The 121,642-nt window shown below is 39.4% G+C and overlaps 3 protein-coding genes across 6 annotated transcripts; 1 reads left to right on the top strand and 2 right to left on the bottom strand.

Annotated features, from left to right (window-relative positions):
* Positions 1–6,848: 6,848 nt before the first annotated feature.
* On the bottom strand, positions 6,849–35,029 carry VPS37A (VPS37A subunit of ESCRT-I). Its single transcript, XM_090258895.1, has 12 exons — positions 34,591–35,029; positions 25,586–25,660; positions 23,679–23,793; positions 22,984–23,084; positions 20,445–20,670; positions 18,975–19,045; positions 14,109–14,236; positions 13,969–14,027; positions 13,823–13,891; positions 10,414–10,557; positions 8,995–9,075; positions 6,849–7,446 (listed from the first exon to the last, which is right to left on the bottom strand). The coding sequence occupies exons 1-11, from the start codon at positions 34,713–34,715 to the stop codon at positions 8,995–8,997; spliced, it is 1,194 nt and encodes a 397-aa protein (XP_090115021.1). The 5' UTR covers positions 34,716–35,029; the 3' UTR covers positions 6,849–7,446.
* A 27-nt stretch (positions 35,030–35,056) lies between these two features.
* CNOT7 (CCR4-NOT transcription complex subunit 7) lies at positions 35,057–52,266 on the top strand. 3 transcript variants are annotated; one of them, XM_090258897.1, is made up of 7 exons: positions 35,058–35,256; positions 36,943–37,154; positions 38,952–39,145; positions 43,762–43,923; positions 46,727–46,871; positions 49,142–49,252; positions 51,324–52,266. In XM_090258897.1, exons 2-7 carry the CDS (start codon positions 37,038–37,040, stop codon positions 51,330–51,332), a joined length of 738 nt encoding a protein of 245 aa, XP_090115023.1. In that variant the 5' UTR covers positions 35,058–35,256; positions 36,943–37,037; the 3' UTR covers positions 51,333–52,266. The 3 variants fall into 3 exon arrangements, with proteins under 3 accessions (XP_090115025.1, XP_090115023.1, XP_090115022.1); XM_090258896.1 differs by having other exon boundaries at positions 35,059–35,256; positions 50,834–52,266; XM_090258899.1 differs by lacking the exon at positions 43,762–43,923 and having other exon boundaries at positions 35,057–35,256; positions 50,834–52,266.
* A 4,105-nt stretch (positions 52,267–56,371) lies between these two features.
* ZDHHC2 (zDHHC palmitoyltransferase 2) lies at positions 56,372–104,707 on the bottom strand. 2 transcript variants are annotated; one of them, XM_090258374.1, is made up of 13 exons: positions 104,518–104,707; positions 84,899–84,925; positions 83,567–83,661; positions 77,643–77,763; positions 76,255–76,324; positions 75,513–75,545; positions 73,224–73,344; positions 71,022–71,154; positions 67,919–68,045; positions 67,530–67,622; positions 63,454–63,566; positions 61,512–61,586; positions 58,543–58,607 (listed from the first exon to the last, which is right to left on the bottom strand). In XM_090258374.1, exons 1-12 carry the CDS (start codon positions 104,642–104,644, stop codon positions 61,546–61,548), a joined length of 1,101 nt encoding a protein of 366 aa, XP_090114500.1. In that variant the 5' UTR covers positions 104,645–104,707; the 3' UTR covers positions 58,543–58,607; positions 61,512–61,545. The 2 variants fall into 2 exon arrangements, with proteins under 2 accessions (XP_090114499.1, XP_090114500.1); XM_090258373.1 differs by lacking the exon at positions 61,512–61,586 and having other exon boundaries at positions 56,372–58,607.
* Between the last annotated feature and the right edge of the window lie 16,935 nt (positions 104,708–121,642).

Below are 121,642 nucleotides of genomic sequence, written 5' to 3'. Positions count from 1 at the left end.
GTAAATTTTTAAAAATAGGGTAATATATTAAATTTTGCTGAAACAGGAACAAAATAAAGAGAAGGCAGAGAGGAGTGATGTCACCAAGATGGCACCACAGGCCATCCTGTCTCCAGCCCTTCACGAGAAGACGCACTAACCCGTTTACGGGCAGGACACCACAGATGGAGCCCCCGAGCTCGCGGGTGAGGCCGAGGCACCCCGCACCAGAGACCAAGATGACAATGACACCGGATAGGTAGGAGGCGCGTGGCTGCACGCTGGCCACACTGCTCCTCCCCAAGGCTGGCTTGGCACCACTGAGGTCTCCCCTGAGCCTCCAGCTCCTCCAATGGGAACAGAGTGTCAGGTGCACATCCAACATTCCTGGTTTTGGTGTCTTCCTAGTGGGAGTCCTTACTCTGGTTTCGCCCCACGGGGATCGCAGGGGAATCTGTGTGCTCCACCACTGGGAGTCTGACAGAGACAGAGAAGCGAGGACAGCTTCCAAGGATGAGTTCCTACCTTCAGACCCCAAGCAGTAGTCCTGACCGGCAGCCCTGCTCCTCGGCACAGTCAGGCCAGTGGCAGGTCTGACAGGGGAATCCGGGTTCCCAAAGGCGGCCTTCTGCCCTGGAGCCTGGTCTACCTCTGACCAGGTGGAAGAGCTGAGCCTTAACCCTCCTGCTGCAGATCAAAGCTCTGGTCCTTTCGGACCAGAAAGCCTGGTTGGGAATATGCTGGGAGTTGCCTGCAATGGTCCCTACGAGTCCTGCCCAGGCAGGAGCCAGGAAGACAGCTCCACCCACGGCAGAGGGGCCCTGAGCCCCACCTGACAAGAAGGGCAGGTGAGAACACCTGGAAGCTGTGTTACCCGGCAACTCTTGGGCTGAGAGGGGTGCAAGGCACAGCTGACCGTCCTCAGGGCCAAACCAGGGGCTGGTCCAGCCACTGAGGGTATAGATTAGCTTGAGTCAACACCAATGCCAATAAACTAAGCCACCTAGAAGGAATGGGGAAATTCTTAGAAACATACAAACTACCAAGATGAAATGAAGAAACAGAAAGTCTGAAGAGAATAATTACTAGTAATGGAGGTAAGCCCAGGACCACATGGCATCACTGGTGAATTTTTAGCAAACACTTAATGAAAAATTAATGCCAATTCTTCTCAAAGTCTTCCAAAAAACTGAAGAGGAAGAACACTATTAAACTCATTTTATGAGGCCTTATCCGGATACCAAAGACAGAAAAAGACACTACCAGAAAAGAAAACTATAGGCCAATACCCCTGATGAATACAGATGCAAAAATTCTCAATAAAGTACTAGTAAACCCAGTTCACCAACACATAACAAGATTAATTCACCACGATCAAGTGGGATTTACACCTGGGCTGCAAGCATGGTTCATATACAAATCAATCAATATGATGCATCACTTAGTAGAATAAAAAGAAAAGTATCACCCCTAAGATGCAGAAAAAGCATTTGACAAAATTCAACATCCGTCCATGATGAAAAACTTAGCAAATTAGGTGCAGAAGGGCTGTACCTCAACATGAGGAAGGCCTATATGATAAGCCCACAGCTAAGATCATACTCAATGATAAAAGGGCTAAAGCTTTTCCTTGAAGATTGAAAATAAGACAAGGGTGCCCAATCTCACCACTTCTATTCAGCCAGATTACTAGAATTCTTGACAGAGCATTCATGCAGGAAAGTAATAAAAGGCATCAAAACTGGAAAGAAGGAAAATTGTGTCTATTTGCCCATGACTCAATTTTATATATAGAAAAAAGCACTGACAACTCAACCAAAAAACAAAAACAAAAGCACATGAAACTGTTAGACCTAACCCACAAATTCAGTAAAACTGCAGGATACAGAATTAACACAGAAAAGTCAGTAGCATTGCTAGTCACTAACGAAGACCTAGCTGAAAGAAAACAATCCCACTGACAACAGCATCAAAATAAATACTTAGAAATGCACTTAACCAAGGACATTAGAGATTTTTACTCTGAAACTGAAGTGCACCGATGAAAGAAACTGAAGATGACACAAATAAATGTTCACGGACTGAAAGAAACAATAGTGTTAAAATGTCTGCATTACCAAAGGCAACTGTGCATTCAATGCAGTCCCTTTCAAGATTCCAATGACATTTTTTACAGAAGTAGAGAACACAATCTAAAAGTTATGTAGAACCATGAAAAGGCCCCAAATGGCCTGAGAAAGAACAAAGGAAGCACCACACTTCCTGATTTTAAGCTTCACTATAAAACTACAGTAATCAAAACAGTATGGTACTGGCATAAAATCATAGGGAAAAGGCTCCTTCACATTGATCTTGGCAATAATTTTTTGGATATGACACCTAACACTTAGTAACAAAAGCAAAAATTGGGATTACATCAAACTAAAAAGCTTCTGGAGAGCAAGACAACAAAATGAAAAAGACAACCTATGGAATGGGAAAAAATTTATGTAAACCATAAGGCGTTAATATCCAAAATAAATATGAAACTCATACTATTCAATAGCAAAAAAAAAAAAAAAGATAATCCAATTAAAAATGGGCAAAAAACCTCAATACACATTTTTTCCAAAGAAGATACGTAAAAGGCTAACGGTTACATGAAAAGCTCAACATCATTAGTCATTAGGGAAATACAAATAAAAATTATTGATACATATGATACCAGCTCACATCTATTAGGACATGAAATGTTAACGAGAATGTGGAGAAAAGGGGACCCTTGTGCACTACTCATGAGAATGTCAACTGGTGCAGCCACTATGGAAAAACAGTATGGAGAGTCCTCAAAAAATTAAAAATGGAACTAGTATATGATCCAGCAATTCCATCTCAGGTGTATATTCAAAGGAAACCAAAACACTAAACTCAAAAAGATCTCTGCACCCCATGTTCATAGCAGCATCACTTACAATATCCAAGACATGGAAAAAACCTAAGTGTCCATCGGCAGAACAAAGGATAAAGCTATAGTATATTTTATGTAATATACACACACAATGAAATATTATTCAGGCATAAAAATGAGGAAATACTGCCATTTGGGACAGCATAGATGGACCTTGAGTACATTATGCTAAATGAAATAGACAGAGAAAGACAAATACTATGAACTATGACCTCAGATGTGGAATCTAAAGAAAAAAAGAAAACGAATTTGTGGTTAGCAGCGGTGGGGGGTTGGGGGTAGAAGGAATTGGAGAAAGGTGGCCAAAAGGTACAAATTTCCAGTTACAAGATAAGTACTAGGGATTTAATATACAGCATAAGTTAACACTGTTGTATGATGTATATGAGAGTTGTTGAGAGAGTAAATCCTAAGAATTCTCATCGTAAAGGAAACAATCCTTTCTTTTTATACTTTCTCTTTTTATTGTATCTATGAGATGGCAGATGACAAATAAACTTAATGCGGTAATCATTTCACAATATATGTAAGTCAAACCATTATGCTGTATGCCTTCAAGTTATACAGTGATGTATGTCAATTATATCTCAATAAAACCAGGGGAGAAGAAAGGCCAGGAGAGCTACACTGCTGAGGAAAAAATTTTTGGTCCCCTCCCTGCTGAAATCTTTAGTATGAAAGACTTGGAGGGCATGTAGCTATATATATGTATGTGTATATATGTGTGTGAATTAATCAGTATAATTGTAATTATGTTTATCATACTTAAAAAACAGAACTTTAATATGTTAGAGACTTTAGGATATGAAGTTCTCTGTCCATGTAAATAAAGCAAGTATAATTGTTCTAGAATACAGGATTTGAAGATGCTCTACTGAGCAGTTCCAAATTACGTACAGGGAATGTTTATTCTTTTTCTGCAATATAGTGTATATAGTAGGGAATACCTTGTTAATGATAGTTAGGATACAGCTGTAATGGCTTTTGCATTATTAAAATATTAACTCACTTCATGTGTTTCTTGGAGTTATCAACTCATTCATAGAAGCCTCTTTGCCTAATACTGAGGATGTGACTTAATTTCTTCCCTTTGGCAGTGTCCATCTACAAAAATAAATACATACTAAATTTTTAATGAATGACACCATAAACATACCAAACAGAACTATGCATTTATTTTGAAAAACAGAATAAATATTGATATTTTAAAATTTAATTCTTTCAGGTGATGTCCATCACATCAGACACATAAACTGTTTTCAGGCTTTCAAACATTTTACAAGACATAACTTAAATATATGTTCATTTATACTACTTATTACAAGTAAACCTAACACCTCAATTTGTACAAAAGGTTACATTTACTGCTTATTAAATTTTGCTGTGTTTTCACAAGGACTTTAAAGAACATGGCCAGTTTGACAAGTCTAAAGCCTCTAACAGCACATTCTTGTTTTAAATCAAACTTCAGTCAGGAAGTGTTTAAAACACAGGGAATAAACCAATGTAAAACTAACCAAGGCCAATTACTTCTTAACCAGTAATATTTAGAGCTCAAGCGACTTAGTATTTAATTGTATTCAGGTAAGAATTTTGATCAGCAATCACTAAAGGAACATTTTTAGAAACACAGGAAGGTGAAGAGAAGGGAAACCCTGACACACGTTGCTATTCTTTAAAAGCACACAGTTTCTTTCCTTAAAAATTAATCTGAGCTGTCCTTTGAGCATATAAATTGTGATCAAAGTTACCTCTATTCCAATATTTCCTAGTTTATTCCTAGAAAATATTCCGACTTTGAAATATATCTTAAGTATCTCATATATTTAGAAAACTTTCTTCTATTTTGCTACATTAGCCTTTACATGTGTACCCATGACAATCTCCCACTCGGAATAATCTAGTAACTCCTAAGCTTCCACCGTTCTGATTTCCATCTAGACTTTTATGACATGTCAAAGTAAAATCAGAATCTCTACTTTGTCAGGCATTTCCCCTGCTCTGGCACTGCTTCTCCAATATGGCCAATTATAAAAAGGAAATAATATAAACATAAAATTACAAGAAAGGTCACTTAACTCCTGTTGTAATGACAGAACCAAAATTCACACATATTCAAATGCAGACTTTTTTCCCATCCTGGATGATTTACATAATCTATGTCTGAACTAATGTGTCTGTCTGTTAAATGCACACAATGATAATCAAACTCTTCCTTTTTATAACTGGGTTGTAAGGAGATTATCCACTAAATTAGTTTTGGCACGAGAACCAAGCAATTTTGACTGGTACAGAATAAAACCGAAACAGTTCATATTTGAAGAATAAAAAATATTGGGACAAATTACTTATGTGTTTGAGGAGACTATGTAAAAAAACTTTTTTGGCTGAGGGGAAGGTAGATAAGGCACTCACACCTACAGTTACACAGTATTTCCACAATGCCTCATTCAAATAGGTGCTTAATAAAATTAGTCGGTCAAAGGAACTGATGTCCTTTTAGCATGGCTCTGGTTTTCTGGTGTCTCGTTCTGGGATCTTCCTGGTTTATAAGAAAGCTACCTGTCTGCAGAAGGGGACTACCCCCCCCCCCCCCCCCCCCGCAGGGACTGCAGAGGCGGCTGAGGGTCCACTGGCTGGCGCAGTACAGAAAGTCTCTCAATACCTGAAGAGTCCACCACAAACTTGAAACACTTACCTCATGCATCTAGGAATCCAGCATAATTATTATACCTTCCTCGTCGGGTCATTTTGAAGGTCAAATGGCACACCCTTAGCACAGTGTGAGGAAGACAGGTGATGAATACAAGATGATTTCTTTATCCAGTTTATCTTCATAGCCCATGTGACTACTTGCCATTCTGTAAGCAAAGACTGAGTATCCAATACATTTCAAGTCTAAGAAAATAATTTTATTTTTCCTAAAGCTCTATTGCCAAAAACATGTTATAGGTGAACAGAAACATGAGACAAAACTGTGCTGTATGCTGGCATGTGAAATGGCAATCCTACTGGGATGAGATTTAAACAAAGGGATGCATGAGGTTGTTCTGTGACCTAGATACTGCTTTCCCAAGCCTCAGGGATACAGCTCAAGAATTTCCTCCTTATTTAGCTTTCACAGCTACCCATAAAATGTGTTTATTCTGTAATATGGAATAGAAGCAAACTGCTGAATATAATTCAAGCTAAGAGGAAAATTCAATTAATTAAAATTCAACTTCCTAAATATTAATTTCATTTATTACTACAGTTTTCTCTTATGAAAAACTAACTCACAATAAAAATTTCATTGACTTTTTAAAGTCCTGAATAAGCTATTCATTAACAAAGATGATTTTTAAGTTTAACATTAGTAATTTAGACAGCCTATCCTTATCCACCCACATCACATACTTATATTAAAATATTAGCATGAATGTTTATGTAGGACTAATTTAAGTGAATGGCAATTTTCCTACTAGGTGAAATATTTATTTACGGTATTCCCTCAGTTATCATGGGTATTACATTCTAGACCCCCTCCCCCACGATAGGTGAAAATCCATGAAGTAGGAACCTTACTTACATTTATTTTTGTATTTATATATATTTTAAGGTTTTATTAACCTTTCCCACACACTTATAAACCGTTCCCAGTCCCTTATTAACCTTTTCCACACTTCTATAAACACTACTTATGGTCTTAAACATATTCTACACTCTTAAACCTACGTAACTTTAACAACATACGTATACAGTACCGCAAAATCCCGCAATAGTGAAAAATCTGAGATAAATAATTAAGTATAATATTTTTAAAAATCCTGCGATACGGTGAGGCCGTGACAAGTGAACCGCGATATAGAGAGGGACTACTATACCTCTATTTCTTCTTAAATGCATCTTTAATTTAAAAAATAAAACAGTATATAAAAGCAGCTGGTTTATTCTTTTGATTTATTGTACATATTAAAAGTTACTTTCTTGAGATGGCACATTGGCAGGTTTAATGTTTACTGACACTTAGGAATATTTAAAAGATTGTTTCTGAAAGTTTGGTTATCCAGAAAGAATGAGAAAAAAAATAAGTTTTTCTACAGTTGGAAATAGTAACTTTTCATAAAAGTTTGGGAGGAAAAACATCTAAACAAACCATTTTTGATAAAGAAATGAGGCAGAGTCAAATTAAAAATACAAATTTAAATGAAGTAATTTTATAAAATATTAAACTAGCTAAATTACATGCATAATTATTTAATCAATAATAAGAGAGGAACAGCAGTGGAACTTAAATACGATAGGGTTTATCCATAATAAATAAACATTTTTAGTGCAAATAGTGCAGAAAAATTTCTCAAAGTCAAGATCATAGTAATTATTCTGATCTGTACAAAATCAGTCTCAGTTCTGTATACAATCTATATAGCATATCTATGAATTCAGCTGCTGTAATGAATGCCAATTTGCAAATCATAAATATAAATGTGCTTAGTTATGTATCCCATTCCTCTCTTGGCAGTTCATCTTTTCAGGAAAATCTGGAAAGAAAAGAAAATTAAGAAAAACCCTAAGACTTAATTTAAGATAATAAATGTTTATCCCTTTCCATCCTCTTCCCATTAAGACTGACCTATAAAAAGATAACTGGATCATGAGGGAAAAGGGGTAGGGAAAGGATTCTAGCACGTTCATATAAATAAGCAATTACTTAATGCCTGTTGTTGTCTTCTCGAGCTGTGAGAAATGCCCATTTAATATTAAAAATCAACCCTTACCCTCAGGGACTGACAGTATGATTTGTTAAATAAGATGTAAAATAATTCAACACTGGCACTAATCTTAAACACAACTAGATTGAGAGAAGGGGCAGACGAACAGGAGATAGAAATGCCTGTTCCTTCCTTCCCTATGGGTTGCCCTCCCTTTCAGGGACCTTCTTATGCTCCCTTCTCAAAGTCCACTCCTTCAGCCCAGGCGAGGGGGCAGAGGACCACATGATGTCAATCTCCAAGCCAGACTGCTGAGTCAGGATGGACACACCCCACCTGGGCCAGCCTCTCTCTCAGGGATTTGTAGTGAGACCCTTGTCAGCCTCCAGGGGCTGCCTGTGCTGTTAAGGTCAGGCCTGCGGGCAGCAATGGCTGAGCATGTAGCAAAGAAAGGCTCTCCGCAGAGAAAAACAGATGCAGGAATGAGAAACCAGCAGTCTTGGAAAGGGTGTGAGAACGAGGGGCAGCTCTGACTCTTGTGGCCGCTAGTCACGTTTTCACTCTCGGATGACAGAGCCATACTTTCTTATGTTTGGCTCAGCACTACCCGGTATCACAGCTTCTTACTTACTAATTCTCCCTGGGGTGGGAATTAGTTCTTACAACCAAATCGCTCCCTGAACAAGGCAGACGGAGAGGAAAAGGAAGGCTGTCTTGAGAGCAAGGAAAATCATAAAGAAAAACACGGAGCAGACGAACGAACACGACACGGAGGCAATGTAAGGGAAAAATGGAAAACTACAACGGACCATCTCAGTTGTGTGTCAGATTACAGAAGCCTTAAACCACAGAGAAAAAGATGGCATCGATCCTGTCATGTCTAGGGGCCCGTATGGGCTCTAGAGCAGAGGAATTACATCACACAGTGGTACTTGAGGAAGATGAGCCTGTCAGTCCTTCGCAGGAAGGGGAAACTCTGAAGGCAGGGGCCGGGCCAGAATATCATTGGAATAATCGTGGTGTTAGATGGGAATGAGACAGGCTGGAAGAAATGACAAAGGAGACTACTGAGGATATGGTACACGCCGCAAGCTAGCCGAGAGAAGGAACTAATTACAGCTTATGATTCATAAGTAGCTATCAAATGCTGAAAAAAACACTTCATTTAAGCCAACAAACTGAGAAAATACCCAAAAGATTTCCACTGGCTCCATGCTAATTATGCTTAATACCTAATGGAAGATATTCCACATGTCGCACCGCATAAGTGCTAGAATGACAGTGTTATGCTCAGCGCTGGCGGCACAGGCTCGGTAATTAAATGAAAGGCAGCCACGCAACGGCCTGGAGACGCAAACCGTCAGGCATGTGACTTACCTACAATGGCGCATGGAACTGGCTGTGCATCGCTATCACCTGCTGAAGTTTCTCCTCTTTGGCCCTTCTACAGTGGCAAATCTAGAAGGTAAATTATTTTAAATATCAGTCACTTCTCCAGCAGTTTGCCTACTAGTTCCTACAGTATGACAGAATTCTAAGTATGATTCTTTTAATCTGTTTACACTTAAGTTTTGAATGTTTAAAACAGTTCAGAATTTAAGAACTAAATATTAATTTTGTTTGGCAAATAACCATTACCTATAAACTTCCAGAATGTAAAACTGATGCTTTATATTAGCTCTGATTATGTAATATCAAATATCTGTGTTTTAAAAATAAGAAAATAAACCCTAACATTGTTAACGAGGAAAGTTAACAAATAAAAATTCCAAGGTACAGTTACAGAGAGCAAAGAACAAGAGATGAACTATCAATGGCTTACTAATACTATAACATAGTTGTTAATGTCCCTGAACTTCAACTTTCTCTCATGGAAACTGGGGATAAAAAAACCTGTCCCACCGTCCCTGAACAGGACAGGTGTATATATGTGTGTATATATATATACATAGCACATATGTTTTACAAAGTTTAATGAGAAAAGGTTATTTTTATTTATTATTATTTATCCTCACCCGAGGACATTGTTTTCATTGCTTCTAGAGAAGGGGAGTGAGAGAGGAAGGGAGAGAAACATTAATGCAAGAGACAGGCATCAATTGGTTGCCTTCTGTATATGCCCAGACCAGGGATCGTATATGCACCCAGACTGGGGATTGAACCCGCAACCTGTGCCTTGATTGGGAATTGAACCTACAACCTGTGCCTTGACTGGGAATTGAACCTGCAACCTTTCAATTACCAGATGCTGTTCCAACCAAACCAAACTGGCCAGGGCCAAAAGGTTATTTTTAAAATGTGAGGTTTCAGAGAAATTGGGTAAATATATAGGATTCCATCAAAGGGTACAATATTGCTAAGCAGACTTTTTTTTTGTTATTAAATATAATGGAAATAATAATTAAACAGCAACTATTTCAGAATGTTCTTAATATTTAAACAATTAATCTCTATAGCTTATTCTCTCTGAAAGTAGCTTATGAAGCAGGTTATCCAGGAGTATAGTACAGCGATTAAGGGCTACGCTCGCGCTGGTTTACGAGCTTTACTACAGAATGATACAGACACTATCATTTCCGAAACAGAGCTATTATTTGATTTACCTGCTTGTGTACTCACAACAAGCAGGTTTAAAGTGACAGTAGGATGTTGCTACCATTCTCATAGAGGCTCTTCAGTTTCCTTTCGTGGCACTCAAAACTCCAGCTCAGTAATGTGCTAACATTTTTTTCACTCATGAACACACTGAATTCATATTATGCTGTCACTTGTCCTCAACCGAAGAGGGTTACATACTGTTCTCTTTTCCATGAAGCTACTCAGAAAATCATCTATTTCAGTTTTTCCCTCCAAGAAATCTTCAGCAATGTTATCAGATTCTTCCTCAGCTTCATGCGCAGCTACCTTTAGTCTTGCCTGTAGGGCGCTCGCACTACAGCTCTGAAAATAGAAATCAAGCACTGTTATTAGTTTATGCTGATCAGGAGGAGTCCCCAGAGAGAAAGAAAACGTGGCAGAGGCAGGGAGGAGATACTAGCTACATGTGCTACACAGGCCCTTTCGGAGGAACTCTGCTCCCACCCAGGCCCTCAGCTTTGGGGTACAGGTGGACACCTAGCACAAGAGAAAGCAACTCATTGGCTGCAAACTGTTAAAATAAGAGAAATGGGGCAAATCACTGTCCTCTCTTGAAATTCAGTGTTCAGATCACTGTGGCAGGCACCCTCTAAGATGATCCCCGACGAACCCCAACTCCTGGTATTCCTGCCCTTGTGTAATCCTCCTCCCCTTTATTGTGGGCTGGACCTAGTGACTCATATCTAATAAACAAAACATGACCAAAGCCATGGGACTGAATTTAACCAAAGAGGTGAAAACTACGAAGCACTGTGAAAGAAACTGAAGACGCCATAAAAAAGTGGAAAGACATTGTTTTCATGGGTGTGAAGACTTAACATTGTTAGGAAGAAAATACTTTCCAAAATGATCTAGAGTTTTAAAGCAATACCTATCACACTCTCCATGGTGGTTTTTGTTTTGATTTTTTGCAGAAATATGAAAATCCCTGCTAAAATTCGTATGTAATCTCAAGAAATCCCACACAGCCGAAACAATCTTGAAAAAGAACAAAGTTGGAGGATCCATACTTCCTGATTTCAACTTACTACAAAGCTACAGTAATTAAAACAGTGTGGTGCTGATAAGAGGAGACACAGAGATCAAAGCAACAGTTTGTGCAGAAATATACCTTCCCATATGTGGCCAAATATTTTCAAAATTGAGCCAAGACCATTCCATGGGGGAAAGGACAGTCTTCAGCTACTGGCGCTGGATAAACTGGATATCCACATGCACAATGAAGCTCAACCCTTACCTTACCGCATGCAAAAATTAACTCAAAACGGATCTAAGAGCTAAATGTAGGAACTAAATCTATTCTTAATAGTCATCCTTGTGGGTGTGAGGTGGTAACTCATTATCATACATGATGCACAGGAATTTACGGGAAGGCACCATTTTGTTAACACTCTTGCCAACAATGGTTATCTAACTTCACAAATTTGGCTTGCACAGATGATGTAATTTTGCTTACTATCAGAAGGCTAAGCATCTTTCCAAACGCTTCCACCTACTTCTTCATTACATATTTATTGAGTACCTACTATGTGTCAAGCACTGGACCAGGTACTAGGTATAAGGGGGGAATGAAACAGGACAGGATCCTGGACTCCGGGCAACAGCAGTCCAGGGAAGTGGCTTCCATACTTGAGAGGGTAGAAGATTCCTCATCTGCAGAGAGTCTGAGGGCATCTAGAGAAGAGCCTAGCAACCATGGTTGTTGTTTTTTTAAGCATTTCAAGAATCACTTCAAACAATTTTTATATAAGTGGTCCAGGGAGCAGAATAACTGTTACATCACAATACTCATTGGACATTCGTATTTCTCCTTTTGTGAGTTTCCTGTTCTTTCTTTTGCCTATTTGTAAGAGATATTTATGAACCACTGGCATTAATATTTGTCATATATGCAAGAAATATTTTTCCCTTTTCTTCAGTTTTGATTTTATGATCTTCAATATAACAAGTTTTAAATTTATATATAACTTTTAAATCTATCATTTCTTTCTTTTATGCTCCTGCCTGTTATATCATGCTTAGAAAGACTTTTTCCCCTACATAATCTTTAAAAAAATCCTAGGAGATGGTTGCCTCTCATAATTTTATGGTTTCTGGGTAAATACTCTGGAGTATCTTACTGTGATGATATGATAATAGGGATCTTTTCCCCAAATGGACAATTATATTTATTAAATCCTCAATGGTTTCTAACTGCTCATATACACAAGTCTCCTTCTGAACTGCAGAGTCTGTTCTATAGAACTATTTTTCTCTTTCTACAAAACTACTGATTAAATGATGCAGTTTTACAGCATACTTTGACATTGGGAAAGGAAGGTTGTCCTTATTGTTTTGTTTTATTTAAGCTCTTCTGACTACTTTTACCCATTTAGTGCTTCCAAGAAACTTTAGAATAAATCAGTCAAAAAAAAAAAAAAATACTCGGGGTTTTGATTGTAAGTATATTAAATTTTTAGGATATTTTGGAAAGAATTAAATCATATAATACTAAATCTTTCAGTCCATGAATATGATATGTTGCTCCATTTATTCAAGTGTTCTTTTAGGCCATTCACTAACGTCTCCTGACTTTTTACTAAGAGTTTGTACAGGAATGATACTGACTACTGTGAAAGGCTTCGTCATCTACTGAGCTCAGGGGTGCATCTAACAGTATTTCAGTCAGCGCTCGCAGATTTTCGGGTTAAGAGTGAGGGAGGACTGTTTAACTCCTGACTCTGATACTTTCTATTTACATGAACACAAGGAAGTTATTTATCATCCCTCTCCTCAGTTTATCTGTAAAACAGAAAAACAGTAATAACTACACCAGAGGTGTTGTGGGGAATAATGGACATATATGTCAACTGCTTAATGCAATGCAAAACACATAATAATATCTCAATGTTAGCTATTATTTCTTTAATTCTAAAGAATGACCACATCTGAAATCCATTATAAACTTATATGCTCCTTTACCATCAATTTTTTTTGCTGTTGTTTTTTTTCTATTTTATTATATTGGTTTCACTGTCCAGAATTCCTGATTTTAAAGGAAATAGAATATTGTTAATTATGATCCCAGTTACTGATATGAGATACACAGATTGTCCTTTATTTTCTTTTATTTTTATAATTTATTTTTTCAAAACAGAGCTGACTTTTAGTTTTTCATATAACCAGATTTCTTGCATAAAATGTATTATTTGTGGTGAATTACACTTTTAAGTATTTTTGTATTTACTTAGTCTTCTTTTAAGGTAGCTCTATATAGAAGCTTACAAGGGAGTCTAAAGTTAGATTTTGTTGTTACATTTTATTGCAAGAGTTAAACCAGCTATATAATAACTTTCCCAGAAAAGTTATTTAAGGGGCTTTAAATATTTTTGTTTGGAACCAAATAAGCTCTTACATGAGCACAAATGATTTATAATGCCTCGTCACAGAGTTGTTCATCAGCATTTAAAGGTATCATGCCTTATAAAGTCAGACACCTAATAAATACTTTCTGATAAAAATGAAAGTAAGAATGTGGCCTAAACACATTCAGAGGAAAAATTCTTGTGATAAAGGAAAATGATCTTACCTCACTAAGTTCATGCTGTCTTTGCATCTTCTTTTCAAAAGCAGATTTCATTTGTGTAAGTAATTCATACTGAAAAAGAAAATAAACATGCTGTTTTTTCCCATTTTAAAATTATACGAATTTCTTCAAAATGAGAACTCACTCACCTTCTCTAAAACAGCTTGCCTTTTTGCTTCCAAGCTGGGCTCCAAAAGCAGATTTTTTCCTGTAAGATAAATTTCTGGTTTATTTCCAGGTAAAAAATCACATTTTTCTTAGGAAATTTAAGCACGAAGGGAAGACATACTTGCTAGTTCTTCAATGCTTTTTACTAAGTCGTCCTTGTCACTAATAATTTGTTTTAGTTGAGGCAAAGTAAGAAACTGTTCTAGTAATAGCTCCTCTTGTTCATTCATGTCTGTAAGCTGTGACACACTAGAAACAGAACAGAAAATGTGTTAATGGATATCAGTAATTTAGTTTTTCTGCATTGTGATAAATATTTCATGAGTTTTCACAATCTTCAGCTGACAAGGTTCAAAATAATTTTTGAAGTACACAGAAATCAAATTATAACCTTAAAAACATATAAAGCATGGAACAAAAAGTAGTCTAAATGGAGTGTCAACTCACTACAGGGCTAGGAAGACTCGGGTGCATAAACAGCCATGTTCAACTCTCAATTCTTTTCTCCTGGCCCGAGAACATTTTTCACTACTTTTAGAGGGGAAGGGAGGGAGGGAGAAAAATTGATAGAGAGAAATAGAGACATCGATGTAAAAGAAATACCGATCAGTTGACTCTTGCATGCACCCCGACATGGGACTGAACCTGCAACCTGAACATGGGTATGTGCCCTGACTGGGAATTGAACCTCTGCCCTTCGGTCTACAGAATGATGCTCCAACCAACTGAGCCACACCAGCCAGGACTCAGCCTTCCGATTTTAACCTATGTGGCTGCCACAGTAAAAGATATGTATATGTATTGAGTATGTGTATAAGCATAGAAGGCTAAACCAAATAAAAAATCAGTATCCACAGGGTCAAAGAGGCAATTGGATAAGAATAGAATCTAAACCCTTCTGAACATATAAAAGCAATATGATTAAAATTCAAAATAAAATATTAAAGAAAAATGTTGTCTCTAAAATTCAAAGCAAACTTTTTTTATAAGTTACATAATCATACAGAAAAACATTATTTGAAGAGACTTTATAAAATAGTATTTGGCCATGCATCTCTGGTGTGGTATATCCTAAAGACAAAAGAAGTGCAAAAATAAAAATAATCCAAATCTTATGCTGCACCCAGTATTCATAGTAATAATACTGGTATTGTTATTTTTTGGCACTTAATATATATTTATTGAACATATAAATGAGTAATTGAATGGATAAATGAGTCCACCAAACATTTATTGAGTTCCTACCAAGCACAACTCAGAAACTAAGGTTGCAGAGAATTTACATCAACTTAACTTTGTTTGCCATGAAAACCCCAATCTTCAAACTGCAGATAAAATGCCAACACAGTGACCCATAGTCCATAAAAAATGTCCTAAGAAACTATTCCAGTGAACTTCATCAGCAAGCTCCTGGTGAGGAGGTCAGACTTTGTTCTCTTAGACTCTGCTTCCTTTGGAAGTCTCCTCATCTTTTCTTGGAGACTCTCTCTTCCCAAGGCTTCCACTTCTTGTGTGCCAACTGCTCTGAGCACCATTCCAACAGTTTGATTTCCCAAAGAAAGCACAAGAGTAATTCTGGCAGCTTTTGGTTGGTGTTGTTATTTGAAAAACAGTGAGTAGCTTGCAGAGAAATGGCTGACTTCAGGTCAGGGAAAAGAAATGTTCATGGCAAGCCCATGGAAACTTCGTTTTGCCAAAAAGATATCAAAGCCAACTTTTAAGGGTTTCCTGTTGATTAAAGATAGGACTTTTTCCAAAAAGAATAATGACTGCAATGGACTGAAACCATCAAAATTACTTTTTTACAATGTATGAGTTCTTAGTAACACAAAAACAACTATAAAACCAACCAACCAACCAACAAGAAACAACCAAACAAAAAAATCTTCCCTATCAGAATCTTTGTGGATTGCTTGTACATCAACTTACGATTATGAAAATTGATCACAGAGGAAAAAATCAAGCATTTATCTTGTCTTTTTCTGTACGAAGTATATTTCAATAAAACTAAAGAGCTGATTCAGGGAAGTTCTTCTTCATAAAAATCCTGGCTAATTCTGGCAGTAGGAAATCACATTTTGAAATCCTTAATGATTTTAGGTGTTGTCAATCTGTTTCTATCTTAATGTCACTAAAAACAAGACAACCAGACATCACTGCTGCCTTTATGTAATGTACAAAGGAGGAGGCACTGATTATGTTACTAAACTTGCCAAAAGATTTCGCCCTAAATCTTTTTTCCCAGCTTTATTGAGATATAATTGACATGTAACAGTGTGTATAAGTTTATGGTATATAACACAATTTGATAAAAATTGAATCTAATTCTAATCAGAGCTTTAGATATAGCCACCAATAGAAGGAAACATGGGGAATGGAGAAACATCGTCAGTGGTATCACAAGAATGCAATCAGGAAGAAACAGGGTACGGGAAATCCCACAGGAAACGTAACCAATTCTTCAATAAATATATAATAATAAAATATGTGTATAATTTATATTAATTTATGTTTATATATATGTATCTGTGTATAAATATGTGTAGGTATAGGTATGTGTGTGTGTATAAAAGGATGGGGAAAAATGGTACGCCATTAAAAGAAACATAAAAGATACAGTATTCAAATGCAATACATACACCTTGTTTTGAACCCTGTTTCAAAGAAGCTACCTACAAAAGGACTTGATTATTAAGATCCTGGGGAAAAGAGATAATATTAAAGAATTATCATTAATTTTGCTAGGTAATGATTATGATGTGGACTGAGTTATGGCAAAGAAAAAGTCCTTATGTGGTGCAGAAATTTAGTGAAGAACCTGTGGGTAAAAATGACATATTTGATATTTGGTTTAAAATAATCATGAACCGTACCCATACCTCTCAAATGTAAAGCTAGAAGAAGGGTATATGAAGCAAGTCATGCAGAGGTTCACATTTGTGTATTTTTGACATTTTCACATTTTTTTAAAAGGAAGGAAAAAAAAAAAGAATCCTTTATAACATGGCAACAATAATAGGAGCTACTTCATGGGGTTATAAAGCATTACAATGCATATGAACCCCTAATATGTATGTGATATATACTGTAAACCTTCATTAACTATGACTATTAGCAGAAAATAGTAAGTCACTATTTCCTAAAAATGACAGTAAAACACTGGGTCAAACAGAGCTAAACTTCTTTTTTTAACTATAACATTTCTCATGGGTATTTGGCTCTATACCCCTGAAGGGATATATTTTAAAGACAAGGAGACTTCTGGTCAAGATGGCGGCGCAGGTAATCACAGCTCGCCTCCTTGCACAACCGCATGAAAATTACAACTAAACTACAGAACAAACATTACTCAGCACTGTCATAAATCGAGTTGAATAAAAGTTCGGCAACCACAAAATTAAAGAAACCACATCCATCAGGCTGGTAGGAGGGGCGGAGACAGGGAACTGGCTGGCCCCACACCCACACCTGGTAGATAAACATTCTGGAGGGATATCTCGGGAGCGAGGAGTCCTAGTCCCACACCAGGCCCCCCAGCCCAGGGTTCCAGTCTCAGGAAGGTAAGTCCCCATAACTTCTGGCTGCAAAAACCAGCAGGGATTGAGTCAGTGGAAGAAACTACGGGAGTCCTAAGTAGTTTTTTAGAACCTGCACACAGACGTATTCAGACTTAATCCCTGTGAGCTCCAGCACCAGGGCAGCAGCATGAAAGGCACCAGTGTCAGGGGAGCAACTGAAGTGTATGGATGGCATCAACGTGAGATCTTGGGAATAGCTTTCCCTCAGACAGAATGATGGGCAAAGGCTATTTGTTCCTTGTCTGAGCCCCACCCCGCCCCACAAGAGCCACAGAACCAGCAGATAAACAGCTTCCCAGACAAGGAAAAACTAAAGGAGTTCATCATCACTAAGCCATTATCATGTGAAATGTTACAGGGACTTATTTAAGAAAAAGATTAAAACTATGAACCATAAAATAGCAATAAATACATATCTATCAAGAACTGAATCTAAAAAACAAACTAAACAAGCAAGAAGAACAGTCAGAATCATGGACACAGAGAGCGTCCTGATGGTTGGTTGATGGGAGCGGGGTGTGGGGGAGGGGTGAAGAGGTGAGGGATTAATAAGTACACATTGGTAGTTACAGAACAGCCCTGGGGATGGAAAGTACAGTACAGGACATGGAGCAGTCAAAGACCTTGTACACGTGATCAATGGACATGAACAAATGTGTGGCAATTGCCTGAGGGAGTGGGGGGTGCTGGGTGGAGGGGGGCAAAAGGGGAGAAATTGGCACAACTGCAACAGCATAATCAATAAAATATAATTTTTTAAAAAAGAATTGCAAAAATGTTTTAAAACTGCATTTCATAGTCTCAGCAATAAGAGCCTTATGAGCATTGTGGAATGTCATTGGGGGTGGAAAAGATGCCATGCTTCCCGAAACTGAGCGGCCACAGAACATATTTCTTTTCACAGACCACCTAAGAAAAGTGTTCCATAAAAATGGCACCTCAAACTTGAATATTACAAACTTAATTCCCATAAAATTGAATAAAATTTGGCTCTATAAAACCACCTATTACTTTATGAGAACTTTAATCTATTTTTCTAAGTACAAATGTCTACTAATGGAACAATGGGAAAGTCGAAAATAGGCCAAGATATATTTTGAAATCTCCAGGGATAATGTACTAAGAAATAATCTTCATAAGAATGCAAGCCACACAAGAGAAAGAACATGGTTATCCTGGCAACTATTGTATCATTCCCAGCATCTAGAATAGTTCCTGTGTACATACTAGTCACTCAATAAATACAACCTACAAGACAAAATGGATTTATAAAACTTCTTCACGAAGACAACCACAATTCAGAATTAGGATTTAAAAAATATTTTTGTTTACTATGGATATGAAGATCTGGTCTGTAGTTATAAATAAAACAGACAACGAATATCAATGTGATTCTCCAAGTTTCCTACCTTAGTTCTGAGAGTTCTGGAAATGCATCAGGGACATCTGGCATCTTGTAACCAAAACCATTTTGGTTTATCTAAAAAGAGTGTGAAATGGTATTGAATTTCAGCCAGCTTTTCATCTGCTCCTGTTTTCATGATCGCATCTTCAGCTGCACATTTTACATTGTCCTTTCTCTCCCCGCTTTCTTTACTGTAGTTTTTTTTTCAGTGAACCTTTATATATAGTTACTGTTTTCTCTTTCTTTCTTTTTTTTGGAGGGGGTTGGGGGGTCATCTGAGTACCTTTTTAGGCCTCTTGGGCCAGTACAGGCTATAAAAAATCTCAAGTATATCTGTACCAAGTGTGGCAAATTACCTGTGGATTTCATGGAAATATTATGAATATATTTATCTCAAATGAAAGGAATTACGTGTAAGAGGACAATAATAAGTTGACAAAAGTATAAACAGTTACAAAACTAAGTTCCATGAGACAGCAGGGTAGATGAGGAATAGAGTATCCGAAGTTTGAATGTAATGACTTTAAAACTGAAGACTCATGAAAAGTTCTCTGTACTTGTGTTTATGCTAATTGTAGTTTGTTCATAATAATTCATTAATACAACGATGAACCATTTTGGAAAACAAAGTCCACTTGGGTCTATATTCTAAATTATTACAAACACTAAAACTAGTCAAGTTGGATATAATAAGGCTTTATAATATTTGAGTATTACTATGGGTGATATTCACTAAGAGTTAAAAATGAAGGTTTTAAATCCCTTTATATGTTAAATGCACAAATATCAGTCTGTACCTCAGTAATATCCCTCATGGCAAGTTACCAGCTTAATTCGGGAGCACACAATTTCTTAAACTAAGGGGACACATGAAGCAATTAGTATGCTCTGCAAAGCCTCCATAACCTGCTTCTCCCACAGGATCGTTTCTTGACCCTCTGCCTGAGTCCTACATGACAGCCAGCTGGAGAGATCTTTTACATTTTATAAGCAGTTTCACAAATACATGGGCCAGGTCATGCCTCCATGCCTTCGTTAATGCTGTTGCCTCTTCAAAAAATGCTTTCTGTAACTACCTGTCATCCTGGCAAATTCACTACCATCTATTAAAGCATAAAGTCACTCATTCTCACCTGCCTCTTTTTAACTGAGTACCTAATATCTGTATTGGGCAATCTCACACTTCCCCTTCTCCTACCTCGGTCCATGGGAGCACTGACCATTCTTTCAAACACATCTTCACCGTAACTCCAAACTCTGTCTTCCACTCTACTGGACGTTGCTTATTTGCAATTATTTCATTGTATGTTGGTGACTTCTCTGAGTTTGTTAACTGAGTTGAAAATGTGATTTAATAATCTTTTAATCTTTTTATCTTTCGTACCTAACTTAGTGGCTGGCACAAGAAGGCACGTGTTTGTTAATTAAATTAATGTCTCAAAGGTACAAAATTTAGGTAACTGGAGATACCAACCTGTGCCGAGGTGTCAGCTGTGGGAACCGGCAGGGGCAGACTGGAAAGGACGCCAAACGAAGGAGCGGCAGCTTTGGCTGTTGCATGACTTGTTGTTGATGAAGAAACAGTGTCAGCAACAGATAAAGAACTGATAGTCCTGGTAGCTTCTTGTGAGGGATATGGAGGGAGAAATGGAAAGCCCTGAGAAGCATAAGGAGGCATCCCACCTGGGTTACTATATAGGCTAAAGAGAAAGAGAAACATCAGGTGAGAATTTAGGGGTAAATTTGTAAAATTATTCCTAAATTGTTCTAAGTAACAGTGATCATAAATTATAGATGGAATATGTTTATAGCAGGTGACACTATTTATGTAACCAAATTAAGTATTATATAAATTGGTAAATTATGACCCCTCCCCCCAAGTTTTGGTTTTCACGAAAAAGAAAAATGTTTTAGAAAATATACAATTCAACTTGGAGCATTCCACCGGCATCAATCAATGTCTTCACAGAGAGAATGGTGAATAACATTTAATCCAGAAAATTTATTCAGGTGGAGGTGGCTTAGTAACTTTCACTATATTTGGCCAAATATGAAAGTCAGAACGGATTTTCTAGAAAATTCTAAAGAAAACTTAAATGTACAGATGAGCTACTAAAAACATTCCACTATAAAAAACAAGATGCATATATAAAAGAAGTATATATTGGAAAAACAGGTACAGAAGTATGTACTTGGGATTTAATCAGAAAACAATGACTTGTTTCTGAAAGATAATAGTATGGGTTTTAGTTGAAAATCCCGAACTCTCCTTTTCCTGTGGACACACTGAATCTACAAGCTATATGTGGAACAACTTCCTCTGAAAGAAACCCTAAAAGCTAGCTAGCTGAATGACAGCCACCTACCAGGCAAGTAAGGGGAAAAAACACATTGAAGTGGATAAGATACGGTGAGCTACAATCTTGCCATAAATCACACCCTCTGAGGGGCTACCCATAATGGGGCGGGAACTCAAAACCCAGAATTTCTCCCTGAGGAGCAAAGGGTTTGCACCCCACATTTGGCACAACTTCTAAGATCAGTCCCTGGAAGATGAATCCCCTAAAGAGCTAGCTTTGAAAACCAATGAGACTTGCATCCACTAGCTCCTTGGGGCTACAGTGAACTGAGAAACAGCTCCTTAAGGGCTCATGTCTGGTGCACCCTACTTTTGTGGCTGCTACTCAGGAGACGCCCTTGGTTGCCTGGCTCTGGAGGCCAGGGGAGCTGGAGCTCCTGGGTCCAACGGGCTGTGACAGTCAGAACGACAGTCCTTGGCAGGTCACCATCCCTACAGCGCTGTGCAAACAGCAGAAAGCAGCGCATCCCCGTCTTCCTGTGAAGGTGGTCTGTCTGCGCGGGCAGCTTTGGCCTGAGGAGCAGGCTGCAGGTCTGGCACCCGTCCGGAGGCTGACAAAGGTGCTCTCGGGGAGCCGAAGTGGTGGGTGCTACCTTTGTACTTTCCCCTTGCCTCTCTAGAGCTTGCTGCTCTCTCTCAGAAAGGAGCTTATCAACTCATCTGGAGCCTGCCTTCTGACTGCCCTCAAGGGGACACCTCGAAATTGCAACTGGAACATAAGTTTGTGTCCCACATGCCTGTGTATCTGCATAAGCCAAATGCTTTGAAGCCATAAAGAAGTGCTTTATATACCAGCATGGGAAGCTCTCCAAGCCAGACCATTTCGTGGGGAAAAAAAGCATGCTACCACTTGTGTGAAAAAGGAGGGAATAAATACAACATGTACGTGTTTCCTTGTATGTGCATAAAATCTCTATATTTTGAATTTTATACATGCTTATATGAATTCTATATATATATATAAACAAACAACTTTGGATACCTGTGAGAAGAAAAACTAAGATGCAAGGCAAATAAAAATGACAGGGTGACTTTTCACCTCATACTCCTTTATACATTTTGAATTTTATTCTAAATAATTATTGATTAAAAAATTAAGTTAAAGACACTTTCTAATAGCTTGTTTATTTCAAAGACCATTAGCAGGAACATTTAAAAAGATCTAAGAAAACCAAACCAATGGAAAATGCAATTAAAATTAGCTCCAGAAAGAAGCAAAAAGTTATAACACAGAAATGTAATTATGATAAAGTATTCAGTGCAGCAACAGTAAATGTGTAGCGTCAAAGTAATAAAAACACCAAAAATAAATTTAAATAAAAATCATGATACAACTGAGAAAATGGGGGTAAAGGAAGATTTGTGAAAGATAACTATAACTAAAATCCTCATTAATTGTAATAGGAAGTCAACAGATAATATCTAAAGTAACAGGATAAAGGATAGCAGTATGCATATATTATTAAGATGAAGGTAAATATTAGAGAAAGAGATAAAAGGACAACATTGCCTCTGAAAAGTATAAATGCATTTTTGTGATAATGGGGATGTAGAAACAGAGAACTCCTTTTTAGCATCATTTGAACTTTAAACTGTATTTTAATTAATTTGGTTAAAATAAATATATACAAACATTTGTTATAAATATACTTACTATGGAAATGCTGCTGAAGTAGGAGCTAAAACTGGAGGATTCTTCCAAAACTCATCCAACAGACTCTGAATAATTTTTCCAAGATCTGAGTGCATTGTAAACTGAAAATAACCACGATACGAGATGATCAAAATCACTTTCAGAAAAAAATTACAGGGTCTCATTATGATGACTTGATTCTAAAACTTAATATTAAATCCATTTCTGCAAGTCAAAAATTAAATAAAAAGCAAATGATATTGTGTCAAATAAACATATTAGCAATCCACACCTTACAATATGTTCTAATAAAGCTGATACCATAAATCAAGTTAAAAGTCTATTCAATCAATGATGGAGCTGAAGTATTTCCACACTTCACTATTTACAATAGCTGGGAGGTTCAAAGGTGCATACTGAGAGTATATTGTTACAATCCTTTACGTTAATCAATCATATATATGGAGAGAACTTTAAAGCAATCTGAATTTTATTTCTTCCTACCAAGATCTACTGTGAACCAAAGTTCTAAGGTCAACAAGTCCTCACCACTGAAAACCAACCTTCGAGTCAGTACTATCACAGACAGTGAAAATTTTTTCAAAAATTACTGATTCCAAAATGAGATTTTAAGTGCATTTTAGATTTCAAAAAAATTTAGCAGAAAAGTAATACACCGGTTATATTACTCTGAAATAAATATACCAAAAACATACATTGTTTACTAATGGAGAGGTAACATATACTCCTTGTTTATCCATTAAATGATGTCGTATTGGTGGATAAACACTGATCACTGGTTTTTCCTGAGGAAATTGTGGAGGAAGCAATCTGGTAAAAGTAGAACAGATGAAAAACAAAAACAAAGACAACAAATGTTACATTACATAGTAATAATCCTAAAACAAAGTTAGCTAAAAGCAAATTAAATTTTCATACTTTCATTTGGATTATTCAGTAATAAGTGCTCTATTATGGTTGTTGAGATGACTGAAAATATACAAACGGATACACAAGTAATTCCATACAGTAAAACCTTCTTGATGTGGAAAAGGATGCCCTGATTTATAGAATATTCGTGGCACTGTGACAATGAATTGCTTTCAAACACAACATACCAAACTATACAAATCTCTGCTAAAAAGCAGATCAGGCATTTGTAGTGGGTGAACTATATTAACCCAGCCTGGTTAGTTACTGGAACACAGGTCTAGCCATATTAGTTTTTTACCTGTGGTTTTCCTACTTTTGTAATGCTGCCAAGAATTACTTCACTATCTATTGAATTGTTAAAAAGTGGAAAGAATGAAAAGTACTAGAAATGAAATGTTATAGCTGTCATAGTGCTGTAGTTCCCTATGGCTCTTTTCTAGATGTCCCAACTGACACATCTCTATCAATTTTTAGGTCAATCACATAATTTCAAATGAAAAACAGTAAACTCTCAATACAAAAAGTGAAAATCTTAACCTTTTTTGAACCATTATAAATTTAAGATTAGGGAGTGAAGTCTTAAAAAAATGGGATTTTCCTGGATATGAAGCTGTTTTCCAAATCTCTAAAACTCGGAAAAATATGTCCCTTTAAATTGCCTCTCTATTCCCCTCCTGGCTCAGAAAACTATCTGTTGGCAGCAACGTCAAGATGAAAACTTGGGCCTTGATGGCTTCTCCTACTAAGCTGTTCACTGGGCATCTGAAGAGAAATAAAACTACTGAATTTACACAGTTGGAGCTGTTAAACTAGATGGATAGAAAAGCAATGAGTGGCCTCGGGAGCCCAACCAATCTGGGTTTGTATCCCGGCTATGCTACCACTACCTACGTGCCTACAGTTTGCCCCAATTTGCTATAGTGAGGACTCAAAAAGCTGCTCTGTATCAAGGTCACAAAGCATAATTCACACCTTAAGTCACTCATTCTGCTGGGATTCAGAAAGGCCTCCTCTGCGCGGGCACTGTGCTGGGCAGCGAGGATATGATGATTAACAAGCCACGGTTCCTCTCTTCAAGCTGGGTGCCCCCTGAGCGCCCCCAAACACTGGCTCTAGACGCTAGCCAGCTAATGCACTCTGCAGTGAGAACTTAACTCTTTCAGACTGAAGACTAATAATTGCACTTAAGGCTAATGGGCACTTCAGCAATCACTCTGTCCAACTTACCTCTTTATAACTTAATAACCTCATAATTATATTGTTAACTTTTAGTTCTTTTAAAAAAATAATCAGATCAAATGCAGCCTTGAACATTCTGACTGATGTAGCTTATGTTTCTGAAAACTAGTATGTTTTAAATTCTTTCTGAATATACCTTGAATGGTTTTCCACATATAATCCCTTTGGTTGGTTGTTATCATTCTTACTCTTTAGCTTACCTCCAGCTAAGACTTTAGCGCAAATCAATGAAATTGATTACACTATTAACAATATTATACATCTGTTTATTACATGTCCTTTATAGTTTTCTTATAGCAATATACAAGACATTTATTTCATAAATCTGTGTAACTGATAAATTATAGTTAAAATAGTTACTTTAAAGAGTTTATTTTACTTCCAATAACTAGTACAATAAAAAACTTTTTTAGTCGTATTACACAGAAGAATAGGATACAATTTTACTCACATATTAATGTTAATTGTCAGGTTGTTTACGGTGAATGGCAACCTGTATTCCACATCTTTCTGTATTTCAGCTATACTGTAGGAGAAAATTTGAGAAAAAAATGTACCTAAAGTTATAAAACCATTAATATTAAAGACAAATTATTACATGTTTTTAGAGTCTACTAAAACTGTTCTTAGTTTTAATCACAGATTCTAGATGGCCACTAAAACTTGTATCTTGAGGGAAAAATGATCATAGAAAGGTTTATCAAATAAGAGGCAATAATATTCTGAAATATCCAACTGTGTGAATATGGGGGCGAGGGGGGCAGATGTTGAGATAAAGAGGCCAAGAATAACTCTTGTAATAATGTTAGACTGACTTACTATCACTTTATTGAGTTCCTTATTAGCAGAAGCAGTCCTGAGCCCTCTAGTTCATACAGATCAGCAAGATACCTCGGTTCCAACTATGACTCTGCCACTAACCAGCTGTATTCGAAAGTCTGGATGAAAGGTCTCCTGCCGTCTTATGATGCAGACTGCTGGCTGTTTCCAAAAACAAATACTCCCCTTCTTCAAAAGAGAAGCCTGATTTTATTTTGAATAGCAATGTTCTAGTCTTTCTTGCAGCTGGTTGTGCCAGCCAATAAATAAGGTACAGAAAAACTGAAGTTGGGGTAGAATTTCCAGAAAAGCATCTTAAAGGAGGACAAAAAAGTGACATGAGTCTACATGTCCTTTCTTTCTGGACGTGATAGCTGGACTTCAAACAGCCCTATGGGACCACTGGTGGCCCGGAGAACGGAGGGCAGGCTCTGGGGAGAACTAAGCAGACAGAAAGGGGCAGCGGGGGTTCTTGACGACTTGGAAATGTTAAACTGAACTTCTTTTTATGTGAGAGGAAAACAAACTTTTACTGTACGTAAGTCACTATTTTGGAAGTCTTCGCACTAGCAGCTGGACATAACTGCCAACTACTCTAAGTCCCTTATACTTTAACATTCTACATTCAGAATTTCATTTTATTGTTAATTTGCAGGCATGTAGCATTACAATTATAATTTATCAACCAAATTTGGGGGGCTCACATGGAATTCTGACTAACATTCATAGTATTTCCAAAGGGAAAAATGTTAAGTACTATTGAGTTATGGTTGAAAGTTTAATAGTCAAATGGACATAAACTTTTTCAAGCAGGAATACCTTTGAAAGAAGTCTAGCATTTACATAATAATTTACTTTTTGGTTGCTTCAACGAATAGCCATAGAAAAACTCATTTTCCTCATTTTTGGAACTACTACATTTTTTGGTATTCTGATAAAAACCTAGCCTCTAGAATATGTAAATTTTAGGTAGCTTGAAAGGTTCACCAGTGTTGAGATAAAGTTATAGAGAAATTATAATGTTGATAAGTTTCTCCTCTGACATCCACAGAATGGAGCTATGACCAAGGAGAAGAAACAAATAACAAGGGCCTCAAGATGATAGTCAATATTAGGATTTAACAAAAATTTTATGAATGTTTCTCTCTCGGAATCAGGTTTGGACTAGGGATACCGACAACATCCTCAATTGTATGAACACCATGTAATCAATAAAGTTTTTACTGAGTTTTTATTCCTCTAATTTATCCTAGAACCCTAGGGTGTCATTGCTTCAAGGGAGTACTGGTCACAAAAGCATCCACCAGTTCAAAGCCAAGTAGAGCACCTTAGTGACTGAGCGCATGGCCTCTTCGGTGAGGCTTCCTGGGCTCAAATCCTCTCTACACCACTGACTTGTGTGATCGTGGGTGAGTCACTCAACCTGTCCAACCCCTGGCACTCAGATGGGAAACAGGGATGTTACCAGTCCCTACCCACCTGAAAGAGTTTTTAGAATAAGTGAGATAATGCACGGAAAGCCCTCCACATAACACACAGAAGTTACTCACTATATGTTAGCTATTATTAAATAAGCATTTAGAACATAAATCTAAAAGCTTATTGGAGCCTGCCTAAATCTGTAGTACTAAAATTTTAACTCAGTTTTTTAGACACTGTTTGTATTTTTGTAGGAAACAAGTTAAATTTGATTAAAATAATTTTTACTGATATCATTGGTAATGTTCAATTCATTGTAGCCACAATTATATTCTTGACATTTATTAAAAATTTTGACATTTCCTTCACAAATAAGGTATCACAGATAACTGAAGGTAATATGTGCTTGTAATATCAATGCAGCTGAACCATCATTATCAAATTCCAAAACAAGTTAATCACGGCAACCGATGGGGCTCAGGACATACTACCCCCAAATACGGCACATCAGGTGTGTTAGGCTAAAGGAGGTCAAGAAAACAGTGGAAGCAGGGCCGTCACTCTGACCTCCTCCCCGCCTTGTCTCTTTCCTGAAACAGGTCCTAAGATCCCGTCATGAGAGGTGCCCTCCCTATATCAGGAGGGGAGGAAAGGCACGCCCATCAGAGGAAGAGAAAAGGATAACAAGAAAAATAAAAAACCAGACCAGGCCTTGCTAAGTTCCCCTGTTTACAACAGCTACCTCACACTCCTTACTCACCGTCTTCCTCCACGACGGTCCCCTGCTCATCAAACCTAGCGTAACACTCGGGTCTGTCTCTCTGGGTCTTCGTTTCCTCCTGAAGGTTCCTGAGTCATGTGTAACTTAGATTACAAAAATCTGTATGCTTTTTCCCTGTGAATCTGTCAAGTTTAATTTCAGAACCAGCCAGGGTCTCTGAGAGAGTCTAAGAAAACTTTGTCTTCTCCTGTACTGGCTGCATTAGACAAGATGGCAGATATTTGTTTTACTTAATCAATCCAAGAATCATTCCCTTAACATTCATCACAAATGTGATTTTGAAGTTTTTGTTATGTTTAATGACTTTTTAAATTTTTATTTTAAAAACAATTCAGTCTCACTGAAAAAGAACAAGCAAAGAGAATGTCAACATAAGAAATGTCCAAACCTGCACAAAATTTTATAAGCATTTATTTGAGCCCAAACTGATGGCACTTGCCGGGAAGCAAGATCTGAAATGCTGGAGAATGACAATCCTGCAGCTTCACTTACGCACTTGAAATGAAGGAGGGGACACAAGGAAGATGACAGGAAACTGGGAAGAATGCAAGGCGGGGACTAGATTACAGAGAGTTAAGATTATGTGTTCTCTTGAGGGTGGCTATACTTATTCCAAAGGCGTGTTAACCTAGAATACAAAAATAATGAATAGGTCTTGCTTAAGGCAAAGATAAATCTCTTACTAAAACAGGTATATGGGCCGAGAGCCTTGACTACTCAGCGTGGCTTGTCCAGGTATGAATTACAATCAGATCACCCTATGGGGTTAGTTTCCAGAGAACCCCCTGTCATCCACAGGAATATAAAAATCATTCAGGATCTCATATCCCCAAGATAACCACTGCCAATATATTGGTATATAACCTTCGAACCTTCTTTCTATATTCACAGTCTTATTTAAAATAAAAATCTAATTATACTGCATATACAAATTGGTAACTTGCTCTTTCCCACTCAGTAATTTGTTATAATTATCTTTATAAATCAGTAAAGTGTAATTTTACAATACCTTTTGAAAATTAAAAAATATATATTCTAGTATATTGTTTAACCTCTTCTTTATGCCTCTCACTCATGCCCCCACTGGGGACCTGACGTGCAACCTAGTCATGTGCCCTGACTGGGAATCGAACCAGTGACACTTGGCTCGCAGGCCAATGCTTGTTTGATTTTTGTAGAAGGAGTTCATAGGTAGGAAGGGAGAGGTAGATGTGGCTGCATTTAACTAGCAACAGAGAAATGACTGCCTGTGTGGTAATTTTTATTTATCTATTTTTTAGGTAGGTGCTGACTGAGACTACACAAGGGAAATTGACTAGAGACAGCACTGGAGCTGTCACGATTCCATTTAGGAAACTTTTTCTTAAATGGTAGCATGCTTTTTTGTGTCATATACTTTACAACTCTAAATAACTTTTAATCACTGGTTATAAATGGACTACAAAATTCACTGTATCAAATTAAAATTCACTTAACAATGGGATTGTACAATATACATAATTTTAAAGTTTAAAGTTACTATGGTCTCAACATGCCTTTATAAAGTCAAAATGTTTACGTTCTGTAGATTTCTATAGCTTCAATAGGCTAAAGCATAGCTGATTAATGGATTTTTTTTATTGCAGCAAGTTAAAGTGATTTCCTTCTATAAGGAAGTCTTCATCTTAAATACTTAAAACCGTCAGGCATGTACATGAACGAAGGCAACTGCTTGCAGTACAACAGGGAGGGACTGCCGGCTGGTAAAACGGAGAAAAGGCAGCCCAGTAAGGCAAACTATTCTGCAGCTCGAAGCTAATGTTGCTATGTGGGAACTGTTGCCGAATCTTTGCAGATCTTTCTGTTTTAAAAGAAAAGTTGGAGAGGGCAGGAACCATATAGGAATCTCTACCTGCTGCTCAATTTTGCTGTGAACCTGAAATTACTCTAAATAATAAATACATTTTTTTTAAATTGGAAATTTGGGAAGTTTAATGAAAAAATATCTCAAATTAGAAATGTTGGCAATGGTACTCAGGGGCTGGCAGCAAAAGAAAATCCCAAAACAATTCTTAAAGACTATGAAACTGGTACTAGTATTTTTAAAATAGGAAATAAAAATAATTGCCATTTACAGAGTATCTACTGTGTGCCAGATAATATTCTACATTCTTTATGTGTGTTACATCTAAAATCCTTCGAAAGAGGTACATCGCCTTTGTGTACCAACTCTCTGGAACAGACCTGCTTTCTGAATGGAGTCGGAAGTAGTCCTACCAGAGACAGACGAGCTCTCCAGGTAAGGCCTGGGAGGGACTCACAAACGAGCCAGGGCTAAGAGGCAAAGGTTACCGGCACACCGATTCCATGCAGTGGAAAAAGGAATGCACTTTGTCATATGCCCACTATGTGCCAGATGCACTACTAAGGGGTCACACACATTACGTAAATATCAACAATCCTACACGGTTCCTGATTTTACAGAAGGAGGCTCAGAGAAGCTGAGTAACTTGCCGAGTGGCCATACTGCTAGGATACCGGGCACGTTAGAGCCAGAACTCGAATCCATGACAGTTCGATGACAAAGTTTTCATTTGCCTAAAGCCAAGTTGCTTTTCCCAGGTCAATAATTTTTTGCTTACTTCCATTTACGTTGCTCAAATTTATTTTGTCTTTTATCTCTAATAGAATATTCACACCAAGAAACTCGAAGAACCAACAGACTTTCACAGTTGGGAGGGTGGTGAGAATTCAGAGTCAATAAGGTTAGTCTCACTAAGGTTATGTGGGCACCCAAGTCTGCACAGCCAGTTAATGACACATGGTAAGACTATTAGTAAGGGGTGGGGGTGGGGGCAATTCTGATAAACTTACTTCCCACATTAGATTTCCTTATTGAAAATAAAAATAGCACCAGGATTACTATGTCCTTGATTATTAAAATGAATGTAGAAGTCCTTTACCTGAGATAGCTGAAATCCCTAAGCAAAAGGTAATGATAAATGATTAGTATTTGTATAACTTTGAATTTACATAGTTAATTACAAGTAATAATTATCATTTACAACATAATTGTGGTTTTAGAACTACAGAAACAAAATAATAAAATTAAAATGAACTAATTAACTTCAGATATTGAGAGAGAGAAGAAACTAGGATAGTTAGGATATAACTGTTAAGACTACCTATCACTTTTTAATATTTTCTGACTGCAGGGAAATACTTAACAGCTTCACTTCTCTGAAGAAAGTTTAAACACTGGGAATAGTGGGTATTACCTGGGATATTTTCAACTGTCGTACAATAATGGAAAAGCCAGGCCGAGCATGGCTTACACTGTAAGGGGTTATTAATCTCATACAGGAAGAGGTCCGGAGGCAGGGAGTTCCCGGAACTGGTTAAGGCAGCCCGATCCAAGCAGTTCCACATGTCCCTGTCACAGTAAATACCCAAAACACAGGCGGCGTGTCATTTCCGACACCCGCTCCGGAGGAAATGTTTTCAACAGCTCCCCGCAGACTTCTGCTCCAACTCCCACGGACCAGACGGAGGTTAAGAGTCCCGCTTTCACAGCGTCGAGCAGGAGGATCGAGAGCATCATCACGGGCACGAACAATCACTATTTACTTCCTGGGGCTGAAAGAGCGCAGCCTCCCGTAAGTACACGGCCTTGCAGGTAGGGAGCCCGGGCAAAAGCAGGTGTTCTTCCAAGAAGTTGGGGGAAGCGTACTTGAGGGGGGGGGGGGGGACCGAACAGGGTGCCTTACGGACAGCTTCTTTAGGAAGTGGAAGAAAGAACAGAATGGGTTCTACTCCTGCCCAGGAGGTCGGGGATTATTAGGGACAAACCGATTATTGCATGACTGCTCTTCAGAGGTGGAATATATTACTTGAGCCTAGTCTACATAACTTTCAACTTCCATTTTCATGGCGGACAAACATGTCACCAAGCGTTGGTTAAACACTTTCCCATGTGCCTTGCCCTACCAGTAAGACTGAGATGAGGAAATACACATAAAACTCATCTAACCTTTAGGAAAGGCCTAAGAAAGATGAGGAATTTCTTATGCTAACAAAAAAAAAAAAAGGCGTTTACATTCACAGAGAAAGGGAACTAAACAGGCTCTTCCCTAAAATGAAATTTTTTGAACTATAAGGAGTTAAAAGATGATTAAGAGCTGGAAGGTAGATGACAGAATTGGGGTGGGGGGTTCTGGAGGAGGGCAGAAAAATCAGTCAGATACTTTCACTGTCAGGAAGAGCTGCTGACCTTCCATCTGGAGAAAGGATAGATATGAAAAATGAGGGAGGTGGGCAGTATAAACAGATACTGATTTCCACAATTGGGAGGTTTTGTATTATTCGTTAAAATACCATTCAAAACATTTCAACTTCTGCACAGTTGACAGTGTCCTTCTGCACAAAATTCTTTAAGTTGTAGCATACTGCACAGATAGACTGTTTTTACTAGCTAGCTTTCAAATGTATGTCATGAATGGAAAGGGCAGATGTAACAAAAATAGGTGGGTGTCCTTTTCCCTGGAATCGTGCCATTCCTTGACAACTGGAAGTATATGACCTACTTAATTAGTAATTACCCGTTAGTTTGTAAATGCGTAATATTTCAATAAAACTTCAAGTATTTTTATTAAAAACACTTACAGGAATAGAGTACTTAAATGTACATAACATTACGAAATATGTAGATAATGTCACATGCCCAATTATATGTCCATAATTTCTGGCTCAAAAAATAACAAATAAAATGGACCTTTTCTGCATTTATCTCAGAGTATTCACTAATCCTCTTAAACCAACTCCAGAACTACTTAGATGGATAATTACTGCATTAGAACCTCACCTTATCTGGGAGGCAAAAAAATAAATAAATACATTTCGGATCAATCACTTCCTGTATTTACCAGCTCTAACAGTAAAAGACTGGAGTATTTCAAAAATTCAACTCCAACCTTTAAGAATCAAAATTTGCCAGCAGTGAGAATATTTAACTGAAGGCTTAAAAACAATTAATTCCAAAAGCTTGGTTCTAAAAAGTATTTTGGCAACAGCAGTGATAGGTTAGTATATAAATAGTCTTACAAGATGACACTTCCTAACGGGACAAACTTTTGTTATGTTTGTTAAAAGTAAATCATCTTATTTTAAAAGCATATCTCGTAAGAGTAGCTCTTACAGGTTAGAACAGAACATTTTTTTGGAAAAGACTTTAAGAATTCTATGAACTGAATTTTCCAAAAAGAAACCCACCATGAGATCAAATGGCAAGCCACGCTTTCCAGTCAAATGCCACCAATGTTCACCTTTTTATTTAAAGTTCTGAACAAGCACAACAATTGAAACAAAGAACCAAGAAATATCTGAAGTCCAATCAGCAATAGGCCTCATTTTAGCCAAACTGATTTTGCGGTGAATTTTCCTCTTCACAATCGAATTTAAAACTGTTCTACACCATAACTTACTTGCTTAATAATTTGGAAAAAACTATTAGCATAACAGATAAAATGGTCCCTGAGAGTTTGTTCAAAAGGACTTCGCTTTATTACCATAGAACACATAATTTTTAAATGAATGAAAAGTTTATTTAAATAAGATTAGGGCTGAACGACGTTAAATCTTTACATTCGTATATATGCCGTGCCTCTGCCAGGTAAACACACTTGCATAACTCCTGCTACAATACAAAGGGGCAGCACGCATGTCCGAAAACCATTAGCGGCCACCGCTATGCGAAATACAAAAGGGGCAACACACCAGCAAAACGGCTGAAATCATTCGAACTGCAAAACATTTCTAATATGACCAGGCTGAAAGGAGAACCTCCTGGGAAGACGGCAGCACGGTCAGGATGAATGTAAGCCAGTTCCTGAGTGTGGGAGCACGAACGATAGTGAGCAACGTGCCGACAGGAAAGGCGGTCGGGACAGCGTAAACCTTAAATTAGACCTAAGAGGATAGACTAGGCCACTCCCAGAGGATTCTGATAGAAACGTAGGCTTCCTTTTCCTTTGATGTTGCAACAGTCCCCCCCCCCCCCCCCACTCTGTTGAAACTCGTGTATCACTCTTCACGATTCTTTTTAGCCAAGTACATTATTCTGACGTTTGGCCACAGCCCAATCTGGTGTCCACGGGGAAAGGACAGTGAGGGGGCAGGGCACAGAGACGGATACGGGATCAGGACAAGAGGCGGGTCCCCGTCAGCAGCGAGGCGTCGGGGCGGATGAGCAAGTTAGAACTAGACGAGCGGGGCGGCGGCGGGGCAAGGGCGGGTGGGGGGGACATTCTGAACTTGGGTCCGAAACGGGGGAGCAGGCGTGGAGGCCCAGCACCAAGGGAGGTCTACCCCAATGAGGCGGTTGGGGGGCTGTGAATGGGCTGCCACCAGCCCGCCTTCCCGCCCTCCTCTCGGGTCGCGTCGCAGAGGGAGCGAGCGGTCACCTGGAGTGGGAGCTCCGGAGGGACTCGATCAGGCGCTGCTTCTGCTGCTGCAGGCTGGTGAGGCCGCCGGCGGACCCCGCTGCGGAGGAGGAGGCGCTCTTGGTCAGGGGGAAGAGCCAGCTCATCCTCCGCGGGTCTCCGGGCCGAGGCCCCTGGACGACGGTTGTGGCCTGCCTCTCGCAGCTGCTCAGCCCGGCGGTGCTCCAGCGGCCGAGGCGCGGGCGTCTGTGCCCGGCGCCCAAGAGCTGGGCGGCCGCGTCTTCTCTACGCAAGCCCGGCCGGGGGTCCTCGGGTCGTGGGGGGCATGACTGCGGGCAGCCGGAGAGCCCGGACTCGACAAGCCGCCTCTCGACCTCTCAGGCCCCGACGCCAAACAAGCCAGCCCACCAGCCGCCCGGCCCAGGGCACCTCTCCCCGCGCAGCTTCCGTCACCTGCGTGCCCCGCCCCCTCTGCGTGGCGCGTCATCATCGAGAGCCCCCGCCAGAACGTGCGAGAAGCGACGGCGCAGCGCGGTGCGGCGCTGCCCGGACTCCCCTTCCCCCCTTGCTGGGCGAGAGGTGTCTATGGGGCATCCGCTGCCGCCGCCGCTCCCGCCACCGCCGCCGCCGCTGGGTGCTGTCTCTATGGCGAGGAGGAGGAGGAGAAGCGCGAGCTCAGTGATACAAGTAGATCCTGCGTCTGCCGCAGCCTGCGGGGGGAGGGGCGGCCGGGGGAAGTGGAAAGGGGGTGGGGACAGTGAACCTGAGAGGGTGCGCGATGGCGCCAGCTGGAGTGCGGCTGGCGAACCTAGGAGCTGGGTGGCGGGTCGGGGTTGGGGGGGGAAGGTAACTGGGGCCTGGGCCGGGGGGCGCTGGCGCGGAGCGATGACGCAAAGGCTTTGTACCTGGGGCTTCGATGTGGTGGGATGAAAATTGGGAGTGGAGGGCGGTGGCCTGGGTCCCCAGCTCCTCGGAATCCTTCATGCAGCGCCGTTTGGGAGTCAATCTGGCTCCAGTCAGTGGTTATCGGCACCTTCACCCTGGCGCTCTGCCAGGGGAGAGAGTTTCCTATGACTTGAATGTTCCTGTGCTGCCCTCTCGTTTTGGGGGGCAGCCTGCAGGACGGAGGTGCTACCTGAAGTCATACGGTCTCTGGTGCCTCTTCGCTTCTGGAGCTGCAATAGAGAGAGAGGGAGAGAAAGGCAGGGCTCAGCGACAGGGCCGTTCCGAAGGCTGTGCAGCGCAGGGGGAAGGGTCTCCCGGGTCTGTGGTTTCTGTTCTCAAAGCCCTCCGTTACACTTGTGACTGCCGAGGTGAGAGCGGGGGAGGGAGTTCATAGTCTTTTTTTTTTTTTTTTTTTTTTTACCTTTGTTATGATTTTTTTCAAACTCTGAAAAATGAAGGCGCCTTTTCCTGCTCAAGAATCAAAATATTGGTCTTTTCTGTTATCAGATACCATGAAACCAGTGTGTATGGGCCAGAAACGTGAGGTGTGTGTGTGGTAACCAAGGGAAATGCTCTGATTTTTAGGAAATTAGAAAGAATCAGGAATGCCTTTCTTTCTCCCTCCTGCAGTTATGGACGTTCAGACAGTCTTTGTGTCTATTATTCTCAGAAAGAGCGTTTTTCCTTTTTTTTATTTTTACTTTTTAATTTTTTAAAATTATTTATATGTTTATTTATTTTTAGAGAGAGGGGAAAGGAGAAAGAGAAGGAGAAAAACATCACTGCGTGGTTGTCTCTCACTCGTGCCCCCACCTGGGGACCTGACATGCAACCTAGTCATGTGCCCTGACTGGGAATCGAACCAGCGACCCTTGACTCGCAGGCCAGCGCTCAATCCACTGAGCCACAGCAGCCAGGGCTTTATTTTTTAATTTTTGAGTTGGTTTAGCTTTGTCACCTCCAGTCAGGCTTAAATAATGGTAGTAAAGGAGACGTACTCAAATCAGATTTTGAGTGTTCTGTTAATTAGGATTAAAGCAAACATTACTTCTGTCCTAGTAACATCTGATCTTCTCACGTGGATATCAGTATTTCACTTTTCATTTTTGTCAAAAAATGGATATCTTGATCAATTTTTGTTCAGAGTGAGTTGGAATTCAGAGCAGTCTTTGATTAGTGAGACGTGATTAGTACGTACACGTAAAACACACTGTTTTGATATAACTGATTAGCACCAGGAAATTTGTGTTGTAGTCCTTTTTTTCCTACCGATGAGCTGTGTGCTTTTAGGCAAGTCCCTTCCTAAACTTTGATTGTCTTATGAATGAAGAACTTTGAATAAATAATCTCTTAGGTTTCTGTCAACTCAATTCTGTGATTCTGGTTTCTGGTACAGCTAGATTTTATTTTGGTTTTTATTTTTAACAGGTACACAAATAAAGGATAAAGTATTTTATGAAACAGATCTTCAATCAAGTATAACATTTTTGATGCTTGGCAGCTAGACTCCTTGTGCCCTCACTATGCCGGCAGCAACGGTAGATCATAGCCAAAGAATTTGTGAAGTTTGGGCTTGCAACCTGGATGAAGAGATGAAGAAAATTCGTCAGGTTATTCGAAAATATAATTACGTTGCTATGGTATGCTTGTGATCAAATATCTTTAAAATGCTTCTTATAAAGGGGGAAGAAGGATTTTGAAAGTCTTGGATTCAGCCCTTATGGTTGACTTTTTTTTCTATTAGGGATTAATTTTATTATGAAAAGAAAATTTTGTCAGTGTTCTCCAACCAAAGATCATGGGGAACACACCTGTAATGTGACAAGTTGGGTTTATTACTCATTGGAGTGAGGGAAAAAGCATACCATTGGAGGAGTCTTGTGTCAGTGGTTTTAGGTAGGGATTGAGAAAGCAGGGCTTTGCTCTGGCTTGGATGTTGTCAGGAGCTCGGGTAATTCTGTGGTAGGGTATCTTTATCAGTCTTAACTACAGTAGCGTGAGAGAAAACAAGAGGAAGTCCGAAGCTATAAAGAAGCAACAAGTCTGTCATTGAGACAGAAGGATGTTTGGTCGTTTTCGTGGCTTGGGACGACATTTGTGTTTTTGTCTGTGTTCAGTCATCATGACAGAGTGGCCTTTGTCCGATATTGAAGTGTGAAATTGTTTATATTCAACAGAAGAACATTAGGACCATTAGGCCAGCTCCTAGCAATACTAAGTCCTAACTGATAATACCGGGTGGGCTCCCACGCACTAGGGAACTCCCAGATGTCTTTCTCAAACAGACAGACAGACAAACAAAAATCAGATCTGCCGGTGAAACATTGTAATCTGCAGTTTTTTGGTTTGGCATTTTATTTATTTTAAAATTATCAGTGGAGTTCCATGAACATACTGTGCTGTTAAGTGTCTCTGCTTTTGTTTGTGCTCTTCAGTCTGCCTGCTCTGTCTTAGTTCTAACTGCTCTGCTTCTTGATATCTTGTACATGCGTTAGAGCTCCTCTTCTGTTTCCTAGGTAATGCGCTTTGTGAAGCACCTAGCATAACACATAGCACCCAATAAAGTGGTTATTGAGTTGGGCTGAGTATAAAGAAGTTTTAATCTTTTTACTGTTCATTGTGACTTGGTATTTAGATTTTGTTCTTGGCTTTCTAATTCGAATTTTCATGCTTAACTGATGTATCATTTTATCAGTATTTTTAATACAAGTAATACGCTTCTGTGGGGAGGGACAAGTTGGTTAAAATATGAATATTTGAGTATACACAGACAATGCTCTATTTAATAAAGCTGTATTTACTCATAGTGAGAATTGAAATTTTAATCCAATAGAAATTGCTAGTGATCACTTATTTCTCAGATGATAAGGAGAGACAGCATTAGAGACGTGATAGCATTCTACAGGAGTGATTGGGCGGCATGCAATTTTTGATGACCTGGTTTCTCTGGAGTATAGAGAGAGTGCTGTTTTAACTCAAGAAATTAGGAGGGTTCGCTGTTTAGTTAAACCTTCCCTCAGAAAAGTGATTGGAGAGTGTGATGCATTTTTCCATTCTTTTTGACCAGTTCTTTGTTGCTTTTAACATGAGAATAGCATAGTTTTACATACCCCTTGAGAAATACCAATTTATGATTTTTTTCCCTCTTTTTGGGGGGAATAGAGTACTTGGTTACATTTATCATGCTTATCTTATACATAGTAATTTTTTACTGATGTGATATTTAAAGTAAGAAAAACTCGGTAAGTTTGTAGAGTTTCATTTTATGGTTCCAAAAAGCAATGCTCTTCTTAGTTAAAAGGTACTTTGTAATGGACTATGTGTAGAATATCATCTGTTACAGGATTCTTTGATTTGTACCAAAAATTGGTTATTTAATCTAGGAATTTGTGGACTGTGGTTTTTAGTAAATAATGAATTTTAAAACTATTTTACAGGACACCGAGTTTCCGGGTGTGGTTGCAAGACCTATTGGAGAATTCAGGAGCAATGCTGACTATCAGTACCAACTACTGCGGTGTAATGTAGACTTGTTAAAGATAATTCAGCTAGGACTGACATTTATGAATGAGCAAGGAGAATACCCTCCAGGAACTTCAACTTGGCAGTTTAATTTTAAATTTAATTTGACGTAAGTGGGAAATAACTTCCTTTTTTTTTTTAATTTTTGGAATTGATTTCCCTCAAGTATAGTGAATGAAATTCTAACTGAATAGAGATAGCATACTTATCCTGGAAATACTTAAAACCTAAAACTTCAAAGGTTAGGTTTCTTCTTTGTATTATTGGAGCAAAAATAATTAACTAAAGAACACTCCTAAATTCATGTACTTTGAATTTTAGAAATGTTATGTGAAAAGTATGACTGCCACTTTTTTCTTCTTTTTTTTTAATTTGGAAAACTTGAGTATTGAAAATACTTCTTAATAGAAAAAAATAATTAGAACATTAGCTTCACTTTAATAGTTATGCTTCATGTGAAGAGATTTTTTATTACAGTCATACTCCAGTTTATGAGTAGATTATATGTGGTAAGATGTTTCTTGGAAACTTGGGTCCATTTTCCTTTCAAATCAATGTTATATAATGGTTATATTCCCAGGTCAGCCCATAAAACCTCTTATAACTTAACATATAGCAGAAGTAATAGTGTCCTTTAGCCTGGTGTTTCAGCAACAGTTCAGAATCTGGCACATTGTCTTCCAGAATCTGAATTCTAACTCAAGCTCTGGGTCGAAACCCAGTTTCCTAACTTGTAATTCTTCTCTTATTGGTAGGAGCAGTCCTGATAGCTTAGGGAAATTTAGATTGTTTGGGCCAAGGGCTGATTGTTTACAACCTGACTGTGAGTAGGGGAAATGTTTACTACATTTAAAGTACATTACAGTATTGCAGTGTCATATTTGACAGCATGTACTTGTGTAATACAATGTGACATCTGATTTGAAAACCTGTAGAAGATGTGGGACAGTTGATGGTAGTGCCAATGTACGAGCCTCCCATTCTCCGTAGAATACTGTGATATTTCACATTTAAGATTTAAAGGAAAGAGCGCTGATGATTTTAGAGGGCAGTGTTGTCAATGTTGCAATAGTATGGCTCATAATTGCATTGTGTGTAGCCTGACTCCCTGTTTTACTCTGTTGGATTTAAAAAAGTACCCTCTAGACCTTGTAAAGGGTGAAAAAATACTTGTCTCTATTCAAACTGATGATAACCTTTTTATAAGTACTAAAGCGCTGAAACACAGAAAATAGCTTTTATCCTTTTCCCAAAAGAACGCTTTTTAAAATTATTTCTTTATCATTTCATTTGTTCCATGCTACTTTTTTCAAAACTGGCCATTATTAGAACATTGTTTTTAACTAAGATACTGTTGTGATCCCAGTACATGCATTGGAGATGACCCATCAGTGTCTCAGTTTCGGTAAAATTAACATTTTTCTCATCTAGAAACATCTTTGTTGTAATAACTGCTTTTTAGTACAGTCTCCGAAAGACATTTTTCTTATACAGAAAGGGCTGCTGTTTATTTGCTGTGCCGTTTCTACTAGTGTTAATGTCTTGGGAGATGTTTAAGGAAAAGGATATAGTGAAAAATATTATTTAAGTAGAAAAGGTCAGTTGGAAGATAAAACCGCTGTTGCCTAATGTGAAGACAGAGCACCTTCAACAGAAGCTTGGATGTATGGAAGGAAGATGGAAATTCACGTTTTATTTTGTGCCTAGAATGGATATGTCAGCAGCTGTGCTAGGCACCGGGGACATAGAATGGAAGAAAGTTGGTTGTGGTGATTATAACTCAGTGTTCCCATAACTCTTCTCTGTTCCCTGTATCTAACATCCAAGAATTAGAATTGTTAGAAGCTGATCAATAGATAGCAGTCTCTCCAACTGAATTTGAGGTTGATATGTACATAAAAATTGAAGTGGGAGATTGATGAGCTGTGAAGAAGAAAAGAAAGCCATGGGCAGAATTCCACTAACAAATCAAAAGAGATTAGAATGAATTTTTTCTAAAGAGTCATCAATTTGATGATGACAGTAATTCTTGATAGTTGAGAGAATCATTTGAATAGTGTGACAGGGGTAATGGGGTCATGGCTTCCGTGGTAACAGAAAGGAAGACTTCCTTTGAGGAGGTGGCAGTGCAGAGGAGGGGGAGAGCACCATAAGTAGAGGGACAGAAATCGAACAAAGGGCAGCTTGTATTTTGTTCTACAGATAATGTACAGGCATTGGAAGGTTATAGGATGGTTATCGCTTACGGAATTGCAGGCTCTTTCTGTTGCCTTTCATAGCCTTTGCATAACTGGGGGGAATCTGTGTTCTTACCTGTTGGAGTACGTTAGATACTAAGTTTAGTAGCCATCTGTATTTGGGACAGTCTGTATTTCAGTTTATTTACCTTTTATCTTACTCAGAATTTTTAGCATAAATTTCAATATATAGGAGAGTACACTTTAACAGATTAAAATTTTTGGTGAGCCAGGAGTGCATTGAGGTTGGAGGGTATTTCTAAATTGTAAAATCTCTAATCATGTTTAAAAATGTGAATTTGTGGGGTAGACTAAATTTGTATTTGTAGGTAGAGGTAATTTCAATACATTTACTGAATTTAGCATATCTAATTGAGTTTGTTTTTAACGGTAGGATGGACAGCTTTGGTTTTTTTTGTTTTTTTTTTTTTGGAAAAAAAGTTTTTAGAGATTTGTACGTGGTTTTCATTTCTGTTTGATTATCATACCTGGGTCTTTTGTCACCATAAACTTCAGTAGTCGATTAGTGTTAGGGGTGATCACATTGCTGTTCACTGCTGTTCTGAACAGATTGGTCTTAGTAAGCTAGCCCTGGCACCCACAACAATTCTAATATATAAACAATATTCAAACTGCTTACTTGAGATTAGCATATTTTAATATTTTCCTAGGATTTTTGAGGGTAGGTAAGGCAGGGTGAAATGATTTCAGAACTTAGAATGGACACCATTGAAAATGGACAGTGTTGATTCACAGAATTGAGTCATTACAATTAGGGAGTTGCCCTTAGCACATGAAGTATTTTTTGTCCTGTTTGGAGGGTTCCCAGTTTTCTCTTTCTGATTACATGGATATTATGAAGCATGGAATGCATTCCAAATGATACACTGTTTGGCCCAGTGACATCTAGATGACAACTCATTAACTTACTGAATTGAGCTATATGAAGTATGCGGGAAAACAATTTATATACATGTTTTCTTTACCAACCTACTTGAGCATAAAACACCTGAGGAAGTCATTCTGGTCTCTCTCCTGAGAATTGGGATTCAGTAGGTCTAGGCCTGGGGCCTGGGAATCCACGTTTCTGGTTAGTTCTCTGGATGATTGGTATCATTGGCCAAGTTTGGGAAATACTGGCTTAAATAGTGCAACACTCACTATTCCACTTCACGTATGTTTTGATTGGATGATATGACGTTGAACAAAACACGAAAACGATTGCCCTCTGGAAGCTTACCTCTGGTTCAGAGAGAGAGAGAGAGAGAGAGAGAGAGACGTTAAACTAAAAGCGAGCGTATGGCCCAGAATAATGTGAGTCTGGAGAAAGATAAGCCCTTGTGTGGTTGTCATTGCTAACGCGTGCCGCCCCTGTGGGCAGCCCAGCCTGACGGTGGGAGTCTAGTTGTTTAAGATATATATTTTTATAATAAGACCAATAATATCTGTTGTTTAAAGAAAAAACTTGTATTGGGCTTACTCAGATATTCTTCTTAAAGGGTTTTCCAGGGGAAAATTTGACAGTAATTGTGGTTTTTCTGTTTTTAAATATTTCAGTGGCTAGTTGTACTTTTTCATTTTTATATTGTTCTATTACAGTTGTCCAATTTTCCCCCCATTTCTCTCCCTGCCTCACCCACCTGCCCCCTCTTAGTTTTATTTTTCAAAGACATTTGGAAGCAGATTGATGTCGAGAGAACAGACTATAAGAATGCATTTTGGCTCAAGTATGATGTTCCTTCCAGTTGAATCAGTTTTGTTTAAGCTTTCATTAGGATTGTGTTTGCTAAATGATGGAAAGCAGTATTCTTACAAATTAAAAATAAATAAAAAGATAAGCCTAATGGACAATGCATAAAATACTTTTCATTCTCAGAAACAGATACCTTTATTTTATCACTTATTTAATTTAATATTTTGGGTACCTGTGTGTACTTAGAAAGTAAAGTCTTCAATGACTGGTTTATTATATTTAGATTTCCTGGCTTGATGTTTGGAAGGTGACCTAGGATTCAGGTTGTTAGAAGAAATGATTGCTGTGGTAGCGGAGTCCTTCGTTTTAGTCAGTTTACTGCACGTTGGGGCCGTGGAAAAGGCTGATTATTAGTGAAGAGGAGGCACCTCCTTTTTCTTCAGTCCGGAACGCAGCCTAACTCGGCCTCCTCGGTCCTCTCCGCTGTTCTCTGGTGCCGCTACGAGCAGGCAGCCTAGCCTAGGCCCTGTCCCCTCACCTGGCAGCATTCAGGTGGCCGGGAACTGAATTCATAGTAAAGATTAGAATCTCATCACTCCACTGTTTGGGATGGTTATTTATGTACGCTCCCTTTTCTGAAATAATTGTATTTTCTTTCCATATGTGTACATTGCAACAACTGGACCTCAGGCAACACCCCTTCTTGTCTGTGGCATTGTAGTTCTTGATATAAGTCGGGAAAAACAGTTTGAAATACGGCACTTTTGAATGTTGTGTTTCTTCTTCTCCTGCCAGGGAAGACATGTATGCCCAAGACTCTATAGAGCTACTCACAACATCTGGTATCCAGTTTAAAAAACATGAAGAGGAAGGAATTGAGACCCAGTACTTTGCAGAACTTCTCATGACATCGGGAGTGGTCCTCTGTGAAGGGGTCAAATGGTTATCATTTCATAGGTAAAAAAATGGCATGTGTTTTTGCCACACACAGCCTCGCACTGCAACAGCTTTGAGTGAAGTGCTTAAATGAAATAGAATACAAATAAATAAATGGGGAAAGATAACCAACAAAAGAAAATGGCATATGTGTCACCATTTCCTGCCTGCTTTGCCCTTGGCATGTGTCACTCTTTCAGCACCTTCAGGCTCAGTTCTAAAAGAATTGGCCACTGTGAAGCGGTCTCCTAACTCGTAAGAGACTGATGTCGGTCTACTTAATCGTTAATAATTTGGGACCCATTTTTGCCCACAAGAGAGACAGCGTTGCATAGTGGGAAAGGGTCCAGGCTGGAAAATGGCCCCTGGTTTCACTGCAGCGGTGTCATTTGGAATCTGTTACCTGCGGTAATTGAATACTACCCAGCCTGAACAAAACCATTCATTCGTTCAGAAATATTTACCATCTGCCATGTGCCTGGCACTGCGATAAAATTCTAGGGATTAAGATTGAACAAAACAGACTGAAATCTTCACCCTCATAGAGTTTCCCTTCTGGTAGGTGTGCATACAATTTCTCTAAATGATGAAATTTGTATTATGGTTTGTGGGATGGTGAAAAGTGCTATGGAGGGAAAAAAGCAAAGAAGATGCTAGGGGTTGGTGGGGTGCCGATCGATAACAGCACTTTAAAACCATCTAGTAAGGTGCTTTACAGTAAATTCTAAGAACACAGTAGTTGTTAATTCTTTGTTACTATAAAATGAAACTAGATTGTTGCAGAGACTTTCTAGGGAGAAAATGAGTTTCTTTTGTAATAATAGCCTTTGGGTAAGAGAAAGAGCATGCCTATCTGAGTAACAAGTTAACCTGGCAACCCAGGGACTAAAAGTGGCCTTGGTTATGTTCTGGTCGGCCTTTTGTTATGTTTCTTTAAGTATTGTATTATGCAGGTGTTGATGTTCTTACACCTGGTCCACTTCACCTTTTTATAAAAAGACCGTCTCCCACATGCATTGGCATTGTCGTCTCTGACCCCTGGAATGATTACGGTGAAGGGTGCTTGTGTTGTGAACCTCGACGCAGCACTCGTCAGTGGTTTTTGAGTGGGAGATTCTGAACATACTAAGTCCTACGTGTCGTCTTTTCTCTCTGTTCCATCTGAACCGGTACCTCGGGAGGCAAGACTGAAATCTCTTAATTTGAGGAATGTTTTTGAGTTCTTTTTTCGCTTTCCTGGTCAGTAGGATACAGAAGAATGGGGAAGAATTGTCCTGCCCTTTATTGTATATAAAACATGGTTTTTCATTCAGAAATTATTGTAAGCAAATACTGTGTCATATGTACTAGGCACCAGAGGCAGTAAGATGAACAGAAGCAGGAAGGGTTCACGTCATCTTAGAGTCCACAGCAGACTCATACATTTGAATACTTCTCAAGATATGTTGATTTTATTCTATAAAATATTAAATATTTTCTTCATAATCTAATCTATCTCTAGAAGGTGAATACTAATTAAATGTATGAATCCTGAACTCTATACAGTCTTCCTTTTACTAGTAGTAAGCAAATGCTGTATTGACTTATATTTTAGGTTGACAGCAGAGTCTTGCCAACTACCAGAAATTTCAAGGTTTTTGCTGTTTATTGTTTATACCTGATATTTCTAAGTGGTCTTCAGTGGTAAAGCTTTTTTTTCCCTCCCAGATTAGAAGTAAAATTCTTTTATATTTTTTTAATTGTATTTCTCCTATTACTGTTGATCCCCCCATACTGTCTTCTACCTCCACGCACCCACTAAGTCCCTAATAGAAGTAAAATTTTGAATATTAAATAATTTTATTTTCTATCCTCCCCAGAAGAGATATTAATAATATATCTCATCAAATGTTGAGTTCCAACTATGTGCAATAAAGAAAAAAAATTTTTTTTCATGTGATCTCTGCCCTTTAAACTGGTGGAGAAAACAGTACACACATTTTAAAGGATAGTGCAAGAAGACAGCTGGTGTGAGAAGTGGGAGCTGGGCTCTCCAGGGAAGGCATGTGTGCATAAGAACGGTAGACAGGGACAGGAAGGCGTGTGACTGTGTCGCAGGCGTGCGGGGGCTGTAAAGCTGTGGGAAAAGTGAGGGAGGCACAGGAGATCCCGACTCGAGAGGGCTTTGTATTTTGTTCTCCAGATACTTCTCAGCTTGCCGCCTTCGCTTATTTTATGCGCTCATTCCCATTAGTATCTTGGGGAACCATCATGAGATGGAACAGAAAGGATTTTGAGGGAAGAGAGGACTTACTAATAAAGTCATGTGAAGGAAGTGAATATACTTTAGTAGGATATTAACTGGATTTTTGACGTATGTGACCTCTTATATGTAAAAGATGGGAAGATCTGCATTATTTTTGCCTCCTGAATGCCATTTCTCTTGCTACCATTAGACATTTTTAGCCAAGTTTTCATTATTTATTCATTTCCATAGTTATTTAAATTTTTTAGATACCTACTGTGGGCAGTTTGATACTCACCTTGGAGAGTTCTCTATTCAAGGATCAGCAAAATAGTTCAGTGACTACAGGCTTGGGGTGGTACTAAAGATTTGCATATTGGCATTGAGTGACGAAGTGACATGGTCTCTGTAAGATGATGACATTTTTCCATTGTAATTGTGAATATGTTTATTTTCTGGTTTTGTGCACTTTTTTTTTTTCTTTTTTTTTTGGTCTGTTCCTTTTTGCCTAATGTGTGACTCAAGATTTGTACCAGAAAAGATTTTTCATCTCTATGGTATTTATCGTCCCTCTTCTGTATTCTTTTAACCCTTTTGTAGTGGTTATGACTTCGGCTACTTAATCAAAATCCTGACCAATTCTAACTTGCCTGAAGAAGAACTTGACTTCTTTGAGATCCTTCGATTGTTTTTTCCTGTCATTTATGATGTGAAGTACCTCATGAAGAGCTGCAAAAATCTCAAAGTAAGGCTTCGAGTGGCTTTATCTGTAATCTGCACACAATTCAGACTGAGTGACATGTAGCATCCTAGGCGGGGATGTTGATTCAGACCATGTTTTTGAGTTTTATAGTAAGTGTAGTTACATTATCTGGTCACTGATTCTTTTTCTTGCATAAATAATGCTTTATAGGAAATCCTTTTGCAAACCTTTAATACATACTGGCAGAGTAAGTTTTCGGTCAAGTTCCAACCAAGGATGAGATTTTTGTCATTGCTTGCCGGATTGAAAATTATAAACCAGCATAGAAACTAGGAGGCTCTCATGCACCAAAGTGCAAGTTTTCACCCTGCCAACATGCGTGTAATCTGTCCACACAAGGCCGGCCCCAAGGTGGCCAGCAGTGGGCGGAGGAGTCAGGAGTGCAGGGTCCCCCTTCAGTTGATCTTTGTGAGATTGTTTTGTTGGGTCTAGTCATAGAATCAGGGTGCAGGGATTGAATTAAACAGGGAAAAGCGGGTTTTCTCCCACCCCGGCCCACCCCCCAGCCCAGAGATGTTGATCTGTTAGTAATAATCGCTATAGTAAAGAGATGTCCTGTCTGGACAGTAACTTACATTCTGACACTGCTTGATGTGCATAATAATTTGTTACTTTTGAACATTTATTTAAAAGAAAAGTTTCTTTAATAAGGAAAAGTACTCCTTTAGTTTGAGAGCGAATTCCCTGAGGATGGCGTGGTCTCCTAGGGAATAGAGTGGTATTATTGCTTCAGATGTGTTTCTGTTGAAGCTGTGACCAAAAAAAAAATTACGTAAAGTCTGTGCTTCAGGGAACCTACGTCACGTTTGCTCAGGTTTTCTCCTCACCAGGTTTTTAGAAGTGCAGGTGAAGTTATTCTTTTAAGAGATGGTAAAAACTAAGAGCATTACTTTTATGCAGAAAGATTTTAGGAATTAAATAAGAAACTTTGCTTTGACAGGTGAGCCAAAAATCATTAGAGAAAGCCTTTTGGGAAAGTTTTAAGAAAGACTCCTTCATGTGTGTGGCACCTACGAGCAACAGGGTTCTGTGCAGTTTAAACAGACTCCGAGTTGTGGTTCTGGTGAACTTCCGTTGGGATAGCCTCACTACCCTAGACACTCAGTCCAAGCCCTGCAGTATCACATGCTGAGAATCCAAGGCCTGAATGTTGTAATGTAGCTTTGGAAATGCTTTAGTAAATTGACATAACAGTTTTTGGAAGCAGAGAACTCAATTATTGCTCGTTACGTGTGCTATTGGAAAGTTTCTAAGTATATCAAACATTCTGAATATGCCCCGAGCGACCTGGTGCGATAACATTGAGGTTTACGATGAAGGGGCTTTTTGACCTCCAGTCCACCGCCGGAATGGCCCTCTTCCGGTGCTCTCCTAAGCAGCTGCACATGATACCTAATCCTCATGCTATTTTTAGCAGAGAAGCAACTGCTGTGCAAAGCACTGTTTCAAGCCTGATAAACAGCAGGGCTGGTTTGTTAGCAGAGGCCTTAACAATGTAGAGAGGAATTTCTTTACGTTGTGTTTTCCTGATCTTGCTTTCCTTCCTTTCATTTCTTTCTACCTGTTGTCGCATTATTCCCTCCCTCATCCTTTTTTCCCTTCCTTCCTCTGCACTTTTTATTAATTTTCCCTTCCTTTCTTTCCCTCTCATCATCTTTCTTTTTTAATCCTATTGATGTTATCCCAGGCAGATTGTTAGCAGACCCTTCTAACGAGTTGAATTATAAAAACTTACTCTCTAACCAGCCAAACCATAATTAAGCATTTAGTGAATTCTTAAGATTTGATTAGTCATAATTGCCTTGTTTTACACCATTTAGGTGAAACTATTTAGAGATTACTGAGAAGCTTAAGAAAATTTGCAAGTACCTACCTACAGTCAGTTTTATAATAATTGATTAATGGATGGATTGACTGTGCATGTACTTGATAACGTTACCTTGTACATCTGTTACCTTTTATTTGCTTTGCTTATATATTTCGGAAAGTTATTTGCTGTCATGTGCCTTAAAGCATGTGACAAAGATAAATTTGCTCAATTAAGATCTAATTTTCTATTAAATTATAAACTTCACCCACTTTCAACAAACACAGTAGCAATGCACATTCTCTGGTGTTTTTCAGTCTTCATAAGGTCTATCTAAATGTTCTAAAGTTCATTTATATTTTGGTCATTGTCTAAGTTACAGAATTTGTGAATTCAGGCATTGCAATATTTCTCTCTTTTGACAGGCAATTTTTCTGTCTTCTAGGGTGGTTTACAGGAAGTTGCTGAACAGTTAGAGCTGGAACGGATAGGACCACAGCATCAGGCAGGATCTGATTCATTGCTCACAGGAATGGCCTTTTTCAAAATGAGAGAAGTATGAAGACATCAGTACCTTTTTCTTGGTTATTAGGTTGAGAACATTTAAGAAGTTTTGGGGCAATAAATTCTTAGTTAAGATATAGTTAGAGGTACTTTGTATAGGTCATATTTATCACACTTGAATGAAAGTATTTTAAAATAAGGCCTCTTGAAATAAGTTCGGAAGGAAATGAAAAAATAAGTTCTTTGGAACTTATTTTTAAAATACTTTTAAAAATACTTAAAAATTTAAAGTACCTTAGAAATCATGTCTGTCCAACCATATTATTCTTAGGTGAGAAATCTTATGCCAGAGACTAGTAAAGTTTTATCCAAGGTCATGTACATTATTGTGGGAGAACTCCAGAATTCTCGCCATAGACCATATCAATGCTGCTGCTGTAAATTCATGGAATGTATTCATATGTTAAGTTTCCTCTGGCTGTGTATTACTTTAGGTACTAAACTGCTGGTAAAAATGCTCTTTGCTCATTCCCTTCTTCAGTACTTAAGGATTTAGAGTAGGACTCATGCTTTTTAAGTAGATTGAGTCTTACCAAAAGGTTTTTAAATTCCAAAGGGGTTAAATAAAATTTGAAGTAGTAGTTTAATTAGAAATCATATTGAGCTGACCCACCTTAAATTGTAAAATGCTGAGGTAAATTCTTCAAACATAAAGAAGTCAGGTGTGGAAGAACGAAATTTAGAGAGCCCTTGCAATAGGTAAAATGCAAAGAAAAATTTTTTTGTGCAAAAGCAAAATAGAATGGACTTTTTTGCTCACAAAACGTTCTCCTATTTGCCAGGTATTTACTAAAATTCTTTTATGCTTTCTTAGACAGTGAAGAATTGACTATGAAGTCATTTGGCAGTTTAAGACTTTGTTAGAAATGTGTTAATAATAGAAAGCGTAATAGCTGTTTTGCCAAGTAGTATTGATTCAGAAGTGATTTGGACCCTGTTCATGAAAGTAAATACTTTCATGTTTTGTACTTCTTTCCAGTGCTACATTAGAGAATTAAATAACCTTTTGGATTTTTAGTTTTGCATTAAAAAAAGACCATAATGGTTCAGTTAATGGTGGATTTTTTTTGCCTTCTTCAAGGATAGTAACCGAATGTGAATGTTCTCAGACTTCGCTGTCCAGAACGTGTTTAGACTTTGGTTTGGTTGTTTTAGCCAACTTAGCCTTGCATGTAGACTCAAGGCTACTTACCTAACACCCCTCCAGCCCCCCCCCAATCACCACCATTGGCTGTTTTCATTTATTCTTACTGATGAGTACTGTTAAATTAATGGAATGAAAATGTTTGCCATTTTTCTATGCTTACAAATTCTCGTAAAAGTGGTCGAAATGTTAAAAGGGAAGCCGTGTTAATACATTTTTTTGTAGCCTTTTTCTTTGGTTTCTTTTGAGCTCTGCCCTTCTTGAGAACCTCAGTTTTACTGAATTTAAAGGAGCACCGTAGAAAAGAGCTGTCATTGTAGTTAATGAACAGTCATTACTTTCATTGCTGAAATATAAATTACCAGTGGTACCTTTTGGTTAAAATTATCTTTTTTTTTTTTTTTTTTTTTTTCCAAAATTCCTTTTTAGATGTTCTTTGAAGATCATATTGATGATGCCAAATATTGTGGTCATTTGTATGGCCTCGGTTCTGGTTCATCCTATGTACAGAATGGCACAGGGAATGCATATGAAGAGGAAGCCAACAAGCAGTCATGACATGAAATAGTCCTTTTATTTTTATTTCATTTGAGCTACACACATGCTTGTATGTAGGTTTTATCTCTGGTTGAACCCCTTGAACAACAGACAGTACTATTTTTCTTTCATTGCCCATTTTATTTTTTGTCTTTCAATACTAAGTACGACCATTCGCATTTCAGAGCTTAAAGCGAAAAGCATTCAGGTTAAATTGGCCTTAACGTAATACACTTGTGAGCAGGCGTATGTGACTAGAGAGCGGGAAAGCTGCGTCATATAAACTTGACCGACTTGAGCTTGGTTTGTCTCCCCTTTTCTAAATTAACTAGCACTGACTGTAATTTATTTCCCTGTTTCATGTCTCCCTTCCATTCTACAGGAGTTTTAGCTATTTGAGATTGTGGACCATCAATTTTGCACTTTAGAGAGTGATTCTGACTCAGATCCTGTTTTAGCAGAAAAGTTTCTTGCTCTTAGCTGGAAAAATGATCATCTGCCAACTTTATAAAGTATTTACTTGTTTTTGACCTGCGGAATCTAGTACATGCATTGTGCAAACAGTTGATTCAACAAGACTACAAAAAATAAAAGGACAGAAAACTACTGAGGAGCTTAATAACTGCTGTTTCTGTACGTAGTGTGTCATCTTCCAAGCACAGCTAGCGTCTGTCAGTTTCTGATTGGCATGTGTAGGCTGCTCTGTGGCCGAAGAACTTTTCAAACCAGCTTCAGGAAAATCCCTTGTTTGCGATCGGATGTTTATTGTCTGCCAGGAAACTGGTCTCCACGATGTTGAAGCCGCAGTTGTTTTATGGTAGTAGCACAATTCCCTTGATTTGTTTCTTTTTATTCCATCACTGTTCACCCTTATTTTTATTTTTTTAGATTTTACAGCCATACTTAATCGAGCTCTTGTTGATTCCACAAATCAATTTCATTAAAGTCCAAAGATAGCAAATCTTTAGGTATATTTTGTACCAAAATAAATTAGAAGACAAAAAATCGTGCTTTCGTAGTTGTTACAAAGATAAAGAATGGAGAGATTTGGTGCACAATAATAAAATACAAAAATATATGCATTAGCTATATGTGTGTTTATATTATACATATATAGCTAATATAATTTCCTGAGGAGTGTAATGTTTGTTTATTTTTTGTGTATATCTTTGCAATCTATTTTATATATATTGACAAAAGAGACTGTGAAATATTTAGCCATGCAGAATATGTGACTAGACCAGAGCATGTGTAGGAAGACATTTTGGTAATCATTAATTCTACCCGGAAATTATGGACTGCAAGTTATGATGTGTGTTATTGACACTTCAGTAATATTAGCAAATCTCCAAATGTTAGCCACATTGGTTTGTTTTCCTTGTACATCCTTTATTCATGATATTACAGTGCTGTGACTGGGTGGTCCTTTTTAAACAAAACATTATTTGCAAAACAGAGGTATTATTTGTTTTTAAAGCTTTTGTAAATAAAGGCTTCAGAAATGTTTTCTTATATGTGTTGATGACTGGTAATTTTGTTTTGGAAATATTTCGGGGATGTATGTGTATATTTTTTAATTTCGGCAACTGAACAAAGTTCAGTTGCTTCATTAACTATAGCTAATTATTGAAAAATCAATCTGAGCCTTTTGCATTTCAGCAATGTTGGCTTATTCTTTATGAACATCTCAAGTAGATGTTAAGAATTGATTTGTCTTCAAGAATGCATTTATTCTGAAAGATTTACAAAGTAAATGCACTTGGAATAACAATGCGGCTTTTTAAAGCTGGTATCTGATTGGTTTCCTTTTATTTTGATCATCATCTCAGGAAAAGGAATTACAAAGATAGCCTTTTAATGACATGTAGTTGCAGACTTTCATAGTTTGTATCAACTTTGGCTTCTGTCTCTTAAGAAGTAATATAATATTTTATAAGAGGAACATTATGACCTTTACTAAACCTAGCTTTTGGATAAAAAGTATTTGGCTGATACATTTTCAGTGTGCCTGAGCCATTAATTCCGGACTCTGCACGGTGTAGGAGAGCAAAGGCCAGCAAACGAAGGCCTGCAGGCCCAGACCAGCCTGCCACCTGTTGGTGTGGCCAGTGAGATGAGAACAGGCTTTACAGTATTCAGATGGCTGGGAAGAAAATTAATACTTTCTTACACGTGAAAGTCATGTGAAGTTTAAATTTTAGTGTCCATAAATAGTTTTGTCGGGATGCAGCCACACTCAGTCACTTGCTGTGACCACGCTGCACTGCGGTGGGGGCGTGGAGCAGCTGCTGCAGAAACTGCCCGTGGCATTCTCTTCACATTTCTACTTTGTATCCAGGACTACAAAAGAGCAACGGGTGTACAGGACCTGACAGCATCTGGAGTGTACTACGATATTTTATTACTCTTTCGGTCACCAATTCCTAGCCATTGTGTCTTAAGAAAAGCGCACTTTGAACGGTGTGCTTTTAAGGCATGTTGAAGTACGGATTGACTCGTGAAATGATGTAAAATACTGTGTTCTCATGCAATGACACTAAGTGCTAAAACATACAACATATGTTGACCTAACCAGGCTAACGTCTCATTGCAATATTCCCAACTCATGGGAACGTTAATATTCAGGAGAAGTAGAAGTCTTAGAATAACTCATCACAGCATTTCTTCACAAACAAAAAATGAAAATGCGGCTGTGACCAGAGTACCTTCGCAAGTGGCCCAGCTGTTAGCCAAACAAAGCCACTTACCAATGTGAGTTCTATCAGTTACGGCAATGCAGTAGCCCGAAGAAAGGTATCTGGAGAAAATAAAACTAGCCTTTTGGTGGGAACAGTTGAAGAGTGAGGACAGTGTTCACAAAATCAACAGTTAATTATAAAACAAATGATTGTTTTTCCTTGGCCCCTAGTGAGTAAGTACTGTCCAGCTCTTATTTGAGAAGTCAGTGCCTAGTTTGAAGTGACTGAAGAATTAGTTCCTATTGTATTAATAGTCTTTGTGGAACAACTACAGGGTATTTTCAAGAAGTTGAGCTAGCAAGTCAGTACAACCTGAAGTGGAACCTACTAAGACCTGATACAACTAATGGTAAAAATACGCATGGAGCAGGAAAACGTTTAGCTGGTAACATTTAAAAACTTGTGAAAATGTAGTAGGTGTTTGGGTTTGGCAGGGACCCGGTTCACTGTATCACACCTTTGTTTTCTTCTAAACCAGAATTAACATTGTTCATCACTAGCTGGCGTTTTTTTATTTCTGCAAAGATCATGTAGAAAGAGTAAATAAAATAATGATTTAACTATATCTATATAGATTTTCCTTCAGTTGATTATGATTGTTCTGGGAGTCATTTACATCATCTACTTCCTGCCTATGTGTAGTGTTCAAAGAACTTCAAAACACATTTGCATGTTATACTAGGATTAGTTATGTATTTAAGATTGCCTTTAATACTCAACTTGAACACAAACGTTTGATTAGCTCATTTAAGATGTTTTTAATACTAGGCTTTAGGAGACTGCACATACTGATAGAAAGACATGAAATCTGAACTCTGGCAACAGCTGAATAAAAAAACCGAAGCTTTCAATGGTATCAGTTCTTTAATCCAGTATCAACAGAATTCTGCTTTAGCAAATTGTTTTTTCCTCAATATAATTAAGCACCTTTGATCTGTCAAACTATTAAGTATTATCATTGAGCTCCTTAAAGTGTTAAACCTTCCCTGGAAGATGCAACATAAATCATGAAATGGTACTCTTTCCTTAATGAGCAATGAGTTCCTTTATGTAGCATAAACCAGAATCTAAAATCACTTATCAAAGCCCCCTTGGTTTAATTAGAACTCAGAAGTCAGTCAACAGATGAGTAATCTTATGTCTTGCCCCCAAATGTAAACTTAACAGTATAGAAATACGGAATACTGGCTATGAACAAGAACATCAAAGATCTATCGTTGGGCATTTGTCACCAGTTTTGTGTTTGCTGTGACTTCAGTGAGAAAGGACTGCAAGTGATACTAAGTCTCTTGGCATTGCCCACTCATCTAAACTTTCTGTTGGTGTAAGAACAATTACAGGGTGTCAGAAATTGGGCTCTTAGTTAACCTAGATTGCATTTTGGCAAAGCATCTTTACTTGTATCCTCTCGTGTGCACATAGAAAAAACATCTATTTCAGAGCTTCCTGCTGTGTTGGGAGATAATTCACGTTCCTAATTTTGATCCACAGAAGCTCCTCTGAAACAAGCCTACTGGAATTCATCCCTTCAGTGATGTCCGCTGGATACAACTCTATGAGAGAATAACAAATCCATCATGGCAAAGAGAAAAGGAAAGTGCGCGGTCTGGACCATTATAAAGTATGACACAGTTTCCTGTGTTCTGTAACAAAAAGTCAGGTTCTTCGGTAATTCTAAAGGAAATAGAGGGGGAACAGATGGATGGCTTAGTTTTAAAATCAAAAACTTGAATGTTAGCATGTGTTTAATGCCTTTAATAAGTGACCTGATCAGATTGCTCAAATGTCCATGGAAGTTAGAATCTGAATTTTTACCAAGACGAGGTTTAAAAAAATTCTAGTGGCACCTATGCAAAAGAATAACATTTAAGGTGTATAACGTGGTCTGCTTCCACATGTAAGAGGAAATACATTCAAAACTGGCTAAGTATGTGGAAAAGGAGAGAAGTTGTTTTCTACATAAGGATCTTGCCTAGAGATGTTATTTGTGCAAACCCATAGTCCGAAGGTGTCACTGTGGACAAAATGTTAGCAGGTTAGAACTTGTAGTCAGTCTCCGGGTAGGTGTGATGAATACCCTCTGGGTTTACAGGCAAGTGAATTTACTGCATTTACCATTTATGTGGTTCCTCTATGTTTGGTTTTTTAAAAAATTCATACCATTATTAGCACTATCACCTTAACAAGTAAATATTTCATAATGTGATGCGTATACCAAAGTGTACTGTATAACCTCAAAATCAGCTCAGCAAGTTTGCATGTATATCAAAATAAGGAAAATTTGCTAGTTTACAATATAATGGAGTTAACAGTTTTTTCACCGGGTCTTTTGAGCATGAACCACATAATTACTAGCTTAAATTTTCATGAACATGGTTTACAAATCCTTTGTGTTTGATGTTCCTAGTGAAGGCAGTTTTGTCGAACATCCGCCGTATTTCCGGTACTTGTCCGTTGATTAGTGTACTCAAATTTTATCGTCCATTTCCATTGTCCTCAGAATCATTTAGCTATCGTACTAATGAGTCATTACCTCATCCTGCCATACAATTCTCAAGAGACCTATGTTACAACCAGGTTGTAGGCATGGGTTTTGCCGATAGTAGCTAGCTCTGGGAGACTATTAGAGCAAGTGTATCTGTAAAGCAATTCAGACCGTCAGTGGCAAGGCAACTTCATATAGACAACTAAGAAAGGTGACCAACCAGACTTTATTACAGTATATAACAGGAGGGAGCTGTGATAAGCACATCTTTGAATGTCTCATCACTGTATTTAGATGCAAGTTTTCTTTATCTTTGAAAAAAACCATCTTTCACTGAACAATGGCAAAGAGTTAACTAACAGGTACATTTTATAAGTATGTACAAAATGTAGGTCTATTTGATGCTGCTTTATTCCCTCAAGTAAAATTTATACTGCATACCTAATAAGATCTGTCATCTCCCCAAATTATAACCCCTCAAACTATAACCCCTCCAAATAAAAAAAAACCCATTAAAGATTATTCACTGTATGAAACAAAAAGGGAACCATTACAACTTAATGAAAATATTTTATTTTTAGAAATGTTTTCAAATCTGAATCTAACGTGTATTGACTTACGTATATCAATAATTACATGAAAGACCTGAAGGGGGAAAAGGTTAACAGTACTCTAGCAAGGTAAAAATCTCTCTTTTTCCCCCTAACTTCTAGTTAGTTTGAAAAGGGGGAACACCTAACAATCCTGACCCAGTAAAAACAGCTATAGTACTGTGCTTTGAAAAATATCTGGCTGCATATAATTCTTAATACATCATGTGGTGCTGTTGTCCTTAAGACTTCTAGTAGTAGCGATAGGTTCCAACCTGGCACTTTAGGTAATGAAAAGTGATGATCAACAAAATGCTTAAACTTAAAAATAAAAATATACCTTATGAAATTTCTTGAAGCAGATTGTCAGATTAAAATATGTAGCTTTAAACAATCTGAAAAACAACTGTCACCTTACTCTTCAAATAATTGCACTCAGGTATCTATAAAATGGACTGGGCTGATATTGTTTCTTCATTAACTCCTTTAATATGAAACGGTATTTTTAGCAAGTATGAGCAATTATAAGGGTCTGTTATTACTCCATTATCCTCTGGCCTTCTGTGTTGAATTTTTGTCTAACTTAGATTTTGAAAAGCTTAATACCATTTTCTCTTTGATTAAATACCAGTTCTTCAGCTGTGTAGTTTTAAAATGTGATCTGCTTTAAATTAGTAAAATCAGTACCAAAAAAAAAAAAAAAATGTTCACAGCTTATCCTAATCATGAACATTTACAAAACTTACATTCCAACAAATTAAAAAAGTAAATAACACTTTTTTAAAAATAGTGCATACAAGGCACAAGAGCTTTTTAGTATATTTACTGAAGCCTACCATTTTGGCATCAACAAACACACCACTTCAGTTTATCAGTTTCTAAACAGCACTCCATATAGTTATGTTGAACTAAATTTCCAAAAAGTATATAATTTTCGATGAATTGCATCAGTTAATCTTAGTAGATGAGGAACTATATAGTTAACTGTCATAGTTTTGATGAGAGGACACAAAAATTAATATAAATGAAGGATTAATCTATTGACCCATCAGGAATTCTTAACTGAAATTCAGTATTTTTGCTATGTTCAAAGGAAAAAAATTTAAAAAAATTAAAAAGCCATACTCACTAAAGAATATCATAAAATAAACCAATTTTCATAATTGTTAGTATAGATTTTTCCCCAATTTAAGAAGATTAGAAGAGATGAAAAATATATTTCAGATGTAATAGAAATGTATTCATTCTGACAAAAATTTCCTAGCCAATTGCTTATCAGTGAGCTCGGGCTTCAATGATCAGACTTATTTCCTAGCAGGGAACAAAAGCTAGATTAAAGTCTAGCGAAAAATGGATGGAGCTCTTCAGCTGTGCGTCATTTGGAATTCATAAAGAATTCACTCAGTCTGAAGCTGGATTTGCATCAGAAAGAATAAACAAAGAAGTGTGGCTACCTCCACCTTTTCATAGGTAACTAACAGGTTTTACGAATAAGTCTTATAATATGACTGGAAATCTTTTAAATCTTAGTATCTTCATCTTAGTTTTCTGGCTCAGAATTGTAATAAACTGTGCTACCCAATTATTTGGGTGAAAACTGGCCCATGAATTTACTCAATAGAAGATATTTTTGCCCTTGATTCATAAACCATAATTATTTTTAACATTTAACAGGACTCTGTGTTAGCTGAAACAATCTGCATCTTGAATTAAAAATGTGAGGTTTTCAGCCGCAGCTGGGAGAGAATTCATCAATTTCACGTTCTGCACATCCAGCCGAAGGGAAATGGGAGCGACTGGCCAACAGTGCCTTTCTGTGGGGAGCCTCTTCCGTCCACCTACAGCCCCGATACCTTGAAATGAAAAACAGAAAACATGAAACTGTTGTGTAAACTGTTTTTTTAAAAAGCTATAAACTACCAAATCATTCATTCAACGAACACCTCATTTGTTGGTTGCAGTAACATCCCTGTTCAAAATTAAATGTTTTCTATATTAGAAGGCTCAGTAGATGTGTTCTACAATATAGACCTCTACATCAGTGCTTCTGAAACTACAATGTGCGTATACAAGAACAGAGGATCTTGCTGGAATGCAGAAGATGCAGATTCTGATTCAGTAGGACTAGAGTAAGGTCCAAAATTCTGCATTTCTATTAAGCTCTCAGGGGAGGCCAGTGAGAGGTTTGGAACCTCAACTTGAGTGGTAGGGCTCTTCTGTTATTCTGCATCTGTCTAAGGTCACAAGGCATTTAGGAGTGACAAGAGAGTTAGAAGGAGGACTTAGGAAAATAAGTTCAAAATTTCATGTACATAAAGCACAGCGTTTTTAAAAAATAATTTATAAGAGGGAAGGTTGGATAGGCTAAATTTAATCTACACTTTAGCAGTACTATGGGTCTAGGCACATAAGTATCTGGGACATATGCTAAGAATTATTTTATTAAAAGGCCACAGATCATTTACTAATGTAGTTCAAAAAGAACAGATTATGAAGGTATCATTTAGTAATATAATTAAATGAAGCATGTCTATATCAGGTAATAATGTGCAATATAAAAGTGCATTCAATCAATGGCAAGCATGAGATGTAAAGCAGAAAAACTATTAAAAACTTTTTAAAACTTTGGAATATTAGCTACTTTAGGGAAATTCAATTTTTAAAAATAACATTTTGCTGTCACTAGTTCTATCAATAGAATGAAAAACATTACATCAGATAATCACTTTAAAAAAGTCAGTGAAGCCGATTCATGCTGCCATTTGGTTATTATGGCAGTTTCTTAGATTCAAATGTGCAAAATCATATTTTGTGAGATCTTTAATGTTAACGATGTTATTTTATCACCTATTTACAAAAAATGTTTATTTAGAACCTACTATGTGCCTGGCACTGTGCAAAGTGTTGAGAATAATGATGAACAAATGCAACACTGGTCTTGTGTCAAAATCCTGGGATGTCTGCAGGACATGACATTACTATGTGAACTTGTAAAGTATTTAACATGTAACCTCAAACAATGCGATTATCACTAATAATTCAAAATACTAAAAATAAAAAAAAATTCTGAGAAACTTTACATGCTTTGTTCTGTAAAATATTTATTTGTTGTATTGGTTAGTAATTCATATTTGTTTATTCATAGTTACCTTTTAAGAACTATTTCCAGGAATTTAATATTGTCTCTTTGCAGATTACATTTTCACTACCCTAACCATAGCTATAATTAATCTGATCTACTATACCGTCATGTGCGCCATCCAAAACCAAAACAGCCACGAGGCAACTTGCCAGATGAGTATTTTGCTGTTATTAAAAAGCTACCCATAAACCAAAACAAAACAAATTTGAAAATATGTAATTTTTTTGAGGTAGCTCCATACTGCTTTCCACAGTGGCTGCACCAGTCTGCGTTCCCACCAACAGTGCACTAGGGTTCCCCTTTCTCCACGTCCTCGCCAGCATTTGTGGTTTGTTGATTGCAGCCCAGGTGCCCATCAGTAGATGAGTGGATAAAACAGCTATGGGACATTGCCACCGTGGACTACTACTGGGCCATAAAAAGGAAGAAAACTTTTACCCTTTGTGACAGCACGGATGGACCTGGAGAGCACTGTGGGGAGTGAGATAAGCCACTTACCATACCATCTGATTTCCCTCCTAGGTGGAATCTGATGAACAAACTGAACTAGCAGGCGAAACAGAGACAGACTCCAATGGAGAGCAGATGGCAGCTCTGGGCGGGGCAGGTTGGGGAGGTGGAGGGATGGAGTAGAAAGGAAAGAGGACTCCTGGACGGGGACAATAGTGTGGTGACTGCAGGGGGAGGGGTTATGAGGTGGATAAATGGTAACGAAAAGAATTTACAACAAATTCTTTTTTTTTAAGAAACAGATTTGGAGGATTAAAATGGGTTAAAGAACACACAAATTTAAAAAAAAAAAACCTCTTAGAGATCCATGAAGTGTTCTGCCACAAATGATTTTGTTTTAGACGCTACTGCCTGCTTCTCTCAGGTGTTAGTTCTCTAGATTGAAGTCTTGCAAATACAGAGTTGTCTTCACAACTTTAATGGTCAACCCTTTATATTTGTGTTTATTGGTGTATATTTTAGATATTTATGCCTTGCTCCAAAGGGGCTTTTGATTATATTTTCCTATTGACTGCAGGCTTATAAATAGGTTTCATACTAAAGAAACTGACTTTGAAGTACTGATTTTTAAAAATCATGGTTTAAAGAAAGTGATTTGGAACACCTGTTATTTTAAGAGTGGCACACGCTCTGGGGTCCTACCAAGACCAAAACCAGGGATGAAAAGGTTTTCGCTAACAAGATATCATTAGTTTGGACTCAGACCTGGTGAGATTCTGCTAATGGAGGGTCAAGGACATGACCTCCGTATATCCTGAAGGCTAGAAAACATTTTTTTTTTAAATTGTACCATGACAAGAGAATTGTCATGTAAGCTTCAATATTTTAGGATACATCCTGCCATCGACTGTATTACTATAAATGAATTTTGTTCATCCACTTATTTTTCGTTTTTTATCAGGTTAACCTAAATACTAGCAAATACTGAATCTAGGTCCATGTCTGGGGGTCTCCAGCTCTATTATTGCAATCCCCAGGGTCAGCTTAGGCATTGATTTAATTTGAATCTCTGAGAAATAAATAATAATGCTTGTGGAAACAATTTGCCCTAAGAGAAAAGTGTTAAAAATATAAAAAATAACAATAAAGGAAAAACTTAACTCACTTTCTTAAAGAATGAATTTATTTCGTTTGGCAAGTTAGGTCTCATTCTCCATGGTCAGTGCAGGATTGCTCATACCTTTAAGGAAGAACATAAATGAGCATTTCTGGTTGCTTTTGAACAAACAGGCAGAGACTTGTTCATTCATCCATGAAGTCCCCCATATACTTACAAACGTGCCTTGTACAAGCCTGGGTGTTTATAAATAAGATGTCATATAAACATATAAACATACAGTGTCGCTCACAACCACTCCCCCCTCCCCCCTCGCGCCAAAGAAAACCTCAAACATTTTGAAAGTAGAGATAGATGCCTGAGGAAACAGTGTGTGAACACAAAAATGAAAGTACATTGAACCTGGCACTTCCCATATCATCAACCTAATTCTTCATCAGCCTAATCATTGTCGGCAAACTATTCTCTGAGCCCTTTCTCATCTTTCTCACGTTTCTATTTTTACATCAGCCTTTAAACTTAGTTTCTCATCCATCAAAGTAACAGAAAAATTAATCCAACATGCCAAATCACTTACAGTACGTTAAAAACCAGAAGATCATTTCTATGCTACCAGAGGCCTATAAGATGAGCCACGAATCCTCTCTGAAAGAAAGAGCTCTCTGTCTCTCCAGCCCTCAAGGAAGCTGATGAACTCAAAGTGCAGCTAGGTATCATCAAAGGTTTGTTGAGGTGATGCCTAGTCCTACCTATAGAGCGGAAATGCAATGGCATGTGTGCGGATGAAGTGAGACCAAATTATGAACACTCAGATGCTGGGGATATTCTGAGGGGATGTACGGAAGGGTGGTGAAAATGGGTTTACAGCTGGGAGGATGCAAAACAGTTCATTCTCGTATTTTTATTTGCTAATTATGGTATCATTTTCCATACAAATAACTGAAAACCCTTTTCCCACTCTGAATATTCTTTCAGAACAAGACCTTTTAAAGTAAGCTGATATTTTAGGAGAATATGACTAATAATATGTTAAATAATGGCCTTAGAATTTTTTATCAGGACAAACCATTTGTCTTTTGCCATTACTAAATACCAAAGAGATTTCAAATAAACCAGTCAATAAAGTGCAGCGAGCCAAAGTTAAGCACCACTAGGAGAGAGTTTGAAGAAAAGACTAGACATGAAAAAGAAGGGATTGAATTCAGTCAACCCGATGACTTTCTGGCTAACAGTGTCTCAATGGTGGGTGTCTGGTTTTGCACTTATTTAACTTACATATTTAACCCACATATTTAACTTACACCTGCATGTTTGATCACACTGTTTTGTTTAATCCTTCCCAACCCCAAGAAATAGCTAGTATTTTCAAGATAAGGAAGCTAAGACCATGAGGTTAGGTAACCTTACAAATATCACATACTAATTAGGTGCCCAAATTGGGATTTGAAATCAGGTCTGTCTGTCTGTCTTTAAAACCTTGCTTGTTCCTTGCCAATAAAGAAGTAATCAAAAGATTGAGATCAACAACAGTAACAAGAGAAATACGAACAAATTACAGGTAGCTAACATTATGGTAATTATGCAAGCACATTACTTCCACATTTTTAATTGGACAGAAATCTTTTAAAAGACTGCATAATTTGGTCCTTTACAGCAGATATTTTTCAACCTTTTGTCTGAGTTAATCACATTTTTCCATTAAAAAACATTGTTTGAGTTTACTTCTATCACTTAATATGCAGTAATAAAGATTCGGTTCTTAAATGGAAACAAAAACAATGAAGATCTTTCACAAAATGATTTTCCAAAACTAAGAGACATTCATCAAAGTGGTTCACAAACAGAAGTTCCTGAAAATAATTCTAAATTTACCCTGGAAGTCTGACTCCAAAACAAGGAAATTCCTATAGGCAATATAATAAACATTTTTTCACTATTGTAACATTTTAAAAATAAAATATATCCAAAAGCCAAACAGGCACAGCCTTACCAGCTTTGTCTTTTCCCGGGTTTGTGCTGCTCTCTGTCCAAGACTGAGAATCGGTAAGAAGGTGGCTCTGGGACTCTCTCAATGGCTTTGCAGGGAATTGATGGTTTTCAGGACTGAATAATAATAGTCATCATCACAATCATTACATTAACTCTTGCCAGTATTAAGGTGTTTCTCAAAGTATGGAACTCAAGCCACTTGTGGGGCAAGGCAATTGTACAACAGAAGTTACCCAAGAGAATGTGAGGAATACGGAACAACTCCATTGCACTGACTCGTGATGAGAAAAGTGTTCTGATTGCAATAAGATCACAATTTTTAACTCTGGCAAATCTCCATTGTTACTGCCAAGACTCGGACTCAGCCTCAGACTTTAGCAGGTAAGAGAATCTAATCTAGTTAGACCTAACAGTATTTTATTATCAATTTTATTTTTAGTTATATTCTATGACAAATTATACTAATTTCTCATTTATGGCAGCGATATGTAGTTTTGTGTAAAAATAAATCTCCATGCTAATTTAAATAAATATACTCATATTAAAGAAATAATTATTTTTAAGTGGTATGTGGATATGGAAAAAAATAAAATGAAGGAAATAGTAGAAAGGCAAGTTTGAGGAACAACTGGCCCAGTGTTTCTAAAGTGGCCTAACTGGTCTTGAACAAAGAATCTTCTATCTTCTCTAAGACTGAAACAACAAATTTGAGCATCGCCTTACAGGAGTGTCGAGAACATCTGACATTAACAGATCTTACAAACCTGGTGTTTAATTGGGGAAAATGAAGAGTCTTATATGAAAAACTTAAGTTTTAAAATTTAAGTAGACATGCCACATATCAACACATTGGACGGTATGAAAAAATAAAACATATACATAAATTAAAATAACATTTCAGTTAGATAGAAAAAAACTATTGGCATAGAAACTATTATTGGCATAGAAGCTATTACTTTAGAATACCCTGAGGTACTAATTATAATAATGTTTGAAAGATAAAAAAACTACTTAAAATTCTTCCAAGAGTAATTTCGCATATTTCAGTTTAGCTGTTACTTTTTAAAGGATATGCTTTTGCACCTCAGTAATTGCCTCACATCTAAAATTTGAAAATATTTCAATTTTGCACAGCCTTAACATACCTTTATTAAAATTTTGAAGGTAAGTCTTAAAAAAAATCATCTCCCATTCATATGAGAAATCTTTTACTCTAATTCTTATTATTCCTCAGAAAAGAGGCCATATGCCAGGTACAGCATTGAGGGACTCCTTGGAGCATCTATTCATTCAATGATATTCACTCACTGCATACTTATTACACCGATGAATGAAGTCCTTTATCTCATGGACATTTCATTGCAATTGAGGAAAATAATAAAGAAAGAAATAGATAACAAGTCAGGTGACAATACAAGTTATGTCAAAAAAAAAAAAAAAGACAGTGTACAGAGGAAGTGCTGGAGCAGGTAGGTTACTATTTTACAAAGGTTTTTCAAAGACGGCCTCTATTGTGAAGTTACACCTGAGTCGGAAGTGAATGAAGAGAAGGCACAGACCGCTCAGAATTCTGGAGGAAGAACATTTAGGAAGAGGAATTAGCAAGTACAAAGACACTAAATAAGGGCCATGCTTGGTAAATCTGAGGAGCAGCCAAGATCTGTCTGACTGGCAGTGACAGTGACGTGGAATGGGCTGACATTGGAGAGGTGCTGGGCACCTATCCATAGGGCAAGGGAAGGACCCTCGTTAGCCTTTGTTCTGAGTAAGATGGGAACTCAATGGAGGTTTTCAAGCAGAAGAATGGCAACATCTGATTTAAGTTTTAAAGGGATCACGCTGGCTTCTTCCTGGAGAGTAGACTAGCGTAGGGCAAAAAATGGAATTGGGAAGATCAGCCAGGAAGGGAGTGAAACAATTCATGTGAAAAATGATACAGACAGATTCTGAGGGTGAATCTGACAAGCTTGCAAATGGACTAACTAAGGCCACCATAGACAGGAATCTAGAACAACTCCAGAGTTCCTGGCCTGAGCACCTGGGAGAACGGAGGTCACGAAAACTGACTCATAGATGGAAGAATGGAGGAGCGTCAGGTCTAGTGTGGGCGTGAGGGTGTGGGTGGCTGGAATCGAGAGGACTTTGCACCTGTTCAGCTGGGGATGACCCTTAGACATTTAAGTGGCAAAGGTGAGTAGACAAGCAGCTATCCAACTCTGGAGCACAGAGGAGATACCAGAGTTAACCACGGAAGTTTTATATGGGCTAATCGGGGGAAATTACAAACTTCTGTAGAAGAGACTTTATCTGACAAAATCCAGTCTCAGCATTTAGAGTAAAGGAGGAGAAGGCTTGGTGCTTGACCTCTTCAAGATCACCTCGCTGGGCAACAGTGCCAGAATGGGGATTTCTCTCAATACCCAAGGCACGCTGAGTGGGAGAGATGTCTCTAAATTCCAAATAGTCTTCAACTACAAAGACAAAAAATGTTACTGACAACTACTGTTAAAGTTTATAAAGGCTATGAAAACCTGAGAAATAACTTACTAAAACTAGATTTTTCTGCACCAAGGTGTAAGAAAAACCATTAACATTTAGCTCTGTGGAATTTTCAAGCCAAAAGTCAGAGGGCATGACCCAGTAAGACTCAGGTGCCTTTTATGTCCCTGTGAAACACAGGAAAATGGCCTCCTCGTCAACTGATAGTGTCTGGTCTATCCACTGTTCCATCTAAGGGTGGGGTGGCAAATAGGTCTCATCTTCTGACAACTGAAAATAATTTGGAATGGCCACCAGGATCATGCTGGGGCCATGCCAGTCTCCACAGGAGAAAGCGCTGTTAGCAACAGGGAGAGGGTAGGAGCAGGTGCTGTGTACAAGGCATTCTGGCAACTAAAAAGAAGCTCTAAAATTTAACCAAGAATGCTATTTGGTTATCATTCTGCTATAGGATTTCATTAAAAATTTAGATTATGGTCATATTCAAATAACTATCTTCTTAAAATATTTTATTTTTATTTTTAATTATATACATATTAAATATATTTTATTGATTATACTATTATGGTTATTCCAATTTTTCTCCCTTTGCCCCCTCCACTGGGTACCCCATTCCCTCCAGCAATACCCCTTCAGTTCATGTCCATGGGTTATGCATATAAGCTCTTTGGCTTTTCCATTTCCTATACTGTTCTTAACATCCCCCCGTCTATTTTGTACCTACTGATTATGCTTCTTGATCCCTGCACCTTTTCCCCCATTACCCCCCTTCCCCCTCCCAGCTTAACCCTCCAAGTGATCTCCATATCTATGATTCTGTTCCTGTTCTGGTTATTTGCTGTCTTAACGATATAAAAATTCATGTTTAAAACTTGAACATTCATCTATGCATAGCATTTTAAATGTTTACGTAGTTCTGCCTTTTGCTAGTCAGTAGAAAAGTCAGAATCAAATCTCAGGTCTTCCTCAAGTTCTTGACAGACTGGAACCAAAGAGAGAGAGCAGGGGCACAAGTCTCCGGACAATACCCATCCAGGACCTCTCCCGTTGTCTCTCCACAGAAATGGCTCGGCTAACGCCTAAGAGGTCCTGGAAGGGCACTGAGAATATGGTGCACTTGCGAATGAAACTGCCAAGCAGGGGGTCTGGCATTGCCTTTGATCTCCAAAGGCCCGAGCCAGGGTAGTTTTCTGATCTCTTTGTATCAGTTACCTTAGGGGAAGGACCTGGAGGGTCAGAGGGAAAGCTGACCCTGGACCTGCTCACCTGATCACTAGGGAAGCTAATTTGGACTTACATATTTTTCTTTTAAGCACTATATTTTAAAGAATTATAACATATTTCAGTCAACCAAAATGTTTAAGAGAATCAACACCTGCTTCCCCACCACCCAGATTAGTCACAGAATTTTACAAGTATAATTGAAGCTCCCAATACTTTCCCCCTTCCCTCATTCCAATTGTACAGTAGTATATTACCTTATGTTCTTAACTTTTTCTAAGAAATATATACCCAGAGGATACATGAGAATAAAATGCATTATTCAGAAGTAAAATAGAGAAATAAATATGGGATTACTTTTTAGGTGTTGAATTCAGTCCTGCAGGAGTAGATGGTTGTTCAGGATCTTGGTTAACAAGGCAAGTTGGAAAGGAGCAGCCATCACCTAGACTATAATTAAAATAAAAACTTACAATTGAGCAATAAAAGAGACAACAGTGAAACTCTGTTAAAGTGCTGATGTCTGCGAACAGAACATAGTTATATTATAGACAAAATGTGTGTCAGACACGGGGTTCAATACAGTATGTTTAGGGAGATGATGAGTTCATTGATTTCCACATTGATACAATAGTGAATCATAAAATAATACTTTAAAAAACAGGAGTTCCTGTCCAGAATAATAGAGAGCCTTTGTGGAATTACTTTCATTCATTTAAAACCTGAAAATTTTCACAACAAAATACCTTGAAAAAATGGGTAGCAACCAGTACTTCTTCTCATCACCAAAAACTTGTCGCATATTTTTACTGAAACCCAAGCTGAAGCCGTTCTTATCTGTTCCGTGTCGAAATACTGGACTTCTAAATGCCTCTACAAAAGATAATGGAGCAATCACATGAGCGAAGAACATATCAGCTAGTAACCAGTATGTTCAGAAGTCACTGAATTAAACCAGGAAACTCGAAAACCAATGGCAGCCCCTTGTGAGTACTAATGTGACTACCAACAGCTCAGAAATCTAGACTGCCTGTTCTGTTTGAAAATAATCAAATAATTACATTTCTTCTATTTTTAAGTAACTTTTTAACTATTGTAGCAGCCCATGTGCCTTGCTGAAAATTAGAAAATACAAACAGGCAAGTAAGTTAAAACTTTACATCTTCTATATCTTTTATAGATAAATGGGTGGATGAATAGATGGATAAAGAAATACACAAATCTACATAGCTTTTTTTTTTTTTTTTTTTTTTTACCAAAATGAGACTATACTATACCTACATTCTATAACCTGCATTTTAGTCAGTAAGTTCCATTTTCCAATCTCTTTAAAATTTTATCTCATCCACTAATACTTTTTTTCCCAGCTAACCAAAAATGTACTTTAAAGCTCGTCTGTCCAAACCAAGACCTCATGCAGAACCATACACTGTATCTGGTTATGCCCACTTGGCATATGGAAGCTGAGGTTCAGAGAGGTTGTAGGATTTGCCCAAGACCAAAAAATAAATGTCAGAATGAAACCTTAACAAGATCATCAATGTTACTCCCATAATGCTACATTTTTTCCTGAAATACAAAAATCTAAAATTTTATTTTTTGAATATGAATAAACATATAAGTATAATGAGTGTTTCCCATTATTTAAAAAATAAAACTCTAGCAGAGTCAAAGTACTATGAAAAATGTGACAATTTGCAAGATCCTTAACATTTGTCACCCTAGGTTACATAGCTTTATATAAAAAATTGTAATAATCAGAGGACCATATTGTCGAGAGGAAGTTCTTCCAGTGTTACAAGTTCAATCAACAAGTTTTAGAAGTTAAAACCTTCTAGAAACAATTCATTTACTTATGATGAATTAAAATTGTTTGTCCAACATATATTTTGAAATAAGATACTTTGTTTAAAAATTACTTTATTATACCAATTTTTACCCTAACAGAGTCTGCTATAATAAGACTTCACCTGAATATTAAAAACTATAATTCACTGACTATAGGAATCTTTACTGACAATTATAATAATGGAATCTCGGTGTTTGAAGTGTTTTTGAGATCATAAGGACTTATACGTTCTGGTTGTATGCCCAAATTCCTAACCTTAGTTTAAAAGACTCTTTTTAGCTTAGTCCCTGCTCACTCATCAAACCTCATAGAATATTTCTTGTTTTTAAGCTTTCTGTGCTCCAACCACATGGACAGTGTCTCAAACATCGCTAGCTCTTTTCCTATAAGGCTTTAAAAATTGAGGTGGAATCCACAGAACATAAAATTAGGCACTTTAACAATTCAGTGGCATTTAGTACACTCGCAATTTTGTGCAACTACCACTTATATCAAGTTCCAAAATATTTTCATCACCCCAAAAGAAACCCTATACTCATTAGGCAGTCATATGCTATAGCATATTTCAGTGCTTCATTCCTTTTATGGCTGAATAATATTCATATATACATATGAATCATATTTTTTCTATCCATTTGATGGACTTTAGGATTGTTTCCACCTTTTGGCTAATGGAAATAGTGCTGCTATGAACACTCTTGAATCGCTGTTTTCAGTTCTCGGGTACATACCTAAGAGTGGAACCGCTGGGCCATATGGTAATTCTCTACTTACCATTGTGAGGAACGGCCAGACTGTTTGCACAGTGGCTACACAATCCTATATTCCCACCAGGATATGTGAAGGTTTCACATTCTCTACATCCTCACCAAAACTTGCTTTTTGCTTTTTGATTGTAGCCTAGTGGGTATGAAGTGTTGTCTTTCTGGTTTTCATTTTTATTCCCCTAATAATTAATAATACTGAGCATTTTTTCATGTGTTTGTTGGCGACTTGTATATTTTCTTCAGAGAAATGTCTTTTTAAATGTCTACTCAAATCCTTCGCCAATTTTCAAATTGGGGCTGTTTGTCCTTTCGTTGTTGAGTGGTAAGATTTATTTGTATATTCTGAATACTTGGCCCTTATTAGATGTATGGGTTACAAATATTACTCTCATTCTTCAGGCTATCTTTTTACTTTTTTGATAGTGTTCTTTCATGCACAAACATTTTTAATTTCGATAGTGTCTAATTTAATCTTTTTTTTCTTTCGTTGCTCATGCTTTTGGTGTTATATCTCAGAATTCATTACCATATCCCCATGTGTTCTTCTAAGAGTTTACAGTTTTAATTCTTCCATTTAGGTCACTGAACATTTTGAGTTCATTTTTGTATATGGTGTGAGGTAGGGGAACAATTTCATTCTTTTCCTCCCACCATCATTTGTTAAAAGATACTACTCTTTCCCTATTGAATGGTCTTGCTACCTTTGTTGGAAATCAATAATATATAGCACTACTTCTGAGCATCCCACCGCCATCAGACTTTGGAACATACTGTTTCTCTGCCTGAAATGTTCTGGCTCTTTCCATGACTGACTTCTTAGGTTACATATGTTTTATTCCAATAAACTTGCCCCAGACCACTCATCCAAACAGGTACCCTTCTACCATCCTCAGCCCTTGATTTATACCTCGGCATCCCATTTGCTTCCTTTAAAGCAGTTCGCGTGTTGTAATTACTTTTACGTCTGCTTAATGATTTTCTAAGCGCCCACTAGGCTCCTTCCCCCTTGCTCACCACTAAATATACACAACGCTTTACATACAATGGAAAGTCAACCAATATATTAAATGAGTGAATCTGTTTGTGTCTAAGGCACAGCCCACAAAACAATGTGTGGAATAAGAATGATTTTTACCACTTCAGGACAGGTTGGCATTTAATCATATGGCAACTTTTGATGAATATCTATTTATGTCGTTAAAGTTCTTTTAACTACAACAATTGGGTACTCACCTAATGTAGATTTATTTTTGCTGACTAGCCAACAATGATAGCCAAACAGAGAAGACAAGCTGACAGAAAACATAGCTGCAGCAAAGAATAAAAACATAATATGGAACTTGGCTTGAGTATCAGGTAGACCATTCTATAAAGAAAGGAAGAAAATGAAATGTTTTGTCAAAGGGATAAGTATTTCCCTACTTTTATAAGATTTTTTTTTTGCTTAAAAATTTTCTTAAATTTAGGTATGGAGAAAGATACATGGCTTTATGTTAAACTTTGAGAAAAAAAATATAGCATCAGATTTAAATAAATGTTTACTGGAATATAAATATATATGGAAAAGATATTTAAACTTGGGATATTTATTTTGTTTGAAATAACCAAATCATAGAAAAACTGGTAGGGGGTGTGTGTAAACTGTAACAGAAGAAAGCAAGATAAAAGGAACTATAAAATATACTTTTGAATTTACTACTTAAACATGTTTTGTTAATATACTACAGATTTATAAATGATTAAATAGTTTTATTAAAATGCCAGAAAATGGAGGTTAATTGGCACCATTTAGCCACTATATTCGCTGATGTTTTACTTTTCTACAAACAACAGCATCAAGAACATACAGAACGACACACCCACGGTGACGCTTCAGGCTATTGTGAAGAACAGCATCACAGAAATGATAAACACTAGCGCACAACACCTGTCTGAAATGTATCTTACAATACCCACGGGATAGGACAGGCCCTCTCCAAGCAAAACCAGTCTGACTCCCATTGTAGGTATTGTCCAAGGAGACCTGGACTCAGTCTAGAATGGCAGGGTTGGGTTATGGACACTCCCTGAGCCTGGGAGGTGTCTCCTTCTGGTAGAAGGTCACACTGTTTCAGTGCCCTGTAGTATTTGTCAGATTGACACAGGTCACAAGATCTCACTGACAGCTTTTGATGGCAGAGTCCTTACAAGGAGAACTCTGGTTGTATCCTTACAAATACAGTGTGGCTGGAACTAGACCCCCTCCCAGGACTGAGGAGCAGTGGAGTGACATTCTCTTGGACATTCATTAGGGATCATTCTTCAGGCTGGGCACTGGAAGTGTACTTGACTGCTAGGAGCATGTCCACGCACCTGCGTATTCTGCGTGCTTAGCAGTGTAACTGGCACATACTAGGTGTTCAAAAACCTTCACTATTGAATGTGTTTAAAATCCCACAGAAATTATCTAGCAAACGAGAAAGTCTTACCATAATAAAGAATAATTTTACAAAAACAATAAAGCAATTCTGGCAGGGGATAACAAAATTTTAACCTTGTTTGATATTCATGAGTATTTCTGGATATTTAAAATATTTGATTTTAATTGTTTTGCTTACATTTAAAATAAATACTGCAGAAAACAAAGGAGTTAATTAAAGCCTAATCAACCAATAGTTAATAAAAATTCAGGACATTATAGTCATAACTGTTTTAAAAATAATCTTTCTATACATAAAGAAAACACTTCTAGTTTTAAATCCTAGGCAATACTAAAATAATCAATTCTTGTTATTCTCAATGGCTGTGTTCTATACAGTTGCCATGAACACTGAATTTATCCCAAGGAAAATACAGAGTTAGGTTCCAGCGAGCCTCTGGTCACAACATTTTTGTGCGTTTGTGCTTAAAGAAAACTTATTTAATATCTATTGTTGATTAATTAACACAGAACTCACACCCAACATCACTATAGCTCAGGCCTGAAGGAAGCTTATGCAACACACCTATTTCCTCTACACAGCACATCACACTCACTGGTGCTTAGAAACACTGTGCGTGGAGACCATTTTAAACAGAGGAATGACTAAAAAAAGCACGACAATGCAAAAAAAGGCCATAAGTAGACTGAAAAGCACACATGGGTAACAAATAGGAGAGTGGAAACGAGAAGTCAGTCTCCTTGTATGATCCCGCTGGAAATGTGCACGCGGGCCACGCACATTTTGGCGTCTGTGTGCGTGTCTGCCAATGACCACAAGAGCTCTGTGGGTTTGATTCTGGGGTAACAGAGGAACTTTAGCAAGATGGGCAATTCACAAATACAGATTCTGCAAATAATGAGGACTGACGCTGAATGAGCTCAATTACACAAAATCAGTGTCTGAAAGAATTCACTAATGCCAAACGCTACTATATATATGGTATACCTAAAAAGTCAACAAGATAATGACTTACTGTCCAAAATTTGATAAAATACTGTAAATCTGTGGCAGCAATAAAAAGGCAGTACAGCAGGGAATAAGCCAAGAAAAGAAGGAAAAATTTATAATTTGAAAATCCAACACAATTGTTCACCCTGTTGACAAAACAAACACATTTTCAGTGAGTTTTACATTTCCAACACAGGTATACGTATGTTCTACCAAAACACCGCATGTAGTTTCCTATCGTTTAAAATGCACTGGCATTTCTTAAGTATAACTCATAAGATTTCTTAACCCACATGAACATTTTTTAGAAATCCATTTTACTAAAAGGAAGTTCTGTGTTTAGATTTTTAAAATTTGATCTGTAAAAAAAATAAAATTTGATATGTCATATTGCGTTAATTAATCATGAACCATGGACTTATACAGTTGACCACTGAACAACACAGGTTTGAACTGCATGGGTCCATTTATACACAGATCTTCATTCAATAAATATATAGTCAGCCTTCTGTATCCCCAGGTTTTGCATCCATGGGTTCAGCCATCCTGGGATTGAAAACAGCATCTGAACCCACTTTAAAAACTCTGGAGTCTTGTATCCGTTCCCCTTGTTTAATCAGGTCTGTCAGAATTAGAAAGATTGTCAAATTCTGCTATCCATTTTCTTATAAGGTCAAGTTAATTGTAGGCTGAGAAATGAGGCTGTTTAGTAAATTAATGTCTCTCTGTAATTCTGCTGGCTCTATCACAGACATGACGAGCTTTCTACGTGTGGACAAATTTGGATCAATCCTGACTGTTTTCATCTCATCACAGGCCCTTCTTACTTTAGGTGAGACTTATTTCAGTCAACTCTGTGGCCCTGATTTCCTGGCCACTTGGCTAACGTCTATCTAGAACACACCTCTATCCAGAAAAAAAAAAAAAAAGTATGTTACTGTGGGTTTCCCCTAAAGAAGACCCTGAGACAAAAGAACTTGAATATAGTTTATTTGAAACAAAGAAGGGAGAGAATTCAAAACAGCGCATGTCCTTAACCAGGGCTCACTGGCTGAGAGCGGCCTCTGAAGCATCACCGCCCTGGCACCTAGGAGTAGAGCAAACCTCCCCAGGTCCAAGAGGGCAGAGCAGCAAAGAAACAGGTGTCTGGGTGCCCAGCTGTCTGCAGGTGTGGGAAGTGCCCCCTGAGGTGCAGGGCACTCACAGGAGGGTCACAGGAGGTGGGGAGGTAGGGGAGGCTCTGGCAGCTTCTGCTATGGAGGGGTAAACAGGAATCTAAGGAGAATTACGGCTACTTATAATTAAGGATATGGGGGGGAGGGTGGGGGGGGTAGCTACCAGCTGAGAATTTGAACAGAATGAATGAAATGGATGAAAGATTGAGCAAAAGGGAAGAATGGATACAATGAAAATTAATACAAAATGGAGGTTAGTTACTGAGATTCTTTTTGAGAAGATCATTGTCATAGCGGTTAAGGGGCCTTGGCGTGTTTCAGGAGAAAATCTACACGGACAAAAGGAAAAGGTGTCCTGGAGAGGCATATAGAAGAGACTAGACCTGACATTCATTCCCCTATTGTTCTCTGCAACTAAGATAATCATTCCCTGTGTGCATATATTTCAGCCCACAGCTAGCACAGCTTTCTCCAGGGCCATCCCTGCAAGAAGATGAAGCTGTGGGACAGTCACGCTTAAAGCCAAGTCCAACCTGGCTGGCAGCCTCAGTGTGACTGTCAAAGATATATGCACACTGGGATGAGAACTTATAAGGAAAGGTAGAAAAATCCACCTTCACTGGTTAATTAGATCTTTCAAATAATCCTCCATTAAGTCACCTCATTTCAGGACTTAGAAATACTTTTAAAAATATTAACAAGTTCTAAGTGGAAACCCTTATTTCAACATGTGAGTATTTACATATTTGCTACTCTACTCGTTAATGCCAAGTTTTATGTAAAAAACATTGCTAAAGTTTTAGATGAAGTAATAATTAGAAACCTCCTATTAGGTATTGTGTTTATATGTACCTTCAGGGAGTATTTTAGAATTTCTATGTTTTTACATCAGCATACAAAGAAAACCATTTGTTCTGAGCAAATATGAGAAATTAACTTTTAAATTGTTAAGCTACTGGTTTTAAAAGTATTTCATGGACATTCTCCTGAATACTCTTTTGAACTAATTAAACAAACACCAGAAATGAAATATGAAAGTACCTTCTAGGTCAGCTAAGGCAAGATTTCACTCATAAAGAAGGTTCAAATAGATAAATGATTCCATTTACTAACTTGTTTAAGCACAGAGCCAGACTCACCAAGGGCAGTGATGATCCATCTTCAAAATACATCTAAAAAAAAAAAAAAAACCCACACATAACAAAACTTAACACCGCATAAAAACTTAGTCCCATTAAAATATAAGAATATATATGAAAGTTATTTCAAAGGAGTTGTAGCAAGTAAAATATTTCAAAATTATTTATCTAAAAATGGAATAATAGCAAAAGTCCTCATCAAAAATAAAGATGACAGCCAGTCCCCAGTTATGATTACAATCAGAGAACTTTCAAGTCAAATATACCTCCTTTAACATCTAAAAACAATGCACTGTGTTAACATACAACTATCTTATGCTAAAGGAAGTGCAAAGTATCTACAGATTTACAGAAAGTCTGCATAAAACGTTTCCTTTAATAACAATCCTTAAGCCAGGTAGCTCTGTTCTGGTGGTTATAGGAAGTATATATTAACACCTGACTGCCACAAAGTCAACTGAGTTATCTTTATAAACATGGAGAAGAGTCACAGAAGAAATATTTCCTAAATCAAACTAGCCAAGTCTCACACACTTCATCCATGTCAGTGTGAATCTGGGGGAGCAGGGACAACTGATTTTTGGCCCTAAACCACACTTGTTATTAATGCAAATGACTGTGCCAGTGATAGATTCTAAATAAAGGAGAAAAGGAAATAATCCGGAAAACAGTGAGAAGAGAAGCATATCCAATAAAAAGATCACCAGCATGTAAACATTTTAGAAATAACAGATTTCCTTACTTATCGCAGACGGAGCAGTGGTGGCAGCGATCTGGCTTGACCAGCTGGCATCTGTCACAGTAGCGGATCGCTGGGAACAGAAAGCTCCACTTAGCCTTCAGCTGAGCAGTGACTTGAACGTGCAACTAAATGGTTCTTACTGTCTATTCATATTTGAATTTTAAAAAGACCACTTTTCAATTTGGTAAGAATGAGATATTCAGCTCTGTTTAAACACTTAGATGCCTCCCGTCTCCTGGAGAGGTTTCCCACGGATGGACAGAGAATCTTTGGCGGACCTTTTCCAATAAGAATTTCAATCCCTGTAATGGAAGGGCTGGCCCTCCCTTCTCTAATATAGACACCAAGGCAATTATGAATGACTGACTGAGACAGGCTGTCTCAGACTAAGGCATCTCGACAGGACACAGCAGAGTCCCAACATTATAGGAAAGTCTGGGTAAGTCGTGGTAGGTAAGGGTGAGTAGCCCATGTGTGTTAGTTTTCAAGACAATTCTTTAATCACAGCTGTTAAATTACCTTAAAAATCTGACCCAAGTAAAAGAGATGCTATTTGAGTTGCATTTGTTCAAAAATTACCATAAATTTTAAGAATGAAAAAACTGTACCAAGACCTTAATTACATTTTATACAATTTGTGTAATTGCTCTTGTAAAGGCATTTAAATAATCAATGTTATGCCCATTATAGCTGTTGCTCCTTTACCTTAAATTAAATAGACTAGGAAGGTCTATAATTAAAACTTTAAACATGAATACTACTGCACATCGAGATTTCAGCAGTTCATGGAGTCACGCCAAGAAGGCGGAATAGTAGAGTCGGTTGTAATTTGGCCCCTGAGCTGTATGTTACCCGTGTTTCCATTGTGCTTTATGGAGCTGTGCAGCGAAGGTTTAATAGCAGTCAGAGACACAGCGTGATGTTTCTCAGTGACGGTTTGACAGTTTCAAGTACAGCAGTCCCTCTCTACATCGCGGTTCACTTACCGTGGCCTCACTGTGTCGCGGGATTTTTAAAAATATTATATTTAATTATTTATCGCGGATTTTTCGCTATATTGCGGAATTTTGCAGTACTGTATACGTATATTGTTAAAGTTACATAGGTTTAAGAGTGTAGAATATGTTTAAGAGCATAAGTAGTGTTTATAAAAGTGTGGAAAAGGTTAATAAGGGACTGGGAACGGTTTATATGTGTGTGGGAAGGGTTTATAAAACCTTAAAATATATATAAATATGGAAATAAATGTAAGGTTCTTACTTCACCTATCGCGGGGGGGTGGGTCTAGAACGTAACACCCACAATAAGTGAGGGATCACTGTATATAAATACGCTCCCTCCTCCAGGCACCGCAAGCTATGGGGCCAAGCACTGTTATCGACTTCTACCTCCAGACATGGTCCTTGTGCAGATGGGAAGGTCCTTGGCTGCCCGCCGAAGAATTTCCTGGTGGGCTTCTCCCCGCGGCTCCCTCTCCAGCAACTCTTTCTCTGCGTAAGAGAGATGGAACTGCGGAATAGATTTAAACTTTAATCAGTATTTTCAAAGAAATGATAACATATTGGCCTACTAACCCAGAAAAAGGCAGTAATAAGATATTAGTGGTCTATGGTATATAAATTCAGAGAGGTAACAGAGTTTGAAATCTGGGCAAGTCTGTTAACCTCACAGGTTATTCGTTTATGCATCTAGAAAATAGAATCATAAAAATATAATACCTACTTCGTCGGATGTTTGCAAAACTCAAGAGGAACAGAATATGTAAAAGTGTTTTATAGAGTTCTATCCAAATATTAGTTATATTAATAGCTAAAATGGCAAAAATAAACACATTTGGCTCAATGGATGAATTTTTCAATTGGATCTCATGCGGAACAAAAAGAGAAACTAATCTGCCAGGCACATTTTCTCATCTGAGTTTTAACATAAGGATAATTAATATATGAATTCTAGCACTCCAAATGGACAAATCACTACTTTTACTTCTTATACTTCTAATTTGGCCCAACCAATTAAAAAACACTAATTTGAGAAAAATGTAAATTTGTTCGGGGTCTAATATGATAATCACAAAAACCAGTTTTAAAAGTCTGCTTGAACTTCCTTTGTTTTGGGGACCATAGTTCTAGAATCAGCTATTTCTCCAAGGAACCCTCAGTCCTTCCGCTGAAGAATGGTATTAGAAACCAAGATCTGGGTTCCAATACAGTTTTCAGATTTAAAAAGCATAATTTTAGAAGGACATACCAATTAAGAAAAAACTAGAATCTAATAACAAAAAACAGAAAACTCCCAGAACTGTATTTCCTTTTCGCTAGTTGTTTTCCACTTAGAACAAAAACAAACATTATCTCACAAGTACCTAAAATGTACAAATTAAAACAGAACATTTTTTGCTTATGAAGTTGGCAACAGTTTTCTTAATAACAACATGCAATGCCAAGGGTCCAATACATCTAAAAGCATTGTATGTAAATCCTTTTGGGAACCAATACGGCAAGTGACTTAACTTTTCGTGATCTAGTGATTCTGCCTATGAGAACTTACATTAAGAAAATAATCCCTGAAGGGGTAATGCTTTGTGTATGAACATGTTAAAAATATTTGTAATATGAAAAGCTGGGATCAGTTTGAAAATCAAAGTTGGGATGTGATTGAGGAAATGTTCACATTTCAGTGACACTATTATTAAAAATGAAAATAAGCCAATGATGGACTATGATGTGAAAAAAAATAACCAGAAAGAAATTCCAAATGTGAAATGTATTACTGTGGTGGGATGTTTTCTTCTTCTTCCTTTTGCCTAGTCTTCATTTTCTAAATATAACTTAGTGTGCTTATATTACTTTATATTGGGGGGAAAAATTACAAATTGAAAACTCAATTTAACAACTAGCTATGAAAAAAGTATATTTTAATTCATGTGCTCCAGGTTTCTTATATTCTCTTAATAGAGTGAAAAATATAAATATTACTTTTTCATATTACCTCTTCTCCTATTTTTTAGTCCCATTTTTCAAAGAGTTCTAGCACAGGAGAGCACTTTACTGTCAATTTATGTCCAGGGCCCTCATTTTACAAGATCTTGCATTTTATTAATAGAATAACTTGAGATTCTAAACCATCAAGCAAGGGCTCTTTTTTTCACAACAAGGGTCTCCAAAAATGTTTTAATCATATATTCTTATCAGTTAAAAATAATTTGAGACCACACTGCCCGTATATGCATAGGTAGGTATGTATGTATGTACTCTTAGGGAATATGTTTATGTGCCTTAGATGTGAGATTTTAAAAAGAAACACTTAAAAGGGTAACATAAGTACATGTTTTGCTATTTTCCTCCACGCTCCAACTGATGTCTGAGCACACCCACTGCTGTGGCCACGGTCTGTGGCGTAGGGACCAGAGTGCCGCCTTGATGGTCAACAGGGCTTTGGGTTAAATGTCAGCACTGAACGTGCCGCACACGTGAGCCCTCGATGCCTGAGGACCATTATTAGCTGAGGTTCAGAGCCTATTGCTACCCCTGCCAAATGGTAACAAACAATGTCCGTCTCACACAGTTGCACGACTCAAATAAGGCAAACGTGTGTTTCGCGGAGAAACCGCCCAACGAAGCCTGGTGTGGCTGCGGCTTCGCCGTCTCCGTCTCCCCTGCTCCGTTGACACAGGTTCTGTCGATACGTGCCTCCTGCGTTTTCTATGATTTCCCTTTTCCACTTAATCCAACCAAACCTCAGTCAGCCTCACTCCCTCATCGTCCTCGGCCGATCCCCTCACACATAAGTGGAGGCAGAAGTCAGACATCGTCTCCACTTCCTGCAAAGTCATGAACACAGACTCGCATCCGTACATATAACTTCTTCTCTACTTTGGATGATCTAACAAGACTTTATCGATTACCTTTCATGGATGAGACACTGTTTTAATACTGGCGATGGACCAGTGAACAAAACAGATCAAGTTCATGCCATTTTAGGGCTTATATTCTAGGGATGCTATAAAAATGAATATGAAATGGACAATAGAGTGATATGCTACGGAGAAAAATATGTAAGGTCCGGTTTAGAGGGAAAGTCAGGGGTAGTGGGGTTTTCCTAGTTTACACAGAGTGGTCACGGGAAACCTCAAAGATAAGGCACCGCTTGAACAGAGACGTAGTGACAGGAAGAAAGCCAGGGGCCTGGTCACACGGGAGAAGAGTGTTCCCGGTCAGGGAGGAAGAGCAGGTTTCAAGGAGCACGCGCGGCATGCTGGTGGAACAGCAAGGTGGCCACTGGGACTGAAGCAGCAACAAAGAGCAGAGGGGGTCCGAGGTGCCCTCTGGGGCCTGGCCACGTGCCTCCTTCGAGGCTACAGTGGGAAGCGAGGTTTTTACTTCGGGTGGGCTTGCATATCATTAGGGAAGTCCCAAGAAGGTGAGGAACAGAATATGATCTGACCTGTTCTTGAAAGAATGATTCTGGCTACTACACAGAAGAGGGCAAGTCCAAAAGCAAGGAAACCTGTTGAGAGCGGACTGAGACTGACTGCACATCCAAGTAAGAGAGGATGGGGGTGTGGGCCAGGGGAAGGAGTGGGGGGCACGGGCTCAGGCTGAGGGTCCCTGCCGGTCTGGTTACAGAATGTGTGGACTGCCTGGCTGTGGCTCTGAGAGCAAGAGAGCAGCCCAGGAGGACTCCACTGTTTTCTGAACAACAGGATGAATGGAGTTGCCAGGACGGAGACAGGAAAACTTTAGAAATCGGGGACTCAGGGGAGTGGGTGGGAAATCAGAAGTTTGTTTTCAGGTATGTTGAATTTGAAATTCCTATTAGGTGCCAAATAGGCAGCGGTAAACGAGTCTGGAGTTTAGAAGAGAGGACCAGACTACTGATAATGACTTGCAAGCTTTAGGAATGAATGAACTGATCTATAAAGCCATGATGTAAATTAATAAATGAAAGAGAGGTCCCGAGTCTGAGCTCTGGGATAATCCAATGCTTTAGAGGCTTAGGAGATAATGAGGAACCACTGCAAATACAAATAGGATGACTTGAATGAGAAAGGAGAGAAGAATATTCTAGAAAGAAAATAATGGCATGATATATACAGGAAATGACATGTAATGAAGAACTACTGGAGTGTAAAGGGGGAATCGGAGACTTAGACGAAAGTCACTGTTGTCCGAATAAGGAGACTGGCCTTCACCCTGTGGGAGGTGTGAACACTGAGTAGATATAAGCAGCGGAGTGACAGCATCACATTGTTTTTAGATGGGTCACTCCAGCTTTGAGTGGGAGGATGAATTCTAGCAGGGTTCCGGGAAGGGAGTGCAGGCAAGACTGGAAACAGTGACACCATATAGGAGAAGTCTGCAATCAATGCCTCAGACAAAACAGATGGCTGAGACCCCGAACTGGCTGACTCAGTCGGTTAGAGTGCTGTCCCGACGCACCAAGGTTGTGGGTTCGATCCCTGGTCAGGGCACCTACAAGAGTGAACCAAAGAATGCACGGATGGATGGAACAACAGGTCACTATTTCTCTTTCTCTCTCTCCATTCCATAAATCAAAAAGAAATTTTTTTCAAAAGTAAAAGAATATAATTAAAAATGAATGAAGTCAATGATTAGGAAGGGAGGAATGGGAACTAAAAAGAAAATATTATGGAGTGAAAACATCAGCAGAATTTGGACGTTGGCTGAGGTGGGAGGAAGTGGGAAGACTCAGGCATGGCTGCCGAGCTTCTGGCGTGAATGGCGAGGTGGACGTCAGCAGCACGGACCAGCAGGAGAAACGGACGAGTCACCGTTTGGGGAAGCAGAGGGTGGTGAATTCGGTGTTTGGTGTGTTATATTTGAGGTGTCAGTGGAATGATCAAGAAGTGATGTTGGCCAGGGAGATATACGTTTGAAATTGTTGGGAGAGGTCAGAAATAGAAATACATTTGGAAATTTTTAGCTGAGAGGTCATCGGAAAGGCTGTTTCATCAATACAGTGGATGAGATCAGCTACGACAGAAGTCAGCTTTTTCCTTCAAACCTGCAACTAAGGCCGGGATGGGGTAGCAGAGAACAGAAAAGAGGAAAATATGATGGGGGAAGAAAAAGAGGTACGAAAAGAAAAATAAGCAGATAATGGGGGGAGGGCTGTATTTAACACATTCTAGGCCAAGCATAGCACTAATTCTGTGCAAGTACCGGGGCTTTGTTTTTAATATCCTGTCCCAGGTTATATAGCATATTTATTGGCCAATATGACCACAGCTGCATTTCAATCGGTTACCTCGGGCAACAATTTACAGTGATGCCCAGACTTTTTTGTTTAAGGTTAGCGTACTAAAACTACACTATTGTTACTGGAACGAAGTGTATTTCTATTCAACAAACATGCATTGACCTAAGGGACAAGGATATAAAAATGAGTAAGACACAGTCTTTTGCTGCAAGATTTAACCAGGATTAAAGACCCAGAAACAATTAGCCAGAATGATCTTTTCAAAATGCCTCTCTGACCACATCACTTTACTTAAAAGCTTCTGTGGCCGAGACAGCCAGTGGACCCCCAATATCCACTCTTGCCTGCTTCTGGCATGGTTAATATGGCCATCAAGAATAAAGACTACCCTCCCAGCCTCCTGTGCAAATAGATTATGGCCGTATAATGAGATTCTAAATATAAGTGAAAATGGCATCAGCAACTTCTATAACATGTCCTTAAAGAGAAGTACATTTACTTTTACTCCCTTTTCCTAGTTTTTCTGGCCTGTTGGCTGGAATGTACACATGATGGCAGGAACCAGAGCAGCCATATTAGGCCAAGAGGTCACCTTGGGGATATTAGGCCAAGAGGTCACCTTGGGGATAGAGGCTACATGTGTCAGAGCAACAAAATAGAAGAAGCCTGGGCACCCGGCAGCTGTGGCCTAGCTACAGACTTTGATTAGTATAATAATTACTTCGTGTTATTGTTGTTTGGTGGCTAATAGCCACTAACACACCATTAGTATGATAATTATAATAGAAGCATGTCTACCTTCACCTCTATTTATCTATCTGTTCATCCAGCCAGCCAGCCATCCTGATGTCTAACTCTAAAGTAGAAATACAACACATAACAGATTTAAAATAGGAAATCTAATATTCATCCAGTGCAAAAATAACATTTACCAAGAGCAACTTCATGTATTTACTAACAGACAATTCATATTAAAATTTATTACACTCAATAAGTTTACAACATTAATTAAAAAAGACATAAAATTCATTCTTCAGACATTAGTATCATTGATTTCTAACTTAAGGATGACTTTACTAATATTTTAACTTACTTCTTTTGAAGGATTCATTGGTAATGTAAAGATAGTTTTCCAATAGGACCAGACAAACATTGCAAAAAGTAGATGATAAGCAATCAGGCACACAACTGAAGTGAGAGAAACACAGTCGTCACTGCAATGTGCAAACTGGCATTCAAAAATGACCTGCTTGCTCTAAAATGCCCAAAGTAGCAATTATAATAAATGCATTCTATCTTGAAATTTTATTATTTTTATTATTGTAAATAAGTAGCTTTATATCATAGTGGAATAGGCACAACTCAATGAATTATTATACCTAAAGCCAATATATATATATAAAAACCCTGATAATGCAAAATTAGATCTATGACCCTGATGAGAGCCCTCCCACCTGTAGACAGGCCCATCTATTGCCAAAATGGTTCACAGAGACCTTTCCTAAACTGTGGAAGTGGGCAGGTACACCTGCAACTCTGAATAATAAGCACAGCATTAACCAAATGTCAGAGTGTTCCGGCTTTAAGAGCTTTGCTCCATGGGTGAAAAATAGCAAAACCAGTTCCCATTTGAGAAGCTGTTTGCTTACTTGCTTAGCTCTGGTCAAATCTGGTGGCCGTCAGCGTTTTAATGACAACACATTTAAACAGTGAACCATCTGGATAAAGAGATTTCTTCCAATGGAAGTTCAAATGTCTTATTTATCACATGGGGCAACTGTTAAGAAAAGCATTCTAATACATATATATTTTTAGCTAACATATATAAACACACTTTGTGTGGTGTTTTATTCTTGGAGTACTATGCAAATATAAAATATTATTTTTGTATACAGTGATAATGATTAATTCTAGGATACACATTAATATGTAATAATTCTGTAAGATACAGTTAAATAAAATACACTAATTTAAAATACAACATATTTGATATTTTAAAATGTTAGTAGCCGTTTTAACTTTTAAAAATAATGATACATGCATAGGATCATTAAAAATTAAATTATCCATTAAGGCACTTAAGTCAGTGTGAGAGATCGAGAGCCAGTGATATTTTCCATGAATTATGGAGGCGACAGGCCTGGGTAATACACTCCGAGTTGAAACAGGAAATTGTTGATGTTCCCGTATCTCGCAGCCACGAGAGTCATTAGCGCAGTTACGGCCATTTCAGGCGAGGCCTATGCCAAGTGTCTGACACAGCTCAGTCCTGGGACTGAGAGAATAGAATGCCTTTCACCCCAGCTGGGCCCCACATTCTGAAAGAGTAGTTTATCTACCCCAACCAGATCTACATGAGTTCTATCTGTTTTTTCAAACTACTTTAAAGATTTTATATCTCAGATAATAATATAATATAGTTTACCTTGTTCTCCAATGTTTTCCATGGACACTATAGAAATAAATAGAAAAAAAGAGACAGGAAATAGTTATAGGAAGCATATGGCAAACACAGGGGCCTAACAGAGACATGGTTAATAATTGGACTCCCCTTCAAACCAACATGGTCTAAATATCTGTCCAACTTCATTTGGAGGAGGGGTGAGCACGGCAGAGGAGGGGGTAGGAGGGAGACGCATTCAGCCAGGCCTCTGTCCCTCTAGCCACATTTCAGCGAAGCCCATCCAGCTTGCCGCTCGTGGGTGTGACTCCTACAGTAATGATTGGTTTCTCGGTCTCCCTTCCAACCACAGAGTTCAGAGAAAAGTCCTGTTCTCCCGGTCAGTCCATTTCCAGAGACATTTATTGCCGTTCACAAGATGGCAATCACCCAGTTAGTGCTCCAAAAAGAAAAAAAATAAATGTGTCCACACCACACACTCCTTTTCCAATTTCTATAAGCTCAAATTCTCCTGCCCAGTGACTGATTGCTCCCTGCAGACAATCAGGGGCCTGGGCAACATGCCAGAGAAACTGTCACCCCTCCGGGGCTGCTGTGACTATCCTGATGTGGCAGGTAGACTAGCACCGGAACCACAGAGCTAAAACAAGCTGGGGTAAGAAACTGAATTGAGTAATGCAGGCGGGTTTCTTAGCCTCTGGACCTTCTACTTGCTGTGTTTCTCATTTGGTCTTCCTCCATTTGTGCTCAAGCCTTTTGGACGTTCTGGCCTATTCGATTGTAACAAAAGAAGATTTGACTTTGCTTATTTATGTATTTCTGTTCCTACTTGGCTTCTGCAAGAGGGAACAGTGTTCCAAACCTTAGTCCTGGAATATATAATTTCATTGCCTTAAGAAGCATTGGAATCAGAGTGTAATGTTGGGAGAGATTTGTAAGATTACCTGATCCAACCAACCTCCTTTCCAAGAGAGCTACTGAATATCAGATTAGGCATTTCTGGAGCCAGCAGGAGCCCACAGTTTGGGAGAGCAGCCCATTCCAGTATTAGATTGCTCTAAGAATGATCATAAGATTATTGTGTGCTGAAATTAGCCTCTTTGTGGTATCCGCCTATGGTTTCCACGCTTCCTACCTGTAGCGATAAACAGAAAATCTAAATGACAGCCCTTCATATACTTAAAGTTGTGATCCCTTAAAAATGTTCTCTTTTAGTCCAAATATTACGTGACTTCCAGATTTCTCACCACCCTTGATGTGGCTCCTACCTAAGCTCTCAACTTCCTTCAACACTTCTGATCCCCAGAATGGGACTGGCAAATACAGATAATCTTTGACTTACAAATGGCCTGTTCTGCACATTTGCCCCCAAACTTACTACAGCTCTTCCTTGCAACAAAACTTCCAGTCCTTCAGTGGAGCTAATCTAAGGAATTGGAGAAACAATTTGACTCCATATGCACATTTATGTATGAATGACCCTTAATGACCATCCCAGAGGTGTTGATGTTTTATTTGCTAACCCATGACTCTAGCTGTCAAATTGAAAAAAGTGAATCAAAGGGAAAAGCACAGTTAGTTTGAACTGATAATCTCTTTGATATGGACCACTACTGTATTTGCTGATACACATTCAAAGACATCATTTTCAAAGCTACTTCATTCCCTTTACAGCTTGTTTTTCTCTAAATGTACTTCAAAATCCGCAGAGCCTCTATTTTGTTCAATTAAACACGTTATATGCATGGACACAGATGCATGTTTATAGTAAGTAATTCCGATAACATTTATAAAGTAAAATGTGAAAGTTCAAGGAGTCTTTATCAATTACACTCCCAGATAGATTCTGAGTCTGTCCAATTTCCTATAAATGTAAAATAAATCTTTAACTTTTGTCACTATCTTAGGTAAAAATAAAAATCACTGTTTTAGTATTGATTTCCTCGATTACTGGTGAAGGCTAGCATTATTTTCAAAATATAATGGTTGGTTCTGGCTATCTCTTACTTATCAAGAGCCTTTTATATATTCTGGACAGTAATCCCACATCTCAGAGAAGGGAAACTCTGACTCCAAAAAACCTCCGCTGCCTTGCGGCATACCTCTTCAGGGGAAAGGCTAAGGGAGTAAACCCCGACAGAAAATCCGGAGCCGGAGTCCCTAAGGCGGTTTGACATTGTAGTCAACACCGGCAACTCCTGCGGCGCACCTGAAGCCAAGCTGTATTGACTCCGTCTTTCCCTTGGACCCTTCAGCTGCGAAGAGAGGGGGGGTCTGCTGCATGGGCAACAGCAGACTCTCCATATCACCCTGCCCAGGCTCTGTAGCTTCAGCTTCACTGGAGAGGACACTCCAGCGTCATCGTAAGATGTCGATTCAACACGGGAGGAGATAGATACCGTGTCACTCCCGAGTCGGACTGCACAGCCATTCTCGGCGGTGCAGATAGACTCTTAAGAAGCTACACCATCGTCTCTCGAGACGGACGGCTGCCAACGAACAACGAATCCCACATCTGTTATATATGTTGCAAATAAGATTTATATAACTACCTTCAAATGATTTAATATATACTAGCAAAATCTTATGGTATATTACTGATTCAAAATTTTCAAATTGACCTATTTCACTAACAGATACATGTTCTCCACTTTTGTGATACCGAGGACATTAATGCTCTCTCAGACATGTATACTTAGGTAGTAATTCAATGATTCACCTTGTAATTTTCATTTAGCAGAAGAAGTGTCCATTTCAACACTTCCCTTCTTACTGTAAAAACATATCAAATACAATGTTATTTTCAAATGCAAATATTTTTGTTCTTAAATGACTGTTTAAGGAAAGGCTGCAATTTACTCTCGGGGATATGAGCGCCGCATTATTGCCTGACACAGTTACTATTCATTCATCTGGTGAGCATCTAAATACATACAACAGTAACACTGTGGGTCACTTTTAATTTTCATTCCAAAAATTTACTTGTCTAATTTTATCTTGGATTAGCCTAATTTCCTTCTGCTCCATGGCCTGCAATGATAACATTTTAAGAGTTAAAGATTTCTAAGTTTCCAATGTATTTCCAGAACTTAAAACGGTTCCCTGTTTGCCAAGAGCAAAGGAAGGCCTTTAAGTATTACATGTGGAATCTGGAGCGTCATAGATGTAGCAAGTCTGGTAGTTTGATTGCCGGTTGTTTTCTGGCTCCACTTCCTGCCTAACTTGCACCTCCCTCATTAATCATTTTTCTGAGCAACAGAGCCGGCCGGGCATTAGAGAAAAGGCTGAATCGGTATAGAATGGTTAAAAGTGGTATTTTTATTGTCGTGTTGATCTTTAAGAAATCCTTGTATAAAAATAAAACAGGTAAAGCTAAAGTTGAAGAGTGAGATGAATAACTGCTAACTATTAATATTATTAGTAACCACTAATATACAAAAGGATGACAAACTGTTTCTTTCAGTTTACAGGACAATGCTCCAACCAACTGAGCCACACCAGCCAACAAACTGTTCCTTGAACAAAACATACTTAAAAATGTACATCCCCCCTATTTCTTTTGCATGAATTATCAAGCAATCACTGAATTCAGGGATCAGTAAACTACTGACCTTGGTCCAAATACAGTCATCTACCTGTTTCTGTAAATAAAGTTGTATTGCACACAGACACGCCTCTTTGCTTACATGGCTACTTTTGTACTACAATGGCAGACTTGGGCAGACCCTGAGGAAAGTTAATGTTGAAGTCCTGGGTCTGAGGGCCATCTAGAAGCAGAATCTCTCTTCTTAAGGGGACCTAAGTCTTTTCTCTGATTAGACAAGGCCCACCCACATTCTGGAAGGTAACCTGCTTAACTCAAAATCTATTAATTTAAATGTTAATTGCATCTATAAATAACTTCCCATAACAGCTAGACTGGCCACAGCCTGGCCAAGTTGACACAAATATTTAATCATCAGTCCCTGAATCTATAATTGTTTTATTTTGGAAATCTACTAAGAAGATACATATTTGATTTTTTTGTACGAGTTCTCAAGACAAGTTTAATATTTATTATCAATTAATAAATTGGAGTTATATCTAGAAAATTAACAACAGTACCTCTTATGTATGTTAGAGGGAAAACAAAAATAAAAAAATAAAATCCTTTGGCATACTCTCAAAACCTAACTACAAATAATCCTATCCAAATTAAGTTATTTATACTTCCATATGATTGCTAAAGATGCTAGATAAAAATACTAGAGCTGATTTAATCTATATTGATTAAAATTCAATCTTGATTAAAAGCAGGGGTCATTTAAAAATTATTCTAGCCCCATATTTTTTACCAACTAATTTTTAAAGATTTAGCTTTGGTCATTATGCAGTGAGTTTCTTGTAAGAAAAAGAAAATGCATCTACTGATAAGTAGCAGCTCAGTAAACTGTCGGTAATTTAAATCCAGTTCAATTTTTACTCATCGGTACATTCAAAATCCAGAACTTCAGATGCTAAAATAAGCCTTCATAGTAGATTAAAAAATGTACTTTCTCCCTTAAATTAGAAAAGAACAGTTACATAATTGTTGCGAAAACAATTTGGTACCTTCACTGCAAATATATACGGCTGTGTCTTTTTACTTCTTTTCTTAATTGGAATTTCCTTTTTCTTACCTTCCAATTCCAATTCAAAGGCCCTCTGTTGGAGAAGAGTGCTCCTATATTGCATATCCACGGCATCTCCTCTACATAAACTCTAAAACCGCTATGCTCTTTCCCAGCTCGGTCTGACACAGACAAACCTTAGCTCCACACATGCAGTCTGATACTACAGAATACCCAAAACAAAGGTGTGGGTCTAATGCCTGAGTCTGAAGGATAACTTTATAGCCAAATTCTATTTTTTTCCTGCTTATCTTTAACTCATTTATTGAGAAACATTCTCTGACTATACTATACTCTTACACTGTTGAAGATATAATAATAATGAGGCTCTGTCCCTGTGCTCGAAAAGCTTCAAGTGTATGAGAAATCATTTTAGTTCGAAGATAAAAGGTAACTGAAAAAAACAACAGTTATTAAAACATTTTCAATTAAGGGATTAAGAAGTACAAATTGGTGGTTACAGAATAGTCATGGGATGCAAAGTACTGCGTGAAGAATGTGGTCAGTGATACAGGGCGGGGCACACGTAGGTTTACAGTTGTGAGTACATGAAGCACAGAGTTTATTCTTGTATTATTATTTATTAATTACTGTATTGTTTTCCATACAAACTGCTGTAAACCTACTTTTGCCCCCCCCCCCATACTGTAATAACTATGTGTGATGCCAGGTGGGTACTGGAAATACAAGGGGGACCACTCTGCAAAGTGTATGATTAGCTAACCACTCTGCTGTATACCTAACATAAAATAATATTGAATGTCAACTGTAATTGAGAAATAAAAAAATAAACATTCCACTTAATCACAGAAGCAGCTCGGATTCAAAAGACTAAGGCAAAAATAACCGTCACAGGACAGATATGCTTGACTTTCTGTCCTGACAAAATCTCTCCTTGCACCTCCCGTCTCTAGCTGCCACCCACCCTGTCGCAGGGAAACGGTTCACGACGACCACTCAAAGGCACCGTCTCTAACCCCTCTGGCTCCCTACGTTCTCAACTCAACCAACCCCAACAGTCCTTCATCCCAAGCCCTCCACCTGGCACCTGGCACCTGGCACCTGTCACCTGGCACGGTCACGGCCGTGAGTTCTCGGCACTCAGCTAGCTCTCCCTAACAGGACGAGGTGAGCTCTTTTTGAAATGCTCTGTCACAGCGCCAGTGAATTCCTGGGCTGAACTGACCCGTGGGAACCCCCCTGGAGCACAATCCTTTTTCCCTCTGAGCTATTTTCCAAGAAGCTCTAGTTCGTGTTTAAATCTGTTAAGATCAAAGCGTGGGCAGTAAGAGGGTGCACTAGGAATCATTCCCATGAAAACTGGGGACCTTGCTGCCAGACCGTTTTAATGACAGACCTAAGAAAAATATATTATTCAAATTGATGTTTTCAGTTCAATTCTAACTGTATCCTTTTTTCCCTAACAAATACATCGGAATTTATTCCTTTTACCGCAGATCTACTTACATATTTAAGCCTTTATCAAACTGTGTTTTCCTTTGTAATCCCCACTTGCCATTGCAATTTTATTGACAATTGCAGTCCTGCCTTCCTCACTAATGGTGCCTTACACAGTCCTCGTCTTGGGCAAGATGCACCAGCAGCTCTGGGCTTTCCTGCTTCTTAAGCAGGCTAACGTTGCCCCTCCCTGGATCCTCTGCACGTGCATCCAGCTGGGTGGCAGGAGACCTGGACTCCAGTCCCATCTTCCCAGCATGGGTGACCTCAGTCATGATATTCAACTGGTCTATGCCTCAATTTTACAGTTTAAACAAAATGTGCACTTTATCTTAAAGAGTCCCCTGGCTCTAAAATTGTCTTCAGTCCTACCGTGATGTAGTCCAAAAAAAAAAAAAATTGACTTAAAAAACTAGAGCAAAAGTCATTCAACAAATATACTTATGGGCGGGGTTGCAGAAAACTCTGTAAAAGGCAGATAAGTAGCTTCAGAAACCCACTGGAGTAAGGATAAGGCGTTGTGGGTGAAAAGGGGGCCACATGCTAACCCTGACAAGCTCAGGGGAGACCTGTGTGGTGGCCTTACAAACTCAGAGACCAAAGTAACCACCTAGGATGGTCTGAAATCAAAACTTTCTAACTACAAGTGAGTCGTGACAGGAAGTCATGTCCTAGGCCTGTATTTTCCTGGCCAAGGTCAGTCTCTACCTTACCTGAGCCTGTGTATTGTTCTTTTGCATCTGGACGACCTTCCTTGGAACACCTCAGGCACACATGCAGGGGAGCACAAGACCACCGAACCCCTCGGTGCCATCTTGTTCCCACATACCACCTCTCTGTGCTATAACTGTTAATGATCAACTAGCCAGTACTCACTGATATAAAAGGGTGTGTCTATCCGTTTTACTTTTTATCCAATCTCATAGATTTCCCTGCTTCGTTTCCGCCCGCCTCCCTCATTTATCACCAACGGATTTCATTAACTCCCGTAGTCCCCCCCTTTGACTCTGACGTATAAAGGAAGGGGCAAAGCTGCCATTTTCCAGAGCATTGTCTCAATCCAATAAGATTTTGCTTCCTGGCTACTGTCATCGCTTTGGCTCAAATAAACTCACAAAAATTCTCTATAGATTTGGACGTTTCCTATGTTGATAGCTTCAGAGTACAGAGCTTGGACCCCGAACACATGGTTTTCAATTTGGGATCCCTCAGTTACCATAAAAGCCACAAACACGAGGCCAGGCAATCGACATTCCTCATTGGATCCCCACAGTTTCTTAAAAACTCATTTTGCAATAAGAAGCCGTGATCTCTTTAAAAATGTAACTTGGTGCCATCTGACTAAAAACCCTGCCATGGCTTTGCACCAAACTGACAAGAAAGTGCCATCTCCTTACGTAAGCGTCAGTGGCTGAACGTGATCTGGCTCCTACCTCCCTCTCCAAGATCACTTCTCATCCTCAGCCTCTTGCTCGCTAAGCTGCAAACATGCTGACCTTGTTCCTAGACCTTGGGGCCTCTATGCTGTCTGGAGAAAGAAGTACACTGTGTATTTCCAGCTTCCGGCTGCACTACAGTTTTCTGGAGAGTGAAATGTCAAGTTGATGGAAATAAATTGCTGGAAGACCTTCTGAGCGTGAGTAAGCAGAAAAATGCTGGGGAACTGTAATGTGGGCAAATTAACACAGCGAGAAACCAATGAACCAGTGAGTGTTTAAACTGCGTTTTCTAGTCCTGCTCCTCCCGGAGCTCCTTTTCTCTCCACTGCCCCCGCCCCATGCCCCACGCACCCACCATGACTTGGCCACGCTCCCATAGGGCCTGACGTGCATCAGGATCTCACCATGGGAAGTGGAGGGTCTGCGTAATTCCAGGAGCAGTACTTTCCCGGTCGTTTGATGCATCCCCCCTCCCCGCCTTCCACCCCAGAATTTATCTCTAACCAACTACACTGACCTAAAGTACGTGCTACAAATGACCAAATGACCATGGAAAATGGTCGAGGAATTAGTGCAGAACTTTTCATGCAAGATGGACACATTGGAACATGAAAGTCAAAAAGCAACCACAGGAAGTGAGATGATAAAAAACCAAGCTCCAGGAAGTCTTTACTACAGGCTACGGCGTAAAGGGCTAGGCACGTCATTTGTTACCCGGTGGTAAGGCCTCCGGATTAGCTAGCCATCAGAAGCTTTTCGAATGCACCACACACCTGAAACAATATGACAAGATTATAAATTAACTACATTACAAAAATCCACTACTCCGTGGGGAGCTTGCAAGAAGCCAGCTCGTTTCCTTCCCTCCAGAGCGGCCTCCCCCTGGCCTGCTGGGCTAAGGGAGCAGGCACTCCCCAACTCCCGCCCCACATCTTCAGTGATGACCCCGGACTGTCATTTGCAAAGTTGGGCAGATTGTCTTGCAGAGGTAAGAGAACTTTTCCAATGAATGCCACTCCAGTCACATCCTCTGGCGTCAGGATCTAAACAGAAGGTGGTCTGGCTCCAAAACTCATTCAAAGCATCCGCCTGGCCTCCCAGGGTCTGTCGGATCTGGCGTCCCCAGGCTGTGTCCTGGGCAGAGGTCACTGGCCCACATTTAACATCCATGCCCCTATCTCCCCTACCTGTGCCTTCTGCTTAGGGAGGCCCTGGAGGTCTTCTTTCTGCGACTCCTCCTCCACCAACCAATCTAAACGTAACCTGGAAACAGATCATTTAACCAACTTTGGACACAAATAATCCAACCATTGGTCCTTTTTCAGGGCATTCTTAAAACTGGGCAGTCTTGAGCTCTCAATCCAAGACCGGGGTTAGAACAGAGCTTTGGGGTCTTAGGACAAGAATGAAATGGTGAGGTAGGGAGGGAGATTAGGAGGTGGACAGGGGTTTCCTGACCTCGCTCCTCCGCAGCAGAAGGAAAGAAAGAACATTCTTGAGGTTGGTACTGCCCAGGCGTACAGCTAAAGTGTATCCCCCACTTGCAGTGAGATGGAATACCCACCTGTCCTGGAATCATAACCTGTAATTCTTACCACTGTCACATCTTCCAAGTTACAAGTGGTTTTCTCTCTCTACAACTCTTTAACAAGTTGACTAAATTCTTGCCCTAAATATCTAAGAAGCTTTTCTACAGAAAGTGTAAAACCTAACTTATCCAACTGAAGGCCGAGAACACACTCACCGAGTGTTTGTACTTAACAGGGACATGTACATCTTTTGATTGATCAGTCTTGAAAGCGAAATGATTTTGGCGCATGATCGTGATTCTGAAAAACTCCCTGCCACTTTCCCCTTGGCAAAGGGAGAGGCCATTCCTGAATCCCTGACTGTACTAAGCAGTGCAGTTAAATAAGGAAATCTGATCTCAGGGCTGGCCCTTGCTCAGTGTCCTCATTTCCAAGCTTGCTCAGTGGATTCCTATAATCCCTCTGCCTCAACTTAAAAGAGGAGAGATTCCCAGGGTCAGCAAGCTGTGCATATGTCAGCGCAGGCGGGAGCACCTGTCCTGTTAGGGCTGGGTGGCTCCTTCCTCCCCATTCCGCACGCGGCTGAAGCTCACTTCAAGCTCCTGCAACACCTGGATCTTTTCAACTCCAACCCCCATCATTTCCAGTCCCCAGATCCCCTCGGCCTGAGAGGCAAAGACTAACTCCTCTGAACCGTGAGAGTCTGCGGTGGACGCTGCACCCTCAGTGAGGCTCTCCTTGGCTCCTACATCATGGTTGTCTACGACCAGGGAAGGGTCAGCTGGGGATTTTAGGTCCCGAACACATTCCCCTCATTAATCAGAACCAAGCTCTTAGAACTGGAAGGGCCTTGACGATGATCTTGCCCAGTGTAACTAAGTATCTCTCCTATGTCTCTAAGTATGTATGTATTTATTTATTGGTAGCAAAAAAAAATCCATTCCATTTGTATTTTGGTTAGCTCAGCATTTAAAAATATATAAGATGAGATGGAAATAATTTTTGTACTGTATTTTTTAATTATCCTTACATCAATCTCTTACTAGCTGGTATACTCAGAATTATCACAGAGGACAATACTGAGAGTACTTTTATTCACTACTGAATATTTGTTGTCTGATTTATTACATAGGAAAACTAATGCTTCTCATTTGCTTTTCCAAGGAAGCAGACAACCTTCTAAAATTACCCCCCCAGCGTCAGCGGCTACATGCTGATACTATACAACCAGAGTATATAGAACAGAGCATACAAAGCACATTAAAAAATTAAACCAATATTTTTAGTCTATGTAAATTATTTGACACTTACACAGTACTCCAGAAACTGTATAAAGCTGTGATTCCAATCTCTGTGTTTATGATGCTCATCAAAAGTTACCGTGGCACACTTGAAGGGGTGAATGAAAAGATTTACAACGGCAGTGGCACCAGGATTAGTTACTGCAGTATAGCATTGGGTCCCCACATCTATTAACACATGCGAGGGAAGGCAGCTATTCATGCTCGCCCTTCCCTTCGGTACCAGGGCACTGGGAAGCACTATTTCCTTTTCTAACGTCACTGCCATATGTTCATGGGATGAACTTCTCATGTGCACCCTCTTTGACCTCAGCTTGCATAACAGTATACCTGTTCCTTCTGACTTGCAGCCAATCAGCCCCTTGCCCTGCCCTGCACTGACCTCCAGCCCAGCACAGACCAGCTGGCAGTAACTGTATGTACATTCAGCCGCAGCTGAAGCAAATCGGATACAGTTGAAAGACATGCAGCATCCCTGCCGTAAGACACATTGTATTACAGCAGCGCAACACTGCACACATCACCTAATGGTATACTAGATGGATTCATTAAAGGAAGTGGGACGTATCAAAAATGTGTACAGAATTGACTAAGAGAGTCATCAATAAGTATTTGGACTGAATGTCTTCCTCTGCTCAGTGTGTGAGCTGCTTCTCACGTTTCCTGTCTGGATCTCTCCCCCACGTTTCCTTTCTGGATCTCTCCCCCAATTAAATGATCTTTGCTTTCTTTTCCTAAAACCATTTCACTTACCCTAGATCTATAAGCAATACAAATGCCTTGCAATTCATTCATGAATTGTGTTCGGTCCCTGTGCTGTGGATAAGAATCTAGTTCGTGATGAGGACATGTTACTGATGTATCCACAGAAACAGGGATGCGCCCCCATTTTTCTACCAGCTCATGTTTACCCAGTGTGTGTAGCATGTACGCTTGCTAACATGTTGCAGAGTTTCTACCAGTTAGTATCAGTGCTCTGGTTACTATGTACAGTAGGTCACAGCTCTTATTATTATTATTATTATTATTATTTCTGATCATAAGTACATTAGGGGAAATATTTTACATATTCTACATTATTCTTTGAAACTTCCAAATGGCTTCTATGAGTAATTTTGTCACCTAAATCCTTATGACAGGTGATGATTGCATTCCAACGTTCAGAAAGAAAAAAGAAGGCCTTCATTTGATTGCAATATTTGTGCATTAGTTTGCTAAGGCTGCCCTAACGAGGCACCACAGATTGGGGGGCTTAAACAATAGTAATGTATTGAATGTTTTCTCACAGTTCAGGAGGCCAGAAATCCAAGGTCAAGATGTTAGCAGGGTCGGTTTCTTTTAAGGCCTCTCTTCCTGGCTTGTAGGTGACCATCTCCCTCCTCGTGTCCTCCACTTTGTCTTTAATCTCTATGTGTCTGTATCCAATTTCCTCGAATCATATGAGATTAGGGCTCATCCTAAAGACCTAATTTTAACTTAATTACCTTTTTAAAGGGTCTGCTCCACAGAGTCTCAGCCTCGTGCTGCAGCACACTTGGTGTGCCACAAGAATTTTTAACATGTGCACTGACGACTGAGGCAGGGGCGCTGGTCTCTTTCCCCTTATATTGTGGAATTAAAAAATGACAACCAAGAAAACAATAGTCACCCGGTGTGATTATATCAAAATTATACCTATATTTTGGTCAGACTGGCAAAAAGTGTATTTTCTGGTGTGCCGCAGTTTTTAGTAACATAATCAACAACATTTCTAAAAGGATCTGCCCACAGGTATTTAGACACTGCATTCCAAGTCACACCATCTCCCACATCCCTACAATCTGGTGAAAGGACACGCTCCAGATGCACCCCCCTCTTCAAGGTGACTCTTGGGCCCCCAAAAGGATCAGGGACACCAGCCCCTCTGAGTTTTAAGACACCTCGTTTTAAACATAGCTCTCACATGTGTCGAAAACCTCTTTTTACATAATATAATAAACACAGAAACAAATTTAATTTTATCTCTATTTAAGAAAATAGATTATCATGACCAAGCATTCTGGTTTGTCAAATTTCACTGAATCATAATCAAATACATCTATAAAGTTCTTGGCAATGCATGAACTGCTTTTTATAAGGATTCTACCTGTTATAAGATGACCGTTAAGATAAACGACCTTGATACTATTGTACTCTTTGGATTTTAAAGGACTTAGAGAAAAAGGTTTCCTGACTGTTGCTCAGTCTTTGCCTTGCTAATGCACTACTCCAGGCCGCTGCAATGCTAGTGAAATATTACAAGGAGGTCCAATTAATTTACGTAGAGCAGGGATGCTTCATTTAAACTCCACGGGGGGAGACATTCTGGGCTATGACGGAGAAATGCTGGCAAGGAAGTCAAACTCAGCCATCCTTATAAAAGCACTTGTCCTTCATTTGTATTTTTAAAATGTAATCAACAACATATGTAAAATTTTCTACCCACAAGTACTCATTTTAGAGCAGAGAGAAGATAGTAAGTGCAGCATATTTTTGGCACAAGAGTGCCTCCCCAATAAAAATAGATTTTGTAACATTTCAGGCACTAATGTTTATGATTGCACTTAAAAGGCATACAGGTTGCAGGTTCGGTCCCCAATTGGGATACATTCAAGAAGCGACCGATGGATGTTTCTCTCTCACATCGGTGTTTCTCTCCCTCTCTTTCTCCTTTCCTTCCCCTCTCTCTAGAAATAAATAAAACCTTTTTGTTTGTTTAAAGGCATAGTCATATGAAAAAACAAGTTAGGGAAAATGCTACAAAATGTCTCAAAATGTGACAACATTTTTAAAGGAAAAATTTCAGACACTAGAGCAGGTGACTTCACTGCTACCATATGCTTCCTAAGAAACCAGGCCACTTACCTCCTCCCTGCTGCCCCCCTCTGTCCCTTCCCTTCCCTTCCCTTCCCTTCCCTGCAAGGGGCATCCCTTCCACTCTCAGCATTTGACTGACATAACAATTGAGACCTTATGATAAAATTACCCTTAAAGGAATTAGTGAAAACATTTCAACGATTTTCTAATGGACTATGGAGAAGATTCAGCCATGTTGTACTTATGTTATTAATTCTCTGATATACCTAAATGCTAATATAAAATCATAGCATTCCACATAATACCGAAACTGCCTTTCTAAATAATCTCTGGAAAGCTGGTTTCCCACCAGAGAGCATTAAGCATCTAGGCCCCGTGCTCATCCATCATTCTGCACGCTGCACGAGGTAGTATTTCCAGCAGTCCTCACAAACAGTGCTGTGGCCCCGGGGGACCCATGAACTCACCACTTCCTAGAGAAGCGAAGGCTGAGAGATGTGCTGTAACCCTCAAAGTACCTGAAATCATCAGTATAAATTATAAAGTGACAAGTCGCGGTTTCATTTTTCTGAGAAGAAAACCCACGCATTTCCTATCAATAAAAAAAAATGAAACAAACCAACAAAAAACGAATGAGGATCTTCTCATCCAGAACTCCTCCATCCTGATCTCTGACTCGTATTTGTCTTTTTCGTTTTCCTGGCTGGCCCTTTTTTCTGCCACGGAGACCAAAGAGAGCAAACACCTGCTCCTGCGGAACCCTGGTGCCTGGGCTTGGCACAACCTGGGCTCAGCCGGCTGAGGCCATCTTCACAAACCCACGGGGGCAGGGGTGGCTTCGGGACTGTGGGCAGGTCACCAGGGCCCTGGCTCCTTCGAACAGCCATTCCTCCCATCCATGTCAGCTCCACTTCATCCTGGCTTCTGCACTTTTCCTAAGCCAGCTCTCTGGCCTTCCCACAGATCACTGAGCTGTTCCAGAAAGCTCTCTGCGCCCTGCTCAGCGACACCCACCGAGGCTTGGGCCCAAGCAGGCAGCAGAGTACAAACTGCCCCAGAGGAAGCGAAGAAATGAGGGGGCTGAACCAGCCACCAAGTTGGCCGGAGGGACAGAATCCGCTGCTCCCAGCTGTACTCTGAGATATTTCTATGTGGTAAGATTTATATTACAATTAGAAATTCAATACTGTGGAAGTGCTCACCATCAGTTCTTTTCACCTGCTTTATTGATTTTTTTTTTAAATATTGGTCCAGAAACCACTTCACAGGCTCCCCGGTGTGGGGCGTTTTGTTTTCTATTTTGCTTCCCTGCCACTCTGCTCTGGGAGTGGCATTGTGAACGGTAACGACCCTGCTCCTCCTGCCCAAGTCAGACGGAAGGTTCCAGGTTTTGTTGTTGTTTGTTGCTTGTTTGCTTGGTTAATTTTTGTGTGTTTTTTCTCCCCAGAGGCAATTTTTTTCTTCGCTATTAGTCAAAGATCTCCCTTCAGTTCTCTAGAACATCTCTGTGGACCAAAGTGCCTGGCACAAGCCTTCAACAGATGCTTTTGAATGAAGCCTCCTCCAACCCATGTGAAGCTAACCTCTCTCTCACCTGTGGAAGCACGCCTTCCCTTGAGACAATTAATTATCTTGATTTAAAGAACCATACTGTCAGCTTCTGGTGACTTCCCAGAAACACCTGAGCAAGTGTTGCATTTAGTGGCACGGATGACAACTCAGGAAGCATTTGAAAGCAAACTTCTTTACAACAAACATTAGTTTAAATTGAGTTTTGACTGATAGCTCCTATTCTCTCACCTATTAACTTTATGCAATGGCATGTTTTCATATTAATAATATTCATATTAATAATTTAGTACTAATAATACTTAAAAATCAAAGAGATTCGTTCATTCAACATTTATTAAGCGCCTCTACATGCTAAGCACTGTGATAATTGTTTTACATATGTTATCTCTAATAGGATTTAATAACAAACAATAATGCTGTATTATCATATATATACATATATAACAAGCAATAATGCTGTATTATCGTATATACATATATAACAAATAATGATGCATTATCATTCATATACACATATATATAAAAGAAGTTTCTGACACACTAGAGGGAACCAAGATAGCATTAAGCAGTCTCCTCTCCTCTTTCCCAGGAACCATTTATGTTAAAATCAAATGGCTGCACCGATCAAAAATATGGAGCATATTTTATACATTTGAATTTTAGATTTGAAGCTATGCTCATAGAACTTTATACCTTTTAAATATTTGATAATATCAAGAAAAGTCACAGGAGTAATATACTTTGCATCATTACAGTCAACAAGAAAAAAATTATTAGTGTTTTAGACATTAGATGTTTTCTATGCATGTGCCCTCATTTAAGACTATTGTAATAATTATAGAGAGTAATTTGGATTCCTAAAATCATGTCTCGTTTTTTTCTTTAAAAAGCTCTAATGTCCTGCATAATTCTGTACATGATAGTTTACCAATACCAAATACATTTCATGGTAAAAGGCAACTTAAGAGCCCCATTCAGCCTCCGTACTTGGGCTTGCAATGGTGTTGAATTAATGGTAGATCATAGCTTAACAGTATGAAGTATGAGGTTTTACATATTTTATCCTAAGGATACTTGTTTTTTAACAAAGGAAAACATAATTGTATATCTCCTAACTGATCCCCAAGTATGTAGACTAATCCTTTTAATTCTTGAACATCCTCAACAATCACTGTGGAATATAGGATGCTGCAATTATCTGAGAGATACTTCTTAATATTAAGACTGCAAAACTGTGAGTAAAACCCCAATATTCCAGTGGGCTAACTTCTAACACACCCTGAAGTCAGTAATCTATTGCCCAAGGGCCAAGTCTGGTTCTGCTAACTATTTTTGTGAGTAAAGTTTTACTGGAACACAATCACAGCTATTTGTTAAAGTATTCGTTAAAGTGTCTAAGGCTGCTTTTCTGCTACAATAGCAGAGCTGAGCAGTCATGTGCTGTTTAATGAAGGGGATACTTTCTGAGAAGTGCCATGTTAGGCAACCTGTCATGGTTCAAATGCCACAGAGTACTGTATACCTCCCCAAGTCTAGATGGTATCAGCTACTTATACACCAAGGCTACACGGTATAGAGCCTACTGCTCCAAGGCTATGAGCCTGTACAGCATGTTACTGTACAAAACAACACAAGATTAAATCAAGCACAGGAGAAAATGAGGTATGGTTAATTAAGGGTGTGTGTGTGAATGTTTCTTGTACTATTCTTGAAACTTTTCTGTAAATTTGGAAAATTACTTTATGGAAAACAAGCTAAATAATTAAAGGAATCAAAAGACTTTAAGACAAAAGAAGCTGGGGCTCTCTCAACCCCAAGGGAGAGGGAAGGAAGAAGAGGAGGAAATGATATGAATAAAGGAGCCCAGTTAATCGACACACTAGACAAACATGTTCTGAATGATCACACATATTAGCAGTCCTGTTTTAGTTTTTCTCTGGTAGAACAGAAAGTAAACTGACCCCAAACACTTGACCATACAATATATGTACCTCCCCTATAGTTTTTACATACATATATTCCAGAAGAGATATGAGTTTATTTTTATAAAATACAAACACTAAGCAAACATTATGCTAACTGAAAAAGTGCCTGGAGGGCCACTCACATGCACATTGTTAAATATAGAAACTAACTGTAATGAGAATCATTATCTCCGGTTTCCAAGGATACCAGGATAAGCACTACTCCTAAATTGCAGTTCACTCAACTAAGGGCATGGGGTAATTTATAGTCAGGGTCATCCTCAGCTGACAGCAGATGCAGAAGGAGGACCAGAGTAAATCCCCCCCCCCCCCGATTATTCTATTCTGTTTGTTACCTAGACCAGTTCCCAGCCCCCAGGCCCCCACTCCCTGGTCCCAACCCTGGCCGATGTTTTATAGGTGAAACAAAGGAGATCTGATTATAAATCGCAACTTCCAAGAGAAAAAGAATGCACAAGGGCAGGGCAGTCTGAGATGTGATTACTGCTGGGGGTGGGGTGGATGCGAAGGGAAGGTTGGCATTGGCATTTGCTTTGTTTGCGAAAAGGAAAGGAGGCTGGTTTTGTGTGTCTGCCACACCGGTCACCATCTTCCCCAAGTGCCTATACAGAAATGCACAGTTCATTTCAACTTCGCATGCGACCAAAGCCATCCAAGCTTTCAGAGCTTACTTCTCTTAAACTGCCATAGTCTCTAGAATCAAATTCCTTTCCAACTTATTCTGTCTTCTGGACTCTGCAATCTAGACCTTTCAAACAGTTACTTACTTACGTGTTTCTACAGCAATAAAAATATAAAAACTACTTTCTCACAGCCTCAGAGACACTGCCTCTGAATCATGTATTGGTTTATGCAAAGCCATTTATGGACTGCCTTCACCGTGACAGGCGTTGTACCAGGCCAGGCAGGCAGTAATGAGAAGTCATACAGGACCTCACCTGCGATCGCCAGGTAAGGTTTCAACTGTAGGCCATCTCACTTGGGCAGTTTAAAAAAGACGCGTTCTCCCTCTTAGTCAGATTTTCACTTACTAAAACAGTCATGTAGATTTCACGGATACTTTAGATTGATCTTAAACATACAGAAAATACACAGGGTGGGGCAAAAGTAGGTTTACAGTTGTTCGTATGGAAGCATACGGGTCATGAAAATAGTAACACAAGAACAGACTCTGTGTTTCACGTACTCACAGCCATAAGCTTATTTTTGCCCACCTTCTATATAAAAAATATCATCCAGATATACCAGCAGTTTTCCACTTAGCCCCATTGCCGTCACCTCTCTAACCGTTTCAGTAAGACCTCCCAGGTAGCATCTCAGCCAGGGAAAGAAGAGCTCTCCCTCCCTCCGTGTGCTTCCTCCTGAGGGGTGTGAGACAGTGGATCAGGCTAAGCCTCTTCACTTAATGTGATAACATAGGAGAATAAGCTCCCTGTTTTGATAACCAAGGCCTTCTGGTACTTCCCTCTTCTTCGCAGTTACATTAACTGAAACTGTTCACTGCTTTTTTGAGGAAAAGGGATGAAATACTACAGAGGTGTCCAATGGTTATGTAACGTATACAGTATAATCTCAATAAGGCAAGCTATTGTATTATACAGTGAGTACAAAAAGGAAGCATGGTTCTGAAAACTTTCTTCCTGTCCATTTTAGATGACTAATATATTTAGAGGCACTATCTTCATGACTTCAGTACAACCCAACCCTTTTTAAAAGACTCACTTTTCTTTTGACCTAAAATATTTCTAGATCCAATGAGCAAAGGACTAATGTCAACTTTTAAAACTATATGAAATCGGAATTTAAGTCTCCATTCCATTGAAAGTTATGTCAGTAATTATGTTTGTGTGTATTATTCTGACATCTGCTACCTCTCACAAGGAGCAACGTTTTGAGGTGAGGTGGCTGGAGACGCATTTCTACGCCTGAATCTTGAAACTTTGAAAATGCTTATGTTGAGAAGCTTCAACTAAACAGGCCACCATTTACCCTTCCTCCTTGTCCCACCGCACAAAACACAGGCTTTTTCTTAGAAGCACTCACAAGCCACTACCAGGCGTCAACAGATCAGCTTTCACAAAACCTCTGGGCGTGGAGGCCTGCTTACATGGAGGGGCGTAACTGTATTCCCTAACTGTGCACAATCAGCTTTATTTTTTACGTCTGTACGTGTGCAAGTCTTCAGCATTTGGAAGTATCTTACCCAACATCCAAGAGCCTAGAAGTTGGACCTGAGCCACTGAGCTTTCTGGATTAATAAAAACCTCGGATGTTCACCTCTTCTGTTTCATTTTATTTTTTTTAAACATCTAAATCGTGCATATGTCTTCGAATACTTTCCAGTAGCTCCCCCTCCCCCCTACCTCCTTGCAACTAGAAAGTGTCCAACTGGCAATCCTCAAATTCTGAAGGCGGCAAAAACGTCCGAGTGCTGTCACGAATTTTTAAAAAAGTAGATTAAGGACAACCAGAAAGCGGCAGCGGTGACAGCGAGGCCCAGCCGCCGTCCCCCGCGCGGCTGCGGCTGCGGCGCGGCTCGGATCCGGGCCCAGCGAGGAGCTGCCAGCGCCCAGCGCAGCCTCCCGGCCTCACCCGGCGGAGGCTGCCGGCGGCTGAGAACTCGGGGCCCCGGGGCGCCGTCCTGCAGCGGCGGGGGGTGTGGCCGCGGTGGCGGTGGGTAGCGGGAGGGAAGGGAGCGTCGGGGCCGCGCGTCTGGCGGAGTGGCGGTGACACCCTAACCTGAGGGTTGCGAGGGGAAGGGGGCCCACCCCCCCGGCTGTCTTCGGCTGCGGTGCCAGCGGCTCCGGGGCGCCCGGGGTCCCCGCGTCCCGGGACGGGGGGCAGGCCGAGCGCGGCGGCCGCGGGGCGCACTCACCGACGCACAGCTGGATGGCGTAGGCGTAGTAGGACCAGCCGAGCAGGAGGCTGATGAACACCACCGGGATCCAGTACAGCACCCGCCGGCACCGCCGCCTGACGCTGCCCGGGCCCGAGGGCGCCATCTTCCAGCAGCATCCACCTGCCCAGCTCCGCCGCCGCCGCCCGCGGGCCTGGCTCCGGGGCGGGCTGGCCGCGCCCGGCGTCCCCGGCGGGACCGGCCCGGCGGCTGCGGCGGCGGCGGCGGCGGGCTGCGCTGCGGCCACTGCGGCCGCCGTGGCGCTAACTCCCCATCCCGCAGCCCCGAGCCGGCGCCGCGGACTCCCGGGTCCTCAGCCCGGCGGAGCTTCGGCTGCGGGAGGAGGGCGAGCGGGAGGACGGCGGGCGGCGGCGGGAGGCGGCGGGAGCCCGCGCCCCGCCCTTCGCGCCCGCCACCTCCCCCCGCGCGCGGCCGCTCTCGGGCCCGCGGCCGGCTCTCGGGGCGCTCGGGGGCGCCCACTGGGGCCCTGCACCTCCGGGGGGACTCCGCGGGGCCGGTGGGAGGCGCCGCCCTGGGTGTCGCGCTGTCGGGGAGCCGGAGTGGCCGCACTGCGCGCAGAGGCGCCCGCGGAGGGGGTGGGGGGGTGGCAGAGCAGACCCCCGTGCCAGCGCCACTAGAAAGTCTTTGGGACCCAAGGCCAAGGTCCTCCGGCTCGGAAAACTGTCGCTCCCACTTGTGGCTCCGGGTGGACGGGCGAGGGCGGGAAGGGCGGGGCTCCTTCTCGGTCCCGCGAAACTGCGGGTTTGGGCGAGAAAGCTACTCCACTCCCCGGCTTTGGGGGGGAGGGCGGTGGTGCGCCACGAAGGGGGATGCGGGGCGGTCTGCTAGCCTGGCAGAGGCCGGGCACTGAAGAAGAAGCACTTTTGGTTGAGAATCCAGGGACCACCGGAGTTCAAAGCACAAATTATTTGCTCTGAGAATTTGAACTCCTCTATTAAGTTATTTCGCGACTGTGAGAGTCAGCGTTCTCAGCGCCCCCTCCCGAGCGCTGGGGGATCCTCGGAGCCCTCCTTCCCGGCCCGCTCTGCGGTGCTGAACCTAGCGCAGAGCTGGTGCTCGAGGGCTTGTTGAAAATCTGGGAAGGGATCTAAAGGTACTGGAGTTAGCCCAAAGCCCTGATTTATGATGGATGAAACGGAAAAAATACAAATGCTTCTGAGGTTTTCTTTTTTTCCCTTCATGTGATTAGGAAAGCACCTGATTCCTCACCAAACATCTCAGCAAATGCAGTGTATCTGAGTTCTGTACTTAAGTGCTATGTATAATGGGCACAGTTTTACTCGACATTAACGGATATGTATATATTTACAACACAGAGCCACCATATTGAATGATATTGCCTCATATCCATATGGGGAATGGAAAGATAAAGTAGAATTAAAAAATAAGCACTGTTTTGCATAAATTTAGTCAAAGAACTCTAAGCTCTTATGTGTTTGCGATTATCTTTTCTGTGACTGGATTAAATAGCAAGCTAATCTTCTCTCCTGAAATAGCTACTGCATTACACACACATCCCAAATCTCTGCGCTTCCATTTACAAAATGCCAATCAGGTTTCTGTGGGACTTGAAATAATTGAAATGAGAAAATTTCTATCCCAATGAATCACTTAATGTTTTTGTAGTGCCTTTTACTCTACACTGGATACCCTTCGGGGTAGATTGGTATAAACACATAACTTCCCTTGGATGCTAACCTTGTGTTCCCAATCAGAGAAGACTAAAAGAAAGAAACAGAAGTCCCTGCCGGGACTGAAATGCCCTCACAGAGAGGAGCAAATCTGTCACTGAAGGTCACTCAAGACTACTATGGGATGGGCAGGGAGGGCTCCAATTTCCCACAGTGGCAGAAAGTGCAACGTGGCTCCTATAGGTGGGGGATGATGCTCTGATGCTCTGTATTGCTTTTCTTCAATCTCCACGGCTTTCCCACCCTTTGTCCTTTTGGGAGAATATGCAGCTGTAACATTTTTGCAAGAGGCTACATGCTTATTAGGTATCTAAAATGTTACTGACTTGTTCATATTGTTTATAAATATGTGTGGAATAATTGCAACCTAGTTTTAACCATTTTAAGAGCACTACTGTTACTGAGTTCTCCAAGGGTATCATTTTTTTTTTTTTTTTTTTTTAAGGTTGAGCTCAGGGAGAATTGTCTTGAAAGTGACATAATGACAGGATTTAGCTCTGCACAGTCACTTATTAGACATAGCAGCATGTATGCACACGTTAACTCTTTGGTAATCAGCCAATCTCTAAACATTAGACATCTATGAGAGTGAGAAAATAACTTTAATTTGTGAGAATAGAGAGCCTTTGACTTTTTAAATTTATTATTTAGGGCTGTGTATCAACAGAAAAACAATTTGGAGGTCATTAGCCAATTAAGGAATTTCACTAGAGACGCTTTAGAGAGACATACAGGTTAACTCACTAATTCTAGAGATTCAGTCATTACAACAAATTGTGACTTCTGTGTAATAATTTTGATAAAACTGCTAGAGCCATTTATGAAAAAGAGAGTCAGCCACAGCAAAGGAAGGAGAGAGCAACACCAAGAAGAGGAAAGGGATGACCTGGCAGATGGGAGGGCGTGGGAAGCATCAGAGAAGAGGAGAGAGGCCCCCTACCTGGCCCACCCAGGCCCTGAGAACCAAAATTCCATCTGTACAGGCCTCTGCCTGGATGTTCCACTCACTCAGTAATTTAACAAAGTCATTAACCTCTGAAAATTTAAAAAGCCCTTTTATCAGTCCCAGCTCCCTCTAGCCCAGATTGGCTTTGAGCCGGTCCCTCTGATACTTCAGTCCCCAGACTTCAAATGTATCTTGCCATCATGGTTAATGCTTCAAATTTCCCTTCATTCGTGCTTCCTATACCAACCTCATCTCATCTTTTCAGCCAAACCATTATAAGGACTGAAAAAATGAAGCTGGGGGCTGGATTTGCTGTTCTCTTACAGCTGCCATTCTTACTAAAGTGGTCTTGGGGGGGGGGGGGGCGGGGGTAGGAAATCCCTTTTGAAGTCAGCAATCCATATAATGGACTCTACCATTAACTGTACTTTTATAATAGTGGCCAGGTAGTCTCTGCGGGAGAATAATGTGCCCAAACCACATGTTTTCGGACATACATAAAGCAGAAGCAGTCTTAGAAAAGGGAACTTGGTGTAGGGAATGTGGGCAGAGCATAGTGGTGAAAAGATACTCCTTGCCTCTTAGGGATTTCTAGTTTTCAGTTAACCCAGAATGGAATGGCATACTATGCAAAGGCCTAAGGAATGTGTGGTTAATTGGCTCAAAACATGGGAAAAATTGCTAAGATGGGAAAAGCCACCTCTGACAAGCCTTCTTGCCACTAGATGGCAGGTGCACACCAAGCAGTCCAGCTCTCCGGATATGTTTTCAGAGAGGTCAGTAGCATCAACCCTTCGCTCAACCAAGCCAGTTATAAATTATGAATAGAACTTTGTGACAAATGATACAGAATTATAACTAATTATAATTGTACAACTTTATCGTTCAGGGGCTAATGACTAATTAATAATGACCATATTCAGAAAATTGAAAAGAATTAAGAGAACATTTTTCTAGGTAGCAAATCGCTCTGCTTCTGCTCCCACTTCTTTAGTTTGCACTGAGGTTAATCTCTTTAGAAATAAAATTGGAACTTGTTATTTAAATGAATGCTTTTGCCTACACTAACTTCTTCGCTTGTGCAGGAATGAAGAGAAGGAAGCGTCTGTAGGACCCATAAGGTGAGCAGATGTTTTCCCCCCAACACTGGAAGGATCTTTCAGGGGTGACACAATGGCACGGGTTCAGTTAGGTTGTTAGTGGTGGCCATTGTGGAACCAAGAGGTCAGTGGAGAGCTGAGTGTAGCCAAGGGCAATAGAATCCTGCAGGGAGGTGGCAAGTGTCCAGTGTTGTCAAGGCCGGTGCTGGCATCCTAGGCAGACTGTTCTTGATGCAAGATCTTGGCTGAGCATCAAATTTATCCGTGTCGACTCAGGCTTGATTCTCCAGACTTCCTATTGATTTTGTGGGGGGTTTATACATGTGCAAAAACATTTTTTGTGTCTTTGTGTGTAAGTCAACGAGCATTGATTGTGTTTGCAGCCAAGCACATTGACTGGGACATCATTTTAGTTTCATTCTGTGTCCCGTTTCTTAAAGAATCACTGTCATCCCCTGGGGACTGAGGCACTATGAGAAATAAGATACAGGAAATGTTGGCAGAGGACCCGTGTTCTTTAGACCTGCAATGTGCAATAAGTAGCTGCTAGCCATGTGGAGCTATTCAAATGTAATTAACATCAATGAAAATAAAGTAAAATTAAAAGTTCAGTTTCCTTAGTTGCAGTAGCCACATTTCAAGTGCCCGTAGACATGTGTGGCTAGTGGCGACTGTGTCAGACAATGAAGATCCAGGACATTTCCAACATCACAGAAAGTTCCAGCGGACAGGACGGATATTCCGTCTTGTCTGAATAGTCACAAGGAGTGCTTTATATTTATAAATGGCCGAAACAAAAAGTCCCTTTCTTCATTATATCTCTACTGTTTTGCAGAGACAAAGAACAAGGGGTAATAGGGAGTTGAAGCCACATCTTGGTTTAAGTGTTAAGTGCTTTCGTCCTTTGGAGACATGAGTCTAGAGAGTAAGGATTCATTTGGGTGAAAATAGAAGAATAGACGTAACATTATAGATTCTTCAATCTTAAGTTTGTGTGCAAATGATTACTTTCAAAGGATATACAGGGAGAAATTTAGCAGGCCACTATACTCAACTTCCTATATATAAAGCCAAGACTTGTCTTTTTAATAGCTGTTCAGCCGACAGTACTTGAAAGTGTAGCATTATTCCTGGAAAACTAGCCTTGAGACACAGAATCATCTGCCTCCCTCCAGGGGTCTCGAGGACACTTTCTGTTGGCTGATCAGATAATCACTGGGGCACCCCAAACATGATTGGTTATATTCAGCTCTGTCTCTCTCAAGCTGTAGGCTACATTAATCATGCTGGGTTTTCTGTATGGCATATGGAGGGGGGAGGGGGGGGAATTAAGGTGTCTTGCCCAGTGGTCTGTACACACCCACAAAGGCTCTGGTTCAAGACACACTCTTCTGAAAAAAGAAATTTAATGCTTAATAAGTATTTCCAAGTGTTGTCAAAGACTTCAAATGTAACTTGGAGCTCAAGGTCACATTGCAATTTATATTGTAAAATGGAAAAGGTCTAACCAGGGTTTTCTCGGTTCTTTCAAAAGAGCAGGCAAAATGAAGAATAAATATTTAATGATGACATGTAACAAAAAAGGCATGTTGGCTTCAGATTTGTAGTAGAAGAAATTTTGATCATCAGGAATTCTTCCAACAGCTGGAATTAATCCCATGTAAATTATACGTTATACCTCTGAGCCTTTGAATCTATAATTATTTTCAAGTGATACTTGGTTACTCCAGATTGTGAATTTCTTTTTTTCTTTTTTCTGCTGGTTGATAAAACCTTTCTCCATTTACTTGTATCCCAGTGTCTTTGATAATGGGTCATGCTATGTAATGCTAGGTTGGCAGTGGAATGTGAATAACCTTTAGATTTGGAATATGAGGCAACATGAACTTGTGTTTTTCAAATACTCGATATAGTGGCTGAGGGTTCAGAATCCATATGATTAGAAATACCACCTTTAAGACAACCAGTTAGACTTAAGCATGATACGGAAGCTTCCTTCTTAAAGAAACAGTGGGATTATTTTACCCTAATGTTCACTCGTACAGAAAAAGAGTACATTTATGTCAAACTATATAACAAAGCATTCTCATTTGGAAGAACATTAAATTTATTTCCAGAGGTACTGAAGAGAAGATGAAGTTTTATCACATTTGCATTGTGAGGCCATGGTCATATTTCAAGCCAGAGATTTAGAAATCTAACTGAAGTAGGAGCGTTAGAGAGTTTGGTTTCCCTCTGGGGACTGCGGCTGAGAAACACCTGGTGTGAGTTCCAGTTCTTCCACTGACTAGCTCTGTGATCTGTAGCAAGTTTCTTAAATTCTCTGGCGTTTCTTGGTATATTTTTCGTTTCCTCAACAAATAAATTGGGAGAGTGACACATGAAAGTCCCTTAGTAAGTCCATTCACTCATCCATTTAACGGATTTTGATGACTTCCTGTGTCTGAGGTATTATGACAGGTGATGGGTAATCACATGGTGAGCAAAAAACCCAAATCAAACCGGACAGGGAGCAGGCCTTAGGCAAGTTCTCCGTACAGCTAAGGACAAAATGTCCACTTTTACAGCTTTTACTTGAGTGGGGCTAACTTTATTAAGAAGTTCATTGGTGTGGGTGTCACCAAAAACACCCCGCTGGTCTGTATATTGTTTATACTCACAGACAACAAGTATGAGATGTGTCCATCCAGATGCAAGAATCACTTTGAATTGACATAATCTCAAATGCAATCACTTTGAATTGCCATGATCTGTTTGTGTTTAAAAGTGAAAATGTCCCTAACTAGTGTGCTCTCTGCACAAGTTTATACAAACAGTTCAGTGTTGAAATGTATATTCCTCAAGTATTGCTGATGTCAATTTTTAGCATAAAGGTATATATCTTGTGCGCAAGATCTTTGGAATCTTCTTACCAAAGCAAAGCGTCCCCCAGCATTTTAAATAGATCCCCCGTGCTAGAAATTTCCACTTGTCGTTCCAAGTCCATTCCCTACCCTTCTTTGTGTCATGCAAGGCTCACCTTTTAAGATCGATTGCAAAGGACTCCCTTACACTCTGGATTCTCATTGAGTCAATGAACAGGAGGTGGGCCCAGAGAGTAACATAGAAGTGTTTGTTACTCCTCCCCCAACTGGACACCGACCACAGCTTCTCTCCCGCTTTGTCTCTTCAGCCCAGGGGCTGAGCGCGTGCCTGACTCCCTAGGGCACTCACCCGTACTCTGTTGGTTTCCTTTAATTAAATCCTTGTCGAGGGCCGCCTTTGGATGTGTCCTATCTTCCCTACCTCTTCCATCACTAATATAACCCCTAACAAGTCTATCTGTAAATCTGAGCACAGTCTATTTTTTGCTACATAGGAAAAAAAACACAAATGCTTACTGAATCCTTATTTTGAACGTCAGTAGTATCTTTAATTACCTCATCTAAAATAAAAAAAAATCATAACAGAACTATACATTGCTGAACAATACATAACAGAAATTTCAGAAACAGAGAAAGATAAAGACCTCTCATGATTTCACAAATTAGTGCAACCATTGTTATTTTAGTATGTTCCCATCTGGACTATTTTTTGTGCATATTTTTTCAATGTACAATTTTGTGTTCTGTCATAAATGTTTCATCACAAATGTTTTTCATGTTACTCAACCGGCTTCAGAATAATTTTAAATATTGTACAATATTATATTCCATAGAAGTACTATAATTCATTGAACAGTTACTCTATCGCTAGATATTTAGGTGTGTTTTCTAATTTTTTCATTGATACAACATAACACAAATAGCTTAGCTTATAGCATTTCCTCATATTTTACTGTTTTCTTTAGATCAAGTCCCAGAGATAAAATTAAATCAAAGAGTCAAAGTTTGAAAAAATTACTCAAAAGTATTGATTTTTAACTGTGTCCACAAATTCCTTCATATTGTCTCTTTTCAAGAAGTGGAGGCTAATTTTTCTCTCCTTGAGTATGGACTAAACTTAGTGACTGGCTTCTAGTGAATAGAATAAAGCAGAATTGATGGTGGATAACTTATCTAAGCTGTTCCTGAATTCCTGCCTCTTAGAGATTATGGGAGATAATAAATGTTTTCTTAGGCCACTGCACTTTGGGCCCATTTGTTATGCAATAGATAACTAATATAGCCACAAAGGAAATAGGGTATTGTAGCATTTTTATAAGTAAGTTTAAATATGAGGCACTAGTGAGCGTCCCAATTCCTGGCAACCATGGCAAATTATTGCCACTTAAGAGACAAGAAAGAGTCAGTGAGAGATGCAGGGAGATCAAAGAGGGAGGGAAGAGAGAAAATAAGAAAAACAAAAAGGAATAAAAGAGAAAAAGCAAGAGAGGGAGATGGGAAAGGTGACCATACATCCTAATTTGCCCTGGATGGTCCCAATTTGTGGTGTTATCCTGATGTAATTATCAATACGGTTCCCTTTCCCTTTCAAAAGTGTCCTAATTTAGAGGATAAATTACATGACCCTGAAGACAGGCCAATATTTCAGCCTTCCTTCCACCCAGCTTTCTGTCTTAATATTCTCCCTTTCCCTTCATGCCTAGTTGACCACAGCCTCTCTCCAGTCGGCTCAGAAATGGACTCAGAAGCCTCCATGTGCACCTAACCACAGCCTGTCACTAACCCCCTTCCAGGAGTGAGGGGAGCCCGCCTCCGGCCACTGCCCGGTGCTCCTGAGTCACAGTAATCAATTTATCGTAGCAGTTAGGAGACTGGCGCAGAAATGAGGTGAGCCTGGATCTGAGTCTCAGTTTTATCCTTCACGGCTGTTTGACTCTAGGGGGCATTCTGGAACTTCTTTACGTCTCAGATACAAGCTAGGACATAAAATGTTACCTGCTACCTCGTAGGCCTGTTGGGGATACAAATGAGATTATGTGTAGACAGAGTTCCCGACGTACAATGGTTCACCCTATGAGTTTTTGACTTGACGATGGCGTGAAAGTGACACACATTCAACAGAAACTGTACTTCAGGTTTTGAATATTGATCTTTTCCTGGGCTATCCCTATGCGGTAGGATACACCCTCATGATGCTGGACAGTCACAACCACAGCTCCAAGTCGGCCACACGACCACGAGGGTTAACAGCTGGTACCCTACTGTGCTGCCAGCGTTTTTCAAATACTGTGTTCTGAACACGTTTAAGGCAGTCTAGGCTAAGCTGTGATATTTCGTAGGTTAGGTGTATTAAATGCATTTTCAACTTAACAAAATTTTCAGTTTAGAATGTTTCTGAGTTCGTGATCCCATCGTAAGTTGAGGAGCATCTTTCAAAGGCTTAGCCTAGTGCCCAACATATATAGAGAAGCTATGCATACATAGCACAGGTATATCTGTATACTGTACTAAGCATTTTACATGCATAATACATATGGTGACTATGTTAATTACTATCAGCATTTACTATCAGAGAAACCCAATTCATTTTATTAAGGCTGAAGTATTTTAGCTCTTAGGGCATGTATTCTACTTGCAAGCTCTTGAGTATGTGACCAGTAGTATTGATTAGTTTTAATATTACAAGGCAGAGGCATACTTTAGGAAATGTGCTAAGGATAAAGTAAAGATCAGGCAAAGATTATGTCTACCCTGCAGGCTTGATATGTGTTACTTCGTTTATTCATTTATTTATTCATGTTCATTCACTAGATCCCAGGCACCACGCTAAACATAGGACTGAGCAATGCTTTTCACCAAGAATAAGGCTTTATTCCCACTTCCAAAGGACAATATTGTCCTTAAAAAGGAAAAAGAAGGTGTTGTGTGGGAAGATCAGTGACTAGGGATCTGAAGTCAGACTAAAATACATGTTTTTCAGGATGACTGGATTTTATTTTAAATTAGCTTTGAGCAACAGAGCAATTTTCTGCTGTAAAATAGGAATGTATTTTAGTTTCTAACTTAATTCTTTTTAAACTAAGAGTGGGAAAATGCAAATTATGTGAATATATAATTTGGAATCCTTGAAATATCAGCATCAGCAGAAGGAGCTGACAGAAAGGTGGATTTTTTTTTTTTTTTTTGCCGTAGGCATTCCTTTTCTCTGTTTTTAGGAACAAGGAAAACTAGTAGACAGAAATAGTTCTAGGTCCATGGACTATATCACATGCACAGTATAAAATATTCAATGAAGTTAAATAGGCGACTGAAAATTCCATAGACAAAGATGCTGACCTTTAAAATAGAAAATGTGTATAGGATAAGTTTAAAATACTTGCTAATATTTCCCAAAAGAAATTAAAAAAATTTTTTTTGTTTCACTGTTTTTATTCCACTTTAATAATAAGTACCACTTCCGAGTTTTCAATAGCCCATGAATTTAACTCAGTCTTAATCAAGGTCAAGTTGATGACCATGATCACAAATAAGGTGATACTAAATGAATAGGGACATTATTTTAGGAATAACAGTAACTAACATTTATTGTTTGCTAAACTCAGTGTTTTACAGGCAATTTCCCATTTAATTCCCATAACAACCCTAAGACTCAGCTGCTATCATTATCTCCTCTTTCACGTGAATGAGCTGAAGCACAGAACATGTATGGTAAAGAGTGGCCGAGCCAGGGCTTGAACTCGGGAAGCCTGACTTGAGAGCCCAGGTTTACCCATGCTTTTCTGAATGGGCGGCCTAAATAGATCTCATTTGTTTATGCATATTTTCCAATTTATCCTTTTTTGAAATTGTTACGTCTTCTTGGATTCTGCTTTTTTGTCTTTTTTCTCAAATCTATCCAAGGATCATTTAACTTCATAACTATGCAAGTCCTCACCTGTCTGAACGATACACTGACTCATTCGCTTAGTTGAAAGGTAGAAGCCAAATTGATTTTTAAAAATACCATGGGAATCTAATTGAAAAATTTCATGAATCACCTTAATGAGAAATTGGTATCAGGATCGCAAGTACAGAGAACCTCAGACGATTGCTTTTTCGAAAGTGCTCATCAACTACATTGTCATCTTGAATAAAAATGCCTCTAGCAAGACATCATATGACAGCAGTAATTATTAAAGTCTAGGATGTGTGAAGGAGCTTTTCCAGAGTTGTTCCTTATTCTTCTGTGTTGGCAGATGATGTGTCTATTTATTACTGCAATGTGAGGTGACCAGCATTAGGTAAATTAAAGACAAGGTTAATTATCAGTATTTGTTTGCATTTCTTTTTCCTTAGCAATTGTCACTGATCACTTCCTTCCCTAGTTTGTCCCAAGACTGGCTCTCTTATCACAGTCATTTGCCCGCAGTCCTTGGCTATGCCATAACCGTTGGGGTTATGTTCTGTGGGTCCTTTGAATCCCCAGTTTTACCTAAATAGCTTCTGCCTTATGTAAAATAATAAAAAAATAAAGGTAATATCTTGCTATTATTCTTTATAAGTTTACATTTTACTGGAGTTATAAGGTTAACTTTGTACCTTTTTTCTTTTTAAGTGCACTCATTTGGTATTTGGTTAAGTCCCTAAGTCATACTGATGAAACTTAAAAAGTCAGTTCAGATCATTTATCATAACTGCTCCCTAGACATCAAATTCTCCTAGAGCTTAATGCAATGCTGTTTATTGCAAGCAGCATACTTACCACCTTAATATTCTTTTAATTTTCTAATATAAAAACCATTTTCTCCATTGTATTTTTTAGAAAATCCATCTCCACTTCCAAATAACACAAACTATTACCGATTTCTTCACCTTTTCTTACCCTCCTACACCCCAGCAAACCCACAGACACCCCTGCACACTGGCCCAGATTCCCAACCCCAGGGAGGGACTGGCTCCGTACTTTCCGGAACTTAGTGCAAAAGGAAAACACAGGACGGTTTTCTTTAAAGGAAAGAATGTTAAGATATTAAAACATAAAGCTTTTTTCTTCCATGGTCTTTCTCAACTTGTCATGATGTTTTCTATTTGCTATTTAATGTAATTTCAAGTAAATAAAAAATTAAAACATAGATTATTAGGACGACTTTATCATTCATCTCTACATTGTGCAATCCAGTTTTAAATGCAAATATCAGAGCTTTTAACTCGTAAGTGGAATCACTTGAGATTGCAGACTTTGTAAGTCCTGCCACAGCTCCTGAGAGTGTCTCCACTGGTCAGACGAGGCTACACAAGTCAGACTCCTGAGGGTTGTCAGGAGGGAGGGGTGTCATCCAGCACAAAGCAAGCCAGGGTGTTACAGAGTGGGGGTCTCCAAAAATCCCCAGAGCCTGCGGGTTGGGGGATGGGGAAAAGGGAACAGCTTTTAAGATGCCTTTGCATGACTATGGCTAGTAACTAGTGTCTTAGCTGTGCAAAGGGTTCTTCCAAGGCCCCAAGGAGAGGGGAGGGAATTTGACTATGAAATGGTGAGGAAAGAGCACACAGAGCCTGCGCAAGGTTCTGTGAATGGACAGAGCTGGTTACCACAGCCATTGCGTCACAGGACGCAGCTAGGGATTTAAAAATAGGCAGCAGACATTTTGCCTGGGGAGAACTCCATGCAGTTTACAAGGAGGCTGGGAACTCCACGTGGCTCTGCATTAAGAGCTGGAGGGCACCACAACCCAGGCAAAACCTCCCGATTAGGATCGAATGACTGGGAGCTGCTGGTAAAACGGAACTGTGTCTGGGAAGTAGGAAGACTGCATCTTTGACTTTTCTAAAACCAGCCTGGTTTGGCAGGGGGAGGCAGAACTATGTGTTTGTGGGGGTTTTAAAGAAAATAAGACTTAATGGCAGAAATCTGCAAATAATCTAAATCTATATAAACTTTAAATAAACAATTCTTTTTCTCTTCAGCAAACTCTGGTATTGAGAGTTATGCTTCTGGCTGCGGGCAGTTGGGCCCCTCGTCACTGAACAGCCCGTGCGTTCTGTTCCGATCGGGGCAGCCTGTGGGCTCTCTTACAAAGGTGTGCTGCCGGGAGTGTGGGAATCCTTTCAGAGTGACTGGATGGGGGCCCTGGGACCCCATCCCAGGACTGCGGGCGCACATGCCCTGGGCTGAGGAGACAGTGAAAGGCTGGCCTCCCGGGGGCTCTGGCCTGGGGCCACTGCCAGCCCATGCAGGACGGCCTCCATGCTCTTCACTCTGGGCGGTCGGTACCCTTCCCCATGCCTGTCCATAGCTGCACCCAGGCCCCTGCAAGGGGGGTGGAGGGAGGAGGCAGTCCCTGGACATGGGTGGGGAGGGTGAGACCAGGCCAGGGAGACGGTGGCCGAGAACCACTCCGAGGGAGCGGAGAACTGTGTGCAGGCAGAGGCTCCACGCACAAGCTCCGCTGTCCCCCTGCCTTCACTTACAGAACTTCAAACATAATATTATTAAGAATTATAAGGCAGTGACTGCTCAACTGTAAACCACAAGCACGGGGCCTTCTGCTGTGGCGCTTTGTGCAGCTGCACGGGTCACGTGACCACGACGCCAGCCCTGCCCAGGAATATTGTGAGGGAGCCAGTACTGGACCCTCCAGGAGGGAGACGTAAACCAACAGCGCAGGTTTAACGTACGATCGTGAAGAAATGATTTCTTATTGTTCCTTCCTGATGGGGGACTCAAATGCTGGAAAATTTTTGTTTCAGGAAATGGCTAATAAACTTAGTAATCAATGTGTGTAGAAAAATATTGTTTCAGGAACTGGAGGTAGGACCCGCCTTGACTCGAGGAGACCATAAGCAGCTCCACCCCTGTGCCTCAGGAGGCCTGCAAGCCATCAAGATGGTATCCGAGCCTTTGTACTCCAGGGTGAGGTGACCAACACCCAGGACACAAGGACAGCCACCCAGGACACAGATGAAAGAATGCTGAAGCTTTTATCTAATTAACATTTTCCCTGAACTCCAAACCCTTTACCTACACTTTTCTTCTCCTTATGAAAAGGGACCGTTTATAATGGAATGTAAGACAGTCTGTTAGGGTACAAAGCCACCTGTCTTCTCAGATCGCTGACCATCTGAATAAAGTGCCATGAAGATTCAATCCCTGTCTCTGCTCATTGGGTCTGGTAGGTGACAGGCAGCGTGGACACTGGCTTTTCTGGTTTCAGTGCCATGATGCATACAGAAAAATTTAGATACCTATTTTATTTTCTTTAAGAAAATGAGAGGAACATTTCACTCATGAATATAAAAAACCCTACAGAAAATTCAACTTTTCCCACTCAACTGTATTCAAGCCTCTTGGTTAATAATAATAATAATAATAATAATAATAATAATAATAATGGTACTATTAGATGAACTCTATGTGCCAGACATTGTGCTAGGCATTTATGTAAATTTATGTGAATTATCTCATCTAATCCCTATGACATGGGAAAAAACAATTTTTAGTCCCAGTTTAGAAATGAGGAACCTGAGAGAGGGAAGTCAATTTGCATAAGACCAGGAAATGAAAAATAATGTGCTATCGTGATCAGCATTTATTATAACAATGTAGAGTAATTTAATGTTAGGAAGCCTATAAAGAAGATATATCATATCTGGAGGTCAGACCGGAAGAGTGTATTGTCACTGTTAGGTTTGTGTGAGGAAGAAGGGAGGAGACGTGGATACCAGTTCAGAGCCCTTCCTGGGGAGGTCCAGACAGGCAGGCGGGCTGAGTCTGGAGTGGCTGCAGCCCAGAGCAGACACCGAGCAGGACTTTTAAGGGCTTTAGTCCTGGGTAAGAGGATTACCAGAGTCCTGGCAGGCAAGCGTAAGGACCTGACCACAGGCTAAAATGGTTAATTCCTGCAGAACAGGGAGTGGGAGTTTTGGGAACACAGGGAGGGGACGTTTCTGGGAACACAGGACACCAGGCGTGACCACAGCCCGTTGCTTGTGGCAGGTCACGGGGTGGGCAAAAATGGGGTCTCTGGCCCTAACAATCATGACACGGGAAGCTGAAGAGGCATCTGAGATGATTCAACACCGCTTCATCCTTCCAGACTCTTCCAAATCCATTAAATAAAGAATACTTTCTTAACAAGACAAAGTATTTGTCTTACATCAACAGCAAAATATTAGGCTAAATTTGAAATAGATATAATCCTATTAAAACAGAAAATCTAAAAATATCTGCTATCACTATTATTATTTCACATTGTTCTGGAAGCTGTGATCAATACAATAATACAGGAAACAAGAGCAACAATATAGAAATGGCAAAGGCACATTTGCTTTCATTTGCATGTAATATGACTGTCTGCCAAAAACTCAAGAGAATCAAATGAAAAAATATCAGAACCACTTAGAGTTCAGTTAAGTGGCTGAATAAATCAATTACTTTTCTATGTAACAATAATAATCAGATAGAAAACCTGATAGGAAAATTTTCCATTCTTAAAAGCAATAGTAAATATGTAGGGTCTAGAAAAGACCTTATGGGAAGTAGTATGACCTAGATACTAAAAGCCATAGACCTTGGGAATAAATAAGTGGAATAATTATTCCTGGATGGGATGAAAATATTACAAAGCTACTGTGATGACTAATTTTTATGACATCTTGACTGGGCCATGGAGCACCCAGATATTTGGGCAAACATTCTGGGTGCTCTGTGTGGGAGTTTTGGAGGACATTTAAACATCTGAATCTGTAAACTGTAAAGCAGATTGCTCTTTCTGATGTGGGTGGGCCATGACCAATCAGTTGAAGGCCTGAATAGAGCAATAAGGTAAGACTCTCCACAAAGTAAAAATAAAAGTCCTCCTGCCTGCTTTGAACGGAAGCATTGAGTGTGCCAGCCTACAGGCTGGAAGTAAACCACCTGCTCTCTTTGGTCTCGGGACTTCATACTCAGATGAGAACTGTACTGCCAGCGCTCACGGGTCTCCAGTTTGCTGACTGCCCTTGCAGATCTTGGAACTAGCCGGCTTCCATCATCTTGTGAGCCAATTCTTATAATAAATGACTCTCTACACACACACACACACACACACACACACACACGCACGACAGTATAGCACCCTGGCTTCAGGCAGTCCTGCCCCCCCCCCCCCCCAGAGCCCACAGGCTCCTTAGCATTCCCAGGTCCAGCACCTATGAACTGGCCTAAGCGCCTCACCCACGTTCCTGGTTATTTCCAGCCAACCGCAATTCAGGTTCCCATCTACCCGAAGCTAACTGGTCTTTACCGCTGGCTCCTTGGGTATTAGAAATTTAAAATTTTATTTTTACCTTTTCTTTTTTTAATGGAGAAATCCCTGGAAACTAGAAATGCTTCAGTATATGTTGTATTTGGGCATCCAGCGATTTTGGAGAAGTTAAATTCTCTGAGCTTTTAAAACCTCAAGTATCAGGAAGCAAAAACATAAATTGATTTTGTAATCATAAAAATAACAAAAAAGATTAAAAAAAAGCCCCTGTATCTGAATTACTAATGTATATGTGTGTGTGTATACATATTAACTGTGATGAGAAATTGAACTACTACTATAATCTATTTAGTATTTTCATGTTGGTTATTTTATTTCTCAAGTACAAATACTGTACTAGCTAAAGGACACTTTCCATGGACTGAATCTTCATAAATTTTAGAAAAACATATTGAATTTGACAAGCAAAGGCTAACATTTGGTCATGCTTTAATAGGCTGAACATCAAGCAAATCCTATTCCTTTATTTGTTCATCTTGCAATAATTCTTGACATCACCTTCTCCTCTTTCTTAAATTTGCTTACTTAGCTGGGCACAATGCAGTTCTGATGTGCAATCTGATTTCAAAAGAATCTTTGAGACAGCTAATCTGTATACTCACTGTAATTAAATATTACAGCACAAATGGTCTATAAGATACTCGCCTTCTTGAGAACCTCTTAGCACCAAAGAGCAATGACATTAAATAGTAAAGCTTTTCAGAGGGTTTCCTTTGTAGATTTTTAGCTTGAACTTTTAACTCTTATGGCACCTAGAGCTTGCAAAGAGGAAAGCACCATATACTGTAAATATCCTTACTAATTGCCTTTCATTCTGTCCTAAATTTTCATTTTACCTCTGTTTAAAATCTGCTAGTGGCCTCATCTGCTTGTTTCCTCCTGGAAAATATGCAGTGGGAAATGCCACCCTGGATTTGACTGATAATCAAGTACAGTTCTTTGTCTCTTATGGTAAATGTCACCAAAATGTTCTGTGAAAGAGTATGGCTGCTATCTTTAACTTCTTGATCCCGTATCTTATTTCCACTGATGTTCCTTCATCAGTTCATCCCTCTCCTAACCCTGCTCTCCAAGCTTACACCACATAATAGTTCCATTAATTCATGATCATCATCATACTTTTATTTGTCTTAAAACTATATCTGCTTCAAGAAGTAACCAACACTGCTAGGATTATACCCAAAGAATCCTGAAACCCCAA

Source organism: Furipterus horrens, unplaced genomic scaffold (genome assembly GCF_987537825.1).
Source record: "Furipterus horrens unplaced genomic scaffold, mFurHor1.1.pri manual_scaffold_12, whole genome shotgun sequence".
Classification (NCBI taxonomy): domain Eukaryota; kingdom Metazoa; phylum Chordata; class Mammalia; order Chiroptera; family Furipteridae; genus Furipterus; species Furipterus horrens.
Note: the sequence above shows the minus strand (reverse complement) of the source record. Positions and strands in the feature narration are given on the sequence as shown.

Excerpts from the sequence above, each read along its gene's own strand:
- VPS37A (XM_090258895.1), bottom strand. The coding sequence starts at position 34,715 with ATGAGCTGGCTCTTCCCCCTGACCAAGAGCGCCTCCTCCTCCGCAGCG. Across the intron at positions 23,085-23,678 it reads CCTCTCCATTAGTAAACAAT|TTTACAATGCACTCAGATCT; the intron begins GTATGTTTTTGG and ends GGTTATTTTCAG. Across the intron at positions 13,892-13,968 it reads GGCAAGCTGTTTTAGAGAAG|TATGAATTACTTACACAAAT; the intron begins GTGAGTGAGTTC and ends TTTCTTTTTCAG.
- CNOT7 (XM_090258896.1), top strand. The coding sequence starts at position 37,038 with ATGCCGGCAGCAACGGTAGATCATAGCCAAAGAATTTGTGAAGTTTGG. Across the intron at positions 39,146-43,761 it reads AATTTTAAATTTAATTTGAC|GGAAGACATGTATGCCCAAG; the intron begins GTAAGTGGGAAA and ends TTCTCCTGCCAG. Across the intron at positions 49,253-50,833 it reads CCTTTTTCAAAATGAGAGAA|ATGTTCTTTGAAGATCATAT; the intron begins GTATGAAGACAT and ends ATTCCTTTTTAG.
- ZDHHC2 (XM_090258373.1), bottom strand. The coding sequence starts at position 104,644 with ATGGCGCCCTCGGGCCCGGGCAGCGTCAGGCGGCGGTGCCGGCGGGTG. Across the intron at positions 73,345-75,512 it reads ATGGATCATCACTGCCCTTG|GGTGAACAATTGTGTTGGAT; the intron begins GTGAGTCTGGCT and ends TTTTGTCAACAG. Across the intron at positions 68,046-71,021 it reads CAAAAATAAATCTACATTAG|AGGCATTTAGAAGTCCAGTA; the intron begins GTGAGTACCCAA and ends TATCTTTTGTAG.